The sequence below is a fragment of the Phyllobates terribilis genome, unplaced genomic scaffold (genome assembly GCF_046119375.1).
Source record: "Phyllobates terribilis strain yellow unplaced genomic scaffold, ASM4611937v1 Scaffold_2__4_contigs__length_985480577, whole genome shotgun sequence".
NCBI classification, from domain to species: domain Eukaryota; kingdom Metazoa; phylum Chordata; class Amphibia; order Anura; family Dendrobatidae; genus Phyllobates; species Phyllobates terribilis.
This window is the reverse complement of record NW_027362762.1, coordinates 702,734,948-702,862,311: the sequence shown is the minus strand read 5'-3', so window position 1 is coordinate 702,862,311 and position 127,364 is coordinate 702,734,948. Positions and strand designations below refer to the sequence as shown.

The window sequence follows — 127,364 nt, the reverse complement described above, 5'->3', positions numbered from 1 at the left end:
TCCTGACAAACTTTGAGGAGTCCACCAAGATGGTGAGTGGCGATGACGCCATCATTAGCGTCAGCATCCCACTTGTCTGTCTTTTGCAACGCTCTCTGCAGAGAATTAAAGAGGAGGCATTACAGCCAGAGTATGATGAGATGGATCAAGAAGCCGTAGCGGGCGATTACACACAACCCAGCCTCATCTCATCCCTACGTGCACTGGGGGACAATGAGGGAGAGGAGGAGGAGGAAGAACAGGAGCTGGTATCATGCGCTGCAGACGGTAGTACCTGTACAACTGTCATACCATCGGTTCAGCGTGGGTGGCCTGAGGACAGCGGGGAGGAGGAGGAGGAGAGCATGATCAGTCGTCATCTTGGTGAGGACACGGAAGTCTTGTCCGTTACCAGTCTGGCACGCATGGCTGACTTTATGTTACTCTGCCTTAACCTTTACCCTCGTGTTGTCAAAATGTTGGGTGACAGTTATTACTGGTTGGTGACACTTTTAGACCCCCGCTACAAGGAGAACTTTCACTCTCTTATTCCTGAGGTAGAGAGGTCTACAAAAATGGGTCAGTACCAGAAGGCCCTTGCTGCAGAACTGTTAAAAAAATTCCCATCTGAACACACTAGCGGCAGAGGTCACAGTTTGTTGACCAACCAAGGCGTACAGGCGAGAGAGACGCAACTCCAATCCAGAGGCAGGGGAACACTGTCAACGTACTGGGACAGTTTTCTGAGACCCGCCCAGCTTATAGGCCCTGAGGCGCGGGGTACTCTCACAAAGAGTGGAAAGTTTCAAAAGATGTTGAGGGAGTACCTTGCCGACCGTACCAGTGTCCTCTGTGATTCCTCTGTGCCTTTTAATTATTGGGTATCCAAGCAGGACACTTGGAATGAACTCGCTCTGTACGCCTTGGAGGTCCTGGCCTGCCCTGCCGCTAGCGTGTTATCGGAGTGTGTTTTTAGTGCCACTGGGGGAATTATAACTGATAAGCGCACTCGCCTGTCAACTGACAATGCTGACAAGCAGACCCTTATCAAAATGAACAAGGGCATTGCAAGTTTCTCCGTCCTAATTTTTGGCAGCTTTTGCTTGGAAGGCATAGGCAAAGACTATGGGAGACCGACTCCCCAATAATGGGAATAATGTTTTTAATATGCTGTACTGCATGGCTCTTGTAAGGGGCATTGCAAGTTCCTCCGTCCTAATTTTTGGCAGCTTTTGCTTGGAAGGCATAGGCAACGACTATGGGGGACCCACTCCCCAATAATGGGAATAATGTTTTTAATATGCTGTACTGCATGGCTCTTGTAAGGGGCATTAAAATCGTCTTGTTAAGCTACTGTGACCTCCACATCTCTTCTGAGGGTCATTGATATTTTCTTTTTATTCCACTGGGACCTCCACGTCTCTTCCAAGGGGCATTAAAACCGTCTTGTTAAGCTACTGTGACCTCAACGTCTCTTCCAAGGGGCATTAAAACCGTCTGGTTAAACCACTCTGAACTCCACGTCTCTTCCAGGGGGCATTGATATTGTCTTTTTATTCCACTGCGACCTCCACTACTCTTCCAAGTGGCATTGATATTGTCTTTTTATTCCACTGCAACCTCCACCACTCTTCCAAGGGGCATTGATATTGTCTTTTTACTCCACTGGGACCTCCACGTCTTTTCCAAGGGGCATTAAAACCGTCTTGTTAAGCTACTGTGACCTCCACGTCTCTTCCAATGGGCATTAAAACCGTCTTGTTAAACCACTCTGAACTCCGCGTCTCTTCCAAGGGGCATTAAAATCGTCTTGTTAAGCTACTGTGACCTCCACGTCTCTTCCAAGGGGCATTAAAACCATCTTGTTAAACCACTCTGAACTCCACGTCTCTTCCAAGGAGCATTAAAATCATCTTGTTAAGCTACTGTGACCTCCACGTCTCTTCCAAGGGTCATTGATATTGTCTTTTTATTCCACTGGGACCTCCACCACTCTTCCAAAGGACATTGATATTGTCTTTTTATTCCACTGTGACCTCCACCACTCTTCCAAGGGGTATTGATATTGTATTTTTATTCCACTGCGACCTCCACGTCTCTTCCAAGGGGCATTAAAACCATCTTGTTAAACCACTCTGAACTCCACGTCTCTTCCAAGGGGCATTAAAACCGTCTTGTTAAGCTACTGTGACCTCCACGTCTCTTCCAAGGGGCATTAAAACTGTCTTGTTAAACCACTCTGAACTCCACAGCTCTACCAAGGGGCATTGAAATGTTGTTTTTAATTACCTCTAACCTCCACGACTCTTCCAACGGGCATTGCATTTCCTCCTAATTTTAGTCAGCTTTTGTTTTTTGCATAGGCGAACACTAAGGGAGACCCACTCCCCAATAATGGGTAGAAGGTTTTTAGTACGCTGTAATCCACGTCTGTTTCAAGGGGCATTGCAGTTCCTCATAATTTTTGGAAATCCTTCCATTCACTGCTTAGGCCAACAGTGTACAGGAGACCCAGTTGCTATAAATGGAAAAAATGGTTTAGTTAAGGCCCTCTGACCTCCTTGTCACTTCCAAGTGCCTCGATTTTTTTGGTAGGCATTGCACTCACTGTATGCCCTATAACTGTGTAGCTGAACCACTCCTTTTGGTACAGAAACATATCCTACAAGACATGTGTGGTTGACTGGCCTGATATTGATGTGAATGGTCCCTGTTCCTCCTGCTCTTTCTCCTTTGCCACCACCTCATTCATCACCTGAAGCTTTGTTTTAACGGGAGTCATAGAACTGGGATAGTATCAGGAAAACATCCAGCAATCCTCGGAGGAGGTAGGATATGCGCAAAAACGCTGACCACCTCAGGCCTAGCCGCTACTACATACATGCGCTTGCATTCCAAGGAACAGAAAGCTAAGGAGATGGATGGCCTCATGACCATGAATAATTTACTCGTTGTGTAGGAGGCTGACCACTGCTGCTGTCTACCTTCTGAACTTTGTGTTGAAGCCTGATTGACCCAGGACCCGCAATCCTCTATGTCTGGAGGACGTGTTGCATCCCAGTGTCCAACTGTGTCCCGGCTTCCACAACATTAACCCAGTGTGAAGGCGTCAGTGAGATGGACCATCCCTGGCCACATACACTTGTCCACGTGTTTGTGGTTAGGCTGTCCTTCCCACTAAATGCACTGGGGAGGGCACAGGTAATGTTTTGGTATGCGCGCTTGTGTATAAGGCGCATCGGGACAAATAGGGGCGGCTGGGGACCGTTTATGGACACCCGGCCACCCCCAGGCGGCTGGGGACCGTGTTTGGGCACCCGGCCGCGGGGCGGCTGGGGACCGAGTATGGACACCCGGCCGCCCCCTGGCGGCTGGGGACCAAGCGTGGACACCCAGGCAGCTGGGGACTGAGTATGGATACCAGGCCGCCGAGGCAGCCATGACTTGGTGGCCAGATTCCGCCTCCACATGCCTAAAAGGCCCAATTTCAAGTGCAAGCAAGCAGTATGGTATTGCAGCCTGGGGGAGAGTGGCTGGCTGCATACTTGCGCTTGCATTGCAAGGAATGGGGGAGGTACAATTGAACACTGCCCTGGGACAAGGACTTGCACGGGGATAGTTGCAAGTCTGCATCTTCTGATGCGGCAAGGATCATTTCTGATGGGCACACTTTTAGGCAGTGACCTGGGTGTCAGAGATGCTTCCAGGGGTCTTCCCCATGCTGTTCCCTTGTTTTTTCACCACTGTATGCATGTGTCACACAGCTCATGGCCAGATAAGGTTGTAAAATGTTAAAATGACATTTCCCGATGAATGCATTTGTCACGGTTGAAAGCAATACAAAAGTGCAAAAACGCATTAAAAAGTCTACTTGTGAACATAGCCCAAGGTGTGGAGGAGTATTTTTGTTTTTGGTTATTTATTTTACCTTATACACAAGTCTTTACCCTGGAAAGGATGTTCCTTAACATATTTCACAGGAAAACAGTTTCAGTTTAGTTTTTTGAACCTTTTATTGTGAGCCCGTAAAAGTGGCTTAATACCTCTGACCACGTTGTTGACAGCAGTGACCTTGGGGTCAGAAATGCTTCCTGGGGCGATCCCCATGCTGTCCCCATGTCATTTGAGCACTGTCACTATCATTTTGGGCACTTTTTAGGCTTTCTACAGACTGCCGGGGGTGCCACCGCAAAAATCCTCGGGTCTCCCATAGACTAACATTGGGCTCGTTGCTCAGGTCGAGCACCCGAGTATCACGGTGAGCTTGGCCCGAGCTTCGAGCATCCGAGCATTTTAGTGCTCGATCAACACTAATAGTCACCTCTCCGGCGGCCCCCGATCTCCCGGCAGCGTCCTCTCTCCTCGGCGGCCCGCGGTGTTCTGCCAGGACCTGCAGTGATGTCATTTAGTCAGCTGATGGTCACGCAACCATCACCTGACCACTGACGTCACCGTAGGTCCTGGCAGAACACCGCGGGATGCCGAGGAGAGAGGACGCCTGGGTCGGAGGAGAGACCCGGGTACCATCCGCGCATTGAACCACATAACATCCGCATGTATACATGAGGATATTATGCGATTCGATGCAAGTCAATGGGCGCGATTTCACCACGAAATCGCACAATAATTGGTAGTGCTGCGTTTTTTTCCGCAATGATAACCCGCAGCAGAAATTTCCACAGCATGTGTACATGCGGATTATCATTAGGGAACATGGCAGACAATTTAACAAGCGATTTTAATGCGTTTCCGGAAATACCACCGTGGAAACGCGTTAAATCTGCATTGTGGGCACACCGCCTAAGTCTATTGACCCCTTCACCCCCAGCCTGTTTTCACCTTCATGACAAGGACAAATTTTACAATTCTGACCACTGTCACTCTATCGGGTAATAATTCTGGAATGCTTCCAGCGGATCCCCCAGATTCTGAGATTGTTTTTTTCGTGACATATTGTACTTCATGATAGTGGTAACATTTCTTTGATATGACCGGCGTTTATTTGTGAAAATATCAAACTTTTAATTTTTATGTCCTTAAATCAGAGCGATATGTCAGACAAAATAGTTAATAAATAACATTTCCCACATGTCTACTTTACATCAGCACAATTTTGGAACCAAAATTTTTTTTCATTAGGAAGCTATAAAGGAAGTTAACCAGCGATTTCTCATTTTTACAACGAAATTTACAAAACCATTTTTTTAGGGACCACATCACATTTGAAGTGACTTTGAGGGGCTTTTATGACAGAAAATCCCCAAAAGTGACACCATTCTAAAAACTGCAAACCCGCAAGGTGCGCAAAACCACATTCAAGAAGTTTATTAACCCTTCAGGTGCTTCACAGGAATTTTTGGAATGTGAAAGAAAACAATTAACATTTAACTTTTTTTCACAAAAACGTTACTTTAGACCCAAATTTTTTTATTTTCATAAGGGTAACAGGAAAAAATTTACCCCAAACTTTTTTTTGTGCAATTTCTCCTAAGCATGCCGATACCCCATATGTGGAGGAAACCACTGTTTGGCGCACGGCAAGGTTCGGAAGGGAAGGAGCACCATTTGACTTTTTGAATGTATAATTTGATGGATTAGCGGACACCATGTTGCGTTTGGAGAGCCCCTAATGTGCCTAAACAATGGAAACCCCCCTCAAATGACACCATTTTGGAAACTAGACCCCTCAGGGAATTTACCTAGATGCGTGGTGAGTACCCTGAACCCCAGGTGCTTCACAGAAGTTTATAACATTGAGCCATTAAAATAAAATTTTCACATTTTTCCCACAAAAATGTTTTTTAGCCCCAAATTTTGCATTTTCATGAGTGTAACAGGAGAAAATGGACCCCAAAATTTGTTGTGCATTTTTTCTCTAGTATATCGATACCCCACATGTGGTCAAAAACTACTTTTGATGCACAGTGCAAAGCTCAGAAGGGAAGAAACACCATATTGGAGTTCACATTTTGCTGGACTGGTTTGAGGGTGCCATGTCACATTGGCAGAGCCCATGAGATGCCAGTACAGCTGACCCCCCCCCATAAGAGACCCCATTTTACAAACTCCTCCTCTCAATGAGTTCATCTAGGGGTGCAGTGAGCATATTGACACCACAGGTGGGTCACAGAATTTTATACCATTGGACAGTGAAGAAAAAAATAATTACATTTTTACCACAAAAAAAAGTTTGTTTTTGCCCCAGATTTGACATTTTTATGCTAGGAAATGGGTAAAAATGGCGCCAACATTTGTCCCAAAATTTCTGCTGAATGTAGAATTACCCCATATGTGGCTGTACAGTACTGCTTAGCCATACGAAGAGACTCAGGAGGGACAGAGCGCTATTTGCCTACTGGGGAGTAGATTTTCCTAGAATAGTATGCAGACTCCATATATAGAGCCCCTAAGTACTAGAATAGCAGAATCCCCCCTCAAGTGACCCCATTTTGGGAATTATACCCCTTTGGGAATTTATCTACTGGGGTAGTGATGATTATGATGACCCAATGTTTTCCAGAAACAAGCAGCAGCGGTTGTTTCCTGAGTGAAAATTGCCAACTGCTGTTGTAGTGCACAGTATGATGTAGTGACCAGTATGGTGTGCTCAGTAGAGATGAGCGTTGTTCTACTCGAACTGTTCGCCAATCTCAAATTCGAGCTGTTTTGGGCGGTGTTCGAGCCGTTCGGCGAACACGAACAATTTGAGAAAAATTCGGCTGTTCGAGGTTATGTTCGATAACTGTTCGTGCACCAAAATCATAACTGGATTTTTTCTCAGTAATGATGAAAATTAATGTTAATACGCAGTTTGAGTGTACAGCGGGGTGGGGGGAGGGGCAGTGGATGGATCTCTGCAGGAACAATGAAGATCTCCATTTTTTTTTTCTCTTTCCCGCATTTACAGTGGGGAGGTGCAATCTGTCAGCCTATCAGCAGCGCACACACGGAGCGAAGTGCTTTTTTTCACACAAGCAAGGGCATGTGTCATTGGCAGTGTATGTCACATGTCCTTGCCCTATAAGACCAAGCCATTTTCCCCGTCGCCACCATTTTCTCACTGCTGCAGCTGCGTGTTAGACGGCACCGCTGTTGCTGTGTGCGCTATACCTTGTTAATTTCAAGCCAATTTTCGCACAAATCTACAGATAGCTTGGGAGTAGGGAATAGTTGTGATTGCAGTCCTTTTAAGGACTAGGTTACAGCATTTCCTACGACTTTTATCAGGCAGGTCTGTGCTCTTAAATAGATAGATTGTGGGAGTAAAGACTAATTGTAATTGGAATCCTTTTCAGGACTAGGTTACATCAGTTCCTATCAGTTTTTGCCAGGCAGGTCTGTGCCAGTGCTGTGCAAGTTTTTTTCACAGCATTTGGCTGAATCTAGCAAAGCTAATCCTTTTTGGCCTATTGCAGAGTGTGTTAGTCAGTGGAGTAGCCTATCTGTGTTGCAAGATATACCACCTGTGTATAGAATACCAATTTTTTTACTGCACCTAGTGAAGTAAAATCTTTTGGGCATAGCATCATTCTATTAGTCCATCTATACTGACCTCCATCAGGTTGCAAATTGAATATAATTTTTTTCTGCATCTAGCTCTGAAAAAATATTGGGCTTCTAGCTGTGTGTGGGACTTGTTGTATTAGTCCATCTATACTGACCTCCATCAGGTTGCAAACTGAATATATTTTTTTCTGCATCTACCTCTGAAAAAATATTGGGCTTCTAGCTGTGTGTGGGACTTGTTCTATTAATCCATCTATACAGACCTCCATCAGGTTGCAAACTGAATATATTTTTTTCTGCATCTACCTCTGAAAAAATATTGGGCTTCTAGCTGTGTGTGGGACTTGTTCTATTAATCCATCTATACAGACCTCCATCAGGTTGCAAACTGAATATATTTTTTTCTGCATCTACCTCTGAAAAAATATGTGGCCTTCTAGCAGTGTGTGGGACTTTCTCTATTAGTCCATCTATACAGACCTCCATCAGGTTGCAAACTGAATATATTTTTTTCTGCATCTACCTCTGAAAAAATATTTGGCCTTCTAGCAGTGTGTGGGACTTTCTCTATTAGTCCATCTATACTGACCTCCATCAGGTTGCAAATTAAAAATAATTTTTATCTGCATCTACAGTACCTCTGAAAAAATATTTGGGCTTCTAGCTGTGTGTGGGACTTGTTCTATTAGTCCATCTATACTGACCTCCATCAGGTTGCAAATTGAATATAATTTTTATCTGCATCTAGCTCTGAAAAAATATTTGGCCTTCTAGCAGTGTGTGGGACTTTCTCTATTAGTCCATCTATACTGACCTCCATCAGGTTGCAAATTGAATATAATTTTTATCTGCATCTAGCTCTGAAAAAATATTTGGCCTTCTAGCAGTGTGTGGGACTTTCTCTATTAGTCCATCTATACTGACCTCCATCAGGTTGCAAATTAAAAATAATTTTTATCTGCATCTAGCTCTGAAAAAATATTTGGCCTTCTAGCAGTGTGTGGGACTTTCTCTATTAGTCCATCTATACTGACCTCCATCAGGTTGCAAATTAAAAATAATTTTTATCTGCATCTACCTCTGAAAAAATATTTGGGCTTCTAGCTGTGTGTGGGACTTGTTCTATTAATCCATCTATACAGACCTCCATCAGGTTGCAAACTGAATATAATTTTTTTCTGCATCTAGCTCTGAAAAAATATTTGGCCTTCTAGCAGTGTGTGGGACTTGTTCTATTAGTCCACCTATACTGACCTCCATCAGGTTGCAAATTCAAAATAATTTTTTGTCTGCATCTAGCTCTGGAAAAATATTTGGCCTTCTAGCAGTGTGTGGGAATTTCTCTATTAGTCCATCTATACTGACCTCCATCAGGTTGCAAACTGAATATATTTTTTTTCTGCATCTACCTCTGAAAAAATATTGGGCTTGTAGCTGTGTGTGGGACTTGTTCTATTAATCCATCTATACAGACCTCCATCAGGTTGCAAACTGAATAAAAATTTTTTCTGCATCTACCTCTAAAAAAATATTTGGGCTTCTAGCTGTGTGTGGGACTTGTTCTATTAGTCCATCTATACTGACCTCCATCAGGTTGCAAATTGAATATAATTTTTTTCTGCATCTAACCCAGCTAATAGTTTTGGCCTAATACCACAGTTTGGCCACTCAGCTCTGCTCGGTTCCCATCCATTGTTTTTTTGTGCAAACAACTCCAGAGTTGTGAATTAGTTAACCACCAAAATGAGTGGAAAAGGGCCTGCTGCTGGTGGAAAGGGGAATAGGCGTGTTGGGAAGGGGAAAAAAGGTTGTGTCCGTGGGGTAGATGTTAAAGCAACAGTAACATCTGCAGAAGAAAGACCATCTTCCAGCCAAACTAAAATGTCTACTTCTTTTAGCGGACAATGTGATAAGATCCCTTTCTTACGGCCACGCCAATCGCTACAAATTCCAGATGAGGCACAAAAACAGCAGGTGCTTCAATGGATATCAAGTGCTCCTTTAAGTGGGCTCTCCTCCACATCAACTTCAACATCACAAATACTCCAGTCCTCAAAGGTGTCACCCCAATCGCACTTGCTTCCTCACAGCTCCCAAATCTCCAGCTGCCCGTCTGAGTATGAGGTAGAACAGATGGTTGAGTCTGCAGAGCTGTTTACTCATACTATAGCCTGGGAATCAGAGGTCGACTCCAGCGCTTCTGTGAATCCAGACGAGGAAATGATCTGCACTGATGCCCAGAATCTTTATGAGTCGGATCCAGGACCAGACGCAGAAGGTTCTGACCATAATGTAGACCCTCATTCCCAAACTGTAACTCCTGTTGGTGGAAACAATGAGGAAGACGATGATAAGACTCAAATACCTGATTGGAGCGACAACTTTAGTTTTTTGTCAGGGCAGGAACAGGTTGGCTCTGAGGACGACGGGTGTGATAACGCACAGGGTGATGATGATGAGGTTGGAGATCCCACTTACTGTCAACCCACAGTCAGCCAAGAGATGAGGTCAGCAGAGGAGGTGGAGGAAGATGCTAGTGACGACGAGGTCAGGTTGCGCCTTCCTGGACAGAGACGTAGTACTGGAAGCACGTCAACAACTGCATCCTCAAACACAACTCTGCCTCTCACCACAAGTCGTGGTGGCTCTTCAGGTCGCATGGGTGCTAAGCCTTGCATAGCCTGGGCATTTTTTCAGATCGATAAAGATGACCCAACTCGTGTTATCTGTAACATTTGTCAGCAAAAGCTAAGTAGAGGCCAAAAAATACATAGTTTGAGTACTTCATGCATGAACCGGCACATGGACATAAAGCATAAGTTGCAGTGGGAAGCTCAGTGTGCTACAATGCGGCCTAGCCGGCCGGGCCAACCACCGTCTGCCATATCTTGTGCATCCGCGGCCTCTTCATCCTCTGTGACTGGGGGGACAGCAGTCACACCTGTTTTGGGGCGCAGACCTGCCACCTCTTTACCCGCAACAGCCAGCGTGATTGGCAGGTCATCATTTTCTTTGGAGGTGGTAACACCAGCTGGTGTTGAGCGCTGTCCGACATCGATAGCACCACCTTTGGATCAAGGCAACCTAACATGTCCGCCTGCATCTTCCTCACAGACCGGCAGTTTGCCGGGGACACCCTTATCAACCCCGTCTAAGCACAATAGCCAGCCCTCGGTCCCTCAGATGTGGACAAGTAAAAGACGATTTCCTCCTAGCCATGAGAAAGCTAAGAGGTTGAATTTCACCATCTGCAAGCTCTTGGCTACAGAAATGCTGCCTTTCCGCCTGGTGGACACAGAGGATTTTCGAGACCTTATGTCCGTCGCAGTGCCCCAGTACCAGATGCCCAGTCGGCACTACTTCTCAAAGAAAGGTGTGCCTGCGCTCCACCAGCATGTCGCACACAACATCACCGCTTCTTTGAGAAACTCTGTGTGTGACAGGGTGCATTTCACCACAGACACTTGGACGAGTAGGCATGGACAGGGGCGTTACATGTCGCTGACTGGGCACTGGGTAACTATGGTGACAGCAGGACAAGGGGCTGCTGTCCAAGTCTTGCCGTCCCCACGAGTTGTGCGTCAATCCTCTTTATGTCAAAGTTCCTCCACTGCTTCTGCCTCCTCAACCTCCTCTCGGTCTTCCACCTGCACCCAAAGCCTGTCTGGTCATGCCACAAGCTTTCTAACTGCGCAGAAGGGATCCTGCACACCTCCTTACTATGCTGGCAGTAGGGCTCAACGTCATCAGGCGGTTTTTACATTGAAATGTCTGGGAAATGTGAGTCACACAGCTGAGGAGTTGTGGTCAGCTCTGGAGAACCAATTTCATGAATGGTTGTCTCCACTGGACCTGAAACCAGGGAAGGCCGTGTGCGACAATGCTGCAAACCTGGGTGCGGCCCTTCGCCGGGGCAATGTCACACACGTGCCTTGTATGGCTCACGTGTTGAACCTGGTTGTCCAGCAATTTTTAGCCCACTATCCCAGACTAGATGGCCTTCTGCAGTGGGCACGGTCGCTGTGTGCTCACTTCCGCCGTTCGCATCCCGCAGCTCAGCGACTTACATCTCTACAGAAGTCGTTGGGCCTGCCACTTCACCGGCTAAAATGCGATGTGCCTACCCGGTGGAATTCAACTCTGCACATGTTGCAGCGACTGTGGCAGCACCGACAAGCCCTGGTGCAATACGTTCTGACGTATAGCCTGGGCCAACGAGATCCAGAGGTGGGGCAAATCACGCTGGAGGAGTGTTCTCAGATCAGGGACCTATGCACCCTTCTGCACAGTTTTGAAATGGCGACGAAGATGTTTAGTGCTGACGATGCCATTATCAGCATGACTATTCCGGTGATTTACATGCTGGAGCACATGTTAAACAGAATTCGGAGTCAGGTGGTGGCACAAGAGGAGGTGGAGGAAGTAGAGGAGGAGGAGTTGTATGCGGAAGGGCTAACATCTGCAAGGTCCAGACGGTCGGCAGCACCAAGGCGGCAGGCATGTGAGGGTGGGGGAGATGGTTTTACCAGGGCGCATGGTAGCAGCCAAACTAGTGAGGAAGGTGCAGGAGCCCAGGAAGAAGTGGAGGACGAACTGATGGAAGACTCATCAGATGAGGGAGACCTTGATCACATTTCTGTTGTGCGAGGTTGGGGGGAGAGGACAGAGGAAGGAAGCATGATTGTTACCTCGCCACCAACACAAAAGGGACTTGGTGCTCCTGGATGCGCAACACACATGAGTGCCTTCTTGCTGCACTACCTGCAACATGACCCTCGAATTGTGAGAATTAGAAATAATCCTGACTACTGGGTTGCCACACTGTTAGATCCCCGGTACAAAAGTAAATTTGCAGAAATTATTCCTGCCATAGAAAGGGATGCACGCATGCAGGAGTATCAGCAGAGACTGTTGCAGAATCTTACATGTGCTTTTCCACAAAATATCAGTGGTGCACGTAGTGAATCTCACAGTTCCAACTTGCCAACCGTGGGACCGTCAAGTGTTCAGCACTCAAACCGTAACAGAACCACAGTATCTGCTGGTAACATCAATTTTGCGGAATCATTTCACCACTTTTTTAGCCCATCCTTTGCAAGGCCACAGGAGACAAGAAGTCTGACACATAGTCAACGCCTAGAGACGATGGTACAGGAGTATCTCCAAGTAAACATTGAAGCCATGACTGTGTCACTGGACCCTTGCTCTTTTTGGGCTTCCAATCTGGATAAATGGCCGGAGCTAGCCACTTACGCCTTGGAGATCTTGTCATGCCCCGCAGCCAGCGTTCTGTCTGAACGTGTGTTCAGCGCTGCTGGTGGTGTGCTGACAGATAAGCGCACGCGGCTCTCCACTGATAATGTAGACAGACTCACGTTCATAAAGATGAACAAATCATGGATCCGAAACGACTTTTCTACCCCTGTGTCATCCTGGGGAGAGTAAAAGCTTGATGATTGGTTAAAATCACCCTACCAACCGTTTTAAGCTTTCAAATTACTAATCATGTTTATCTGTATCTTGGCTGGAAAATAATTTGGGCTTTGTAGCAGTGTGCAGCACTGATTCTATTAGGCCATCTATAATAAGCTCCACCAGATTTAAAATTACTAATCATGTTTATCTGTATCTTGGCTGGAAAATAATTTGGGCTTTGTAGCAGTGTGCAGCACTGATCCTATTAGGCCATCTATACTAAAGCTTCACCAGATTTAAAATTAATAATAATTTTTAGCTGCATCTAGCCCGGAAAATAATTTTGGGGCTCCGAGATGCGCAAGACACATAAGTGCCTTCTTGCTGCACTACCTGCAGCATGACCCTCATATTGTCAGAATTCGATCCCCCAAACTTTTCGATCAACCTTTTCATTTTAATAAAGACCAAAAAAATGGTCATTTTTGAAATTATAAGCATTAGCAGGTTGTTAGAAACTGAAATCAAACAGTTTTCAACTCAAAACTTTATTCTAGGTGATGTTACATTTTCACATAGGACCCCTTGTTCGAAAGGAGCTTCTGAACTCTCTCGTCCATTGAATTTGTCAGGTTTTGGATGGTTTCTGCTTCAATTGTTTTGCATGAGGACAGAATACCCTCCCAGAGCTGTTGCTTAGATGTGAACTGCCTCCCGCCATCATAGACACTCCTTTTAATGATGCTCCAAAGGTTCTGAATGGGGTAGAGGTCAGGGGAGCATGGGGGTCACACCATAAGTTTGTCCCCTTTTATGCCCATATCAGCCAGAGATGCAGATGTTTTATGTGCAGCATGAGATGGTGCATTATCATGCAAAAAAATGATCTTGCTGTGAAATACACGGTTCTTCTTCTTGAACCATGGCAGTAAGTGCTGTTTGAGAAAATCCACATACATTATGGAGTTCATCTTTAGCGCCTTCAGGGATCCTAAAGGGGCCGACAATCTCTCTCCCCATGATTCCAGCCCAAAACATTACTCCACCTCCTCCTTGTTGGCGCTGTAGCCATGTTTGCGTGGGGTGTCCGTCAACCAGCCATCCTCCACTCCATCCATCTGGACCATCGAGCGCTGCACGGCACTCATCCGTGAACAAAACAGTTTTGAAATCAGTCTTCATGTAATGTTTGGCCCACTGGAGCCGTTTCTGCTTGTGTGAAGTGGATAGAGGAGGTCGACAGGATGGCGTATGCACAGCTGCAAACCTCTGAAGGACCCTGCATCTTGTTGTTCGGGGGACGTTGGAGGCACAAGCAGCTTCAAAAACTTGTCTGCTGCTATGACAAGGCTTTTTTGCCGCTGCTCTTTCAACCTGACGTAATTGCCTGTAGGAAAGAGTCCTCAATTTGCCCTTATCAGCACGCACACGTGTGTACTGTGAATCAGCTACATACTTCTTGATTGCCAAGACACTTCATCCTGATCATCGCTCAATGTTGATTGTAGTCATGCCTTGACCTAAATACTCCACAATTTGTTGCTTCTCAGCAGCCGACACATCCTTTTTCTTTCCCATTTTGGCAGAAAATGTAGGCTGCTTAATAATGTGAGACAGACTTCTTAAGTAGTCTTGCCTTTTATTGGACACACCTGCCAAACTAATTAGCACAGGTGTCTGCAATTGCTTACAGTGATATAAAGAGCCCTGACACACATCACCATCAATGAGTTTAACTGACAAACAAATTCTTCCCTTATCACTCCTAAACACTTTTTGCATAATAATTTGGAACACAGTGTACATGTGCTTTTCCACAAAACACCAGTGGTTCACGTAGTGAATCTTACAGTTCTAACTTGCCAACCGTGGTCTGTATGGAGTTGTTCAATAAAGGGCCCAAAATTAAGATAACATAGATGGGAGAGGTCTCTATGAATAGGAATTCCTAAGTATTTGATACCCTGTGAGGGCCAGGCAAAGGGAAAGTTGGACTGGATGGAATCCTATATGGATTTGGGGAGGTAGACATCGAGGGCCTCAGACTTCGCTGCATTGATTTTAAAATTTGACCATGTAACAAAGTGATCTATTTCAGCCATAACAGCATGGATGGATATATGTGATTGAGTGATATATACTAGGACATCATCAGCAAATAGAGAGCACTTGTACTCGGTGCCTCCCACCTCAATCCACCTAATATTGGGGTTATGGCGAATTGATGAGAGCAGGTGCTCCGTCACTAGGATGTATAAGAGAGGGGACAGAGAACATCACTGCCTTGTCCCATTGGTGATTGTGAAAGGTGATGAAAATGTTCTGACGCGCCCCCTGGGCCTTGGGACACCCGGAGCCGGACCCTTTTTGGTGGATGCTGGTGGTTGTAGTCTCCGTGGCGGCGACCCGGTTCCGTGGCTCATGGCGGTCAAACCAGTGGCGGAACTATTTATGTGGTTTTGATATTTAAATGTCCGACTACGCCACCCGTGGATTGCGGTCAGAGTGAACCGCCGCTCCAGGGCAGACCGCTGACGCTGGTGTTGTGGGTGCAGCAGAGCGTAGCATAACTCCCCACGGGAGGAGTATAGCCTCAGGGCAGTGTATGCGGAGGATGGGGGTGATGGTGCAGGGCAGCAGCAGTAACGACACGGAGTCAGTGATGCAGTCCAGGGCCTTTACTCACAGTTCTTATTATCCAGACCACGTCTGCAGGTAACGGCTGCCCACGTCGTACTGTGCTCACCAGGTGAGGGGCTCAGACAACTCCCAGATAACTTTGGAGCGCTTCACATGACCCCCTTTGTGGGTCCTTTGTCTGGCCTTTCTTACCAACCCTTCTGTCCGGCTGCCTCGGGCCTCCTCTTGGTAAACTTGGCGCCAGTTTCCCTGACCCTATGTGGTGCCTTCCTAGCGGGTGTAGCGAGGGGCTGCGCCACATAAAATGTCACAGCCTCCTGTTTGTAGCTGAGGGTCGTTTCCTGCCTCCACTAGTTTCGGGGACCGGTCTCCCCCTTTGGCCTGACCCCTCCACGCAGGTGGATTCGGGCGTGCGGTGGCGACTCGCCCGTCCGCACCCCTGGGATCCCTTCGTTCCTCGTTCCTGGAGCCTTCTCCGCTCCTCTTCCTTCTCCCTCTTCCAGGCCTGGGCCTCTGTTACTAGGCCCGCCTCCGGAGCAGAGCTCATGCAGAGCCCCTGCTCCCTGCCACTTCTGCTCAGACTTCTCTGCACTGAACTAAGATGGTGCCCACCTTTTATACTCCCTTCTCAATGCACCCAGGAACTGCTTCCTCCCTGCTCCTGCACTACAGGGTTCCCCTTCCTCAGTGTTCCCTCCCCCCACTCCAGCCAGGGACAGGGACTGTCGTGCCCATCTCAGGGGCATATTGGTCGCCCTGCACCACGGCAATGTGGTGTAATGCATGCAGGTGTCGGGTCCTGATCCACACTACATCCTTACCTGAGAGTGAGATATCACACCTCTGGGTGAGGTGCAATACCTCTGTAGCAACCGAGCCCTCAGGGTGCTACAGTTCCATTTATCTTCAGCCTAGGTGACGTATTGCGATACAGGGCCGTGATTTTGGCTATAAAAGGGTCCCCTAGACCCCTACCCCAAGCTTTTTAAGAGAATCATATATGGCGTGCCAGGAGACTCTATGGAATGCTTTCTCAGCATCCAACGAGAGTATCTAATTACAAATTTTTAACTGCATCTAGCCCAGGAAATACTTTGTGCCTAGTAGCAGTGTCTGCTAGTCAGCGGATTATCCCGGCTGTTAAGCAAGCTACACCACCTGTAGTTTGGACACTTAATTTTTTCAAAGGAAATGCTTCGGGACCACGGGATACTCAGTGAAGAGCATCAGGAGGCACCCCAAGGCATAGGGGCTGGGACTGGCAGTAGGATGCCTTGCGGTGGACAGCCGAGCTCGATCCTTATAAAAGCTTTTTAACTGCAGCAGCTTTAGTGGACGCTACTGGAGCTGGAATTACGCGGCTGCTGGCATGAGACTTGCCCTCCAATAGATCCTTGTAAATGGATTTAAAGTGTATTCATTCAAATTAGAGAGACAATTTAAATTAAAAAGCTTAGAGCTGCCTCCACCACAGGGGGGCTCGCTCGAGCCACCAGCGGACAGGCACCAGTATTGGGAGAGGGGGGCTGGCCGTCAGGGTTCACCGCGGCTCTGGCACAAACCCGGCGACGCGGAGGTGGCACGGGCAGGAGCGGACTGAACGTGTCGGCTTCTCACTTTTTGGATTTTAGAAGGGCATGACATGCCTATATCTGTGTCTCCCCCTCCTTTTACTCCTCCACCTCTTTTGTTTTCGCATGACTATATGTACTTGTCACTTTTCCATGTGTTAGTTGTGTCTTCTGAGCAGTTTGTCAGCTTTTGGACACCTTTGAAGGTGTTTTCTATGTGTTTCTATGTGTTTTTGTTTGCCTGCCATTGGTTTTAACGGTGTTCGAAGGTGTTCGACGAACAGTTCGACGAACAGTTCGGCGAACACACGGGTGTTCGACGAACCGAACCGAACTCGAACACTACGCGGGTGGCTCAACACTAGTGCTCAGCTCATGCTTCTGGAGACATACACCTGTAAATTAGGCGAGTTCTCATTGCTACAGAAATGCTAAACATGTGGACGCTAACTGTGGTTTAGGCACACACTGGAGCCCCGAAGGGAGGGGGGCATTTGGATTTGTGAGTGCAGAATTTGCTGAATTTCTTTTTGAGGGTGAGGAGCCATAGAGCTTTTCCAGAGCCTTTGTACTACCAGTAATGTGGAACCCCCTATATTTCTGATAACAGATGACAGACCTGAGTGGGGACTTTCTTTTTTTTGTGGATTGAGTTGAAGCTTTTGTTAGGAACATTTTACAGAACATTTTGGATCACATTTATCCGGTGCTCTATGCTGAGCACTTACTTTGGGGTTTCCATCTAAATCTCTAAGTGACGTGATTCAGATAAACCCCCGAGGGATCCATTCACTAAAATGAACCAGTAGAGTTACTCTGGACTCCATCTGGCCTCTGTTCAGCAGTGTCCTTCTTTTCAGAAGTGCACAAAACTTTGGGCAATGGCACTTTTATGCATGCCTAAAAGGACGGACACCGTGGGATCACAGGCCAGACAGCGTCCACGGTGCCCCCATCTGCCTCATTACAGGGAATCTTCCGTCGGGGGTTCCATCTGAATCACCTATTTCAGAGATTTAAGTGCTCAACGAAGAGCGCAGGATAAATGAGAGCAGAACCTTACTGCGGTCTTTGGGAGGCAGAATGAACAAATCAACAGCAGGTGAAGAATTGGTTTAATTTATTTTTTACTCCGTTCCTCGTGCGGTATAAATGATTAGACGACTTTATTCTTCGGGTCGGTGCGATTACAGCGATACCAGATTTATATTGGGTTTTTATGTTTGGCGGCACTAAAAGACACTTTTTATTGTAAAAACTAGTTTTTTGCATCGCCATATTTTGAGAGCTATAATTTTCCATATTTCGGCCGACAGAATCATGTGACGGCTTGTTTTTTCCGGGACGACTTGACGTTTATATTGGTACCATTTTTGTGCACGTGACATTTTTTGTTCACTTTCTATTTTGATTTTTGGGAGGCAGAATGAACAAAAACCAGCAATTCAGGAATTGTTTTTTTTTTTTTTTTTGCCGCTCTGCGTGTGGTAAAATTGATAAGGCAACTTTATTCTTCGGGTCAGTACGATTACAGCGATACCACATGTCTATCTTTTTTTAAGTTTTGTTGCTTTTACACAATAAAAACTTTTATAGGAAAAAATATTATTTTTGCATTGCTTTATTCTGAGAGCTATAACTTTTTTATTTTTCCTCTGATGGAGCTCTGTGGCAGCTTGTTTTTTTGTGAGACAACATGACATTTTCAGCGGTACCATTTTTATTTACAATCGTCTCTTTGATCGCGTTTTATTCCACATTTTGTACGGCGGTATCATGATAAAGCATTGTTTTTTGCCTAGTTTTTTTTTTTTTTTTACAGTGTTCACTGAAGGGGTTAACTAGTTGGACACTTTTATAGGTTAGGTCGTTCTGGATGTGGCGATACCAAATGTGTGTACTTTTTTTGGTTGTTTTTTTTCATAAAAATATTTTTTTATTGGTACAATATATATATATTTTTTAAAACATTTTTTATTATTATTTTGTGATTTTTTTTTTTTAAATATGTTTACAAATATTTTTTTAAATTTTTTACTTTTTAACTTTGTCCCACGATGGGACCTTCGCTTTTAGCAGGCTGATCGCTTGTATATAATAGGGATGCAGCAGCATTTCTATGCTGTGCAAGCTGTCAGCCCTGCACTGACAGGCAAACTTGTTAGATCACGCACTGCAAAAGACCTATCAACTTTGCTAGCTCTGGTGACCCGGATGTCGTCATGACGACATTGGGTCACCATGGCAATGATTGGGCCCCGCAATGACTGCGGGGTCTCCGATCCGAGGAATTTTCTTCCCTCTGCCTGCACGATACATGCTGCGATTGCAGCAAATAGCGGGTTAAAGTGCTGGGAGCGATGCGGGCACCGCTCCTAGCACTAAGTCCTGGGTGTCAGCTGTCAGAATCAGCTGACACCCGGCGGCGATTGCCCGTGCATAGGGGGTGATCGCCATGATGTATATATACTGCATTGATCGGGAAGTCCTTAAGGGGTTAAGTTAACCCCTTAAGAACTGAACCGCTTTGTACATTAATGACCGAGCCTTATTTTATAATTCTGACCAGTGTCACTTTATGTGGTAATAACTCTGGAATGCTTCAACGGATCCCGGTGATTCTGAGATTGTTTTCATATTGACTTCATGATAGTGGTAAAATTTCTCTGATACTTTATTCTTCCATCGGTGCGATTTCACCAGATTTATATATTTTTTTATGTTTGGCCGCTGTCACACATTAAAAAAACTTTTTTTTTTTTTTTACAAAAAAAGTTTTTGCATCACCATATTTTAAGGGCTATAATTTTTGTTATATAGTCATGGGAGGGCTTTTTTTTTGCAGACAAGTTGACATTTTTATTGGTACCATTTTCGGGCACATAACATTTTTGGACCGCTTTCTATTCTGCTTTTTGGGAGGCAGAATAAACAAAAAACAGCAATTCAGGAATTGTTTTTTTTATGCTGTTCACTAAGTGGTAAAACTGATAAGGCAACTTTATTCTTCGCGTCAGTACAATTACAGAGATACCATATTTATAAAAAATTGTATGTTTTTCTGCTTTTACACAATAAAAACTATTTAAAGAAAAAAATGTTCTTGCATTGTTGTATTCTAAAAGCTATAGCTTTTTTTTATTTTTCTACCGATGGAGCTGTATGGTGGCTTGTTTTTTGTGGGACAAGATGTTTTCATCAATACTCTTTTTATGTTGTGGTCTTTTTTATAGCGTTTTACTCCATTTTTTCTGGTGATATGATGAAAAAGCATACATTTTTGCACGTATAACTTTGATTATGGTTTCAGACCCTAATTAGCATGTTAGGGTTATGGCTTCTTCACTATCATCGCTAGGAAAGGCCAGGTGATGCAAATTTTCCAGCTTTAGAAAAACCCAGCCTCCTCTAACCTTATGCCAATAAACAGCAGTGATGGGTTCTTCAAAGCAGCTGCCTAGCACTCTGAAAATTAAAATGATGGAGGCCCACAAAGCAGGAGAAAGCTATAAGAAGATAGCAAAGAGTTTTCAAGTTGCCCTTTCCTCAGTTCGAAATGTAATTAAGAAATGGCAGTTAACAGGAACAGTGGAGGTCAAGATAAATTCTGGAAGACCAAGCAAAAAGTTCAGTGAGAGCTGCTCATAGGATTGCTAGGGAGGCAAATCATAACCCCCGTTTGACTAGACTACAAAAGACCTTCAAAAAGATTTAGCAGGCTCTGGAGTTGTGGTACATTGTTCTAATGTACACCTGTACAAATATGGCTTTCACGGAAGAGTCATCAGAGGAAAACCTCTTCTGCGTCCTCACCATAAAATTCAGCTTTAGAAGTATGCAAAAGAATATCTAAACAAGCCTGATGCAGTTTTGAAACAAGTCCTGTGGACTGATGATCAAAGGTATGTGTGGAGAAAAAAGGGCACAGAATTTCAGGAAAAGAACATCTCGCCAACCATTACGCATGGGGGTGGCTCAGTCATGCTTTGGGGTTGTTGCAGCCAATGGCCCAGTGAACATTTCACGGGTAGAAGTAAGAATGGATTCAATGAAATTTCAACAAAGAGGATGGCTTCTACAAATGGATAATGATCCTAAACAAATGTCAAAATCCACAATAGACTACTTCAAAAGGCACAAGCTGAAGGTTTTACAGTGGCCCTCACAGTCTCCTGATCTGAACATCATTGAAAATCTGTAGCTAGATCTCAAAATAGCAAAGCATGCAAGGCGACCCAGGAATATCACAGAACTGGAAGAATTTTCCAAGGAAGAATGGATGAAAATCCCTCAAACAAGAATTGAAAGACTCTTGGCTGGCTACAAAAAGCGTTTACAAGCTGTGATACTTTCAAAAGGGGGTGCTACTAGGTACTATCCATGGAGGGTGCCCAAACTTTTGCATTGGCCCATTTTCCTTTTTCTATTTTTTAAAATGTAAACTATGAAAATATATATGTATATATTTTTTGGCTAAAATACAAAGGAAATGTGTAATCTTTAACTTTAGGCCTTTTAGAGATCATTTCATTTTCAACTTGCTTAACTGTTCACAATAACAGTAATTTTGACCAGAGGTGCCAAACTTTTACATGCCACTGTATGTGCACACGGAGTATTTGACATGGACTTGTCAAGCTCAAAAATCCACCTAAAACACACTCACTTCTTTTGGAGTTATTTTTGTAGAACATGCAGTTTTTGAGCCTGTTTTGATGTGTCTTTTAATGCGTTTTTTTCAGCATGTTTTTTTTTATGCTTTCTGACTGCGTGTAAACTATAGACATCTGGGCTGTCTGTATTTTATTGTGCAGTGATGTTCTAAAACGTCACTGCATAGTAGAGCAGCTACAAAATATCGTGCAACTGTGGAATTGGGGAGCCAGTTGTCAGACACAGCTGGACTCACCATAGATAAGGCGCAGATGGTTTGTTACCGTTTCTACCTTCTCTATTGCTGTATACACAGCGCTGTATACAGTAATAAGAAGCACTGACAGTGCTTCCCTTCCTCTGGGGTCAGCGGTCATGTGATCACTGTGTATAGGGAGGGAGCAGGAGATGCTGGGTAATAGGAGACCCACACAGCTCTGATACGCAGCCAGAAGGCTGCATTTCCCTTGTAACTGGAGCTAATATACCAACCCTAGTTACAGGGGAAATTAGATAGGGAAAAAAGTATTTAAATACTGGAATCCCCCCCAAAGGTTGTTTTTATGACCTTATGGGGCACAATATGTGAAATAAATGAAAAATAAATAAAAAGCAGGCAAAAAACAAGAAAAAGCCCCTGCCAAATCAAATTGTGGTTACACCCTTCCGTGATTTTTTAAAAAACAAACATCTAATATAAAAAATAATTGTCACAGAAAGGGGAACAAATTTTTAAATGTACTTCAGTGGTCATAACAATATGTGAAAAACAGGCATGTATTTACTTTATTTTACCACCAACTTCACCCGATATTGGCAAACAAAAATAAAAAAAAAGAGTATAACAATGACATAAAAATAAGGCTCCATGTATCACGTAAAAAATGTACAAGAATTATTTGAATATGCGAATGAGAAAACAGCTCTGTATATTGCATTTACAAAAGCCCCTTCCCCTGCCTAATTGTAAGGGCATGAATCACAAACAGTAATATAGTACATACACAGTGCAGATGCAGAGACTTATCTAGAGAGAAAACTAAAGATACAGTTAGGTCCATATATATTTGGACAGAGACAACATTTTTCTAATTTTGGTTCTAGACATTACCACAATGAATTTTAAACAAAACAATTCAGATGCAGTTGAAGTTCAGACTTTCAGCTTTCATTTGAGGGTATCCACATTAAAATTGGATGAAGGGATTTAGGAGTTTCAGCTCCTTAACATGTGACACCCTGTTCTTTCTCAGGATGTACCAAACTGTAGATTTTGCCACTCCTAATATTGTAGCAATTTCTCGGATGTTTTTTTTCTGTTTTTGCAGCTTAAGGATTGCTTGTTTCACCTGCATGGAGAGCTCCTTTGACCTCATGTTTACTTCACAGCAAAACCTTCCAAATGCAACCACCACACCTCAAATCAACTCCAGGCCTTTTATCTGCTTAATTGAGAATGACATAATGAAGGGATTGCCCACAACTGTCCATGAAATAGCCTTGGAGTCAATTGTCCAATTACTTTTGGTCCCTTTAAAAACAGGGTGTCACATGTTAAGGAGCTGAAACTCCTAAACCCTTCATCCAATTTTAATGTGGATACCCTCAAATGAAAGCTGAAAGTCTGAACTTCAACTGCATCTGAATTGTTTTGTTTAAAATTCATTGTGGTAATGTCTAGAATCAAAATTAGAAAAATGTTGTCTCTGTCGAAATATATATGGACCTAACTGTATGAGCAGGAGCATAAGTTGGTATAAGTGCAATGTGTAAGAACACGTTCACACTGTAGCCATTTCACAGACAAACACCCCCCACCAAAAAAAAGAGCATTTACCCCGTAGTAAATAAATAGTAATAGTACATGTACAGTCATGACCGAAAGTGTTGGCACCCTTGAAATTGTTCCAGAAAATGATGTATTTCTTCCAGAAAATTATTACAATACACATGTTTATTTCCTTTGGGCGTATTGGAACAACACAAAAAAAAGAAAAAAAGGCAAATTGGACATAATTTCACACTAAACGCCAAAAATGGGCTGGACAAAATTGTTTGCACTTTTCCAAAATTGTAACAGGTGTGGGCAATATGAAAACCAGACCTGAAACCAGATAAAAAGGGGAGAAGTTGACTCAATCTTTGCATTGTGTGCCACACTAAACACAGAGAACAGAAAGAAGAGAATTGTCTGAGAACTTGAGAATCAAAATTGTTGAAAAATATCAACAATGTCAAGGTTACAAGTCCATCTCCAGATATCTTGATGTTCCATTGTGCACAACATAATCAAGAAGTTTATAACCCATGGCACTATAGCTAATCTCCCTGGACGTGAATGGCAAAGAAAAATTGATGAAAGGTTGTAATGTAAGATAGTCTGGATGGTGGATAAGGAGCCCCAATTTAGTTCCAAAGAAATTAAAGCTGTCCTGCAGGCTCAGGGTACATCAGTGTAAGCGCGAACAATCTGTCAACATTTGAATTAAATGAAACGCTATGGCAGCAGACAAAGGAGGACCCCATTTCTGTCATAGAGACCTAAAAAAGCTACACTGCAGTTTGACAAAAGGTGTGTGAATAAGCCAAAATCATTCTGGAAAGCGTCTTGTGGACAGATGAGACCAAGATAGAGCTGTTTGGTAAAGCACATCATTCTACTGTTTACCGAAAGAGGAATGAGGCCAACAAAGAAAAGAACATTGTTCCTACAGTCAAATATGGTGGAGGTTCAAAGATGTGTTGGGATTGTTTTTCTGTCTCTGGCACTGGGGGAATTGACTGTGTGCAAGGCATCATGAAATTTGAAGACTACCCAAGGATTTTGTGTCACAATGTAGTGCCCAGTGTCAGAAATCTGGGTTTGCGTCTTAGGTCATTCGTCTTCCAGCAGAACAATGACCCCAAACATACTTCAAGAAGCACCCAGAAATGGATAGAACCAATCGCTGTATAGTTCTGAAATGGCCACCAATGAGTCTGGATCTAAATTCCATTGAACACCTGTGGAGAGGTCATAAAATTGCTGTTAGGAGAAGGCACCCTTCAAATATGAGAGACCTGGAGCAGTTTGTAAAAGAAGAGTGGTCCAAACTTCCAGCTGAAATGTGTAAGAAGCTTGGTGATGGTTAAAGGAAGCCATTGATTGCAGTTATTTATTCCAAAGGGTGTGCAACCAAATATTACATTGAGAATGCCAACAATTTTGTCCAGCCCATTTTTCGTTTTTTGTGTGAAATTATGTCCAATATGTCCAGAGAAAAAAACTGTTCAATTGTGTTGTTCTAATACACACAAAGGAAATAACCATGTGTATAACAAAACATGTGTAATTGCAATAATTTTCTGGGAGAAATACGTAATTTTCTGGAACAATTTCAAGAGTCCAACACTTTTGGCCATGACTGTATACAAATTGATAACATACCCATTGCTCCCTGTGTGACACCTCAAGCCAGCAGTCCCAATGCGCATTTCGCATGGGCTTCCTCCGGGGGCTTACAAGTTCTTTGGAACTTGATTGGGGCTGCTTATCCACCATCCAGACTATCCTGAGTTGCAGTCTTTCATCAAATTTTCTCTGTCGTCCACGTACAGAGAGATTAGCTGCAGTGCTATTGGTTGTAAATAGTGATGAGCGAGTATGTTCTGTTAACCCTTTCGGCTAGTATACTCGGGCCGAGCACCGAATAGTTACAGCTGCTCGGTGTTATGTTTGAATCACTCCGGTATGCATGATTTGCAACTGCTTGACAACTTTAACCCCTTTAAAGCCCATGACGTACTAATACGCGTCTGTGCCCTGGGACTTAAGAGCCTGACCCGTATTAGTACGTCATCGCGATTGCGCGCGCACACAGGCTGTGCAGGCGCGATCGCTGCCGGGTGTCAGCTGATTGTCACAGCTGACACCCGGTACTATGTGCAGGGAGCGGTCTCCACCGCTCCCGGCACATTAACCCCCGCAATGCTGCAATCGAAGTCGATCGCAGCATTGCGGTGGCTAAGGGGAGGTGATCGCGATACTCACCTCCTCTTCCGGCCTCCAGCGCTGTCTGCCACGGCTTCCCGGGTGTTGCCATGACGCCCCGATGTCGTCATGACAACATCTGGGTCACCAGACAGCAGGAAGATTTTTTGGTCATGCGCAGTGCATGACCAAACAATCTTCTCACTGTGCAGCGCTGACTGCCTGCATGGCACAGGGATGGTGCTCCATCCCTATGCTGTGCAGGCGATCAGAATAAAAAAAAGTGAAAGTCCCATAGAGGGACAAAGTAAAAAAGTAAAAAAACTCTCAGAAAGTGAAAAAAAAATTATTATTATGAAAAAACAAACAAAAATCAAACAATAAAAGTACACATATTTGGTATCGCTGCGTCCATAACGACCTGACCTATAAAACTGTCCCACTAGTTAACCCCTTCAGTGAACACGGTAAAAAAAAAAAAAAAAGAAGCAAAAAACAATGCTTTATCATCATACCGCCAAACAAAAAATGGAATAGCACGCGATCAAAAAGACGAATATAAATAAAAATGGTACCGCTGAAAACGTCATCTTGTCTCGCAAAAAACAAGCCGCCATACAGCTCCATCATCCCAAAAATCAAAAAGTTATAGCTCTCAGAATAAGGAGATGCAAAAAATATTTTTTTCTATAAAATAGCTTTTATTGTGTAAAAGCGCCAAAACATAGAAAAACGATATAAATGTGGTACCGCTGTAATTGTACTGACCCGAAGAATAAAGCTGCCTTATCAATTTTACCACACGTGGAGTAGAATAAAAAAATTTAAAAAAAAAAACAATTCCTGAATTGTTTTTTGTTTATTCTGCCTCCCAAAAGCTGGAATAGAAAGCGATCAAAAAATGTCACGTGCCTGAAAATGGCACCAATAAAAACGTCAACTCATCCCACAAAAAACAAGCCATCACATGACTCTGTCGGCCAAAATATGGAAAAATTATAGCTCTCAAAATATGGCGATGCAAAAACTAGATTTTACAAAATATGTGTCTTTTAGTGTGTGACAGCTGTCAGTCATAAAAACTTGATATCATTCTGGTATCTCTGTAGTCGCACCGACCCGAAGAATAAAGTCGTCTAATCACTTATACCGCACGAGGAACGGAGTAAAAAATAAATTAAACCAATTCTTCACCTGCTGTTGATTTGTTCATTCTGCCTCCCAAAGACCGCAGTAAGGCTGTTAGGGTTGTTTTTTTTTTTCAAAAGTAAGAAAAAAAGATGACGATATGGCAACTAGTGTTGAACGCAAGTGCTCGCTACTTGAGTTTGCATCGGGTGCTCAGGTATGCATTGAGTATCGTGGGTGCTCGAGTCTCCGCCCCATATGCTTCGCAGCCAAAAAAACCTTGCGGGGATTGCCTGCCATGCACAAGCGATCCCCTTATGTTTTTTTGGGGGTGTCTAATAACCGTGAAACATGCGGGCGGGGACTCGAGCATTTCACTTGAGCACTCGTGATACATGGTGCATACCTGAGTACCCGATGCAAACTCAAGTAGCGAGCACTTGCGCTCAAGACTAATGACAGCTTATTCAATATGATGACCTAATGTCATCAAATTCTGTGTCATACCTCTGGGTTCAAAATGTTCACTATACCCCTTGATAAAATCCTTGAGGCGTGTAGTTTCCAAAAGGGGTCACTTGTGGGGGGTTTCAACTATTTAGGCACATCAGGGGCTCTCCAAATGCGACATGGCGTCCGCTCTCGATTCCAGCCAATTTTGCGTTCAAAAAGTCACACAGTGCTCCTTCCCTTCTGAACTCTGCTGTGCGCCCAAACACTGTATTTTCCCCACATATGGGGTATTGGCGTACTCAGGAGAAATTGCAAAAAAGTTTTTGGGGTCCATTTTCTCCTCTTACCCTTGTGAAAATAAAAAAATTGGGGCTAAAACATCATTTTTGTGGAAAAAGTTTGATTTTTTTATTTTCACGGCTCCATGTTATAAACTTCTGCAAAGTACTTTGGGGTTCAAGGTGCTCACCACACATCTAGATAAGTTCCCTGAGGGGTCTAGTTTCCAAAATGGTGTCACTTGTGGGGAGTTTCCACTGTTTAGGCACATCAGGGGCTCCCCAAATGCAACATGGCGTCCGCTAATTATTCAAGCAAATTTTACATTCAAAAAGTCAAATGGCGCTCCTTCCCTTCCGAACCCTGCCGTGCGCCCAAACAGTGGTTTTCCCCCACATATGGGGTATCTGCTTACTCGGGAGAAATTGCACAACTAACTGCATGGTGCAATTTCTCCTGTTACCCTTATCAAAATGCAAAAGTGGGGGCTGAAAAACATTTTTGTGGGAAAAATGTGAAAATTTTATTTTTACGGCTCAATGTTATAAACTTCTGTGAAGCACCTGGGGGTTCAAGGTGCTCACCACACATCTAGATTAGTTCCCTGAGGGGTCTAGTTTCCAAAATGGTGTCACTTGTGGGGGGGTTCCATTGTTTAGGCACATCAGGGGCGCCCCAAATGCAACATGGTGTCCGCTAATTATTCAAGCAAATTTTACATTCAAAAAGTCAAATGGTGCTCCTTCCCTTCCGAACCCTGCCGTGCGCCCAAACAGTGGTTTTCCACCACATATGGGGTATCTGCTTACTCAGGAGAAATTGCACAACACATTTTGGGGTCCATTTTTTCCTGTTACCCCTGCAAAAATAAAAAAAATTGGGTCTAAAGTAACATTTTTGTGAAAAAGTTAAATGTTAATTTTTTTCTTCCACATTCCAAAAAATCCTGTGAAGCACCTGAAGGGTTAATAAAGTTCTTGAATGTGGTTTTGATCACCTTGAGGGGTGCAGTTTTTAGAATGGTGTCACTTTTGGGTATTTTCTGTCATAAAGACCCCTCAAAGTGACTTTAAATATGATGTGGTCCCTAAAAAAATGGTTTTGTAAATTTTGTTGGAAAAATGAGAAATCGCTGGTCAACTTTTAACCCTTATAGCGCCCCAATAAAAAAAAAATTTGGTTCCAAAATTGTGCTGATGCAAAGTAGACATGTGGGAAATGTTATTTATTAACTATTTTGTGTGACATCTCTCTGATTTAAGGGCATAAAAATTCAAATTTAGAAAATTGCAAAATTTTCTAAATTTTCGCCACATTTCCGTTTTTTTCACAAATAAACGCAAGTGATATCGAAGAAATGTTACCACAATCATGAAGTACAATATGTCATGAAAAAACATTCTAAGAATCAGGGGGATCCGTTGAAGTGTTCCAGAGTAATTACCTCATAAAGTGACAGTGGTCAGAATTGTAAAAATTGGCCTGGCCATTAACGTGCAAACCACCTTGGGTTGTAAATGGGTTAATACATGTGAGGAATGTGTAAGAAATAGACATTGCCTTTTTTTCTCTGTTTTCTTTTTGTGTTGTTCCAATACGCACAAAAGAAATAAACATGTGCATAACAAAATATGTGTAATTGCAATAATTTTCTGGGAGAAATACCGTATTTTACGGACTATAATACGCCCATTTTCCCCAAAAAGATTTGGAGGAAAATGGGGGATGCGTCCTATAATATGGATGTACCTGGCAATGGCTGTGGGGGGGTGGCGGTGGTGGTGGAGGAGCGGGTCACAGGAGGCAGGAGCCGACACTGGGCTAACATGAGCTAAGCGCTATTAAAGGAAATGAATATTCACTGCTCCCCACGCCCATAGTCCTGGGCGTGGAGAGCGTGGGAATATTCTGGCAGTTGACGTCAGCATGTGGGGGAGCATGGCATTGTTGTCATGCGCTGTGCCGCTTACATGCTGAAGTCAGTTGCTGGTGTCAGAATAGTACGCAGCTGTGAGGGAAGGTGAGTAGAATCGTTAAATTTTTTTATGTGTGTGGTGTGATGCGGGATATATACCAGGATGGGGATCGTAAAACCAGGATGGGGAACATATGTACCAGGATAGGGATCACATACTGTACTAGGATGAGGGTCATATATACTAGGATGGGGATCATATATACCAGGATAGGGATCATATACTGTATACTGTACTAGGATGAGGGCCATATATATACTAGGATGGGGATCATATATACAAGGATGGGTCATATATACTACAGGATGGGGAACATTAGTACAGAATTGGGGGACATTACCCCATAACAATGTCAGCAGCGGACGCCCCCCTCGCCCCATAACGGTGAGTCATTACCACATTTTTTGCTTCAATTTTTTTCTATTTTCCTCCTCTAAAACCTAAGTGCGTCTTATAATCCGGTGCATTTTATAATCCACAAAATATGGTATTTCATTTTCTGGAACAATTTCAAGGGTGCCAACACTTTCAGCCATGACTGTAGATAACATGGGATACTTAGTTAACAATATTTTGATAAGAAAACATGAAAGCCATCTCACCGCAACAAGGTGTACCCAATCGGGACGGTCCTACCCTGTGTGTAGTGTTAAAACCTCACCTTGTGTCAGCCCACCTCAATATACATAAGGGCAGAGCAGGACACAGGCCTGACTGTTCAGCCACCTGCCCATGGGAAGCTATAGAGATGAAATGCCTAGCTCAAAAAGGGGGGGCTTATTTAGTTGTTTAATTGGGTTTTGTCTGTGAAATGGCCACAGTGTGAACGTGCTCTTACACATTGCACATATACCAACTTATGCTCCTGCTCATTTCTTTGGTTTTGCTGTAGTTTCTTGTACTTTGGAGAAATAGGGTGTGACCCCCTTTTGAGTTAAGAATTTAATTTATATAGCTTCCTATGGGCATTGTGTCTGAACAGTCAGACCTGTGTCCTGCTCTACCCTTATCTTTATTGAAGTTGGCTGACATGAGGTTTAATACTAGAGACAGTATAGGATCTTCCCGATTCTTTACACCTTTTTGCGGTGGAATGGCTTTTACGCTTTTTTGATCAAAATACTGACATCTCCATATGAGTTTTCACGGATAGCACTCGTACCCATGATATGCTATGGGGCTGTGCACATGGCCGATTTTTTCCTCGGACTGAGTGGTCCGAGGTAAAAATCGGAGACACATTCGATTTTGATCCAAGTGTTGTTGATCTGAGTGCGGTCCGATTTTCACGGATTGATAGAATGGAGAGGATGGAGAAACTTTATTTTTTCTATCCACCTCCGAGAAAACCTGATGACATTCTGATCAAACTCTGATCAGAGCCTGATCATAATAATGGACTGTTTTTCTTGGATGGAGAGAAAACCTTTGTGTGCACACACCCTGTAGTGAAGATACTGACAGATGACTGATGAGGGCAGGGGAGGGATTCAAATATTTATCAACAGGTTTCACATCTGGTGTGAAGGGTCCCTACGATGTAGCTTGCAGCACAAGATTATTTTGACTCTGACAACACAATGATATGGCCTAAAGATGGATTAGAATCAAATCTAATCAGCTGTCCCTCTCCTGATCTCAGCTGAGGAGGGAGTGAGGGGTCTATTAGACCCTTTTATAATGTTTCATGTACCGCTCATCCTTGTCGGACCCCAGCGAAAGCAATTACTATTGCAAATCTATCCATTTTTCCTACAGCGTTCTCCACCAGAAACTCTCACATATCCAATTTGTAAGTATTACAAATTTTATTACTTCACCTTTTCTAAGCTTTCTAAATACTGTATTTAATTTTATATATTAAATTTAAAATGTAATAAGTTTGTTCCGGGATGCTCTAAACGTACCCACAAACCCTGCAGGGGGCGAGAATGGCTTGGTTGTGTTACCCTGTGTATGCCAGAGGCAAGAAGAATAACTATGAGGTGCTCGGGAAAGCTTGGTGGCGTGTGCTAGTGTGTGACCCAGTGCAGGGGTCTCACTGACCTATCAAAACGGCGAGTGGCGGCAGCGAAAAGTGTGGTGTGGATGGGAGAACCGGCTGTGGGTGCACTCAGCTCATTGTCAGCCTATTGCGATTGGTGAGTGGAGGAGTGAGTGTGGGAAGCGGAGCAGCATCCGAGGCACGTGTGTTTCACAAGCGAGTGGTGTTCGGGACAAATCAATGGAGGCCGGGCTTCTTTAGAATTTTTTTATCCTGTTCTACAAACCACGACTCCACTGCATTGCCATTTTGCCATAAATCTTTGTCACTTCAATGACTTTTTGAGACTCTGACAGAGATATTAATCAGATGGGGCTGAATCAGGAGAATATGGCGGATGAGTTACAATTTCAAAGCCAATTTCATAGAATTTTCACAGGGCAATACGAGACTTGTGGGCGGGCGCATTATCCTGCAAATAGAAGACGCCTTTGAATAGATTTTTTTTTACCAGAGTTCAACTCTTCTCTTTTTTTAATCGCATTTTCAAAATGACATAACCTTTTCTGCTAAAACTTACCACGAGCAATTGTCAAAGCTAATACTTATTTCCATAGCAACAGGATTTATTTTTGTCTGCTAAAAACATCCAAGGCCAACTTTTTATTAATACCTTCTCCTACATACAGGTGCGTCTCACAAAATTAGAATATCATCAAAAAGTTAATTTATTTCAGTTCTTCAATTCAAAAAGTGAAACTCATACACTGCTCAAAAAAATAAAGGGAACACGCAAATAACACATCCTAGATCTGAATGAATGAAATATTCTCATTGAATACTTTGCTCTGTACAAAGTTGAATGTGCTGACAACAAAATCACACAAAAATCATCAATGGAAATCAAATTTATTAACCAATGGAGGCCTGGATTTGGAGTCACCCCCAAAATTAAAGTGGAAAAACACACTACAGGTTGATCCAACTTTGATGTAATGTCCTTAAAACAAGTCAAAATGAGGCTCAGTATTGTGTGTGGCCTCCACGTGCCTGTATGACCGACCTACAACGCTTGGGCATGCTCCTGATGAGGTTGCGGATGGTCTCCTGTGGGATCTCCTCCCAGACGTGGACTAAAGCATCCGCCAACTCCTGGACAGTCTGTGGTGCAACGTGAGGTTGGTGGATGGAGCGAGACATGATGTCCCAGATGTGCTCAATCGGATTCAGGTCTGGGGAACGGGCGGGCCAGTCCATAGCTTCAATGCCTTCATCTTGCAGGAACTGCTGACACACTCCAGCCACATGAGGTCTGGCATTGTCCTGCATAAGGAGGAACCCAGGGCCAACCGCACCAGCATATGGTCTCATAAGGGGTCTGAGGATCTCATTTCGGTACCTAATGGCAGTCAGGCTACCTCTGGCGAGCACATGGAGGGCTGTGCGGCCCTCCAAAGAAATGCCACCCCACACCATTACTGACCCACTGCCAAACCGGTCATGCTGAAGGATGTTGGAGGCAGCAGATCGCTCTCCACGGCGTCTCCAGACTCTGTCACATCTGTCACGTGCTCAGTGTGAACCTGCTTTCATCTGTGAAGAGCACAGGGCACCAGTGTCGAGCATGGCACAAGGTAATTCCCTTACTCTGTACCCTTTCTAGTTGGTCACTTACATTTACAAGGATCCAACATGATTGTACATTATGAGCCTGACTTATTGCTGGCATTTAATCCAGCTGTCATCTAATAGCTTAGTACATGTAGGGATTTGCCTTATTACCTTTCTTTATGCCTTGCTCTCGCTGGATGGGACCTTTTGTGTCTCAAAAATCTCTTTAGTGTGATAGCTCCTCTATCACCTTTTCTATATCACCATAGCAGCACTTTTCTCTATTTCATACTTTTTAGATGAATTGTATTTATGTTATATATTGATATTATCTTGACATGCACATTTGTGGCCTGCTGGAGGTGATTTTGCAGGGCTCTGGCAGTGCTCCTCCTGTTCCTCCTTGAACAAAGGCGGAGGTAGTGGTCCTGCTGCTGGGTTGTTGCCCTCCTACGGCCCCCTCCACGTCTCCTGGTGTACTGGCCTGTCTCCTGATAGCGCCTCCAGCCTCTGGACACTACGCTGACAGACACAGCAAACCTTCTTGCCACAGCTCGCATTGATGTGCCATCCTGGATGAGCTGCACTACCTGAGCAACTTCTGTGGGTTGTAGAGTCCGTCTCATGCTACCACGAGTGTGAAAACACAACCAACATTCAAAAGTGACCAAAACATCAGCCAGAAAGCATTGGTACTGAGATGTGGTCTGTGGTCCCCACCTGCAGAATCGCTCCTTTATTGAGTGTGTCTTGATAATTGCCAATAATTTCCATCTATTGTCTATTCCATTTGCACAACAGCATGTGAAATTGATTGTCAATCAGTGTTGCTTCCTAAGTGGACAGTTTGATTTCACAGAAGTTTGATTTACTTGGAGTTATATTCAGTTGTTTAAGTGTTTCCTTTATTTTTTTGAGCAGTGTATATTATATAGAGTCATTACAAACAGAGTGATCTATTTCAAGTGTTTATTTCTGTTAATGTTGATGATTATGGCTTACAGCCAATGAAAACACAAAAGTCATTACCTCAGTAAATTAGAATAATTAACAAAAAACACCTACAAAGGCTTCCGATGCGTTTAGAAAGGTCCCTTAGTCTGTTTCAGTAGGCTCCACAATCATGGGGAACACTGATGACTTGACAGATGTCCAGAAGGCAGTCATTGACACACTCCACAAGGAGGGTAAGCCACAAATGGTCATTGCTAAAGAAGCTGGCTGTTCACAGAGTTATGTATCCAAGCATATTAATGGAAAGTTGAGTGGAAAGAAAAAGTGTGGTAGAAAAAGGTGCACAAGCAACTGGGATAACCGCAGCCTTGAAAGGATTGTTAAGAACAGGCCATTCAAAAATTTGGGGAAGATTCACAAGGAGTGGACTGCTGCTGGAGTCATTGCCTCAAGAGCCACCACACACAGATGTGTCCAGGACATGGGCTACAGGTGTTGTATTCCTTGTGTCAAGCCACTCATGACCAATAGACAACGCCAGAAGCATCATACCTGGGCCAAGGAGAAAAAGACCTGGACTGTTGCTCAGTGGTCCAAGGTGTTGTTTTCAGATGAAAGTAAATTTTGCATTTCATTTGGAAATCAAGGTCCCAGAGTCTGGAGGAAGAGTGGAGAGGCACACAATCCAAGCTGCTTGAGGTCTAGTGTGAAGTTTTCACAATCAATGATGGTTTGGGGAGCCATGTCATCTGCTGGTGTAGGTCCACTGTGTTTTATCAAGACCAAAGTCAGTGCAGCCGTCTACCAGGATATTTTAGAGCACTTCATGCTTCCCTCTGCCAACAAGCTTTTTGGAGATGGAAATTTCATACCAATACCTGGTTTAAAAACATCAGTATCACTGTGCTTTATTGGCCAGCAAACTCGCCTGACCTTAACTCCATAGAGAATCTATGGGGTATTGTCAAGAGGAAGATGAGAGACACCAGACCCAACAATGCAGACGAGCTGAAGGCTGCAATCAAAGCAACCTGAGCTTCCATAACACCTCAGCAGTGCCACAGGCTGATCGCCTCCATGCCACACCGCATTGATGCAGTAATTGATGCAAAAGGAACCTCGACCAAGTATTGAATGCATTTACTGAACATACATTTCAGTAGGCCAACATTTCGGATTTAAAAAAAAAATTTCAAGCTGTTGTTATAGAGTATTCTAATTTACTGAGATAATGACTTTTGTGTTTTCATTGGCTGTAAGCCATAATTATCAACATTAACAGAAATAAACACTTGAAATAGATCACTCTGTTTGTAATGACTCTATATAATATTTGAGCGTCACTTTTTGTATTGAAATGAAATAAATTAATATTTTGATGATATTCTAATTTAGTGAGATGCACCTGTATATAGGGTATTTATAAGCTGCAGTTCCCATAATACAAAACACTAGTGTTAGGGGAATCAGGCAGGGAAAGATTCCCAATAATACTGTGTCCATCACAGTGCTTATTACTGACTCACTATTTGCTGTCAATCAACTTGACACCTGATCCCTGCCTTTTATCCCTTAGTTTTATTTTATTAGCTTATTTAAAGAATAACTAAGACTTTATAAGGTTTTGTTTTTTTTTCTTCAAATTACCCTTATTATAAAGCAGGACCCGGACACACACACATTGCTAAAAAGACCCTTGTCCCATTCTCCCTCAAGAGATCCGCAGCTCAGCAGACAGGAGACAGGAGTAAGGATTCAATAGAAAGCATAAGCAATGAAGCATATGGTTTCTCTGGAATTTGTATCTCCTCTGTGTGTGCACCAAGAGCAGTAACTCCTGTCAACCGAGCGCGCCTCTTGGGGGGTTGAGGGGAGTCATTGATCAGTGGAGGGTCCACTACCCAGACCTCTATCTGTCTGCTTCTAATTAGAATTGCACTGAAATATGAAAAAAAAACCTTATAAAAAGGTTTAGTTGTTCTTTAAATATTTTTAACACTGCAAGTCCGAGGGAGCCATACATTTATGATTTCATAAAAGTTAAATTCCAATATCAATTGGAGTTAATAATTTTTCTAAAAATAAAAAAGACAGCGCAGAGATACTCACTTATTTAAAGCAAATCTATCAGCAGGTTTTTACTACCTCATCTGAGAGCAGCATGATGTAGGCAAAGAGACCCTGAATCCAACGATGTATCACTTAGTTTACTGGGTGCAGCAGTTCTGACACAATCAAGAGTTTTTAGATGTAGAATGCAGCAGAGCTGAGAAAGCTGCCCCTGCCGCACCAGGCAATCTATGTACATGGTTTATAAAGAATAAGCTGCTTATCACAGGAGGGGGTGGCGTCAGGGCCGGCCTGAACGTATAGGCGAACTAGGCGGCCGTCTAGGGCGCCGACCCTAAGGGGGCACCAGAGAAAAAATAGAAAAAATTATAAAAAATCTTTTCAAAAGGCAAAAAGTTTTAGGGATGGAAAGAAAAGTGTACAAATTTTTTTTTACCATAAATTTAAAAGAAAAACCGTTGAGCTTCAATTTACGCACGGAAAGGAGGCGCTAAACTACGGACGTGAGTCGTTTGCATCGTCTGCTGACAGGTGTTTGATCCCGCGCGTTTATTTTGCTCCTAAGTTTTCAAATGTTGGCAAAGCAAAGCAAACAACCAAAAATGCACACACTACACTAAGGGGGCGCCCAAGAGAAAAAAATACGTATACTTAAAAGGTAGGTGTACCATATGGCCTATTTATACGTAGTTTGGACTTTAGGTACTAGGTACTAGTTGGCGATTATATTGATAGATGTCATCAGCAGTCGATGCGGCTAGTGGGAGGAGTCTGTTTTGACGCATTGGCATAGACTGCCTGGACTGCCAGTCAGGCCAGCTAAGGCAAGGGAGATAGTATCTACGTTTTTTGAATATCGGCGCGCGCGATTATAATATTTTCGAGGTATGTCTCTACTGTTTGCATGCTTTATCATGTGAGCCATTGCTGTTATTTTGTATATTCATTAGATTCATTGTTCCATGAGGTTTCATGAATGCAAATAGAAAATAGGAGGTTTTTAGTAAATTTTTGGCCTAGGTTCTAAAGTGTTAGGCGCTGCGAGGTAGGTATATTGTTTTGATTTTCAAAAATATTGGAAACATTGGAAATTGTTAAAGAAATTTGTGGTTTTTGTCTTAAAAGTAAAATCGTATTATATAATGTTCAGACAACAATTTTAATCAGCGCGTTAACTTTTAGGTAAATGCTGTGTGTTGTAACGAGTCATGGCTGATAAGAAGAAAAAACTTTCGGGGTTTCAGAACCGTAAAAGAAAATCTGAGGAGGAGAAATCACTTTCAAAAATCAAAGGGTCATTTTTAAAATATCTAAGCAATAGAAATGAAGACGCAGAATTCCAAACGTTGAAACAACAGGTTTCTGTTGCCTCGGAAATATCGATTGTGGAAATAGAATTTGTTTCTCATGCTGAAAATAGTGAACTACAACCATCAATATCTGGTGGTAGATCTGATCAAAGTACCAGTACTGACATGGAGGCTGGTACATCTATAGAAATACTACGCAAAGACTATTCGGACGATCCCGCTACGTGGACCGTAATCAATGATGACTTACGCCTAGATGTAGTAAAACTCGGCCCCACACAAGTTAAAGATTTCGATTTTCCTTTGGACACTAATCGTAGAAAATTTTCTTGTGTTCAGTATAAACGTCGTCTTGTCAATGGTGAAAGTCTTGAACGCAATTGGCTAACGTATTCTATTCAGAAAAATTCAGTTTTTTTGTTTTTGCTGCACGTTGTTTCCAGACTCATCACTTCAACTAGGAATCATCAAACGCTCAGCCTTAGGTACTGATGGTGTAAATGACTGGAAAAACATATCTGCTATTTTAGCCAGCCACGAAAAAAGCAAAGATCACATGATTAACTTTCAAAAATGGAAGGAACTCGAAAATAGACTTAAGATGAACAAGACCATTGACGAAGAACACTTACGCAAAATTGAAGAGCAAGAAAAATACTGGCATCAAATTTTAGAAAGGTTGATAGCTCTAGTGAGGGTACTAGGTACGCAAAACTTAGCGTTCCGTGGATCAAATGATGCATTGTTTGCATCTAATAATGGGAACTTTTTGAAATTTGTGGAGTATTTGGCTATGTTCGATCCCGTCATGTGTGAGCACATTCGGAAAATCCGGGACAAAGAGATTCATGCACATTATTTGGGAAAAACAATACAGAATGCGATGATTCAACTGCTAAGTAATGGTATTCAGGAAAAGATTCTTGACGATGTCAAAACTGCAAAATACTTTTCTGTAGTGCTGGATTGTACTTCTGACGTGTCTCATGTTGAACAAATGACTATCATTGTTCGGTTTGTTTCCACATCAGAAGACAAAAAGTTTGAAATTAAAGAGCACTTCTTGGGATTCATTCCTGTTTCTGATACAACTGGAGGTGGTTTGACAGCCGCTGTCTTGAACAAATTTGAAGAACTGTCGCTCTCTGTGGACAACTTACGAGGGCAAGGCTACGACAATGGGAGCAACATGAAGGGAAAAAACATTGGACTACAAAGACGAATTTTGGACATAAACCCACGTGCATTCTTTGTGCCTTGCAGCTCCCATTCTCTAAACTTAGTCGTCAACGATGCCGCTAAATGTTGTTTTGGAGCGACAACTTTTTTCCTGTTAGTTCAAAATCTCTACGTATTTTTCTCTTCGTCAACTCAGCGTTGGGAAGTACTCATGCGTCATTTGCCATCTCTGACTCTAAAACCTCTAAGCGAAACAAGGTGGGAAAGTAGAATTGATGCTCTGGCCCCCCTCCGTTACCAATTGAGCGAAGTCCATGATGCCCTAATGGACATAGCAGAAAATATTAGTCTCACAGGAAGCTCTGGAAATGTCTCCCGGCTAGAAGCTCAAGGTCTTGCTAATCAAGTTGGAACCTTTTCTTTTGTTACATCTGTTCTAGTATGGCTCAACATTTTGTACGAAATCAATTTGACAAGTAAGTTACTTCAGTCGCAAGAATTCGATTTAGCTGCTGCTTCTCAACACCTTGACAAAACAGAGAAATATCTGCAATCATTAAGAAGCGATGAAGAGTTTGAGAAGCTGTTAGTTGATGCGAGGGAAATCGCAGAAGAGCTTGGCATACCAGCTAATTTTGAGTCAATTTCTGCGCCAAAACATTTAAAGAAAAAAACCAGACAGTTCTCTTATGAAGGGAAAGATGAGCCCATAAGAGATGAGAAACAGAGTTTCAAAATTAACTTTTACTTTGCGATCTTAGATACTGCTATAAATTCAGTTGATGAGCGGTTCACTCAGCTGAAAGAAATGGAATTGAAATTTGGATTTTTGTACCACATCCGTTCACTTGAGGGAAAACCAAGCAAATTTGTTCTGGATAAGTGTAAAGCTCTGGAAAAGTCTCTTACACACAACGAAGTAAAAGACATCGATGCCATAGAGCTATGTGGTGAACTGCAGGCAATGTCAAGACGTGTTCCAGAAGAATCATCACCAAAAGACGTTCTTGAACTTTTGCTTAAATCTGACTTGAAAGAAAGTGTCCCCAACCTGGTGAGAGAGAAGCTTCTCAAAACTAAAGCTAATTAAAACATATTTAAGGGCAAATATGACGCAAGAGAGGTTGGTTGGGTTGGCAACAATTTCGATAGAATCTGAAGTTGCTAAACAAATTAATCTCGGTGACTTAGTGTCATCCTTTTCAAAAAAAAAGGCAAGGTGACTACCTCTTGAAGCTCATCATTAGAATGCCAAGAGTGTGCAAAGCAGTCATCAAAGCAAAAGGTGGCTACTTTGAAGAAACTAGAATTTAAGACATATTTTCAGTTGTTTCACACTTTTTTGTTAAGTATATAATTCCACATGTGTTAATTCATAGTTTTGATGCCTTCAGTGTGAATGTACAATTTTCAAAATCATGAAAATACAGAAAAATCTTTAATGAGGTGTGTCCAAACTTTTGGTCTGTACTGTATATAAGAAAAGGCCTCACCATGTGCTAAAAATCAAAGGTAGCTTCTCAGTTGTTCCACCAGGATCCTAAGCCGTCGGCCAACGGAAAAGCCAAAGAAAAAGAGAGAGAAAAAACAGGATCCACAAGGTGCAAGCAACTTAAAATTTCATAAGCTTTATTCCATCAGATTAAAAGCATGAGTGTGGATATCCAGACACTTTAAAAACAAATAGTCATTTCTCTGATGCGTTTCTGGCCGAACCCCTTAGTCGTAGAGTTTTTTTCTCTCTTTTTCTTTGTATCTTAACACCAATACATAAAGTAATCAGGGAACCAGGATACCACTCAAACCATTTTCCTACAATGTCCCCTAAACAAGGATAAACTGTACACAATGTATCACAAATGCATATACACTGCTCAAAAAAATAAAGGGAACACTCAGATAACAGAATGTAACTCCAAGTCAATCACACTTCTGTGAAATCTACCTGTCCAGTTAGGAAGCAACACTGATTGTGAATCAATTTCTCCTGCTGTTGTGCAAATGGAACAGACAAATGGTAGAAATGATAGGCAATTAGCAAGACGCCGCCTATAAAGGAATGGTTCTGCATTTGATGACCACAGACCATTTCTCTGTTCTCATCCTTTTTGGCTGTTGTTTTGGTCACTTTTGCATTTTGTAATTGCGCTCGCCCCTAGAGGTACAGTAGCATGAGGCGGTGACTACAGTACAACTCACAGAAGCTGCTCAGGTAGTGCAGCTCATCCAGATGGCACTTCAATGCGAACTGAGGCAAGAAGGGTAGCTGTGTCTGTCATCACAGTGTCCAGAGCATGGAGCAGATACCAGGAGACAGGCCAGTACACCAGAAGACGTGGAAGGGGCCAAAGGAGGGCAACAACCCAGCAGCAGGACCACTACCTCCTCTTTTGTGCAAGGAGGAACAGGAGGAGCAATGCCAGAGCCCTGCAAAATGACCCCCAGCAGGCCACTGACATCCATGTGTCTGCTCAAACTGTCAGAAACAGACTCCATGAGGGTGGTATGAGATCCTGACGTCCAGATGTTGTGCAGGGCGATTGGCATTTGTCGGAGAACACCAACATTGGCGATTTGACATTGGCGCTCTGTGCTCTTCAAGGAATCTGGAGACGCCGTGGCAAACGTTCTGCTGCCTGCAACATCCTCCAGCATGACCGGTTTGGCAGTGAGTCAGTAATGGTGTGGGGAGGCATTTCTTTGGAGGGCCGCACAGCCCTCCATGTGCTAGCCAGAGGTACCATGACTGCCATTAGGTACCAGGATGAGATCCTCAGACCCATTGTGAGACCATATGCAGGTGGAGTGGGCCCTGGGTTTCTTCTGATGAAAGACAATGCTGGGCCTCATGTGGCTGAAGTGTGTCAACAGTTCCTGCATGATGAAGGCATTGATGCTTTGGACTGGCCCGCCCATTCCCCAGACCTGAATCCAATTGAGAACATCTGGGACATCATGTCTCATTTCATCCACCAATGCCACGTTGCACCACAGACTTTCCAGGAGTTGACTGATGCTTTAATGCAGGTCTGGGAGGAGATCCCTCAGGAGAACATCCACCACCTCATCAGGAGCATTCTCAGGCGTTGTAGGGAGGTCATACAGGCATGTGGAGGCCACACACACTACTGAGCATCATTTCCTTGTCTTGAGGCATTTCCACTGAAGTTGGATCAGCCTGTAATTTGATTTTACACTGTGATTTTGAGTATCATTCCAATTCCAGACCTCCATAGGATATTAATTTTGATTTACATTGATCATTTTTATGTTTTATTGTTCTCAACGCATTCTACTATGTAATGAATAAAGATTTGCAACTGGAATATTTAATTGTGATATTTAGGATTTGGTATTTTAGTGTTCCCGTTATTAATTTTTTTTAGCAGTGCATTTATTAATGCAATGTATTTAACCCCCTTAGTGACCACCAATACGTTTTTTTACTGACCTTAGATATAATTGGATAACATCTACTGATGGTTTACAGCCAAAAGCTGCTGCATTTTCACCCAGGGGTGGGGAACCTCCGACACACGGACCAGTTGCAGCCCCCGGGCAGATTCCCGGGAACAGCAGTGCTCGGGTCAGCGGCCACGTTTTGTCAGCCCTTTAATTGCTCCAGTCACAGCGTGATGAGCACACAGCGGTCATTGTAGAATTCTGCCACCCACGCCATGAAGGGTTGCATCCTGATGCTGGCCAGTGCCCCAGACCATCCAGTGACGTGTATGTGCCCAGCCCCTCCATGATGTATGTGCCCTGCTCTGAGTTATTTTCAAAATTCATAGGCAAAGAGTCACTTACGCTCCAGACCGATGCAAACCTAGAAAAGCAGTTGTGAGTTGTATCATCATTATCACCTAACATCACAGCCGCACCAAAGAAAAGCATCTCCAGTAGGTTGAGCGAGTATGTTCTGTCCGAGTATGCTGGGGCCGAGCTCCGAGTATTTATAGCTGCTCGGTGATGAGGTTAAATCGCTCCCGTGTGCATGATTTGCAACTGTTTGACAGCTTTATTACATGTGAGGAATATGTAAGAAATAGACATTCCTCACATGTAATAAAGCAGTCAAACAGTTGCAAATCATGCACACGGGAGCGATTCAAACACATCACCGAGCAGCTGTAAATACTCGGAGCTCGGCCCGAGCGTACTCTGCGAAAGGGTTAATAGAACATACGTGCTCAACACTAATCTCCAGCCATCACTTTAGCAGTGAGTTAATTGTTTGACCAAATATAGCAGGGTAAATTTCAAGTTGATAATTTTGTACGGCACCTGAATGATATTTATACTATCAAAATGGTCACTGGCAGAAAAAAGGTTCCCCACCCCTACTGCACACTATAACTGACATCATGCTGCATCAGTCACAATCAGTGTTGGCACTGACCCCGATGTTGCCCCATTGGCAGTCCGAGATCGTGATTGAATAGTCCTGATGGTTGCCATGGCAATCTAAGATCAAGTTATGACCCTAGGGTCTGCCAGCTATGGTGGCCTGTTCAGACGTTGGCAACATTTAGTGGTAAAAATAAAGACTTTATTTTTTATTCAGGAGCATTATAATGACAAGGCTATCTTTAAGGGCAAAGTATAAAAACAGCTTTAAATTTCCCAGAGGAGTATTGCATGGCGAATAAGCCTCCTTACCTTGACATGCCAGAGCTGGTGTGTCACTCTCCATAAGGAGAAACACTACCCCTTAGACCTCATTCCAGAGCCTCTCATCTAGCCAAATCAGTTCTCATACTTTGCACTGACGAGGGCCAACAGCCCGAAACACCGTGTCTGCAAATTGAGATCCTAATTTAGCTTTTATCCCAAGTCATATTGCACGACTCGTAAAAGGGTCGATTGTGATTTGTAGGATTGTGGCTTCCAATAGGTGGCGCTCTAGAGTACAAGTCCTCTTTCTCTCTGAAGAGGCAATTTGCATAGAAGAGTTGGAGAAATGTCCTGAGTAGACAAATACTGAGGATATTGGAGAGTATCCTAAATCGGGGTTTCTCCAGCTGTTCCAAACACTCCTAGCATGCCCAAAAACCTTTGCGCTCTCCTACACTAAGCTTTGACTGAACCTTAAGAGTGGGTTATGTCTTCTTGTCAAAATTCTTAAAAAGGTTCAAAGAGTAGGACAGCACAAAAGGACTATTGAAACCAAGGGTAGAAGACAGTTTAGTGCACCTCCTTCGCCCTCTTTGTTGATTAGTACCTCTGGAATTACAGAAGCCAAATGGCAGAAACAAAAACAAGTAGGTGGGAAGCCACACGGACCTGTTAAAATGTCTCCAAAAGTGACCCCCTTCACCCCACCCCCTTTTTCCTCACTTGTATCTTGAGGTTAATAATGTTTGTACAAACAAAGCTTTTAATGATTCCCAATTGCTGACTCCTTTCCACTCTACATTCAGCTTTGATGTGGGCAAACAGCTAAAAGATGCCTGGAAAGCCATAATGGATCTACAAACTCTCCTTTAAGACTATCATAATATTTTCACTGATTGATTCTCAGTCCTCATTCTGCAGCACGCAACATTTTTAATAAAACCCAGTTGCAAAAAATCATTCTTTGCCTGAAATACATGATTAAAGAAAAAGACTTAAGGTGTCCCCTTTAACCATGGCAAGAGTGAACCGAGCACCTGTGCTTGGTTTGAACAGTCATTTTGTACTGAGAGTCCACTGAGATCACCAATGTCACCGAACATGTAAGGAATTGGACAGAACTCCATGGACAGATTTTACAGCCATGCCGATGCAAAGTATTGCCCGCCTGTTGGCAGTAAAAGTGACTGTGTACCCATATGCTCTATGGTGCAGCTTTATCACCAGAGAGATGACTTTTTTCACAACACTACAGGATATTTTTTTGTTCACATCAGTCACTTTCACACAGAACCTGCATTCTTTCTAGAGTATGGCCAGATGCACAGGAGTCCAGCTCCAGCATAGCCTCTTATTCATCTTCTTGCAGCCATTTTGGAGATGATGCAAATGCACTACAATCCTTATTAAAAGCCGCATATAGACATCTCCACACTTAAAATGTAGTCGTGTATTCTGTGACTTCAAGAAGAATCTTTTGAACAGGCCAGTGTTCAGTATATAATTTTTGTATTTCGATTAAATATTCGCCCCAGAACCGCATAATTTTTCACAAAGCACAGTAAAGGCATACTTATTAATATATAGACTAAGCCCAACAAAGTTTATTTATTGTACTATTGTGTCTTTGCCCCATGGTGCATTCAGCTTCACATAGAAGAATGGGCAGTCCTATTACACTGGTCAACACAAAAAAAATCACCAGCAAAGGTAATATGTCTGTTTTATGGAGTTTGATGTGCCGATTCCAGAAATATGCTAAGTTTTGCTCTATCACATAAAGTTTCTGATATAGAAGCATTTTTGTTATTACGTTCTTCTCGGAAAGTCACAGGAGCTGTTAGGAGGTGGTAAGATTTGAGTCAGTCAGAAAAGGATGGTGATGGCAGCAAGGACTGGTATGTGAGACTGTGACAGGAGACAGGCCTCTTACACTGAGGTGTAACTGAGTGAGGGTCTCCACAGAGAGAGAACCTGAAAGCAGCCAATATCACACTGTTCAACTGTAAGGAATAGGCTGACCCCTTTACCTCACCACCTGTATATACATTGCTCAAAAAAATAAAGGGAACACTCAAGTAACACATGCTAGATCTGAATGAATGAAATATTCTCATTGAATACTTTGTTCTGTACAAAGTTGAATGTGCTGACAACAAAATCACACAAAAATCATCAATGGACATCAAATTTATTAACCAATGGAGGCCTGGATTTGGAGTCACCCCCAAAATTAAAGTGGAAAAACACACTACAGGCTGATCCAACTTTGATGTCATGTCCTTAAAACAAGTCAAAATGAAGCTCAGTATTGTGTATGACCTCCCTACAATGCCTGGGCATGCTCCTGATGACGTTGCGGATGGTCTCCTGTGGGATCTCCTCCCAGACCTGGACTAAAGCATCCCCCAACTCCTGGACAGTCTGTGGTGCAACGTGACGTTGGTGGATGGAGTGAGACATGATGTCCCAGATGTGCTCAATCTGGTTAAGGTCTGGGGAACGGGCGGGCCAGTACATCGCTTCAATGCCTTCATCTTGCAGGAACTGCTGACACACTCCAGCCACATGAGGTCTGGCATTGTCCTGCATGAGGAGGAACCCAGGGCCAACCGCACCAGCATATGGTCTCATCTCGATACTTCCTCTGGCGAGCACATGGAGGGCTGTGCGGCCCTCCAAAGAAATGCCACCCCACACCATTACTGACCCACTGCCAAACCGGTCATGCTGAAGGATGTTGCAGGCAGATCGCTCTCCATGGCGTCTCCAGACTCTGTCACGTGCTCAGTGTGAACCTGCTTTCATCTGTGAAGAGTACAGGGCACCAGTGGCGACTTTGCCAATCCTGGTGCCAAATGCAAAGCGTCCTGCATGGTGTTGGGCTGCGAGCACAACCCCCATTTGTGGACATCGGGCCCTCAAAGTCAGTTTCTAACCGTTTGTGCAGACACATGCACATTTGTGGCCTGCTGGAGGTCATTTTGCAGGGGCTCTGGCAGTGCTCCTCCTTGCACAAAGGCGGAGGTAGCGGTACTGCTGCTGGGTTGTTGCCCTCCTATGGCCACCTCCACGTCTCCTGGTAGCGCCTCCAGCCTCTGGACACTACGCTGACAGACACAGCAAACCTTCTTGCCACAGCTCGCATTGATGTGCCATCCTGGATGAGCTGCACTACTTGAGCAACTTCTCTGGGTTGTAGAGTCCGTCTCATGCTACCACGAGTGTGAAAGCACAACCAACATTCAAAAGTGACCAAAATATCAGCTAGAAAGCATTGGTACTTAGATGTGGTCTGTGGTCCCCACCTGCAGAACCACTCCTTTATTGAGTGTGTCTTGATAATTGCCAATAATTTCCATCTATTGTCTATTCCATTTGCACAACAGCATGTGAAATTGATTGTCAATCAGTGTTGCTTCCTTAGTGGACAGTTTGATTTCACAGAAGTTTGATTTACTTGGGAGTTATATTCTGTTAAGTGTTCCCTTTATTTTTTTTGAGCAGTGTAGTTATCTACTAGATTACCTACAGTAAAATCACTTCTAAATACAAGTTGCCTCTATAATCTCTGGGAATTAGCTACATACCGACTCATTCCATTTTTTTTTTTTTTTGAGTTTGTCACCATTGAACTGAACTTACTCTACTGTTTGATCTGATTTAAAGGAGAAAAATGCCCCGACAGTGTATCAATCATCCGGACAGATTCTGCTGTGTGGGGTTCTTTTACACCAACAGGCCAAGTACGCTCAATCACTCATGATATTAAAATGATGTACCAGATGTACTTTAACCCTTAATAACATCTGACGTACTAATACGCATCTGTGCCCTGGGACTTAAGAGCCAGACCCGTATTAGTACGTCATCGCGATCGCGCGCGCACACAGGCTGTGCGGGCGCGATCGCCGCCGGATGTCAGCTGATAGTACCGGGTGTCAGCTGTGACAATGTGCAGGGAGCGGTCCTGCACCGCTCCCAGCACATTAACCCCTGTGATGCTGCGATCGAAGGGGAGGTGATCGCAGATACTCACCTCCTCTTCCGGCTTCCAGCGCTGTCTGCAAAGGCTTCCCGGGTGTTGCCATGACGACCCGATGTCGTCATGACAACATCCGGGTCACCAGACAGCAGGAAGATTGTTTGGACATGCGCAGTGCATCTCCAAACAATCTTGTCACTGTGCAGCGCTGATAGCCTGTATGACACAGGGATGGTGCTGCATTCCTGTGCCATGCAGGCGATCAGAGAAAAAAAAGTGAAAGTCCCAGAGTGGGACAAAGTAATAAAGTATAAAAACTGTCAGTAAGTGAAAAAAAAAAAAAAAAAAAAAAAAAAAATTGCAAAAATATAAAAAAAATAAATAAAATAATCCACCAAAAATAAAAATATAATGTACCCATCAATAATTATTATAAAAAAAAACAAAAAAAACAATAAAAGTACACATTTGGTATCGCCGCGTCCGGAACAACCTGACCTATAAAACTGTCCCACTAGTTAACCCCTTCAGTGAACACGGTAAAAAAAAAAAAAAAAAAAAAACGAAGCAAAAAACAATGCTTTATCACCATACCGCCAAACAAAAAAATGGAATAACACGCGATCAAAAAGACGAATATAAATAAAAATGGTACCGCTAAAAACGTCATCTCGTCCCGCAAAAAACAAGCTGACATACAGATCCATCAGCCGAAAAATAAAAAAGTTATAGCTCTCAGAATAAAGCTATGCTAAAAAATATTTTTTTCTATAAAATTGCTTTTATTATGTAAAAGTGCAAAACATAGAAAAACGATATAAATGTGGTACCGCTGTAAACGTACTGACCCGAAGAATAAAGCTGCCTTATCACTTTTACCACACGCGGAACAGAATAAAAAAAAAAAAAAAAATTCCTGAATTGTTGGTTTTTGTTTATTCTGCCTCCCAAAAATCGGAATAGAAAGTGATCAAAAAATGTCACGTGCCTGAAAATGGCACCAATAATCACGTCAACTCATCCCGCAAAAAACGAGCCGTCACATGACTGTCTGCCAAAATCTGGAAAAATTATAGCTCTCAAAATATGGCGATGCAAAAACTAGATTTTACAAAAAATGCGTCTTTTTGTGTGTGACAGCTGTCAGTCATAAAAACCCCATATGATTCTGGTATTGCTGTAATCACACCGACCCGAAGAATAAAGTCGTCTAATCACTTATACCGCACGAGGAACGGCGTCAAAAATAAACTCTTGGGTTAGGATTGGGCTAGGGTTAGGGCTGGGGTTGGGGTTAGGGTTGTGATGGGGTTGGGATTTTTTTCAAAAGTAAGAAAAAAGATGACGATATGGCGACTAGTGTTGAGCGCAAGTGCTCGCTACTTGAGTTTGCATCGGGTGCTCTGGTATGCATTGAGTATCGTGGGTATTTGAGTGACATGCTCGAGTCTCTGCCCCATATGCTTCGCGGCCCAAAAAAACTTTACGGGGATTGCCTGCCATGCACGAGCGATCCCCACGTTTTTTTTTGGGTGTCTAATAACCGTGAAACATGCGGAGCAGGGACTCGAGCATGTCACTCGAGCACACGCTGTACATGGTGCATACCTGAGTACCCGATGCAAACTCAAGTAGCGAGCACTTGCGCTCAAGACTAATGACAACTTATTCAATATGATGACCTAATGTAAACACATTCTGTGTCGTACCTCTGGGTTCAAAATGTTCACTATACACCTTAATAAAATCCTTGAGGGGTATAGTTTCCAAAATGGGGTCACTTGTGGGGGGAGCTCCAAAGTTTGGGCACACAGGGGCTCTCCAAACGCGACATGGTGTCCGCTAGCAAATTGAATGGAAAATCGGCTCAAATTGTTAGCGGACGCCATGTTGCGTTTGGAGAGCTACTGCGTGCACAAACATTGGAGCTCCCCCACAAGTGACCCCATTTTGGAAACTAGACCCCCCAAGGCACCTATCTAGATGCATAGTGAGCACTTGGAACCCCCAGGTGCTTCACAAATTGATTCATAAATATGAAAAAGTGGAAAAAAAAAACACTTTCATATTTATGAATCAATTTGTGAAACACCTGGGGGTTCCAAGTGCTCACTATGCATCAAGATAGGTGCCTTGGGGGGTCTAGTTTCCAAAATGGGGTCACTTGTGGGGGAGCTCCAATGTTTGGGCACACAGGGACTCTCCAAATGCAACATGGTATCCGCTAACAAATTGTCGGCTCAAATTGTTAGCGGACATCATGATGCGTTTGGAGAGCCCCTGTGTGCCCAAACATTGGAGCTCCCCCACAAGTGACTCCATTTTGGAAACTAGACCCCCCAAGGCACCTATCTAGATGCATAGTGAGCACTTGGAACCCCCAGGTGCTTCACAAATTGATTCATAAATATGAAAAAGTGTTTTTTTTTTCACTTTTTCATTTTTACGAATCAATTTGTGAAGCACCTGGGGGTTCCAAGTGCTTACTATGCATCTAGATAGGTGCCTTGGGGGGTCTAGTTTCCAAAATGGGGTCACTTGTGGGGGAGCTCCAATGTTTGGGCACACAGGGGCTCTCCAAACACAACATGGCGTCCGCTAATTATTCAAGCAAATTTTACAATCAAAAAGTCAAATGGCGCTCCTTCCCTTCCGAGCCCTGCCGTGCGCCCAAACAGTGTTTTTTCCCCACATATTGGGTATCTGCGTGCCCAGGGGAAATTGCACAACAAATTTTGGGGTCCATTTTTTCTTGTTACCTCTGTGAAAATAAAAAAAAATGGGTCTAAAGTAACATTTTTGTGAAAAAAGTTAAATGTTCATTTTTTTCTTCCACATTCAAAAAATTCCTGTGAAGCACCTGAAGGGTTAATTAAGTTCTTGAATGTGGTTTTGAGCACCTTGAGGAGTGCAGTTTTTAGAATGGTGTCACTTTTGGGTATTTTCTGTCATAAAGACCTCTCAAAGTGACTTCAAATGTGATGTGGTCCCTAAAAAAAATGGTTTTGTAAATTTTGTTGGAAAAATGAGAAATCGCTGGTCAACTTTTAACCCTTATAGCTCCCTAACAAAAAAAAAATTTTGGTTCCAAACTTGTGCTGATGTAAAGTAGACATGTGGGAAATGTTATTTATTAACTCTTTTGTGTGACATATCTCTCTGATTTAAGGGCATAAAAATTCAAATTTTGAAAATTGCAAAATTTTCGCCAAATTTCCGTTTTTTTCACAAATAAACGCAAGTGATATCGAAGAAATTTTACCACAATCATGAAGTACAATATGTCACGAAAAAATAATCTCAGAATCAGGGGGATCCGTTGAAGCGTTCCAAAGTAATTACCTCATAAAGTGACAGTGGTCAGAATTGTAAAAATTGGCCTGGTCATTAACGTGCAAACCACCCTCGGGGCTTAAGGGGTTAACTGTCCACTTGGTGATCAAGACAAAAGCTGTGCCCCTCATGTGGTATGCTCAAGTTGTTCAAATGGTCTTCGTTACTGGTTGAGTATGAGGAAAGTGGCTATGCCATTTGCTGTTCCCATGATTTGGCGAAGCCAAAAATCATAGTGATGATTGCTACTTTTGTGTTGTCAAACTGAAGGGCTTTTCTACAAAGAACAATCATAAGATTAATTACCCTGAACTTGAATCTGCAATTAGGCCAGTTCCACTTGATGATACCTTGCCAGTTCCTGTACCACAGTTGTCTGGATTGGATGAAATTGACGTAGAATATGGAGCTGAAGCTACTAGCGAAGGCATGGAGACCTCAAGTCAAGATGAGTATGTACCTGATGGAGCAGCCGGAACGCTTTACTCAACATGAGTTAAATGATGTCAGCAGAGACCTGTCATTATCAAAAGATAAAGCCGATCTTCTTGCATCTAAGTTGAAACAGAAGAATCTTCTTCATGATGATGTCAAAGTGTGTTATTACCGAAACAGAAATAACAGTGTAACACAATTTTTCACAGTTGATGGACCAATGGTGTACTGTAACAATGTGAATGGCCTTTGAAGAACTAAATCAAGAGTATTTTGTTGCAGATTGGCGATTGTTTATTGACTCATCCCAGAGAAGTTTGAAAGCAGTGTTGCTTCACAATGGAAATATGAAACCATTACTCCTTATTGCTCACTCATGTCATCTAAAGGAAAGTTATGAAAATCTGTCAGTTGTTTTGGATGCTATACAACAGGGGTCCTCAAACTGCGGCCCACGGAGGACTTTTATCCGGCCCGCCGGGCAATGGGCGGAGGAGAGGAGAGCGGTGCCATTGCCCGCCCTTCCCCCTGCTGGCTCAGGGCCCCAACAGGCAGATACTTACTTCTCCCCGTGCCTCTGCAGATCCGCTGTCTTCCTGCTCTGCGCTTCCTGTGACGTCTCAGGTCAGAGGGTGCGGTGACGTCTTTACACCGCTCCCTCCCGAGTGCCGTCACAGGCAGCGCATAGCAGGACAACGCCGCCGCGACACTGGAGTCCAGACCAGAGTAGAGCAGCGGCAGCAAGTGAGAAATGAGGTGAGTATTGGATTTTTTTTTTTTTGTTTTAATGTATGGAGGCATAGGTCATTATATGGAGGGTGACATCCTGCAAGGGGTATAATATGGGGGGTGACATCCTGCATGGGGCATGATATGGGGGGAAAGGGACATCCTGCATGGGGCATTATAAGGGGGGGGGGGAGCCTGCCTATTTGGGACATTTACCTGCCTATTGGGGACCTATGCTGCCTATTGGGTACAGTTACCTACCTAGTGAAATACCGGTTGATTTAACTTTACTTGTTCTTCATTTTAAATATTGTATTTGTTCCTGTATTGTTTTTTTTTTTTTTACTTCAAAATAAGATATGTGCAGTGTGCATAGGAATTTGTTCATAGTTTTTTTTAAAAACTATATTCCGGCCCTCCAATGGTCTGAGGGACCGTGAACTGGCCCCCTGTTTAAAAAGTTTGAGGACCCCTGCTATACAATATAAGCATCATCAATGGAATATCAGTGGAGATTTGAAAGTGATTGGTCTGCTAATGGGAATACAAGGAGGTTTCACAAAATTTTGTTGCTTCTTGTGTTTATGGGACAGTAGAAATACAGTAGAGCATTATGTTCGACGTGATTGGGGACAGAGAAACATCTATGCTTCAGCTAGACACAATGTACAGCATAATCCTTTAGTTGCTCCAACAAAAATCTTTCTTCCTCCACTACATATAAAGTTGGGATTGATTAAAAACTTTGTGAAAGCCATGGCAAAGACAAATTCACAAGGGTTCCAGTACATTTCACAGAAATTCTCCTGCACGTCACCAGCAAAACTGAAGGGAGGGGTATTTGTTGGTCCTCACATCAGAGAGCTTATGAGAGATGATGTGTTTGAAGGAATTCTAAATGATAAGGAATTGAGAGCTTGGAAAAGCTTCAAGTGGATTTGTGAAAACTTCCCAAGAAGCAATGCTTATTGGGAAAATACTTTTTATAGATGGATAAATAGATACATTTGAGAATTAACTATTTTCAGTTCAAACCTTTTTCACGAAAAGGAAGACATTATGTCAAAATTAATTGGTAAAACTTTATTCTATTTTTCATTTCATTTTTTTCGCCATTAAACAGAAAAAAAAAATATCAGAGCCAAGTTTTGTTTTTACAAATGTAAGAAGTCTTCAACATAAGTTACCAGAAATCAAAGAGGGGTGAAGGGAAAAAAAAAAAAAAAAAAGAAAAGAAAAAAGGAAGAAGGAACAAATGCCAATTACTCTTCCATCAACCCAGAAAAAAAAAAAAAAAAAAGTTCTTGATCTTCCTGGTTAACACTTAGGAAATAAATTACCTAACAGTAGGCAAGAAGAAAAAAAAAAAAGAAGAGAGAAAAGGACTACCCATGGGTGAGAGTGGGCAGCCTGCTTCAGGTAGTGGCAGGTAAAAAAAAGGTATCAAGTTCTTATTTACCTTGATGCATACAGCAATGCAATTAATAACCGTATAATGAGCAGTTCCTGTAAACTTCTAGGAACAAAGGATTAAAAAAAAAAAAAAATGGAGAGAAATAGAAATTAACCACACAGTTCAGGCACATTTTCTTCCTTTTGAATTTCTACATTTCGAAGCTGCTGTGTCTGAGCAGCGAGAACACAAAAACAAAAACTGCGTTTTCAAATCTTTTTTTTAAGCTTCACACTGATGGCACATGTCACCTTTGCGGATATCTGCATTTCCAAAGTCACTTGCTTACAAAAAAAAAAAAATGAACAAAGCAAATAAAATGCTTTTAGAATCTAACAGCTTTCGTTCATACATTTGAATTAAAATATTCAAATCTGATATATAAAAAAAACAAAAAAAAAAAACGCAAAACATTTGGCTGTCATTAGATGAAGAAAATGAGTGGCTGAATAGAATATATTCCACCATTACTATGTGGTCCTCTGACAGATGGATAGGGAAAATAAAATCAAATCAAAGTTTGCAACTATCGGAGGTAGAATATATACTAAACAGTATCAAGTACAAAGCTTTGAAGGGTAAAGTCATGAATTATTATATTGGATATGAAAAGGGGAAGATGGGAGTGGGTAAGGGGAAAAAAAATTGTTACTTTAAGATGCAAAACTCAAATCAAGCTTCTTAAGAACAAAAATAAAAAACATACAAAAAAAAAAAAAAAGAACAAAGGCTCCATCTTAACTCCTCACTTGCAAATGCGCATAGTTTAAAAAGGATTTGTTCAGGATTTTCCTGACGAGTGCAAGATGGAATTTTTATTTATTTTAAAACGGATGTAACTTTTACAGAACACATTTTCTTGGGGGTGCAAATAGATTTTGCTCTTCAAAAATATCCCACAATTTGATCATACTTGATTAGGTAATGTGCTTTACCAGATGGGGGAAAAAAAAAGCAAAAGTAAATTAGTCGATGACACCAGCTTGACGGATCTTTCGCTCTATGCCGAATCCCTGTGAAAGCAATGAGGAAAGCAATGAGGAAAAACAAACAACTTTTATATTGTTCTTCATATTTAACTTTATCAAATACCCATGAGTACAAAAGACAAACCGCATATACTGATTAAAAGATTATTATATGACACTTTTGGTTCATAAAGTGTCATAAGTGCATGAATGGTGGCACCAGTCACTAATCAAATCCACTGCCAGGATACTGCAACATTTTTGATAGCACATTGTGCCCGGACCTCCCCTGAGGAACCCAGTAGGGTGAAACACGTTGAAGACGCACATCTTGAGTATAGGGTATTCCATTATTAGGATCGGATTTGGACTTCCCTTGTCAGGGCGGGAGCAATGGGGGATATAGGGCCAGAACAGTATGTCTAGAGCTTACTATGCTGCCCTTACCTGCGCCACCTGACTAGAGGAAGGCTAGTTGACCAATGATGTAGGATACAGTGACCGTCCCAATCCAGTTTTGAAACAGGACATATTGGGTGAGATCAAACCTTTTCTACTATATCTTATCAGTATGTACTAGAAATTAGATAAGCGACCACTGTCACTTTAAGGTACATATCCACGTCATTGATGCACTTATGACACTTTATGAACCAAGAGAGTGTTATATAATATTCTTTTAATCAGTATATGTTGTTTTAGAAGTATTATATTAGGTTTTAAACTAAATCATCACTTAAAGGATATTCAGAAGTTTAAGTCAGTTCAAAGGAAGGCAACTAGATTATTACAAGGGATGGAAGGCCTCTCCTATGATGAGAGGTTGGAAAAGTGGAGTCTATAAATATATGTGTGGTCAGTATAAAGGGCTAGCACATGACTTATTTCTTCCAAAGACCATAATAAAGGACCAGGTGTCACCAATTAAGGGTGGAAGAAAGGGGATTCCGGCAGCTAAACAGGAAAGGGTTCTCTACAGTCACAGCAATCAGACTGTGGAATGCCCCAACACAAGAGGTAGTGATGGCAGACACTATAACAGCTTTTAAATAAGGGCTGGATGATTTCCTCAGTACATAACATTGTGGGTTATAAATAATTTAGTGACAAAAAATGTAATTGGTGGAGAATGGTTGAACTTTAGAACTTATATAACTGGCTTTTACAGTTACAAGTGTCCTTCAGATCTTAATTTACAAAGCAAAAAAAGTGTCAACTAAATACCCTGTTTTTTTATCACCTTTTTACTAGCACTTGCTGTTTACTGTTACTTTTTTTTACAACAGAGTATTTTTAGACGTTTGTTTTACTGTGTCCTTGTGTGTTTCAGATCTTAATATATGTTTAAAAAAATAAACTTACCTTTGTGTTATCTGGGCCTTTTGGCTGACGCACGACCATGAGACGGGGTGCACTGGCATCATCCAATGTTATGCTCTTCAGACGACTCACTAATCTATCTGGGCGAGGAGCTGCCACCAGTTCAGGGCCTTTACTGCAAGAGGACGACAAAATATTCAGGTGTTTAAATGTTTAAGTGACTTGAGGCCAAAGTTTTAAAGCCCTCAAAATAGACATGGAGAAATTCCAAACTGTTATTCAGACCTTGCGATTTCATCCAGTGAATGCCAATACTGCTCCCCCTCCCCCCAACTTTAACATTTGTACCGAAGACCCATAAAATTTAGAGATTAACTTTTGGGGGTTACAACCATGGGCTGCATTGTCAGATAACTTGTATAGGAGTCCCCAGGTATATCTAACCTTGTTGAATCCTTGTACACCATCACTCAAACATGTAGGACTCCTGAGTAATCATTTACCTGATCAGTGTCACATTACAACCACTGCATTTCCCAGTTCTCTGATTTAGAATAACCGAGAACTCCACTTCGTCCCCAGCCTGCAGCTCCACTCCATCTTGTATCTCTTTCACATGAAAGAAGAGTTTCTTGCTATCACCAATTTCATAGTTAATGAACCCAAACTAAGAAAATAAAAATATAAAAAAGTGACAGAAAAGTCAAAATTGTATTAACACATCACTCCTGCGGAAATAAAAGATTACAGTAAAGCTAGCATTTGCTACCCCTCCCCTGTAAATTGGCAGACTTTGCAGAAGTCCTGTGTCACTTTAATTTGTTTAGTTATACTGATTGTATCTTATGTATTGTTAACAGTGCCCTGGTATTAAGGGTATAAAATAATAATGTCTATAAATCTCTATTTTAGATCACTTACCACCAACAGAGAAATGGCCCGAGTTTAACCATCGCTAGAAGGCTCAAGCCGCTAGACCATCCATATATAAAATGGTAAGGGCTAGCTCTGATACGGCAGAATATTTCCACTACAAGTCAGATTTCATAGCAAAATCTGCATAGAATAATGTAGCATTTTCAATTCTGCTGTGAATGCACAGAACAAGCACATGTAAAATGGTGACTTCCAGAGCATGCGGATGGAGTTTTCAAACTTTCATGGCGCGATTGGTGGCAAATCTGCCTGCGCTGAAGACTGTAGTGGAACAGGTTTGATACAAGTGACAGCTGCAATCCACAAATAACAGGCAACCAGCCACAGCTCTTAGGTAAAATTCTGTGTAGCCCAGGGCTAACAAAAATAAATGTCCATCTAAAGAGCAGTTTTAAAATGGTTAAAGACCAGTCAATATCATAGACTATACTATAATTACATGACCTGACAGAAGAGAAAAAGGATATTCACCTGATCTTTAACACACTCCACAGTACCCCGGCGGAGGGGCTCAATGTTGCAGGCCATGGTCTGCCCATTCTGGCTTAGAACGCACAGCTGGAACTTGACTGTTTCTCCTTTCTGTAGACAATCGGCTTTATTTACCATTCCCACGATGCCAAAGGGAAAAAGGCGTCCTTTCATGCTACCTGAGACCATATTAATAAGGTTAACAACATCAGTACAATATTTTAGTAGGCAGCCGACAGTTGCAATTATTGTGAAGCCAACAATACAGTTCTGCTTAAAGGGGTTGTCCACTACTCAGCACTGGCTCTACTGGGGATCGCATAACATTGTTATGTCACATGATGCCCAAGACCAATCAGCGTGGGCTTGACTCTCCCCGCCTTTGGATACATCCGGAGGAAGCCAGAGTTGCTGCTCTCTCATTTCCTCCGGATTTATGCCATACTTACAAAGGCGGGTAGAGTGAAGCCAGCGCTGATTGGCCGTAGGAATTGCATGACAATGTTACACAAGCTCCAGGAGAGCCCGTGCCAACACCGCTGGAACTGCGCCGGAGGAGTATGAGTGTTATTATTTAACAAGGGGGAAACACGAGTCGAGCAAAGGTTGTCTGAGTAGTAACCGCTTTAAAGAGTTCATTTGAGGAGATAACCATGTTATTTTTTTGTTTTCATTGATGGCCTTATATTAATAGAAGAAATGCGTAACAGATGGGGCAGGGTGCGGATCTGAAAATCTACAATATGCCCCTCAAACAAGCATACTACAAGCAGTTTAATTAGACATTTTATTACACTCACGGTACTAACACTTAAATACTTTAATGACAAAATCATTAAAAAAGGTGCTGTCCCAAAAGAACAATATGTTGTCATTTACTTGACTGTTTCTGTTAATCCCAAAAAGCCACCAGGGGTGGCCAACCCCACCCTTCACGTGTCCGGCGATCCAGGTTTGCTTCCCTTTGGGGTGCCAGAACTGTTACCTTCATGCTTTAGGGGAGCAGTTTTGTTATCCACTGCTCGGGCACAAGACTGGCAAAGTGGCAGAAGAGGACTGACCTTGATTGTTGGTTTCAGTGCTGGCTTCAGCTTCTGCATCCTCAGCTTCTTCAGGAGTCTCTTCTGCTATCTTTTGTTTGTCCACTACTACAGCAAAAAGAAAAATATTACATGAATAGCTGAACCTGATAAACCAGAAAGACTATGAAACCTTTCTACTTCGAAAGGCTGGTAATTAGGCTCCATTCACATTTGCCTAATAAGAGGGAGGGATTTACGAACATGAAACACCATTATTCTTTATACTGTGGAGTTCATTTGACTTTCCGTTTTCTTCAATATTGCATACATGGACTTCAGTTAGGAATCTGGGTTTTTAAGGCATGCAATTAAAACAAAGCCTTCATATGGCATTTGCTAGAGCTTGAAACAATTTTTGGCATGTAGGAAGACTACTTTATAGACACTGGTATGGAAATAGTTCCTTACAAAAAGAAAAAAAAATTGCCTCTGTATTCAGGGGCTAAGTGAAAGGAACTAAATCATCAAGATACAAGTGTGAATGAGGCCTTACTATGAGAAGTCAGAAAACCCAAACAACTTCTGACCTCAAACAAGGGAGGGGGACAGTAATGGACACTTACCCTCTTCTAGAAGCTCTATCATACCCTGGTATTCAGTCTGTGTTGGATCTACACTTCTTAAGGGTCGGACTACTTTACCCCAGTAAACTGTTGGATCAACTTCATCAGTTGACCCGTTAACTAATGGTAACAAAGAAAAGATATTAGTCAGACCACTCCTGGACAACAGTTTACAAAACGTATCTATACAGAATTAGACAGAATGGTGGACAGTCAATACAGCATGAAGAGTCCAGATCCATTCTTACCTTGGTGGACCTTGGTGACCCTCTCCGCACTGATCTTGTTTCCTTTTCCTTTGGACAAGCAGTACTCCACCCTATCTCCTAGCTCAAGCTTATCCACATCTCCAGAATACTCACTACAAATAAAAGAAACAAGCTTTATAATGTTAAAGTGGACACATTAGCAGTGTAAGCCTTCAGAGTAAGTATCACCTGTAGTGAAAGAAGATTTCTTTATCGTGATTTGCAGTCTCAATGAATCCAAAGTTATCTTTTAGAGTGGCCACGTAACCATGAAACCTTTTACTGTTGGCGCTCCGGCCGAGAACTTTCATGGTAACTGCGCTCTGCTGACCAGTCCTTTTTGTTTCACAAATGCTGAACTCCACCTGAAGAAAGAAACCCTGATGTGAAAAACTAGTCCAGATATTCCACAATGTTCCTTTTAACCTGCACCCAAATGCCACCCTTATATGGAGTGATCATATTCCTCAGCGCTTTACCCACCATCACTGTCCCCATTGGGGCTCACAAGATAAATTCCCTATTGGTAGGTCCTTAGAGTGTGAGAGGTATCCTTTGACATTTCAAGTATGGTTATGGCACGGATACTATACGCTTAACATACCATTATGGATTTTTCTGCTAAGGGGATGGTGCAGACTCAAGGACCAAGCCTGAATGGAATTTGAAGGGTTAAATGGCTAAGGATGAAGCTTTCATAACAGTCAACAGCAAGTAGAGCATCTAAGGCATAGACTGAGTTGAACTCCTCCTCACTGTTTTGGCACCCCTACAGCATGATACATTTTTAAAGCCACTGACACCTCACAGTTGGACGACAATAATTGCTGTCACCTCAATTCCCAAAATAATCAGCCTTTAGGGGGGTTAATTCACACAATGTGCACCAAGACTTGGGCTCATTATGAAGAAGCATGGGGAGCTTTGCGCATCACTATTAAAGCGCTTTGCTGCTGTCATACAGATGTTCAAGAAAATTACCTTGTCTCCAACCTGCGGAGGAGGGGACCCTTCCAGATCTTTCAGGTGATAAGACACAGTAAGTCTTATACCACAGTCTTCATACGAGATGATCCCTTCTTCACCTTCCTATGGAAATACATTGCATTTATAGATGATCCATGAATAAACTTTTGCAGAGCAAGTAAAAGTATAGATTACTTGTTAGTCTGCTCCATTTCACAATTACACTTTACTTCCTTAACAGCCCCTGAAATGTTTAAAATGTAATATTTCACACAATGTTTCCCACCGGCATTTTTAGAGTTGATAACCTATATTCATTCTAGTCAAAACCAGTGTCAGACGCACAGCATGTGTCATAGTTACGACACGAGGGACGTACAATAGATATACGACACGCACTAGGGTGAAAGACCCAGGATCCAGAGACATTTTGGTACATTGCTTTAGTCCCAAATAAATACCATACACTATTGCTGCCTTTAACAATCTGGTCCTTTTCTCCAGGGCTGTAGAGTTGGTAAGACAAACCGCCAACTCCGACTCCTCAATTTCCATGACACCGACTCCACGACTCCGACTCCCTCATACATGGCTCATGTTTAAGTGATACATTTACTGTAGCACAGATTCATCTCAGCTAAAAGTCTAGACCCTTAGATCAGGAATAGGACAGACATTTATAGGACATTTCATAACTTTCCCAAATTCTTATGAAAATATGAAAAATATTCCCCACAAACTGCATTGAATTGTATGAGGGAGTCGGTGTCATGGAAATTGAGGAGTCGGAAGTTTGGCTTATCAACTCCCCAGCCCTGCTTATAGCTATTCATGTAAGGCATGGATGAGCTGGCAACTAGAGGGAACACTGAGCAGGTGACCCCACATGCCTTACTACTGCAGATGGACAGCGGTTGTCTTTAGACATAACCACCTCACTGAAGTCTGCATGGTACCATTACCACACACTACACAGTCCGCTAGTAGTTGTCCACTACTTTTACATTGATGGCCTATCCTTAGGATAGGTCATTAATGTCTGATCGGCCGGGTCAGACATCCAGCACCTCCACCGATCAGCTGATATTGGTGGGGCAGCAGCCAGCTCCGCAAGCACTTCCGGCCACCAATATCAGCTGATCGGCAGGGGTGCCGTGTGTCGGACCCCGGACGATCAGACATTAATGACCTATCCTAAGGATAGGGCATCAATGTAAAAGTAGTGGACAAGTATGCACAGGTCATGAAATGTCCACGCTTTGTGATATTAGTAGAGATCCACTGAAATGTTGGTGTTTACTGCATGAAAACCTATTATACGCTCAGGCAACTGATCGATGAGAAGCAAAGGCCTGTCTGTCTGGACAGTCTCCATTCACATGAGTTATAGAAAACTGGATACAACACATGGCAGCCCCAAAATATTTTATAGAACCTCATTTATCAAGAGTCTAGAAGAAAAACCTGTGGTATCCACAGAAACCAACCAGAGCACAGCTTATTTTCTTTAAACTATTCTAGTAAAATGAGAGCTGTACTGTGATTGGTTGCTATGGGCAACAAAGTTTTTGGTCTAGAGACTTGATAAATATGCCCCATTGTGCCAACAGTTTTGAAACGATCATGCTGTGAAAATGGTTTGTCACTCATCACCATTTACACTAGGGGATACGGGGTTAAAATAGGCACCGGATTCTTGCACTAGCAGTAATGTAACCTTACAGCCGACCACATGTAGAATCTAAAGGTCACAAACCAATGAGAACATGTGCAAATGTTAGTAAAATTTTGGGGTTTAATTAATTTGTTCAACTCCAGTCAAATTTGAATTGGTTTATACCAATATCTGTAGTAGATTGGTGGGGTCTGGAGCACCCACGACACATTAGGTAGTACCCAACATTTAAAAATAAATGACTGTTCTTTAAAAAAGGTGATCTGTCAAGAATTACAGCTAAGGGTGGTCATTGACTAGATGTCCCCCAAACGTGAAGACTTCTGCAGCATGGGCCAACTAGCTAACGTTTGTGTAGAAATGCCTGTTTGTTCATATCAGAGGGAGATTAGAGGAGACAAAAAAATGTCGACAGAAAGCTCCTCTTTTGGCATACTCAAGTAAAAGTTCTGATATTTTGGTAAATAGGACAAAGTCAGCAGATTCATGTTGAGCAAACCACGGGCAGCATGAATCAGTGTGGCTGTGATTGTAGTTAGATATACTTTGCTCTGAAGCACTCCAATATTTCCAAGAAAATATAGTTGGGAGATCAGATCCAGCCAGAGACCCCTAGCCAGAGACCGGACATGTCTGACATTGCCCCCAGCACTGCTAGAGGTGATTGACAGGTCCCTCCATACTCGCACTAAAAAGTGTTCAGAATACAATTACTTGCAGAAACTTGCTACATATTAAGGTTTAGGGATTTTGGCTTGGGCAGTTTAAGGGCACATCACAAATGTTATGCAAGACCACAGGTCACACCATGCTAAATAAACTTACCTTTTCTTTTTTCTAGGACAAAAAAAATAAGATGACCGTTAGCTGGAGTCATTTTAAGCAGAATAGACTATTGGCCATTAATTATAGAACTATGGTTTTCAATCTCATGGATTATCGAGCAATCAAAGCATATAGGGGGGTGATTAAAAAGGTGTCTAATTTTGGTGACCAAAATGTCACCAACCATAGTTTACTGCTGAATAGAGAGAAGGGGGAAGCCAAGCCAAAATTACCTTTTCCTTTCCTTTGCTTGGGCTGGTGGACTTGGCAGAGGCAGCAGAGGCTTCTTTTTCTACAATGCCAACGAAGCGATGATCGGACTGGGTGTGGAATGAGACAGTGCCTTTGGGGAGCTTTTTAATTCTGATGGCATGATTTCTCTGGGCAGAAAGCATGTCCTGTAATAAACCGTTTCATTGGTTAAAATTAGTAACATTTTCACAGACCATGTATTGGTTCCAACAGAAAAACCTCTGTGCAAGGTTTAAAACATAAAGCAGCAATATTTATGTCCAACAAAGGTTTAAGGACAAAAAAACAACAAAAAAAAATCTATTCAAGTTCAGGACTCTGGAGGATAAAAAAACTACTTACAGGGACAACAGTAAACTCCACTTCATCTGAAATATGAAGCTGGTTTCCATCCAGGACTTCACTGAAGTGAAAGAACATTCTGGCGTCCCGATCAACGCATTTTATAAAACCAAACCCATCCCTCATTGCCGCAATCACACCCTGTGAAAGGGAAACGGCGACATCAATGCAAGTCACCAGGTTCTCAGTCTCTACAGCCTCATATTCTACCTGGCCCTAATGCCCATAGCCCTGACAAGGTGGAAATTAATGAAAAATAGCCACTGGAAACTTTGCAAATACTCAAAGCGGGGTGGGAAGGGAAGGGAAGAGGGGGTAATGAAAAGCAAAAACTCACTAACAAGCCTACAGCTCACTTTGCAGATCAAGGTTTTCAGAGTTTAAAAAGAAACTTCCCAGTCACATTTCAGCCTATAAACCAATTTTTACTAATCTCCATTTAGTAGGTTAGCCAGAACTTGCAGAGTTGTAGAAAATGACTGCAAAAAAAATAAATCAGCTGTGTGTGCAACTGGCCATCAGACTCTTGGGTCTGCCTCAAGGCTAAGCATTTTGGCAAAATCTATCATTTAAAATGCAACAAAAAGTATTGCAGAGGTGGATAGACTAAGGAGGTAAAAAAAAAACCATCACAAGCCATGAAACTTGTATCTTAAAAGGAATATTCCAAATGTGCCGTAAGCATTAGTATAAACCACTTACCAACATACAGATATCAGGAGGTTTTGTGCCAATGTCCTCCTCGGAGAAACACCACACCGCTATTTGGTAGTTTTCTCCCCGCAGCGTGTGTGGCACTTATGCCTTCCTTCAGCAGCCATGCGGAGGACCTATGATAAAACCCATCAACAACCTCAACTGAACACTGCACAGCTTGAGATGATATTGCTGGGAATGTAGGAGGAATCCAGCTCAACGGTATAAAACTTTCAGCTTTATTTGTACATGATGCATGTGAAGATTTTCTAATCATTAGTCCATAGATAGGAACATCAATGAGTTTGTGGTGCACCAGAACATGTTGAAATTCCCCTCTATGGACTAACTATGTATGTGAAGAAGTTCTAATCATCCACAATTAAAGCTGAAGATTTTATACCGCTGAGCTGGATGCGTTCTGTCCTCCGGAAGAACCAGACAAATGTGGTGAGCCGACTCTTCCCAAGCTAGTGCTGTGCATTGTAGTCTAGCTATAGCCCCATATTACTTCTCCCCTATACCTCAAAACTACTGGAACAACACGTCCATTTTGAACTGTCCTACCACCTCTCCTTCCTCTTTGACCGCTTACAATCTGGCTTCCGATCACACCATTCTACTGAAACTGCCCTTACTAAAGTCACCAAAGACCTATTAACCGCCAAATCCAAGCGGCACTACTCTGTCCTCCTCCTCCTGGACCTGTCATCTGCCTTTGACACAGTGGACCACTCCCTCATCTCTCGGCATCACAGACTTGGCTCTATCATGGATCTCCTCATACCTAACAGACAGGACATTCAGTGTCTCCCACTCTCACACCACTTCCTCATCTCACCCCCTATCTGTCAATGTCTCCCATGGTTCAGTCCTAGGACCCCTGATCTTCTCCATTTTCACCCTCGGCCTGGGACAGCTCAGAGTTTGGCTGAGTTCACACGATGCGTTTTTTCATGCGTTTCCGCGGCGTTTTTGCAGTTGCGGAAACGCATGAAAAACGCATGGTAGAAGGGCAGCAATGTTCCCCAATGGAAATCCGCATGTGCTGTGCCCATGATGCGGATTTTTCCGCAGCGTAAACGCTGCGGTCAAAAATCCGCAGCATGTCAATTAATTTTGCGGAAACGCTGCTCTTTTGCCGCCATTGACTTGCATTAGACCGCATGGAATCCGCATCACTGTATATGTTGATGCGCTTTTCATGCGGTCTAATGTGCGGATGGTACCCGGGTGTGGATGAGAGGACTCTCATCCAGACCCAGGTACCATTAAAAAAAAAAAAGAATAAAATAAAAAATATATATATTCTCACCTTCTGACGGCCCGCGCTGCGTCCTGCCGGCTTCCCGGGCACTTCGCGGTTGAATGAAGAAGGACCTTCGCTGACGTCAGAGTCATGTGACGGGTCACGTGACGCTGACGTCGGAAGGTCCTACAGTCTTCACTGCCGGCAGCCGGGACCGATGAAGCAGGACACCGGGGGCCATCAGAGGGTAAAGTATAGATTTATTTTTTATTTTTTGACATTCACACACTATATAAATCCATGCCGGTTGCATGGATTTATATAGTGTGAAGTTGACAAGCACTTTCCAAGTGATGCTAAAATCGCTTGGGAAGCGCTTGTCAACCCGCATGCGGAAATGAAAGTGAAGACCGCTTCATTTCCGCATGTCCCTGGCAGGAAACCGCATGTACAATCCGCATGCGTTTTTTCCTGCCAGAGAGATGCAGAAACGCTCAGGAAAAAATCCTGAGCATTTCTGCATCGTGTGCACATACCCTTTCACGGCTTTCAGTATCACCTCTATGCTGATGACATACAGACCTACCTCTGTGGACCTGATATCACCTCCCTACTAACCTGAACCCCACAATGTCTGTCCACTATTTCATCTTTCTTCTCTGCTAGATTCCTAAAACTTAACATGGATAAAACAGAATTCATCATCTTTCCACCATCTTGCTCAACCCCCCCCATCTAACCTATCAAAGTCAATGGCTGTCCACTCTCCCCAGTCCCGCAATCTCGCTGCCTCGGGGTAACCCTGGAAACTGATCTCTCCTTCAAGCCACATATCAAAACCCTTTCCACTTACTGCAGACTCCAACTCAAAAATATCTCCCGGAACCGCACATTTCTCAACCAAGAATCTGTAAAAACACCAGTGCACGCCCTCACCATCTCCCACCTCGACTACTGCAACCTCCTGCTCTGTAGCCTCCCTTCTACCACTCTCACACCCCTCCAATCTATACTAAACTCTGCTGCCTGACTAATCCACCTGTCCCTTCGCTATTCCCCGGCCTCTCCTCTTTGTCAATCCCTTCACTGGCTCCCCATTGCCCAGAGACTCCAGTTCAAAACCCCAACCTTGGCATACAAAGCCATCCACAACCCCTTCTCCATACATCTGTGACCTAGTCTCCCGGTACTTACCTGCACGCAACCTCCGATCCTCACAAGATCTCCTTCTCTACTGCCCTCTTATCTCCTCTTGCCACAATCGCATACAAGATTTCTCCCGTGCATCCCCCCTACTCTGACACGCTCTACCCCAACACATCAGACTCCTACCGTGGAAACCTTCAAAAGGAACCTGAACACCCACCTCTTCCAACAAGCCTACAACCTGCAGTAACCCTGGCTCCACCATACCGCTGCACGACCAGCTCTATCCTCACTCATCCCTTGTGGACTGTAAGCCCTCGTGGGCAAGGTTCTCTCTCCTCCTGTACCAGTCGCCGTCATGTTTTTGTTCAAGATTATTGCAAGTGTTTTTGCTATGTATATCCCCTTTTTCACATGTAAAGCGCCATGGAATAAATGGCGCTATAATAATATTGTCTGGAGGCCACTGACAGATGGCTGAGGCCCCATGCCCCTCCATCAGTGGCCTCCAGTCAATAACTGTGCACCGCACTAGCTTGCCAACTTGTGCAGTGTTCAGTGGAGGCTGGTGATGGGTTTTATCAGTTAACCCTCCTTCAGTGGCCATGTTGTGGGGCCAGAGCACTATGTGGACAGAAGGTCATTAAATAAGTGGAACTTCTCAGAGGCCAATAGTGGCACTGAATCTGTAATAACCATACACTGAGAGGGGACTTGTCACCTGCATGTAATCAGTGTTAAAATCCAGCGTAGCCAGCTTACTGGAGCAGCTCGTTTTCAGTCATTGGGGCGGTGCAGGGAGCAGTTACAGCGAGTGTGGCTGTAATCACTTGCCAGCATGGATTGCCAGCCAACACTTTACACATGCTGCAAAGCAGGGGGGAGGATCACAGTGGGCTGCTTAGTGAGCAGTGACCAACAGCCTCCTGCACAGCCCCGATCACTGGAAGAGAGTGGGTACAGGGAGGATATAAAGTTCATTATGTCCCTGTAGCTGCTGCTCCAGTGAGCTGACTAAACAGAGTTTAAACACCATTTACCAGCAGATTATTCATACATCTGTACGTAAATAGAGTTTTGTCTTTTCTCTGGAGGTGACAGGTTCCCTTTAAGTGGCTTATAATGCCGTTTCCAACACATTTGGCAAAATAATGATAAAGTGGCCAACCCCCATTAAGCTTTTTCTAACAGATTAGTTACAAACAATTCTGTCACTTGATTTTAAAAACACAGCCAAAACGTACAGACTACTTATAACCGATACGAACCATTTCTCTGGACTCATCCGTAAACTCGAAGGTATCTAGAAGGACTTCAATATTTGTGGCACGTTCCAATTTGTCCCGACGATCGGTAGAAATGTTGAATCGCACATGGTCGCCTTCCAGCAGGGTCACCTTGGATTTTGTATCTTTGTCTCCAAAAGGAAGCTCTTTAGGGATCACAAAGTCAACTTTTATACGTCCTGGTAAAGGATCATTCTATGAAATCAAAACCGAACGTAGAAGAGAAATTAAATTTAAAAAAAACAAACCCAAAAGCACTCTGATGTTTTACAGCACAAATTCACACAAAAGGTGCAAAGAATCGCAGTAATTAGGCATTAAAACCATTTCCAAAATGCCTACCCTCACCTGGTTTTTATTGGGTACTTTAGGGATAACTTTGGTAACCACACCTTCAAAGTGTTCTACGCTGATATCTTCAAAAATAACAGTTCCTGGAGCCAGAAGCCTCACATCAGTTGCAACCTCCTTACCCTGCAAAGCAAAGCTCAGATAGCTTAGTGAGTTATGAATATTTTGGGGTGTCAAAAAAAAAAAAAAAAAAAAACAGCCCTAGGTGTGGAGGTGAAAAACAGCTTTACACTTAAACTTACATTTCGATCTTTGATTGTAAATTCGACATCATCTCCAGGTTGTAAGGCATCGATGTCTCCCTTAAATTCACTGTAGTGAAAGAAGATCTCTTTTACAACATCACCCCTTTCAATGAACCCAAAGGCTTCCTGTAGACAACAAAATCGTTAAGAGGGCAGATAAAAAAAAAATCTACACAGATTAAAAGGAAAAAAATAAATGGTCAAAAGAAAATGCAACTTACCTTCATGGCACAGACAACACCCTGACAACGCATTTGTTTCCTTTTCATAAGCAGCATGATGTTACGAGCACTTACTGCACCAGTGCTAAAACAAAACAAAAAGAATCGCTGTCAGGAGTGCTATATATTTTTTTTTTTTTTTTTTTAATATAACTATAGACAAAATAAACCCATGGTCCTGTGTCCCCCAATGAAGCGATAGAGAAATAAGTCGTACGGGACACGTCTGTATCACAGTTGACTCCCCAGTCAATTATAGTTCAGGGATCTCAATCTGTCCAGTTAGGAAGAAGAAGCGATGGGGAATCCATTTCACCTGCTTTAGTGCAAACATAAGTGACAACAGGTACACCGAAGCGCGAAAGCGAAAAGCGCACGTTTGGAGTCCTAGGCTGGAGATCTTTCCCTGCACGAGACCATGGGTAATTAGTACTTTGTTCTCTGGACACTTGTCCAATTCAGTGAGTGTGGAGTTCATCTATACGGCAATTTGATCCATGGTATATAGAATTAGTGTTACCTTCTATTTACTCCGGTCTGGTGGGTTTATGTGCTTGAGGTACAGCTGGTGATATAATGTGAGATCATTACAGACCTATTTGGTTCCCCTTCTTTGGATTATTATACCACCAACTTACCAGAAAGTTATACCCATTCATGCCATTAAAATCCACTTGGACTGTGTGTTTATTAGAATCCACCACTCTGAATATACTCCCCTAAATTGGTCTTGTGAATATGGGGTGATACTCCTATACTCAATGCACTAGTACTAGACCACTGTTTTGTACATCTATTTATTTTGAATACATTGCAACATTTTAATTAAATAAAAGGTATTTTTTTTATTATTATTCGCTCTAACTCTATGCTCTCCGTTTTTTCTAGGACTCTCAGAGTTTGCTATAGTGTGGGGCACTAGATACTATAAATTAACTTCTGATGAAGCACTGGAACTTAACTTGTATAAGGATAGCCAACCATGACAACTTTTAGTGACGTAAGCATGTCAACCTAGTACCCAGTCAGGCCTTATACAGGTGCAGAGGGGCCTGGTTTCCTTCCGGTACATGACAATGCCCAGTCTCATATTAGCAATTGCTGGATGGTAAAGACATCTATGTCACTGACATGCTCCAGACCTGCACCCAACTGAGATATTAGTACCAGTGCATCCAAAATTATCAATATTTTTGGCTTGAATATTTCAGTCACCAAGATCTGGAGTGTTTTTTTTTAGTATATTCAAACTGAAATAAAACAAAATTACACACTTGTGATGTACCTAGTTCTCACTGTAGTAGCCATCCTGTAAACTCACTGAAGGGAGATTAACCAGTTCAATGCCATGGTGAAATGCCATGGCATCTAAGTAAAGTGGTTAGACAGGAAGAGGATTCACTTACCACATGATGAAATGTGGAGATAGATATTATATAGCCTATTTTCTGCAGGCAAAGCAGTAGTTTTCTTTAATTGTGTAATTTTGACTTTCTTCCCCCAACCACCACTGACAAGCATGATGAGCAAATGCAGAAATGAGGGGGGAGAAAGGGGTGTGTGTGTCAAAATTACACAATTGGAGAGCTACTGTTTTACCTGAAGAGAAAAAAAGCCCTCATATAGCAACAATGCTGGAAAAGAAAGTGGTCTTTAACCCCTTAAGCCCCGGAGCATTTTCCGTTTTTGCATTTTCGTTTTTGCTCCCCTTGTTCCCAGAGCCATAGCGTTTTTATTTTTTGGTCAATATGGCCATGTGAGGGCTTATTTTTTGCGGGACGAGTTGTACTTTTCAGCGTCATTACTAGTTTTACCATATCCTGTACGGGAAAACGGGAAAAAAATTCCAAGTGCGGTAAAATTGCAAAAAAAGTGCAATACCACAGTTTTTTATTTATTTTTTTTACCACGTTCACTGAATGCTAAAACTGACCTTCCCTTCTTATTCTCCAGGTCATTACGAGTTCATAGACACCAAACATGTATAGGTTCTTTTATATTTAAGTGGTGAAAAAAAATTCCAAAATTTGGTAAAAAAAAAAATAAAAAAATAGCGCCATTTTCTAAGACCCGTAGCGTCTCCATTTTTCGTGATCTGGGGCTGGGTGAGGGATTATTTTTTGCGCGCCGGGCTGACGTTTTTATTGATAACATTTGGGGTAGATCCGATGTTTTGATCGCCCGTTATTGCATTTTATTGCAATTTTGCGGCGACCAAAAAACGTAATTCTGGCGTTTAGAATTTTTTTCTCGTTACGCCGTTTACCGATCGGATTAATTCTTTTTTTATATTGATAGATCGGGCGATTCTGAACTCGGCGATACCAAATATGTGAATGTGTTTTTTTTTTATATATTTTATTTTGAATGGGGCGAAAGGGGGTGATTTAAACTTATATATTTTTTTATATTTTTAAAAACTTTTTTTTTTCACTTACTGCATGCTTCAATAGTCTCCATAGGAGACTAGAAGCAGCAGTTGTCTGATCGGCTCTGCTACATACAGGGGACGAGCAGGTCTCCTGCATGCAGCAGAAATGGTCCTGTGCTATGAGCGCCGACCACTAGGTGGCGCTCATAGCGACAAGATCATGACAACCACAGGCGTCTGCTGCAGACCCTGGGTTGTCATGCACGCCCATCGGCGACCCGCGATCAAGTGACGGGGGTCGCCGGGGCTTATGACGCGCTACCCGGAAGCGCGCGTTAAATGCCGCTGTCGGAGATTGACAGCGGCATTTAACATGTTAACAGCCGCGGGTGGATCGCGATTCCACCCGCGGCTGTTGCGGGCACATGTCAGCTGTAAGAATCAGCTGACATGTGCTCGGTTCAGTGAGGGCTCAGCGCAGCAGCCCTCACTGAACGGGCAGAACGCAAATATGCGTACAAATACGTCCCCGGTAAGTAAGGGGTTAACCACTTCGCGCCAGAGCCTGTTTTTGCCTTCGTGACCGGGCCAATTTTTACAATTCTGACCACTGTCACTTTATGAGGTAATAACTCTGGAACGCTTCAACGGATCCCCCTGATTCTGAGATTGTTTTTTAGTGACATATTGTACTTCATGATAGTGGTAAAATTTCTTCAATATCACTTGCGTTTATTTGTGAAAAAAACGGAAATTTGGCAAAAATTTTGCAATTTTCAAACTTTGAATTGTCATGCCCTTAAATCAGAGATATGTCACACAAAATAGTTAATAAATAACATTTCCCACATGTCTACTTCACATCAGCACAATTTTGGAACCAACATTTTTTTTTGTTAGGAAGCTATAAGGGTTAAAAGTTGACCAGCGATTTCTCACTTCCGAAAGTGACACCATTCTAAAAACTGCACCCCTCAAGGTGCTCAAAACCACATTCAAGAAGTTTATTAACCCTTCAGGTGCTTCACAGGAATTTTTGGAATGTCGAAGAAAACAATGAACATTTAACTTTTTTTCACAAAAATGTTACTTTAGACCCAATTTTTTTATTTTCACAGGGGTAACAAGAAAAAATGGAATACACAATTTGCTGTGCAATTTCTCATGAGCACGCTGATACCCCATATGTGGGGGAAAGCCACTATTTGGGTACACTGACGGGTTCGGAAGGGAAGGAGAACCATTTGACTTTTTGAATGTAAAATTTCTTTGAATAATTAGCGGACGCCATGTCGCATTTGGAGAGCCCCTGATGTGCCTAAACAGTGGAAACCCCCCACAAGTGACACCATTTTGGAAACTAGACCCCTTAGGGAACTTATCTAGATGTGTGGTGAGCACCTTGCACCCCCAGGTGCTTCACAGAAGTTTATAATATTGAGCCGTAAAAATAAAATTTTCACATTTTTTTCCACAAAAAATGTTTTTCATTCCCTAATTTTGCATTATCATAAGGGTAACAGGAGAAATTGCACCATGAAATTTGTGGCGCAATTTCTCCTGAGTACGCCGATACCCCATATGTGGGGTAAAACCACTGCTTTGGTGTACGGCAGGGTTCAGAAGAGAAAGGAGCACTATGTTGGCTGGGATAGGTTGCAGACACCATGTCATATTTGAAGAGCCGCTGACATGCCGAAACAGCAGAAACCCCCACAAGTGACCCCATTTTGTAAACTAGACCTCTCAAGGAATTCATCTAGGGAAGTAGTGAGTATTTTTTAATTTTTAAATTTATACCATTGGGCAGTGAAGAAAACAGAATTATATTTTTACCACAAAAAAATGTTTTACCCTCAGATTTTACATTTTCACACAGGGCAATGGGTAAAAATGGTGCCGAAATGTGTCACACAATTTCTTCTAAAAGTGGCAATACCCCATATGTGGCTGTATCGTACCACTCAGCCATACGGCGAGATCTGGGAGGGACGGAGTGCTATTTGACAATCGGAGAACAAACTATTGTAGAATAGGCATTTGGATTTGGAAGCACAAAATTTTCTGAATTTCTTTTGGGGGGCAAGGGCCATTTCACTTTTCCAGAGCCTTTCTGCTACCAGTAACTTGGAAGTCCCTTATATTTTTAACAGATGACGGACCTGAGTGGAGACTAGCTTTTTTTGAGGACTGAGTTGAAGCTTTTATTGGGAACATTTTACGTAACATTTATCCGGCGCTCTAGGCTGAGCACTTACATCGGGGTTTCCATCTAAATTTCCAAGTGATGTAATTCAGATGAAACCCCTGCGGGATCCATTCACTGTAATGCGGCAGCAGAGTTATTCTGAACTCCGTCTGGCCTCTGTTTAGCGGTGTCCTTTTTTTCAGAAGTGCACAAAACTGTGGCCAACCGCACTTTTATGCACGTCTAAAAAAACTGACACTGTGGGATCACAGGCCAGAGGGCATCCACAGTGGCCTCTATCTGCCTCATTACAGACAATGTTCTGCCGTGGGTTAAGTCTGAATCACGTATTTCAGAGATTTACACGGAAACTCTGGTGTAAGTGCTCAGCGCAGAGCGCAGGATAAATGTGAGCAGAGCCTTACTGCGATCTTTGGGAGACATAATAAACAAATCAGTAGCAGGTGAAGAATTGGTTTTATTTCTTTTTTACGCCGTTCCTCGTGCGGTATAAGTGATGAGATTACTTTATTCTTCGGGTCGGTGCAATTACAGAGATACCAGATTTATATCGGGTTTTTATGACTGACAGCTGTCACACAATAAGACTTTTTTTTTTTTTTGCAAAATCTAGTTTTTGCATCGCCATATTTTGAGAGCTATAATTTTTCCATATTTCAGCCGACAGTTATGTGACTGCTTGTTTTTTGCAGGATGAGTTGACATTTTTTATTGGTACGTGACATTTTTTGATCGCTTTCTATTCAGTTTTTTGGGAGGTAAAATTAACAAAAACAACAATTCAGGAATTGTTTGAGTTTTTTTTTATGCCGTTCTGCGTGTGGTAAAAGTGATCAGGCAGCGTTATTCTTCGGGTCAGTACGTTTACAGCGATACTACACTTACTGTATATTTTTTTATGCTTTGGCGCTTTTACACAATAAAACAATTTTATAGAAAAAATTTTTTTGCATCGCTTTTTTATTTTTCGGCTGATGGAGCTGTATGGATTTTTTTTTTTGCGGAACAAGATGACGTTTTCATCGGTAACATTTTTATTTCCATTTTGCTTTTTGATCGCATTTTTTTCCACTTTTTGTTTGGCGATATGATTAAAAAGCATAATTCTTTGCTCCACTTTTATTTATTTTTATATATGTGCACAGAAGGAGTTAGTGTGACAGTTTTATAGATCGGGTTGTTTCGGACGCGGCGATACCAAATATGTGTACTTTTTCTGTTTTTGCATAAATATACGGATTTATTGGTTTCATATTTTATTTATTTTGTGATTTTTTTTTTTTTTTTTTAACAGTTTGAAAACTTTTTACATTTTTACTTAGTCCCTGTATGGGACATTAATTTTTATTTTTCTAATCACTGATCTCATGCAATGTAATAGACATGTATTACATTGGATGAGATCTTTGTTGACTGTTTCAGTGTCTCCTGTTGGACTCAGCTGCAGGCTGAGCTCAGCAGGACACCATATATGGCAGATCTGGAGGCGGTCATGTGACCTCCAGCTGCCATAACAACAGCAGGTCCTGGAAGATATCAGGGGGCCGTCGGAGAGGTAAGTGGACGACCCCCTCTCCTCTCACTATCATCTATATGCCGCGATCACTATAGATCGCGGGATATAGAAGATAGCAAAGGGTTAACATCATTGGGACCTGATCCAATCAGGTCCCGATGATGTCCCCTGTCAGAGCTATCGCTCTGCACCGGAACCGCAGCGCTTGCAGGACCACCCACCGTTTTTAAACGTCGGCGCTGCACAGAGCCCAGGCAGCGCCAACGTTTATGTACAGTGGGCGGTCCTGAACCGGTTAAATGAATGTTGGGAAAACAAAAAAGCCAGGTGGTGACTTACTGTTTGTTAGTTTCAATAATAAAATTAATTTTGTCTCCAGTTTCAAGCTGAATATTACCATCCACATCTTCTAGGGTATAGGTTAAATAAAATACTTCCTGAATTGGAGAGAAAAAACAAGTCAGCTTTACATCACATGAGAGGAGGTGAACATAAAAAGCACGTCTCCTCACCTGATTGGAGCCATTTTACAGACAGGACCCCTCACCCCACCCTCTTCACAATGGAGAAGTAAAAAATTTAAATTTAGCTCACTGGGTGGGTGACAATCTCAGGCACAGACACAGTGCTCCCCCAACAATGGACTATTAGGTCGCTGGAGAAGCCTGGCCATAACAGAACGCAGACACAGTGCTCCCCCCCACAATGGATACAATGATTTGCCTCGGTTTAGATAAATGAACCGCTGCGAGCGATAATGTGTGGTGCTGCAACGTTGCACACAAATGGTTCTCAAACACAGGACTTACTCCATTACGCTCATAGCATACACTCCCTGAGGGACTCTGGCCTGGGGCAGCAGGGGATTTGCTTTCCAAATTATGAGGCACTGCACAGACGACCTGTTAAGATACAAAAGGAAAGTATTTCAAAAACATGTTTATTGGTTCCACAACAGAACTGCACATCCCCTCCCCAAAAAAGCAAAGTAAAAGCTACAAAAGAAGATTTGAAACATTTGGTGTAAGACCAAGCTGTGCATTTTTTTTTTCTTCTTTTCAAGTTATGTTAGACATTCATACTTTGCTAAAGAACAAAAAAAACAAAACAAAACAAAAAAAAACACATGCTGCAGATTATAAAATCCAGGGCTGTGGAGTTGGGAGTCCATTTTGGTGGGGTTGGTATAAAATGGGCAGACTCCAAAAATATATTGTAGATTGGGTTCATTAGTACAATGCAGAATGTGCTGTAAATATGGTCATAAGAATTTGGGAAATATCCTATAAATGTCTGTTTTGTTCCTTTGCCAAGGACCTAGGCTTTTAGTGGAGATGAATCTGTGCTGCACTTCATGTACACGCTCAGTAGTGAGATGAATCTGTGCTGCACTTTATGTACACGCTCAGTAGTGAGGCAGTGAGATGAATCTGTGCTGCACTTTATGTACATGCTCAGTAGTGAGATGAATCTGTGCTGCACTTTATGTACATGCTCAGTAGTGAGATGAATCTGTGCTGCACTTTATATACTCGCTCAGTAGTGAGATGAATCTGTGCTGTACTTTATGTACTCGCTCAGTAGTGAGGCAGTGAGATGAATCTGTGCTGCACTTCATGTACATGCTCAGTAGTGAGGCAGTGAGATGAATCTGTGCTGCACTTTATGTACATGCTCAGTAGTGAGGCAGTGAGATGAATCTGTGCTGCACTTCATGTACACGCTCAGTAGTGAGATGAATCTGTGCTGCACTTTATATACTCGCTCAGTAGTGAGATGAATCTGTGCTGCACTTTATATACTCGCTCAGTAGTGAGATGAATCTGTGCTGTACTTTATGTACTCGCTCAGTAGTGAGGCAGTGAGATGAATCTGTGCTGCACTTCATGTACATGCTCAGTAGTGAGGCAGTGAGATGAATCTGTGCTGCACTTTATGTACATGCTCAGTAGTGAGGCAGTGAGATGAATCTGTGCTGCACTTTATGTACATGCTCAGTAGTGAGATGAATCTGTGCTGCACTTTATGTACATGCTCAGTAGTGAGGCAGTGAGATGATCTGTGCTGCACTTTATGTACATGCTCAGTAGTGAGATGAATCTGTGCTGCACTTTATGTACATGCTCAGTAGTGAGATGAATCTGTGCTGCACTTTATGTACATGCTCAGTAGTGAGGCAGTGAGATGAATCTGTGCTGCACTTTATGTACATGCTCAGTAGTGAGGCAGTGAGGTTTATCTATGCTGCGCTTTATGTACACGCTCAGTAGTGAGATGAATCTATGCTGCGCTTTATGTACACGCTCAGTAGCGAGATGAATTTGTGCTGCACTTTATGTACACGCTCAGTAGTGAGATGAATCTGTGCTGCACTTTATGTACACGCTCAGTAGTGAGGCAGTGAGATGATCTGTGCTGCACTTTATGTACACGCTCAGTAGTGAGATGAATCTGTACTGCACTTTATGTACATGCTCAGTAGTGAGGCAGTGAGATGAATCTGTGCAGAGCTTTATGTACATGCTCAGTAGTGAGGCAGTGCTGTGGAGTCAGGGAAATTGAGGAGTCGGTTTGGCTTACCAACTCCATAGCCCTGATAAAATCCCAAACGAGCGATAGATTTTTCGCCCTGAGAATTTTAGCCAATTTTGCTAACAAGCTTCACATATTGCCACGTTTAGACATGGTAGAAAAGTGTAAGGGGCCCACGATGAGCTTCTGGACTCTGCTTAAAGCCACGCCGACCTGCGGAGGTAATCAAGCACAGTCAGCAGTGACCCGAGGCTTTACTATGAAAACGCTTGCATTTTTCCGTTATCGCAGGTAGGATGGCTCGCTCATAATGCAGCATTGTGAGACCGTAAACTAAGGCAATTCCGTATTCTGGTATAAAACACTCACATTTCCATTAATTCTTTCTTCTGGCATAATTTCAGTTTTGATCTTTAGCAATTTAACCGCAATAGGTTTACCGGTCCGCCTGTCTGAGGACACTTCAAACTCCACATCATCTGCAGAAACATAGCATTTTATCAAGGTCGTGAAAACAATAGATTGAAAGTCCTCCAATTTTAGAAATACAGGTAAAATGTAAGTAATAATATTACACCAATACAAAAATAAGCTGCTGATCACTGCAAACAGCTGAAAGCCCAGGTGGTCATTGATGTAAGGAGCGGGTAAGGAGGGGGCAACATGGAGCTACCTTACTAATATAGAGCAAAGGGGTTTCGGATTCATAAGAGGGGTGGGAATGGGACGTAGACAAAGCTCAGTAGTTACCTCCCACTTTAAGCTCTTGCAGGTTTCCGTTGTATTGTGAGCAGTGGAAGAATAGTCTAGCTTGACGTTCAGAACACTGTATGAATCCATAAGATGTTAGCAGTTTCTCAATCATGCCCGTTTCACGCAGTACGGAAGTACCGTTGGGGTACCCATTGTGTCCATTGTTGTGGAGAAGGTTGGGGTCAAAGCTCATCTAATATAAAACAGACATTATTAGCTTAAATGACACTGAAAAATTAAATATTTGATTTAAGGCAACATGTTAGATAATAAATTAAAACAAAAAAAGACAATCACTTTGACAAAATAAAATGCGGAAATTAAGAAGCGACATTAAAAACAGAAACATGAAAAAACATGATGTGAATGAAGGACTGCAGTTAAAGAACAAAAAAAAGTTAACATAGTTCTCCCTGTTGGGTCAAAATTAAAATAGCCTTTATAGTATAGATTAAGCTGGTCAGACAAAAATGGAGAACACTTGCCAAAGTAGATCTGGTATAGGCACATCAAAGCCACACATGCAACAAGGTCAAGTGTCTAAACCGCCAAGACATCGCCAGAACTGGTCAAACCTTAGTCTCACAGAAGCCAGAATATTGTATTTAGTGGGTTAATGACGACCGTGTGCTGGAAAATGCTCATGCGGCGGGCCCCGACTTACAGATCTCTGATACAGTGGGGTCCTCTTCTGCTTTCTAGGCCCACTTGAGGTGGAAGTAGGACTTATGGGGAGTGTGGCAGATGGTGCAAGAGACTCTGATACAGTATAGAGCTTCTCCATCACATACAGCTAAGATAAACAATTACACGGAAAAATCAGAAGACGTACTAACTTGAGATGTTATAGGGGTTGTCCACATCTGTGAACTTTTTTTTAAATTTTTTTTAATCTAAATGCATATATTTTGGACTAAAAATCATTTTTACAATTCAGTTTTGTAAAAAAAATATAATGATAGACACACTGAATTTTTCGGCCTATAAGACGCACTTTTTTCCTTCATGGGAGTGGGTTGTAGTGAATATTCACTCTCCCTAATAGCGGGCACACAGACCGCAGAGCGGCAGCAGGAGCTGCGCTGTGGGTACAGTGTGCGTGCTATTAAGGAGAGTGAATAGTCACTGCTCCCCACGCACACAGTCCCGGCGTGGGGAGCAGTGACTATTCCCACACAGCATATCACAGTGTGAGGGCACATGGCAGTGACGTCATGCACGGCTCACACAGCGAGATCCCCGTCGGCAGCAGAGCATGACACAGGGCTGGATCAGAGAGGAGGGGAGTATAATGGTTCATTTTTTTTGTGTGCAGCGTCATGGTGATCAGGGGGTGCCACGCATACCAGGAAAAGGGATGAGGGGGCCATATATACCAGGATGGGGGATATTAACAGAATTGGGGGACATTACCCCTATACCAGTCAGCAGCAGACTCCCTCACCATTAACAGGGCATCATGACCACATTTTTTGCTTTTTTCTATTTTCCTCCTCTTAAACCTAGGTGTGTGTTATAGTCCAAAAAGCATGGTGTATGGAGAGATCTATCTATCTATCTATCTATCTATATAGCACAATTTGGCTTTTTACGGGCTTTATGTGCCGCGGCATTCAACTTTGATTTGTTCATAAGTGAATTGGGTTGTCAGAATGCATTCACTGATGGATTCTCATTTAACCCATTCTGCAGCCCACAATAGGCAGGACAACACAAAAGGCTATAGAACGCAAACACCGCAAAGTTTTTAATGAAGCCCAATAACAAAAGTGATTTTTTTTTTTTTAGCCAGAAATACATGCATTTAAAATAGTAACTATCGTTTTAATGCAACTTTGCAATAGATCTCATTAGAGAAAATCGGCTTCCTTTTCAATTCACGGGTAAAACGTGCCTACATCTACTACAGATTTTACCATTACAGAGATAGGAGATGACAGCAGGTGCTCATAAAGAATGTCCATCTGCTTCTAGCTTCTCCTTCCTAGAATTTTACAAGCACCAACTGTCAGGTCCAATCTCAATGGGAAAATCTGTATTCACTAGAGAAAGATTTTACCGATGAAATCAAGGGAAGATCAATCTAGGAGGAGAAAGAAGCAGATTTCTCTGATAAGATATTACAAAAGTTGCTTCTTTTGTGTATTATTGATTGATGAAATAATAATTAAAACAATAGTTTCAAAAAAAGAGAAAGATGTGGATAATCACTTTAAAACTTTGGGGCCAAAAACAATTTAAAGGAAAAACACCAAGATAAAGTTCTGGAGAGACTATCCTTACACTAGAGCAGTAATGGTGCCAGGCAAAAGGCACCATATCCATAACTACAAATGTGGGGGCAGCACAACCCTGTTTCTTGGCAATGTTCTAACACTTATTCAGTGGCAGCAAGCAAATTCAGAAAATAGTAAAGAAGTGTACTCAATGAAGTATACTCAAATGAAAGCAAACAAGTAGTGTATACACTGATGAAGCAATATTTACAGTAAATTATACAGTGACGGCCGTCACCCGACCTCACCGCAGAGCAACAGAAGACCCGAGTGGTCAAAGCTCACTCTAGAGCTGGTGATTCAGACCTCTATCACTAGCAAACTGCTTCCTAATATATTAATAGGATTGGAATGAAGAAAAAAAAAAAAAGTCATGTGTGACCCATAATAGAAGAACGCTGGATCATTTCAGAGATCAGCATTGTGCCATTACTAGGTTATTTCCCAGGGAAATGTAGAAATAAAATTGACAAAAAAAGGGGGGTTTGAGGTGGTGGGTGTCCCTACACAGTCCGAAATTGTCCAAATTTGAAGGAGAAACAACATGAACAGTAAACTTTAACCCCTTCCCGACAGCCAGTTCGTATTTGCATTTTCATTTTTTCCTCCCCTTCCTCTAAAGAGCCATACATTTTTCCTGTATGAGGGCTTGCTTTCTTACGGGACAAGTTATCCTTTTGAATAACACTGGAAAACAGGAGGCAAAAAAAAAAAAATCTAAATCCGGTGAAATTGGTAAAAAAAAACGAACACCAATCTTGATTTTTAGTGCCTTCATTGTATGATAAAAATGAACACGTTTTTCATGGGCCCTTTCCACCCATATGGCCGGGGGAAGGTACAGCACGTATGTGGCCCAAAACAACATTTCTAAGAACTGGCTTGTAAAAGTGAAGCATCTTATAAGGCATGACTTCAATCCACATCTGCTTATTATTCTGGGATGCAGATGCTATGGCGTGCACATTTGTAATGCCCACATTATGACCATCTGAATGAGGCCTCTGCTATAGGGTATGCCACAGGAAAAGGGCAAGGACAAAGAGCAAAAACCACAGTAACCAACCCCTTTTTAAATAAAAGTGTCTCACTTGTAAAATAAGAAATAACAGATCTTCTGCATTAGCGCTGTCACGTGAGTCATCACCAGAACTGTGCAGGAGGAGAGCGTCTTACTGCTAGATTTCACAAGGACTAGTTCATTTAAGAAGTGGCTGTAGTGGACAATCCCTTTAAGGCTATGTTCACACTAGGCGGTTTTTGATTTATTTTTTTTAAATGCAAATTTTCAGCTGCGTTTTACAGTACTAAAGTCTGAGATTTCAGAAATCTCACGCACACAGCTTGGTTTTAGTATCCTCAGTATTTTGTGCTTTGCATGTTCTTTTTGCACAATAAAGAATGAATGTCGCTTCAGCATTTTTCACCCATTCAACACAATGGGTGGTGCAAAAAATGCTGAAAAATAGCCTAGTATGAACATTTTGCTGCAATTTTAGTGCAAAAAAGCAAGTACAGAAGTACGTGAAACCCATTTATTCTTGTGATTTCCCCAAGTTTACCATCTTATCTGGGTCACTGGAGATGGCAGTTTGGATTAGTGCAGTTTAATTAAATTAGTGATGCGTGCACAATAAACATTGGCTAGGTGTCAGATTGAACAATACTCCTGGCCCACAGAGGTGTGAAATTGCACAACTCAATGGCTGACCAAAGTGTGAAAGTATATAGTGCCATACAAACTCAATGCACTGCCAATGTCATAGGTAAACTATTCCTGAACAATTCAGCTATCCCACTGTTACCATATTAACCAGAATTACAATTGTATCACATATGTCTCACATTGGTGACCAGTGTTCATGCTTTTGTGCTGAAAGCAAAGCTGAACTTTGGGATCGTGAAAAATGCACCAAAACCACCGCAAAAATACACAAAAACCTGCGTATTTGACACCGCTTCTTTCCCGCCAAGAGAGCAGGTTTTGCTGCAGAAAAAAAAAAGCTGAAAAAACGTCTAGTGTGAACATAGCCTAAGAAATTCTGTGATTGGTTTTCAGATTATTAGCTACTGGCCACTTCAAGCCTGCTCTGTTTGGTCATATCCTAGAAGCCTCGACTGCTAAGTCCACCACTAATTTGTTACAATCTAAAGGCAAGATCAACAGTGTACATCGTTCAAAGTATATGCCCTCTGAGGCGGCTACATGAGCAAATATTCTACACAATATATGCAGTCACAAGCTACATTTTGAAGGAAAAAAATAAAATAAAATTAACATACGCATGTGACAGGATTTGAAGGAGTAATGATTGGAAATTAAAATTAGTAAAAAAGGTTTTTCACTAAAAATACTACGTGGGGGGATTATCAAATTAACTAAAAACACAAGCAGAATACAGAACGGAAAAAGAAAAAAATGAATACGATGGGAAACAAATGAAGAGATGGGCAGGGGATTAAAAAGCCACTGTGAAAGGCATGTGCCCCAAATCTATATGGGCTACAGCGAGTGGTTAATCATTAGAACTGGTGAAAAAAAAAAAAAAAAAAAAACTTACTGATCGGCCATAAGGTGATAAAGTCAGTCCGACTGGAGATGCATTGCCCAGGTTGGCACTAACGTATGCAGTGGGGGGAGAAGACGGCATGGAAAATTCAACAAATTCTTTCCAGGTGCTTGCCATATTCCTACTCCTGTTTCAACTTAATTTTACAATGCTGCATATAACAAAATCAAACAAGACAACCTTATCAATTCCAGTGAGGCTGTAAATGGGAAACAGCTCATTGCAAGATGCCAGCCCTAGGAGGTGAAAACAGGTTAGGTCTAGACTACGATGGACAGCAATTCATGGAAAATCATTGATTTAGGTTATGGAAGGATGCAGGTTGACTGACAGCAAAAACACAAGACAGAAAAGGATAAAACATTTACAAAGTTCTCTTAAGAAGAATTCTCCAGTGACAGCACATGCCTTACATGGCGTGGAGTGAACACACTGAAGGGAGCCAGGCGAGCAGCCCTCATCTAGGCCATCTTGGAAAATTACTTTAAATTCACTCTCAAATGGAAAGAATCAAACACTGGGAAACTTTCCACATAACTTGTCATTACATGCACCTGGAAGGAGTGGCACAATACTAGAACACGTCAATCATTTCTCCTCTGACAAATATCAGACACGTATGTTAAATAGGAAGCAGAAAGTCAAGTTACACCGAATACATTATGTGATGCCTTCACGGGTTGTCCAGGCTCGGGACAAATGTCTGCAGAATCGCAACAGCATGTGATATACATACTGTCACGATTCCCATTGCAAGCGGGTGGTCAGCTTTTCTGAATCTGGAGGGGGTTTCTTTGCTCCTGCGCCTCTGCAGTCTTGACCCATGCATCCTCTTCAGTGTATGCAAATATAGTCGCTAGCCAAATGGGATTGATCCTCGGCTCTTCTCTATTGGAGTCTCCTTTGAGACTACGCCCAGTCGGCCAACAAGACTACATTTATAAACAGGGAAGGGGTTGGGTGGGGTGCGAATCTCTCAGGAATGGAGAGGTGAACAAACCCCTGGCAAAAAAATTATGGAATCACCGGGCTCGGAGGATGTTCATTCAGTTGTTTAATATTGTTGAAAAAAAGCAGATCACAGACATGGCACAAAACTAAAGTCATTTCAAATGGCAACTTTAGGGCTTTAAGAAACACTAAAAGAAATCAAGATTAAAAATGTGGTACTCAGTAAGAGTAGTTTTTTTCAGACCAAGCAGAGGGGAAAAAAAATTATGGAATCACCCTGTAAATTTTCATTTCCAAAACTAACACCTGCATCAAATTAGATCTGCTCGTTAGTCTGCATCTAAAAAGGAGTGATTACACCTTGGAGAGCTGTTGCACCAAGTGGACTGACATGAATCATGGCTCCAACAGGAGAGGATTATCAAACTCTTAAAAGAAGGTAAATCATCACGCAATGTTGCAAAAGATGTTGGTTGTTTACAGTCAGCTGTCTAAACTCTGGACCAAATACAAACAACATGGGAAGGTTGTTAAAGGCAAACATACTGGTAGACCAAGGAAGACGTCAAAGCGTTAAGACCGGAAACTTAAAGCAATATGTCTCCAAAACAGGAAATGCACAACAAAAATGAGGAACGAATGGGAGGAAACTGGAGTCAATATCTGTGACCGAACTGTAAGAAACCGCTTAAAGGAAATGGGATTTACATACAGAAAAGCTAAACAAAAGCCATCATTAACACCTGAACAGAAAAAAAAACAAGGTTACAATGGACTAAGGAAAAGCAATCGTGGACTGTGGATGACTGGATGAAAGTCATATTCATTGATGAATCGCGAATCTGCATTGGGCAAGGTGATGATGCTGGAACTTTTGTTTAGTGCCGTTCCAATGAGATTTATAAAGATGACTGCATGAAGAGAACATGCAAATTTCCACAGTCATTGATGATATGGGGCTGAATGTCCGGTAAAGGCACTGGGGAGATGGCTGTCATTACATCTTCAATAAATGCCCAAGTTTACATTGATATTTTGGACAGTTTTCTTATCCCATCAATTGAAAGGATGTTTGGGGATGATGACATCATTTTTCAAGATGATAATGCATCCTGCCAAAGAGCAAAAACTGAAAACATTCCTTGAAAGAAGACACATAAGGTCAATGTCATGGCCTGCAAATAGTCCAGATCTCAATCCAATTGAAAATCTTTGGTGGAAGTTGAAGAAAATGATCCATGACAAGTCTCCAACCTGCAAAGCTGATCTGGCAACAGCAATCAGAGAAAGTTGGAGCCAGTTTGATGAAGAGTACTGTTTGTCACTCATTAAGTTCATGCTTCAGAGACTGCAAGCTGTTATTAAAGCCAGAGGTGGTGCAACAAAATACTAGTGATGTATTGGGGTTTTCTTTTATGTGTTTGTTTTTCATGATTCCATAATTTTTTCCTCAGAATTGAGTGATTCCATAATTTTTTCCCTCTGCTTGGTCTGAAAAAAATTACCCTTACTGAGTACCACATTTTTAATATTGATTTCTTACCCTAAAGTTGCCATTTGAAATAACTTTAGTTTTGTGCCATGTCTGTCTGTGATCTGCTTTTTTTCAACAATAAACAACTGAATGAACATCCTCCGAGCCCGGTGATTCCATTGCTTCTACAACCCCTGGCAAAAATTAAATTTTTAAATTGATCAGTAAAAGGTGTCATGCACAGTGGGTACTTTAAGGGACACTGTCCATGTAAGAATTACACCACAATCAAATAGTGAGGGGCCAAAGACCAGCACAAAAGTGGAGGGGAATTATGTAAAGCAGACCTTGGCAAAGTGTGGCTCATATCTGGCAATTTGGCTCTCAGTTCAGCCTGCGGATCGAAAAGCAGTGGCCCATGGGTCGCACAATGCCCTCCTCCTCCCACCGTCACCACTAACCGCATCCTATGGATGCAGACAGCAGTGAATACACTGGCAAAGGAGGAGGCCGCCAGCCCCTTTTTCCACCAATCAGCGTGAGACAGCTGACGCAATGACGTCATTTTGTCGTGTCAGCTGTGCACTGCACAGAGCCAGGGGAACGGGGACAAGGAGAGTATGTGGTGGATTTTTTTTTCATGTGTATGGGATATTTGTATATAGGGTTGTATACTACAATTAGAAGTTAGTATAATTCTTCGGATTCGCTATGTCACTTACCTCATGTTCAGGCATTGAAGGATCTTCAGTATCCACGGTTACGACCACTAGCAGCTAACTAACTGACTATCAGTGGACGTAACCATGGATACCTAAGGTCCTGCAATGCCTGCACATGAGGAAAGACATAGCGAATCAGAAAGACTATACTACATTTCTAATTAGAGGTATTTGCTAATAGTATTATACCTACTACATATTGGGATAGGATCTTGGCGATGGGAATACCCCTTTAACTCCCTCTATAGCATAAATTAAGAAAACAAGATAATAAAGTAGAGCACACTGCTTGGAAAGAGTAAATCCAAAAACCTCACTGAAAAAACCTTATTGTCCACACAAAGGAATGCGTGTATGTACGGTCATGTGACTAGTACGAAGGGCATATATTTTAAGAGGTTGTCCACTACTTTTACACTGATGGCCTATCCTTAAGATAGGTCATCAATGTCTCATCAGCTGGAGTCCGACACCTGGCACCCCCACTTATCAGCTGTTGTTGGCGGCCGTTGGCTGTATGTACTCACTTCCCGGGCTACTCAGTCTACTTGTAGTGGCCACCGCAGGGTACTGCATATCCGCCTCCTATGGATTTGAATAGGAGGTGGATGTGCAGTACCAAGCCCTGGCCGCTAAAAGTGAACGGAGCAGCTCCACATGAGTACTTTCAGCCGGCAGCCGCCGATATAACAGCTGATCGGTGGGGGTGCTGGGTGATCAGACTTTAATGGCCTATCCTTAGAAGGATAGGACAAAGTGAAAGTAGCGGACAGCCTCTTTAAGGACTAGATGTGAGGCAAATAAAAAGACAAAAGGGCACATCAGACACAAAGAAATGCTATAAGCCTCAAAGTAGAGAAATTTAAATTGGTATTGTTAAAAAATGTACAGGTCCAGGAGGTGGACATAGCAGGTTAAAAGGCAACATGCACAGCAGGAGAGAGCATCACAAATGTGCATCACATGACTGCATGTAATACCACATAGGACAGTATGGGGCAGTGTAAAGAAAACCCAACAGAGATATACGTATTGCACATGCCCATAGATGACCTCTCCTGCTGCAATGGCAAGAGCACAGGCTCGCGTTCCTGCACAATGCCTTCATCTAGAAAGAGTGAAGGGGGTGTTCTTGGTCTGTTCTGCAGTCTTTCAGGCCTGGAATTGTAATAGCGTTCAGCACATGCAAGGACTGTGGCCAACGCACCTGGAGTCACTGCGTATACACTGGATGCCACTGGAGCTGGACTGTAGTGCCAGGACTACAATGCCTCAGATATCAGCACCAGCCCTGAAAGGGAATCTGTCACCTCACCTAGCTAAACTATTAATAGCCTGGTGAAAAAAGTCCTACCTGTATGCCTCCTCCAGGCTCTGGGGAGGACGCTGCCTGGAAGATAACTGCCTAGAGCTTGTTTTACATGAAGAGGAGTTACCAGTGTGATGTGTAATGGCCGCTCTCCTGATCTCACGGCAGAGCTGTGTGATAATACCGGACACATCTGCAGGTTCCGCTCAGCTTCAGCTTCCATCTCACAGGCAGACAGGGCTGTAATATAGCAGTGCTCAGACAGCCGCAAAAAAAAAAAATGTGTTTGCAAGAAGATAATTTCTCCTGTTGTGTGTTAGTTACTTGTCTCACACTGGTAACTTCCCCTTCATGTATAAGCAACTCTGGAGACATTATCTTCAAGGCAGCAATCTCCCTAAAGCCTGGAAGAGATCATTTATATATATAAGAAAACGTGGATTTCTCTGGAATAAGACATCGGATCGCAGATATCAAGGTATCATTTTATTCAGCTTCCTATGACCTGCGGCTTAGGAGGGTTGATTCTATTGATAGATGTTCTTTAACGCTTTCTAAGTATCTTTCTTATTATTTAAAGAAGCACTTATCAAAAGGTTTATCATCTTAATATATTGCAATCATATTATATAGCACTGTGTACTTACAATTGCTCATTTTGCCTTTCTAAACAGCAAGCTATCCCCCCCCATTAGGTGTATGACATCACACGATTAAAGACAGACTAGCTGAATCCTTCTAAGCTCTATGTAGAAACAGGAGGTCAATCTTCCCTGTATGAGTCACAAGTCATTACAAAAGCCCCTGGTGGGCGGGGGGCAGGTGCCGATAAATGCAGGGACAAGAGATTGCCTGTTTCTAGTAGAGCAGAGAAAAGAGAAGATATAGCTGGGTAGAAAGACAAAATAAGCAGTTGTAAGTACACAGTGCTATATAATATGATAATTGCAATATATTGAGAATAAAAAAAACTTTGATGGGAGGAGGAGTGCTTCTTTAATGTTCCAAAGCTACATCTTTACAGTCATCATCCAGTATAACTCTATAAAGGTGATTTATGGACAATATAGCTTATAAAAAAAGGTTCCCTATGAAGAGGTTAAGAAGTCTCACAAAGATAAGTGGATAACATGCTGTCATTTGTAGGAGATAATGATCGTGTTAATTACCTATACAGCACTACTAGAGGGTTCTGGTTCAAAGCAATAGTAGGTGTAGGTAATACACATTCTGGATGACCCAGCCTAAGACTTTCTTTAAGGCCATCTCCCCCAATGGGTTCTATAAACAAGGGAAGACCTATCTATTAACTCCTTAAGGGCGTTCTCAACCTTGCCAATTTTTTTTTGCTACATGGCCAATGATCGCTTAGGCAAAATTGGCTGATCTGGATATTAGCCACCCAGTTATAGCAACAACAAAAAATAATTTTCTAGTGTAAATTCATTGCATCCAAGCACAAATTGAGAGACAGCAAAACTCCAGCTCCTCTATAGCCATTTCTGTAGACTGTAAGCCCAGAGGGACAGGGCCCTCTCCTTTCTGTACCAGTCGGAGCAAATTTAGGAGCAAAGCGAGGCTGCGCTAAAATTTAGTGATGTGGCAACTACCCCGGCAACCCCCACTCGTCAAATTCATGACAAACGGAGGTGGCGTTCCTTGATGAGAGTAAGATTTCTGGAGAGGCGCAGAGTCGCACACAACTTTCATTCTTTTTGATGAGCTTTTGGAGTGGAAACTCCAAGGTTAGGAGGAATTGGAGAGTTTTTTCTCAGTTTCTGCTACAAAAACTCTGTAGATACGCTTCCGAGATTTCCTTTTTTTTTTTTTTGGAGTGCTGCTTTCATTTTTTGTGCCTCTCTTGGGTTAATGGCGTTAACCCTCCTGTGTCAGATTTACCTTACTGTGCCTTTTCCTCCCTTCAAAACATTCCTTTAGTATAACACCATGCTAAATTCTCAGCACCCATATAATAGATAGGTAGAGCCCACCCATGGTTTGGGGCTTTGTTTTTATGGTGAATTTTACACTGAAAGGAAAAACAATGTGTAGACCTCATCCCATGCATTGCAAAAGGTAAAAGTCAGCAGCTTCTTCAAAACACAGCGAGTGTGCTCATGTTTCAGCTACGTCTAGTTGAGAACCACATCTACACGTGTTGTACGGCAAGTTGCCATGAATTTGCTGTGCAGAAATCAGACCAATTCTGCACCATTTGTGGTCTGACATCTTTATCTCCATATGTGCATATGTATTTATGCACCAATCAGTACAGATATCGAGCTATAGTGAGCGCAAGAAATCTACAGTGGGGAAAATAAGTATTTGATACACTGCTGATTTTGCAAGTTTTCCCACCTGAATGTAGAGGTCTGTAATTTTTATCATAGGTACACTTCAACTGAGACACAGACTAACAAAAAATCCAGAAAAATCACATTGTATGATTTTTACATATTTCATGCAATAAAATGCAAATTAAGTATCTGATCACCTTCCAACCACCAAAGAAAACGGAAGACACACAAGATGACTGTCAATCTTCCTTGGTCTGGCTCTCCATGCAGGATCTAGCATCGTGGGGTAAGGATGATTCTGAGAGATATCAGGAATCAGCCCAGAACTACACAGGAGGACCTGGTCAATGAGCTGAAGAGAGCTGGGACCACAGTCTCAAACATTACCGTTAGTAACACACAACACAGTCATGGATTAAAATCCTGCAGGGCACACAAGGTCCCCCTGCTCACGCCAGCACAAGTCCAGGCCCATTTGAAGTTCGCCAATGACCATCTGGATGGATCCAGAGGAGGCATGGGAGAAGGTCATGTGGTCAAATGAGCCCAAAATAGAACTTTTTGACATAAATGCCACTCGCCGTGTTTGGAGGAAGAAGGATGAGTGCAACCCCAAGAACACCGTCCCAACCATGAGGCATGGTTGGGGAAATATCGTACTTTGGGGGTGTTTTTCTGCAAAAGGGACACGGCGACTGCACCATATTGAAGGGAGGATGGATGGGGTCATGTATCGTGAGATTTTGGCCAACAACCTCCTTCCCTCAGTAAGAGCATTGAAGATGGGTCGTGGATAAATCTACCAGCATGACAATGACCCGAAACACACAGCCAGGGCAACTAAGGAGTGGCTCCATAAGAAGCATTTCAAGATCCTGGAGTGGCCTAGCCAGTCTGCAGACCTGAGCCAAATAGAAAATCTTTGGAGGGAGCTGAAGATCAATGTTGCCCGGCAACAGCCCAAAACCTGAAAGATCTGGAGAAGATCTGTATGGTGGAGTGGGCCAAAATCCCTGCTGCAGTGTGTGCAAACTTGGTCAAGAACTACAGGAAACGTTTGACGTCTGTAATTGCAAACAAAGATTTCTGTACCAAACATTAAGTTCTGTTTTTCTATTGTATCAAATACTCATTTCATTAAATAAAATGCAAATTAATTATGTAAAAATCATACAATGTGATTTTCTGGTTTTTATTTTTAGATTCTGTCTCACAGGTGAAGTGTACCTATAATAAAAATTATAGACCTCTCCATTCTTTGTAGGTGGGAAAACTTGCAAAATCAGCAATGTATCAAATACATTCCCAACTGTACATAACCGAATGACTGTTAAGTAGTAAAGATAATGGCATCTAGACATTCAGCCACAACTTAAAAGCAGTATCGAAGTTAAGAAAACTCCTTTTTCAAAATGTAAGCAGACCTGCTGACTGCTATGGGTTTCTGACACCAGACAAGCTTTAATCACATTATTAGGGCAGACTGAGGCAAACCAAATCCCTGTCCAACCATGTGAAATGAGGGGTTAAAGTCCCCTATAGATGTTATTATTGAACTACTCTCCATTTCGACTAATGGATAAGAAGTTGATGGACTCCCATTATTATAGTCTACAGAGCATATGGACTAAATGACCCTTCATAATTTGGAGATTTTAGGAAAATCTTGCAAATATCCAAATTTTGTTACTGACCAGAATAAGTCTTCTAAGTTATTAAAATGTTATTAAAGAACTTGATTTACTTTTTTTTGGTTATGAAAATTTTTAATGTTCCATCTTTGTCTGTCAATCTTGAAACTTCTAAGCAGGAATAAAAGAAAAAAAAAAAAAAAAAAGTATAATCTGAAATTGGGGTTCAGGAATCCCAAGTAAATTTTTGGGTTACCAAGAGAGAAACCAGCAATGTAGTCTTTGAGGATAGCACACAGAAAATTGAGGACAACTGCAAAGAGGAGCAACCCGAGCTTAAGCCTCATTCAGACATCTGTGTATGGACAATGATGCATGGCCTGGTCACGGGAATATAGGAGGCGGTCGGGTTTGGGTCAGTAGATCCACAGCCAGTCCCATCCATGCACCACCGTAAGTACACGAGCAGTGTTACATGGATATCTGAATGAGGATTGAAGGCAGTTACTGAAGTTATCACAAAAAAAAAAAAAAAAAAAAAAATTGAAGTTAACCACAAACTGCAAGTAAAGGGACATTTTTAATGCAAATAGCAATAACAAAGTACCCACCTTGCTAAGATATTCGGGTATTGCACTCAGTAGTATTACCGGTTTGTGTAGACAGCAGATGGTACAGAAGGTTGTCGGTTACTAGTTTAAAAAGAGATAGTGAGAAAATGATCTACTGAGCTAAGAAAGACGACTCCCGCCACACAATGCGAGTGCAGAGTGCGGCGCTGAGAATAAAACAAAGACTAATAGCAGCGTTGGGAAGTGCTCTTGTGTAGCTGTTGAGTAGGCACAAACTTCTTGTTTCAGATCAAGTGTTGTGTCTTCAGCGCAAGTTCTCTTCTTTGGTCTTGTAGGTTACTATTGTGGCGGATGTTCCTTGACTGATCTGAACTTGAAGCAGCAGTTTCAGGTGGTAGTTTCTGTTCTGTTACACTTCATACTGAAAAACAAGACGGCACTATAAATGAATTACAGGGCAAAAAACTGATCACAGCAGCACGGACATGAAATTTCTGGTAATAAAGGTAATTTCAAATCTCAGAGAGACAGAGAAGTTTGGGAATATAAACTCATAGTGACCTTTGACACCTTCAGAGCAGGAATGAATGTGTCGCATGGATTTATGTCATTCGACATCAACTAAGGTATGTGCCCCTGTGGGATCATCACAACCCTGGACCAGACCTCAATCACCGGATAATGAAACTTTCACACTCCTTATCTATGAACTATTCAAATATTTACGGCCACAACTGTCTCTCTCATAGTAATACTTCTGCTTTACATCACTTGTCTCATCTATTGCATGATTTCTGTGTCTTGCAGTGTATAAATATGTGACTCTTCAGATTTTGTTATACTATGCCTGATGAAGAGACTTGAGTAGTCTCGAAAGCTTGCAATTTGGTACCTTTTAATGGCTAACTGAAAAGATGGTATCAACCACTGAGGATACTCAAATCTAAATATTTTTCTAGGGAAAAAAAGCTCAGTCACTGGCAAACAGAATATGGTGCTTGCTCATGGCTTCACATTTCAAGGCTATGTTCACACATTGTTTTTTTTTCTGAAGCAAAACCTGATCTCTTGGCAGGAGGTCTGTTCAGGATTTTTCTTGCTTTTTTGCACTGTCCTTTTGTCTCTTTTATGCATGTACATAAAGTTGAGTGAAAAAAAAAAAAATCTCATTCTGGTTTGGGCACAAAAAACTCTGAAAGTCCTGACACCTGCGTTTTTTCACAACCCATTACTTCCAATGGGTGAAAAAAAGAAGTGACATGCTCTATTCTGCAAGAAAACATGCAAAGCACAAAATACTGATCAAATAAAACCATGATGTGTGCATGAGATTTCTGGAATCTCAGTTTGCTGGTCCTGTAAAACGCAGCTGAAAATTTGCATAAAACCACATCAAAGAAACACTGAAAAAATACAATGTGTGAACATAGCCACAATCAGGACGTGAGCAAATGCAGCACAGTGTTCAGTTGAATAACCACAAACCCTCCCACCGCCGATGTTAAATGCGACTATATACCTGTAATGCATATTCTCAACACCTAAAGGCTGCGGGTCCACCCCGCACCAGTGGGAGGCGGGGGACACGTGGTTCTCACTCCATAGTGCTCCTCATTCCTATGCATAGACCATTTTAGACACAGAACAGGACACCAATCCCGAAGGAGTAGCAGAGCACAGGCCATTAAGTACCGTGCCTATACATTAGTAATGAAGTCACATTTATTATGAGGGTAGATAAAATCTCTGGCCACCTTAAAGTGGTTGTCCACTACAAAAATCCTGCTTAAAAGGGTTGTCCAATACGTTTAAAAATATGCCAATGTGTTTTAATGATAAATAGAAGCTTCTTTCTAATTACCTCCGGATGCTGTTTCTGCCTGTGAGCGGCGCTATCGGTGGCAGCCACACAGGCAGCACGTGACCCCCGGCTACAGCCGGTGCTGAGGTCACGACAAGTCCTGGCTGCAGCCGAGGGTCCCTCTTCCAGAGTTCCACCGGTAGCTCCTGGGTTGTGGGCAGGGTTACCCCACGCGTCACACCCAGGATCCACCGTGCGCTCTACCTCTCCCGATTCATTGGGAAAGCACGCGGTGGATGCCGGGTGTGACGCAGGGGAATAACCCCACCCACAACCCAGCATCCACCGCTAGGACCCCAGCGCTGAGTCACGCCTCACTTGGCGTGACGTCAGCGGAGGGGCACGTGCTGCCTCTGAGCAGCCACCGATAGCGCCGCTCACAGGCAGAAACAGCAGCGGGAGGTAATATCATTAAAACACATTGGCATATTTTTAAAAGTACTGGACAACCCTTTTAATCATTTCAGAACCCAATAGATAAAAACAATGTATTGGCTGCAGCGGTCACATGACTCCATGTCTCACCACCCGCTGGCAACATCGGAACAGAGCATAGTTTTTTACATCTTCTGTGGACCCCTGAATTGATTAAGCAGGGGTTATGCTATGCAGAAGTGGACAAGTCCTTTAAATAAATCAACATCTGAATAGGCACCAGGTGAGGGACCATGATCCAAACACATCACAGACCGTAAACAACTGATTGTTCTTTTTTATTGACCCCATATAAAACGCTGTCTGGTTTTGGCTATTAAGTGCTCTGTATAGCTTGTAATTTAAGTAAAGTTACTATGTATTTAATTTTTACAATCCCTGTGATGTGAATATAAAGCCACACCTTCATTATTCCAAACGCTAGTCAAAAACCTAACGTGCTAGCTAGATCGCCGATGGAATGCTGTGACAGCCAATGGTCTGCAGAAGACCCTCATAACTATCACGATGAAAGTCAGCCTGTGGCTGGATTTCATAAGAGACCATGATTTCTGCTATAAACAGCCATACTGTACACTCCCTGACAGAAGTGATGTCGCTTATCCATGTTATGTAAATAAAAGCTTATAACCTGACGTTAAATTCATCCATTGGTTTTATAAATTACTCTTTTGAAAGCTGAAACCCTCCCAAATTTGGTTTAGGTTAAGAAAATAAATTGGCATCAATGCTGAAATATTGATTATTTAATGAACACAGAATGGTCAGATTTTGGCAAGACAAAAGTTTGTCGCCTGGTCATATAATGCACCCAATCCTAGTTTACATCCTCACCAGTGCTCAGTAAACGATCGATTAATTAGTGGGTGTGTATAAAAAAGAAACCCACCACCCCAGACCTTCACTTGAACAGCAACTTGAGCTCTGACAACATGCCAAAAATCCACCCTGCGACCAAAGCCTTGATTATCAAGAGGCTGAAGACCAGATCCACTGCAGAGGTGGCTGGCACCTTTAATGTGTCTCAACGACAAGTACAAAGAATTAAAAAAAGATTTGAAGAGACTGGAGATGTGTTTGACAAGCCCAGGTCCGGCAAACCCCGCAAGACAACTGCTCAGGAGGAACGTTTGTTGGTTAGAAAATCCAAAGCAAGCCCCTCTTCCACTGCAGCAGAGCTCCAACAGGCCTGGTCACCTCAAGTCCCTGTGTCAGCTAGAACAGTTTGCAGGATTCTGTCTCGAAATGGCCTCCATGGTCGAATCAGTGCCCAGAAGCCAGCACTAATCAAAAGGCAAATAAAAAACAGTGTGGCATTTGCAAAGTCCCACAGCCTGCTAAACAGATGGACGCTGGAAAAGTGGCAGAAGGTGGATTTCTCTGATGAATCTTCAGTAAAATTACAGCTCAGCTGCTGCAAATACTGCAGGAGACTTACTGAAGCCCATATGGATCCAAAATACACCCAGAAAACAGTTAAATTTGGTGGTGGAAAGATCATGGTCTGGGGTTACATTCAGTATGGGGGTGTGCAAAGCACTTGCAAGGTGGAAGGCAATATCAATAGACTAAAATATCAATAAGTATTAGCTACCTCTTACATTCCAAATCATAAAAGGGGTCAAATTCTGCAGCAGGATGGTGCTCCATCTCATACATCCATCTCTACAACAAAGTTCCTCCAGGCAAAAAAGATCAAGGTGCTGAAGGACTGGCCAGCCCAGTCACCAGACATGGACATCATTGAGCATGTTTGGGGTAGGATGAAAGAGGAAGCTTGGAAGACAAAACCAAAGAATCTAGATGAACTCTGGGAGGCATGTAAGACTGCATTCTTTGCTATTCCTGATGACTTCATTAATTGTATAAATCATTGTTGAACCGCATGGATGCAGTCCTTCAAGCTCATGGAAGTCACACAAAATATTAAATATGACTAATAGCACCACAACTTCATTCACCAATGTTATGCAACATATGATTGTATTTTAAGATAATTATTTGTTTGAATATCACATTACTTTCTGTGGGTGACAAAACTTTTGTCTTGCAAAAATCAGACCATTCTGTGTTCATTAAATGATCAATATTTCAGCATTGATGCTAATTTATTTTCTTCACCAAAACCAAATTTGGGAGGTTTTCAGCTTTCAAAAGAGTAATTTATAAAACCAATGGATGACTTTAACGTCAGGTTATAAGCTTTTATTTACATAACATGGATAAGCGACATCACTTCTGTCAGGGAGTGTATTAAACATACACTTAATACAGTATGGTTGTTTATAGCAGAAATCATGGTCTCATGAACTATGAAATATTAAAGTATAAAAGCTCAAAACAATTTACAGTATTTAGTCTCCTTCGGGGACCTGAACCTGCAATCGTGTGTAGGCGTGTGCATGCATATATGTGTGTGTGTATTAGGCTGTGTGCCCACGTAGCATTTTTCAAGCGTATATGTTGCGGAATTTCCGCAGCGTAAACGCTTGAAAAACGCATGTATATCCGCACCCCATGGTCCCCAATGGGATTCCACAAGTTCTATGCACATGCTGCGGATTTTTCCGCAGCGTTTATGCCGCGTTCAAAAATCCGCAGCATGTCATTTAATTTTGCGTTTCCGCAAGCGGAATTGCCTTTGTCCAATGCATAAAAAACGCAAGGCAATTCCGCATGTGGAAAACGCGTGATAAACGCGTGCGGAATTCCGCATGCGTTTTTCCGGGAGAGGACTTGCATTTATGCAGCAGAAATTTTCTGCTTCATAAATGCAACGTGGGCACATAGCCTTATATATACAAGAGTTCAGACAATTGCAGGTTCAGGTCCTCCAAGGAGACTAAACTACTGAACTTTTATACTTTAATTTTTTCAAGCTTTTAAATCCCCACTATATAAAAAACACCACAAACTTATAGATGCTCCGTATCGCCATAATCCTACTGACCTGGAGAATTGTATTTCTAGGTTATTTTTACCTGAAGGCCCATAAAAAATTGTGGAACAGCATTTTTTTTTCGCTATTCTGCCACACTTGGAATTTTTCCTACACTTTTCAGTACAATATGATACAATTTAATGACTTCATTCAAAAGTACACCATGTCTAGCAAAAAACAATCCCTCATATGGCTATGCTGGCAGAAAAAATAAAAAAGTTAGGGCTCTTGGAAAAAGGGGAAAAAAAGAAAGAAGAAGCAAAAATGTTGGGAAGGGGTCAAGCAGGCTAGACTGAACTAGAACAGATATGGGAAAATGACGCATTAGCCAACAATTGTATATAAAAAAAAGTGGGAAATTGCACAATTATTTCTGGCTAGTTTTCTCTTGGTGGAAAAGTAGAAAAATAAAATATCTGCAAAGACAATCTCACGTACCATTCACTAATGAAACTAGTACCATAAATATACATGTCTGTAGCACAATTACAATTTCTCTCATTTGGAAATATCTAGACTCAAGTGATTAACAATATTGGGACTGGCAATATTGATCCTTACAAGTTTAGAGAAGCCTCAAACTCCAGGCTTTCCTGCCACATATCTGGCTACAGCTGGCATATGCAAATTATAGACCGATTTCACATTACAATCTGTAAGACGCTCCCCTATAGTAATTATACAAAAGGAGGGCTTAGTATAAAGTAACATATCACTCATGATGTAAACTAGAGTTTATAAAAGGCATATATGCAGCCATACAATATGGAAATACAAGGCCGATCCTTTGGAGGTCACAGAGACCTTGTGTATCAGACAATGAGCACTCATGCTGCAGGGGAGAAAAGAAACCCGAGAAGTTGCTAAAAATGCACCGGATAAGTAGGAGCAGCTCCAAACGTCGTACGCCATCAACTTAGGGGTGGGGGGCCAGCAGGGCTGTGAAGTCGGGAGTCGGAGCCCATTTTGGTGGAGTCGGTATAAAATGGACCGACTCCAACTCCTAAAATATATAAATTGGGTACAGTAGTTCAATGCAGTTTGTGGGGAATATTTTTTCATAAGAATTTGGGAAAGTTATGAAATGTCCGTCCTATTCCTGATCTAAGATTCTAGACTTTTAGCTGAGATGAATCTGTGCTACAGTAAATTTATCACTTAAACATGAGCCATGTATGAGGGAGTCGGAGTCATGGAGATTTGGCTTACCGACTCCACAGCCATGGGGGCCAGAAAAGATTACCATTAGGATCCCTGTACCATCTTTAAACAGTAAGAGAAGAGGCTGTACGACTGGTCCATGGATGTATCAAGTACTATTCTAAGGCTATGTGCCCACGATGCGTTTTTCAAGCGTTTATGCTGCGGAACTTCCGCAGCGTAAACGCTTGGTAAACCTTCCCCCATGGTCTCCAATGCAATTCCGCACTTTCAATGCCCATGCTGCTGATTTTTCTGCAGCATTTATGCTGCGCTCAAAAATACGCAGCATGTCCATTAATTTTGCGGAAGCGCTCCGTTTTCGCCGCCATTGACTTGCATTAGAACGCGCCAATTCCGCAAGACTGCATCTGTACTTGCGTAATTGGCGCGTTCTAATGTGCGGATGGTACCCGGGTGTGGAGGACAGTAGACTCTCCTCCACACCAAGGTACCATAAAAAAAAGAAGAAAATAAAAAATAAAAGATTATATTCACCTTCCGACGGCCCCCGGACTCCTTCTCTTCGCTTGCCGACAGATCGCGCAGGACTGAAGGACCTGCGCTGACGTCACAGTCATGTGACGGCAGGTCTTTTCAGTACAGCGTAGCGCGATCTGCCGGCAGCCAGCACAGGAGCACAGCAAGTCTCGGGGGCCATCGGAAGGTAAGTATTAGGTTTATTTTTTTATTTTTAACCACTCTCTAGGGTCACACTATATAAATCCATGCTGTTTGCATGGATTTATATAGTGTGACCTAGTTGTCACAAGCACTTTCCAAGAGATGCTAATCGCTTGGAAAGCGCTTGTCAACCCGCATGCGGAAATGTCAGTGATAATGCTTCATTTCCGCATGTCCCTGGCAGGAAAACGCATGTATAATCCGCATGCGTTTTTTTTTCTGCCAGGGAGATGCAGAAACGCTCAGGAAAAAATCCTGAGCATTTCTACATCGTGGGCACATGACCTTTAGGCTAAGATAATCTGAAGAAAAGATCCTAGTTACTTACCGGTAACGGGATTTTACAGAGCCCATGACAGCACCACCTGAGAGAGGGTATCCGCCCACCAAGGACAGGAACCTACTGAATAAAAAGGCGGTACCTCTCTTCCGCATCAGTTTTTGCTTCAGAGCATGTGAGGGCCTCCGAAAAATAGGTTAGTACATAACTGCCACCTAAAAATTTCTTAATAAAACACCCTAAGAAGTGCACACCAGAAGTGATAAAGGGGAGGGAATTAATAGGGTGCTGTCATGGGCTCTGTAAAATCCCGTTACAGGTAAGTAACTAGAATCTTTTCCCCTTCTCCCATGACAGCACCACATGAGAGATTTAGAGAGATCAGACACCAGAGGGAGGGAATCACCGCTTGCAACACCTTCCTCCCAAAGGACAGATCAGTAGAAGAGGAAAGGTCAAGACGGTAATGCTTGTAAAATGTAGCGGGGGGGGGGATGACCAAGTTGCCGCCTTACATATGATGTCGATGGGCACATCCGTTTTCTCCGCCCAGGAAGCAGCTACAGCTCTGGTGGAGTGGGCCTTCAGGTTCTCTGGAAATGGCAGATTGCTAGAAGAGTATGCTAAGCCAATGGTGTCCCTGACCCACCTAGCTATAGTCCCCCTTGTAACCTTAAGCCCTTTCATAACCCCCAGAAATGAAATGAATACGGCGTCACTTTTTCTCCAGGCCTTCGTTACTTCCAAATACTGGACTAATACCCTCTTAACATCTAGAGTGTGAAGTTTTTGTTCCTCCAAATCCCTAGGGTCAGGATAGAAGGAAGGGAGAGTGATTACTTGTGTTCTATGGAATTTGGAGGCCACTTTTGGAAGATAGGCCGGGTCTGGTTCTAAGATTACTCTATCCATACACACTTGCGTGAATGGATGGTTAACCGACAGCGCGTGCAGATCACTTACCCTACGAGCTGAAGTTCGAGCTACCAGCATGGCTGTTTTTAAGGTGAGAATTTTCTCCGAAGCTTCCTCTAAGGGCTCAAAAAGGGGGACTTGGTTAGCGCTTCTAAAACCAGATTAAGGTCCCAAGGAGGCATCCTTGGAGTAGAAATAGGTCTAGATCTACTGCAAGCTTTAATGAATCTGATGATCCACCTATTTGCTGCTAAGTCGTAATTATATAGTGCCCCGAGAGCTGATACTTGTACCTTAAGGGTACTGGTGGCTAACCCCATGCTTAAGCCTTTCTGAAGGAATTCCAGGATGCCCCAATAGGAACCCTCCCTTTGGCAGACTGACCTGAGGTAGACAGAAACTTAGCCCAGGTTCTGCCATAGATCCTAGCAGTCGCCGGCTTCCTATGCGCCAGTACAGTAGTAACTAGACCTGGAGAGAACCCCTCCTGCATTAGTAGTGACCTTTCAAAGTCCAGGCGGTCAAATGTAGGCCCGATCTTTGGGGGATGCAAGACTGGGTCCTGCCTGAGAAGATCTGGGGTGTCCGGAAGAACCCATGGATCCGCTTGGGACATTCTCATCATCCAAGTGAACCATGGTCTATTGAGCCAAAAAGGGGCGATCAATATAACCCTCGCCTGTTCTTCTCGGATCTTCCTCAGGATAGTAGGGATCAGCATTAGAGGGGGAAAGGCATAGGCCAGGGTAAAGTCCCAAGGAATTTGCAGCGCGTCTACCGCAAATGGCATCTCCTTTGAATTCAGGGAGCAAAAGATTTTGGTCTTCCGATAGATTGTTTGCGAACAAACCCAATCTGAGGTTGTCCCCATCTGCCGACAATCTGCTGGAATACCGCTGGATTCAATTCCCATTCTCCTTGTCTCAAGATGTGTCGACTTAGAAAATCGGCTTTTACGTTCTCCTCTTATATGCAGCGCCGAGAGCGTAAATAGATGACTCTCCGCAAAGCGAAGGATCTGGTCCGCTACCAACATCAGAGGGAGGGATCTGGTACCCCCCTAACGATTGATGTAGGCGACTGTCGTTGGGTTGTCCGACATCCGGATGTGATGACCCTGAAGAAGAGAACTGAACTCTACTAGCGCATTTCTGACTGCCAACAGTTCCCTCATGTTTGAGGAGAGACCCGTCTCGCTATCCGACCAGAGGCCTTGTACTGAATGATCTCTCAGGTGAGCTCCCCAGCCTTCTGCGCTTGCGTCTGTCATAATCGTATCCGACACCTGGAAAGACCAAGGAACCCCCAGAGATAGATTTACTGGATTCATCCACCACTCCAGCGAGTTGATTACTAAACTTGAAAGGGATATTCTTCCATCCAGGCGACCTCCGAGCCGTCTGTCTGCTGTCAGGATCTCCTGCTGAAGAAGTCTGGTATGGAACTGGGCCCACTGAACTGCTGGGATACAAGATGTCATTGTACCCAATAGAGACATTGCATTCCTCAATGTCATGGGTGGATTGTTGATTACGCGTGATATGAGGGAGCTGATCTTCAGTTTCTTGTCCTCTGGCAGAAAACAGGTCTGGTTTTCAGAGTCCAAAATGAGACCCAGGAATGATAACCTTTTTTGGTTCTAGTCTCTGTTTTTCTAAGTTTAACATCCACCCCAGGCCATTTAGACTGGCCATGACTTCTGCCAGAGCCAGTGCGCAGAGCTATTTTGATCTGCCCACCACTAAAAAAAAAAAAAAAATCATCCAGGTAAGGGATGACTAGGATATCTTTCTCCCTTAGATGCGCTGTGACTTCCAGGATAATCTTTGTGAAAACCCTTGGAGCCATGGAGATGCCAAAGGGAAGAGCTGCAAACTGAAAATGCCTTACGTGCTTGCCGAACCGTACAGCTACCCTCAGAAACTGTTGGTGTGCAGGAAAGTTTGGGACGTGGTAGTAGGCGTCCTTCAAATTGAGGACGCACATATAGCATTCTGGAAACATTTTTATGGCCGATTTTATTGATTCCATTTTGAATGGCCTGTAAATCAAATAGTCGTTCAGCTTCTTCAAGTTGACAATGGTTCTGAAGGAGCCATCTGGTTTCTTTATTAGAAAGAGTTGAGTAAAACCCTCTCCCTTGCTCAGGTACAGGTGTTTCTACTAGAACCCCCCTTCACAACCAGAGTGAGTACTTCCTGCTGCAGGGCTATCTGCTCCCTTAGGCATCTGGGGGCTGAAATCCTGACGGTGTTCCTGGGAATCTTTTTGAACTCCAACTTCAGCCCCCTCCTGATTATCCCTAAAATCCAAGCACTGGACGATATTTTTTCCCAGGCGGGAAGGAAGTGGGACAACCTTCCTCCCACCTGGGGAGGTCCGTCACTTAGGGGTTTTCTTAATCTCAGAGGATGGACCCCCGAACATGAAGCCTCTGTTATTCGGCTTCCTGTCTCTCCAACCACTTTGGTATCTAGGAAACTTGCTCCGATTGTATTTCCTCTTCCGAAAGGAGCTCTTATATCGGGGAACAGACACAGAAGGAAACCCATGTTTCTTGTCCGCTGCCTTATCCAGTATGTCATCTAAGGCCTTCCCGAAAAGAAAGTTCCCTTCGCAAGGGATTGAGCAGAGTTTAGATTTTGACTGCACATCCCCTGGCCAGCTCTTGAGCCATAATGCCCGGCGGGCTGCATTAGAAAGATTTGCTGACCTGGCAGCCAGCCTAACTGAATCTGCAAGGAATGCAGCCGCCCCCTGCAAAAGAGGCAGACCCGACAGAATTTTCTCTCTAGAGACATTCCCTTTGATCTGGTCATCTAACTGTTGAAGCCAGATCATCATAGACCTGGCAGTGCAGGTGGCTGCCACTGCCGGTTTCAGAGCCCCTGCTGAGGACTCCCAGGCCTGTTTTAAAAAAAGACTCCGCCTTTTTATCAAGCGGATCTTTTAGGGCCCCCAAATCCTAAAAGGGTAGAGTGGATCTTTTTGAGGATTTCACGATGGCCACATCAATTTTAGGGGTTTTGTCCCGCCTAGCCGCATCCTCCTCTTCAAAGGGGTATCTCCGCTTAGAAGAAGGCGGCAGCTGGCCTTTCCTCTCTGTTTTTTCCATTCCCTATCTATAAGAGTCTTGACCCTCTCGTTAACTGGGAATGTGCGTCTCCTCTTCTGATCTAAGCCCCCGAACATGACGTCCTGAACTGTTCTGGGAGTTTTGGCATCGGCAATACCCATAGTCACTCTGATAGTCTTGACCAATTTCTCAGTATTGTCCACTGAAAAACAAGGCCTACCCCCTCCATCATCATCCGAAGATTCTGATGAAGACGATGAAGAGAGAGGTCAGAGGGGGAAGGATATTCCCTCATGACACGGGACTCTACTGATTCCTCTGAGTCCGAGGAAACCCGTTTCTGCTTCTTCCTCTTACAAGAGGTTAAGTTCTTTAAGGAATCCCTGACCTCCGTCTGGATTAAAGTTTTTAAGTCCATAGAAAAACTAGGGGACTCCTCCACTATAGTTTCCTGTATACAATCAGAGCAAAGGTTCTTAGCGTAGGAGCTGGGAAGGCTATCTTTATATAATGCACACTCCTTATTCTTAGAATTACTTTTTTGGTTCCCAACAACCAGAAGGAAATGAAAGAAGAGAAAAGAGAAAAAACAGAGTAGAGCACATTACTAAGGTGAACTTTCACAAAGATCACTCACCACACTGCCGTTCAGACTAGGGTACCGGAGGCGGCGGTTGCCGTTCACATGAACGCTCCCATCTGGCGGAGGTGGATTCACGAGATTTCTTCTGACTGGTTCTGCCAGCACTCGTACGACCCCCACTGCTGTGGCTCTGATGATGGGAAGACTCCCGTTGCTCCGGTTGTCTCACATTTTGCTTGACCTGTTTACGCTGTTTAGACGCTTGTGGCTGCTGCTGTTCCTTCTGCGGCGGTGACAGCGGCTCCTCACTCATGACGGGGATGCAGACACCGCCATCTTGACAGCTTCCCATTCCTTAAAAGCATAAGGGGCTCCACCTCCTTTGGGCCCCTCCCCTTCCGGCAGCAGTGTGCTCTCTTTCCATTAACCTTAATTATTTTATTTTATTTATTTTTTATAATTTATATTAAAATACATAAATTTTATTCTTTTTTTCTCTTTGCCGGCTGGCGCGCTATGCCGCAGTATCCCTCCTATGCAGCCCAGCGGCTCCCCGCGCTTGCACGGGGATGACCCGGAAATCGTACCCAGCGCAAGCGCAGACCTGGGCTTCCGGCGCTAGGGCGCAACACGACCCTGCGCGTGCGCAGTCCGGACTTCCGGCGTGCTACGTCACAGGGCGAGACGCGACCCCGCACGTGCGCAGCCCGGAAGGCCTGCCGGCGCGCCCAGCCACGACCATCGTGCGTGCGCAGACACGGCGCACACGGGAGAGGACCCCGGAAGGCACCCCCCCCCCCGCATGCAGGCCCAGGCACAGGAAGATGGGGCTGGGAACAGAGGGCCATCTGCTGTCTCTTCACGGCCGCATCGATCCTGGGATTCACTCCAGACTCCACGACAGGTACGAGGTACCACCAAGAGAGGCTCCCATCAAGGACAGGAACCAAAAACTGATGCGGAAGAGAGGTACCGCCTTTTTATTCAGTAGGCTCCAGTCCTTAGTGGGCGGATACCCTCTCTCAGGTGGTGCTGTCACGGGAGAAGGAAAACAATGCATATTCTACTAAACTAATGGACATAGAAGAAAGGTAGGCTTCCAAAACCCTTTTAAAAGGCTCCCATACTTGTAGTTATTGGCAAATAGTTTAATGTTTATGTGGGCCTCCCAGCTCTACCCAACAGATGTCATCGGGTAAGCGAAGGACCTGGCCCCTTGGATTTCCAATGGCTGATCCTTCCCAGCTCCAGGAGATAAGCTGCCACCAGAGGAGTCTACAGAACACAGGAGCATTCCCGTGTATGGGCGAATCCAAGGAGATGGCTGACAACTACCCAATATGTACGGGGGCCTTAAGTGTATACTACCAAAATCTCCACTACAGAACTGCACTTGACACAAAAAAATCTGCCAAGAACATAGCCTGGGAATTGGGGCCCGCAACTTCCCAATCCAAACCATATTAATGAAACACCACTTACTAGACCAGTGCTGCTGGTCAAAAATGTTACGCTTCAGCTCGAGATGATTGTTCAATGAGAAGAGGAAAGTTTACTACCAGTCTAAGAGGAGACTGAAAGAACAAAAGATGAAAGTAGCAACACCATGAAATGGCTCACAAGTGATGTATGACTCTTTTGTGCAAATACGCCTTTAACAGCTGCTCTTCCATCTGAAAGAATTCCTATGTAGTTGTTCCATGGCCCAACTAGTAACTATTAATAGGTTGTCAATTCGGAGTATTGTGTGCAGCAGCTGAGTGTCCGAGCCGCTTTATTCTGGGCAAGTAGCTACAGCACGGCTGAGATCAGTTAATGGGAAGGGTGGTCGAAAAATGGGATTAAACCACTACTATAACAAAGCAGTACTCCAGTGACTAATATAGATTTTAATTCTCTTGCTATAGTCCCACTATATTTAAAAAAATAAGGCTATCCAGTTGTTTAATCCATGTCATTACCTTATTACTTGTTCATTTTTAGCTGAAAATTCGTGGCAGGCATCTCTGGAGTTGGATCATGTGAACACACGGTGACACACCCACAGCACCTCTCCCCCTCAGAAGTCACATGCCTTTATATTTTCTGCAAGAGGCACGTTACACAGTATGCAGCTCAGACAAGACTACGATAGCTGCAGCTGATCAGCGGTCAGGGATTTTGCTTTTCCTTTGAAAAATCACCGATGGTAAAAACTGACCCAAGAGATGAAAATCAGATTCAAAACACTGATTAAGACTGATCTTTTTTTGTGAACAAAAAAAACAAAACAAAACACGAACATCTGAATTATACGCATGGCGGACACTCCTGTCAGTGCACGCAAGATATAGAAACCTTAAAGTGAACCTGACTGATCCTCGGACAGCATGCATCAGACTGGCAGGATGATCTCAGCCAGGTATGGAGACTAGTCGAACAGGCGGGTCCCCGGGGGCTTCTCCCCACCCGTTCCACTGGAGTGACAGGTCTCTCCATATACACACACACGTAAAGAGAGACCTGCCAAACCAAGGAGAAGCCGCAGGGGACCCGTCGCTACGACTATAGTTTCCAGTGCGGCTCAGTCCCTGGCAGCTTTTACAGTATATTTGGCTATTAAACACTACTGCGTTTCAGGGAAAGCACATACCCGGCTGAGATCATACAGCCACTGCCTGGTACACAGGGCTGTGGAGTCAGTAAGCCAAACCTCCGACTCCTTAATTTCCATGACACCAACTACGACTCCCTCATACATGGCTCTTGTTTAAGTGATACATTTACTGTAGCACAGATTCATCTCAGCTAAAAGTCTAGACCCTTAGATCAGGAATAGGACATTTCATAACTTTCCCAAATTCTTATGAAAAAATATTCCCCACAAACTGCATTGAACTACTGTACCCAAGTTATTATATATTTTAGGAGTTGGTCCATTTTATACAGACTCCGATTTCGACTCCACAGCCCTGCTGATACATGCTGACTGGTTCGCCAAGTTTACTTTTAAGCGAACTTCTCTACTTAACATTTCCCAAATACGCATTCATCAGAAAGGGAATGGGTTGGGAAAGAAAACCTCTTCGAAATGCAGAGGTGACTGCATTGATTTTATGGCAAGGTAGACTAAAGCAGCAGACTACAGACGCCAGTAAAAAAAAACAGATTGGCTGATAGCAGTTGGTGGGGGAGGGGCAGTTCACACTGAGGCAGTTTATTGCACCACCAACCATGAACAAAAACCATGCTGTGCGGCTCTTACCCACTGAACATGAATACATTACCATTCATAAGGTGTGTCCGTACGTCCAATAGTCAGCACCAATATGTCAGTGTAAAGGAGCACACGTACATTAGATGAACATCGGCTAAATTAACATCTGGGGTTCCAGACAACAGCGGATTTGGAAAGGGCGTGAGAATTCAGCATAGACAATACTGGGCCACTCCTACAGGTTAGACTGCTTATTGCCAGATGCCCTCTATAAAAAGACCCCAAACTGATTTAGTAAAAAGTATTTTCTCCCAAGAAATAAGTTATTTTTCTAATATATACTGCTGCACCATTCCCTCATCAATAGCTTATGGCCGTGTCAGTCTGTGGGGATATCCCTGAATGATGACGTAGTCTATGGCTCCATAAAGATTAACAAGTGAATGGCACAGCAGACAGGTCCACGGACAAGGTTACAGGCTTTGGGCACTGTAGTTTGTTATAGTTTAAAAAATGGGCAAGGAAAAAAAACACGCACCCTACTGGACCCCATCGCTGCTCTATGTGGCTGCTGGTGTCCTAGATCCGCCTTACATTGGAGGAGTGGGGGACATCAGGTGACCACTGCAGACACTCAGAGGCCATGTTCTGTCCAATCTGAATATCGGAGCTAGAAGACTTCCAGCTCAGACAAAACACAAGGCCTGCCACCAGAAGAGGAAGCCAGGAGAATACTGAGGAACCCCCACAGCGGCATGGAGGAGTGGCCGATGCATAGTAGGGTTTTTCGTTATTTTAGGAACATAGCGGGCCCATTTTTAATCAAATAAATTGTAGCTTAAACACATTGCACAGAAGCTATTATGCTTTGCTAATACAAAGCCATCATAATTGTAAAGCGCTGAGGAATATGTTGGCGCTATATAATCATATTCCGCAGATCTTTACAGTCATCAGCATCATTGTTCCCATTGGGGGCTCACAATCTAAGTTTCTTATCAGTATGTCTTTGGAGTGTGGGAGGAAATCAGGGCTGTGGAGTCGGTAAGCCAAACCTTCGACTCAGACTCCTCAATTTCCATGACATCGACTCCAACTCCCTCATACACACCTCATACACACACACGTAAAGAGAGACCTGCCAAACCAAGGAGAAGCCGCAGGGGACCCGTCGCTACGACTATAGTTTCCAGTGCGGCTCAGTCCCTGGCAGCTTTTACAGTATATTTGGCTATTAAACACTACTGTGTTTCAGGGAAAGCACATACCCAGCTGAGATCATACAGCCACTGCCTGGTACACAGGGCTGTGGAGTCAGTAAGCCAAACCTCCGACTCCTTAATTTCCATGACACCAACTCCAACTCCCTCATACATGGCTCATGTTTAAGTGATAAATTTACTGTAGCACAGATTCATCTCAGCTAAAAGTCTAGACCCTTAGATCAGGAATAGGACAGACATTTATAGGACATTTCATAACTTTCCCAAATTCTTATGAAAAAATATTCCCACAAACTGCATTGAACTACTGTACCCAATTTATTATATATTTTAGGAGTCGGTCCATTATGTACCGACTCTGATTCCACCAAAATGGACACAGACTCCTCGACTCCACAGCCCTGCTGCCAAGGACCATTTGGATATTTTATACCATCCTTGGGGGGGGGGGGGGGGGGGGGGGGGGATTGCGCGCTAGCTCTGCCCACAAAGTACGCCCTGACGCCGGCACTGGTGTCAGGACGTAATCTGTCACCACACACACCTCAGTGCTCAAGAATGAGATCTCGGGGCGTTTGCTCCCAAAGAAATTAATGGGCCGGCGACCATCAAAACACAGCTGCCGGCCCAAGCACTACGGTCCCTGGAAATCTGCCTAAGGGCTCGAGAAAAGGTCATTGAGAGCCGAAAACAGCCCGCGGGCCTGAGGTTCCCCCACCCCTGCCCTACAGCCATCCCTGTAACAAATGGGCGGGCCTGAGGTTCCCCCGCCCCTGCCCTACAGCCATCCCTGTAACAAATGGGCGGGCCTGAGGTTCCCCTGCTCCTGTCCTACAGCCATCCCTGTAACAAATCGGCAGGCCTGAGGTTCTCCTGCCCTACAGCCATCCCTGTAACAAATCGGCAGGCCTGAGGTTCTCCTGCCCTACAGCCATCCCTGTAACAAATCGGCAGGCCTGAGGTTCTCCTGCCCTACAGCCATCCCTGTAACAAATCGGCAGGCCTGAGGTTCCCCCGCCCTACAGCCATCCCTGTAACAAATCGGCAGGCCTGAGGTTCCCCCGCCCTACAGCCATCCCTGTAACAAATCGGCAGGCCTGAGGTTCCCCCGCCCTACAGCCATCCCTGTAACAAATCGGCAGGCCTGAGGTTCCCCCGCCCTACAGCCATCCCTGTAACAAATCGGCAGGCCTGAGGTTCCCCCGCCCTACAGCCATCCCTGTAACAAATCGGCAGGCCTGAGGTTCCCCCGCCCTACAGCCATCCCTGTAACAAATCGGCAGGCCTGAGGTTCCCCCGTCCTACAGCCATCCCTGTAACAAATGGGCGGGCCTGAGGTTCCCCCGCCCTACAGCCATCCCTGTAACAAATCGGCAGGCCTGAGATTCCCCCGCCCTACAGCCATCCCTGTAACAAATCGGCAGGCCTGAGGTTCCCCCGCCCTACAGCCATCCCTGTAACAAATCGGCAGGCCTGAGGTTCCCCCGCCCTACAGCCATCCCTGTAACAAATCGGCAGGCCTGAGGTTCCCCCGCCCTACAGCCATCCCTGTAACAAATCGGCAGGCCTGAGATTCCCCCGCCCTACAGCCATCCCTGTAACAAATCGGCAGGCCTGAGGTTCCCCCGCCCTACAGCCATCCCTGTAACAAATCGGCAGGCCTGAGGTTCCCCCGCCCTACAGCCATCCCTGTAACAAATCGGCAGGCCTGAGGTTCCCCCGCCCTACAGCCATCCCTGTAACAAATCGGCAGGCCTGAGCTTCCCCTGCCCTACAGCCATCCCTGTAACAAATCGGCAGGCCTGAGCTTCCCCTGCCCTACAGCCATCCCTGTAACAAATCGGCAGGCCTGAGGTTCCCCCGCCCTACAGCCATCCCTGTAACAAATCGGCAGGCCTGAGGTTCCCCCGCCCTACAGCCATCCCTGTAACAAATCGGCAGGCCTGAGGTTCCCCCGCCCTACAGCCATCCCTGTAACAAATCGGCAGGCCTGAGGTTCCCCCGCCCTACAGCCATCCCTGTAACAAATCGGCAGGCCTGAGGTTCCCCCGCCCTACAGCCATCCCTGTAACAAATCGGCAGGCCTGAGGTTCCCCCGCCCTACAGCCATCCCTGTAACAAATCGGCAGGCCTGAGGTTCCCCCGCCCTACAGCCATCCCTGTAACAAATCGGCAGGCCTGAGGTTCCCCCGCCCTACAGCCATCCCTGTAACAAATCGGCAGGCCTGAGGTTCCCCCGCCCTACAGCCATCCCTGTAACAAATCGGCAGGCCTGAGGTTCCCCCGCCCTACAGCCATCCCTGTAACAAATCGGCAGGCCTGAGGTTCCCCCGCCCTACAGCCATCCCTGTAACAAATCGGCAGGCCTGAGGTTCCCCCGCCCTACAGCCATCCCTGTAACAAATCGGCAGGCCTGAGGTTCCCCCGCCCTACAGCCATCCCTGTAACAATCACCCATCGCAGTTATAAAAACATTTAAATGCAAAATAAATCAGATCCACAGGCAGACAGCTCAAGATGTGACAGGCAGCTCCACAGAATATGGAAACACTGTTCAGCTATGTCAATCTGAGGAAGCCGCCTAAGGTGTGTTTAGTTCTGGCTCCCTCTTTCAGAAACCTGCAGGAGCGGATTAACCCTACCGATCAGGTCTCGGCAGAGGAAAGCCTGTGCTGCCCGGGCGCATCTCGCCCTTGTAAACAGCCACATCAGGGATTCCTCTAGGCCAGGGGATTGCGACACTCAGCTGAGTGGAAACAAGTACACTGCATTTCACAAACCACGTTCCTCATCACCGCGCCGTGCATTCTGGGACACGTAGTCTCAAGGTGCTGGCTATGAAAAGCAAGAGCCGGCTCAGGACTACAGCTCCCATGTCCCCCTGCGGCGATCACCAGGAGACAGTCGGTTCGCACCCTGCCTGCCAGCTGCGGACTAGCCGCTCCACCCGCCGCCTGATTGGACGCCCAAACACCCGGTCCCCGCCCCCACCCCGCATTGTGAGGCTCTTTGTCCACCCGCTACACGCATCACTGCCAGCTACGTACGGGCACTGCCCAGGTCTCGGGTGATGCCGTACAGCCGGGAATCCCGGTGCCACGTTCCGTCCCGTAGAGAAGCCGCGCTCAGAATCCCAGCCTCTGCCAGTACTGCCACGAGACCAGCCCAGTAACGTCCCGCTGACGGGGCAAGGCATGACAAAGCAGCTCTGCCCGGGTTATACGGCGACCCTCACTGCTACGGAGCACTCCTGTCATCCGCTTATCCCATACAGAGGCTAAACCGGCCATTCCCTGCCCCCAAACCCCGACAGAAACGCAAACTCACCCCAACAGCTCACAGCACTATCACCAGCGCCGCCATAAGCAGCACGGCACATTACGTAGGAATAAAACACTGACTTCTCGCGAGAGCTTGTATTCCCATAGGTGGAGCCGGGTAAAGTGCACATGCGCAGTCTCCCCCACACAATGCGGAGCTGGCCACGGCACCACGCCTGCGCACTGGGCGCCTTCTAGGCGCGCGGGGATGATGTCATGTCACTGGCTCGAGCCCAGTGTTCTTTCCTTGTCCTGACAGTAACCCCGCACGGCGGGAGCCTGTGACCTCTGCTGATTAGTGACCCCCAGATGGCTGAAGACGACGCTCGTGAATTTCTGACGACACTGTCTTTGTGCTTTTGGTGCCTCGATCATTTACATTCGTGGCTGCTCCCTCTTGTGCCAACATTTCTATAATGTCTCATGGGGAATTGCACCCAGCAATGGGTGCTGTGGTACCTGCTTAGACACACCCACTTCCCAAAAGACCACGCCCAGTATATATCTACTATATAATAGGCTTATCCCGTCTGTCCATCCAGGAAAACCCGCGTCGCTGATTGGTCAGGCCGCGGCCAATCAGCGACGCGGGATTTCAGAACAAGATGGCGACCGTTAGAGGCTCATCTGCCGCACGGAGGTCAGCGGCGATGCAGCCGGGAGATGACCGGTGCTAGCCGGTCATCTCCCGGCTGCTCGCAGCAGAAGTACCCCAACTGGCGGCCTCGCTCCCCGATCCTCCCTTCACACTTGCCGCGTGGTCAGCGATGTTGTCACAAGCAGTATTGACAACATGACGTAATGACAAAATTCATTAGGGGCCCCGGGGGGATACATTGGGGGGTTAATTTAAAGTAGTGCACAACCCATTTAAACACTGCTTCGCTGATTAGTCGCGCCCAGTCGGCCACATACATATTCTAGAATACCCGATGCTTTAGAATCGGGCCACCATCTAGTATATAATATACACATACATATAATATACACATACATATACGCCTGGATGTTGGGGTTTCACTGCTGTTCCGAGTGGCTATGATTGTCTGCAGCGCTGACACGTCAACAGTTGCAGTCAATCTGGTGAGCTCACTGAATGCCACGCTAGCGACGTGAAGTCAGCGCTGCAGACAATCACAGGCACCAGGAATAGAGGCAGGGCACACAAATAGCGCCCAGGGGACGGGTATTCTGTAACTGTAAGGTGGCACAGTGGTGGCTTCATACATAGTTAGGGGGCAACGTGGATTATTTTATGTACAGGGAGATAGTGGTGGCACCATATACAGTACAGACCAAAAGTTTGGACACACCTCATTTAAAGATTTTTCAGTATTTTCATGACTTTGAAAATTGTACATTCACACTGAAGGCATCAAAACTATGAATTAACACATGTGGGATTATATACTTAACAAAAAAGTGTGAAACAACTGAAAATATGTCTTATATTCTAGGTTCTTCAAAGTAGCCACCTTTGGCTTTGATGACTGCTTTGCACACTCTTGGCATTCTCTTGATGAGCTTCAAGAGGTAGTCACCGGAAATGGTTTTCACTTCACAGGTGTGCCCTGTCAGGTTTAATAAGTGGGATTTCTTGCCTTATAAATGGGGTTGGAACCATCAGTTGTGTTGTGCAGAAGTCTGGTGGATACACAGCTGATAGTCCTACTGAATAGACTGTTAGAATTTGTATTATGGAAAGAAAAAAGCAGCATATTTTCAGTTGTTTCACACTTTTTTGTTAAGTATATAATTCCACATGTGTTAATTCATAGTTTTGATGCCTTCAGTGTGAATGCACAATTTTCAAAGTCACCAAAATACAGAAAAATCTTTAAATGAGGTGTGTCCAAACTTTTGGTCTGTACTGTATATTCTCGGGCACAGTGATCATTTTTGGGGGTACAATGTGAGGCAATTTTTATTTTGGTACATTTGGGGTCTATTTGTAGTCAGGTGACAATAAAATGTATATATTTTTTATTTTAAAGCACATTGCAAGCCAAGTTCGCCCTGACTGATGGCCTGCAGAGACAGCGCTGGACTTGCTAGTACAGCACAGTTTGTTCGAACTTTTCTGAAATGGGACAATTCCTTTAAGAACACTGTGGATTTATTTCGCTCTGGTCTGCACCGTTGCAGCAGGGTGGTGGCTGTATGTTACAGCTGACATCCACTACTGATGAAACAGGCTCAGCTTGTATAACCACGTAGTACATAATAGTGGAAAATAAAATGAATCTGTCACCAGGTTTTCGTTACCTAATCTGAGAGCAGCATAATGTAGGGGCAGAGACCCTGATTCCAGTGATGTGTCACTTTCTGGGCTACTTAGTGTATTTTTATAAAACCACTATTTAGCAGCAGATTATCACTAAAGGACTAGTAAACCTGCTGCCATGTAGTCTCCATATTCAGGAGCTCGGTATAACCCCGCCCCTAGCACTTATTGGCAACTTTCTCCCTATGCACAGTGTACACAGAAAGCTGCCTATCAGTGGTGTGGGCGGGGTTATACAAAGCTCAGCATTCAGAACACTGATAGATCTGCAGCAGATAAAACTGATTTTATAAAATATCAAGCAGCTCAGTAAGTGACACATCATTGGAATCAGGGTCTCTGTCCCTACATCATATTACTGTCTGATGGGGCGGCAAAAACTTGGTGATAGATTCCCTTTAAGTACAAGCCATAACTGTACAACCAATAAATGTTTGGTGTGCTGTTGTCTTCTCTCATTGCAGTCATATGGTCATGAAGATCTCCAGCAACAGTTGTGTGCACCCTGAGATCTTTGGCACCCCAAGCTACATATTTCCCCTGATGCTGCCCCCAATACTGTGTTATCCACTGTCCCAGGTGCCCAGAATACTGTGCTTCTTTTCCTACTGTTGCGACCTGCTTCTTTGCCAAGAAGCTGTTAATCTCACATCAGTTCCTCTTGTATGGCCAAAAAATCTGCAAAATGTTTTAGTGACGTGCTGTATTCAAACATGTATCTGTAGTGAGTTAAAGGGATTGTCCGATCAATGCCCATAATGCCCTCTATAAATATCTATCTTTAAGCCCTAACCACTTTTGTAATTTGCTTTATCATAAAATTCCCCACCATTTTCCCTATTAAACTAATCCCTTTATCTGTTTTTTTTTCTTTACTTCCTATGACGATTCGTTTGAAAGGAGTCTTAGACGGGAGGTCACAGGAGGCTGACTCTGCAGTCATTTATCCACAGCCTCTATCACCCCACATGAGCCGGGACGTCATCAGGAGACGGCAGTGACAGTAGATGTGGTCAGTGACCATAGCGCTGCCCCCTGATGACAACCTGTTCCAGAGGTGTTTGATAGAAGCTGCGGGGAGGGAAAGAGTCACTGCCCCTTGCGCTAGCCCCTCGGTTTTAAACAGAGCTTCATCCCATATAATTGTAGGCTTTCAGCCCTACTAAGCCCATAAATTGGCCAATTCATGTGTGCCCAATAGCCAACGACAAGGCGAACTCCTCTGCTGGGACCCTAACCTAACATGATATATGTTAGGTTAGTGTCCCAGCAGAGGAGGTCGCCTTGTCATTGGCTGTTGGGCACACATGAATTGTGTGTCCACCTACTGTATCCTCACCCATCCCTTGTAGACTGTGAGCCCTCGTGGGCAGGGTCCTCACTCCTCATGTACCAGTCTCTGTCACGTTTTGTTAAAGATCATTGTAATTGTTTTTGTATGTATACCCCTTCGTTCACATGTAAAGCGCCATGGAATAAATGGGGCTATAATAATAAGTGTCTTAATTTTTAACTTATTCTGTATAGCAGTAATGCAATTTCAATTTCATATATTCCATGTTTGCATGCTATAGTGCCCCAGAGTGCAGCTTTATTTTGTTAGTTATGAGCATATAGAGTGACTCTATTAGCTTGCACGTGTTCACATTTGTCTTTCTGTTTGGAAGTGACGGTCAGTCTTTTTGATTATTTGGATGGGTTTTTTTTTCAGTGAGAAGTAACTTGATTGGTAAAGTCGACCAAAGCCATTTATGGTGACCTCTGGCAGAAACAATATTGTTAATTCCTCACAATGGTCGGAGAGGAGGCAGAAGTCTTCTCTGCCACCAAACACACGTGTCAGCAAGCTTATGTACATATACTGACATGCTTAACACGGCTGCAAATGTAGGTCAATGACTTGAGGAAACAGACCATTTGCTGTAGGTTATCTACAGGAAGTCTCTGGCTGCCAGACACTGTTGTGCAGATATTGTGCTCAATATATAACTGCGGGGATTCGTTATGTGTATTTGGTCCATAAAGCATTTAATTGCTCTGATTTCTCCCCGCACAAAGACAATAAAACCAGGCTCCTTGCCCAAGTTGTAAAAAACATTCTTTATTCATTACTTGTTCAGAGTTGAAATGAAAGTTTCCCTAAATCTCCCTACCTCAGTCATTTTTCTCAAAACTAATGGCCCATGTAGACAGGTCTATCCATGATGTTAAGCGACCACCCACTGGCTATACATAAACCAGTCACATATACAGTGGCTTGCGAAAGTATTTAACCCCTTGAATTTTTTTGTATTTTGCTACCTCACAACCTGGAATTTTACAGTTTTTTTTATGAGGGATTGCATAAATTCATGTAAAGAACATGCCTACAACTGTGAACATTTGGTTTTCTTTTTATTGTAAAGGAAATAAAACTTCAGTGTACATAACTATTCACCCGCCTAAAGTCAGTACTTTGTAGAGCCTCCTTTTGTGGCAATTACAGCTGCAAGTTGCTTTGGATAAGGCTCTATGAGCTTTCCACATCTTGCCACTGGGATTTTTATCCATTCCTCAAGGCAAAACTGCTCCAGCTCCTTCAAGTTAGATGGTTTCCTTTGGTGAACAGCAATCTTCAAGTCTGACCACAGATTCTCAGTTGGATTAAAGGAGTTGTCCACTACCCCCGCCGATCAGCTGTTACCTGCGGTGCTTGGTTGTCCATCTGTAGTGGCCGCAGTGGAGTACTACACATCCGCCTCCCATTCAGTGGAATAGGAGGCGGATGTGCAGTAACAAGCGCCGGCCACTACAACTTGACGGCCAAGCACCACAGGTAAGGACTTGCGGCCGCCGCAGTCACCGATAGCAGCTTATCGGCGGGGGTACGGATAGGGCATCAATGTGCAAGTAATGGACAACCTCTTTAAGGTTTGGGCTTTGACTAGGCCACTCCAAAACATTTACACTTTTCACTTTACACCACTCGAGTGTTGCTTTAGCAGTATGCCTTAGTCATTGTCTTGCTGGAAGGTGAACCTCCGTCCCAGTCTCAAATCACTGACAGACTGAAACAGGTTTTGCTCAAGAATATCCCTGTATTTCGCACCATCCATCTTCCCCTCGACTTGGACCATTTCCCTGTCCCTGCTACCGAAAAGCATCCCCACAGCATAATACTGCCACCACCATATTTCACTGTGGGGATGGTGTTCTTGGGGTGATGAGCTGTGTTGGTTTGGCGTCAAACATAGTGTTTCCCTTGGTTGGCAAAAAGTTCAATGTTGGTCTCATCTGACCACAGCACCTTCCTCCATATATTTGGGGAGTTTAACTCAAAATGAGCCTTACAATTTTTGTGTGTAAGTATAGGCTTTATTTTGCCCACTCTTCCATAAAGGCCAACTCTATGGAGTGTACAGCTTATTGTGGTCATATGGACAGATACTCCAGTCTCTGCTTAGTGTTGCCTCTTGCTTAATGAAGGTAATTACTTGCACCAGAAATTTGTAGGGGTTTCACAGCAAAAGGGGTGAATACATATGCACATGCCAATTTTTAGTTATTTGATCCCATAAATTTAATTTATGCCTATATTTTTCTCACTTCACAAATTGAAACCTTGTGCATGGAATGAAAATAGGCAGGTAAATACTGAAAAAGTAATATTTTGTGTAATTTATAAACCCTCCAACAATCACTGTTGCGCAGGGTTGCCAACTTGATTATTTATTTTTTCAGGACAACTGCTCAAAAAACCACTGACATCCAACATTTTTTAGGGATACATTAGGTGACCATAAAAAAAGCGTTTTTATTTTTTTTGTTATTTTACCACTAGAATTGTGCTTCTAATCTAAGGTCCCTGACCCTACTCTTATACTCACCTGCCGCGTCTTCACCTTTTATCACCGCGGCTCCTGTTGGTGTCTAGCAGTTTGTGACCTGCCAGATAGCTCCAGTGTTTCATGGACCGTGTCGGAGGTCACTTTTCAATACATCTCTATGAGATCCTCATTGTGGCTCTCATAGACTTGCGCTCTTGTGATGTAATGTCTGACTTCCGTCCAGTCAGAAGTTTCCGTCACAAGATGGCGCCGTGGGTCTAGAGCGGCACAGAAAAAAAGGTGAAGATGCCAGAGGGTGAATATAAGAATATTTCACAAAAAAATACACCTACAATTTTATGTTTATTAGTATCATTAAAAATTCAATTGTAACCTACCCTCAAAAAAACAAACAAGAAACATCAAAAATGGTTAAAAGGCTGTAAAGTGTTCTCAGCCCAAAAAGAGATTCTCATAAAGTGGGGAAGGGGCAATGCCCTAAGCTGACCCCTAATCTGTCCCTACCTCACAGCGGAGGTTGGCACCCTCTTGAACGCAAATGGCGCCCCCGCTCCTCGTCTGCTCACCCTAAGGCTATGTGCCCACGTAGCAGATTTGATGCAGAGCGTTTTTGCCTCTCTCTGGCAGAAAAAAACGCATGCAGATTTACATGCGTTTTTTCTGCCAGAGAGAAGCGTTTTTTCAGCTTTTTTACATGCGTTTTTGCATGCGTTTTTTCAAGCACTTTTCCAAGCGATTTTGAGCATCACTTGGAAAAGTGCTTGACAAGTTGATCACACAATATAAATCCATGCAACCGGCATGGATTTATAATGTGTGAACAACTTAGATGCTTTAAATGCAGCATCTATAGTAAAAGTAAAAAAAAGAGAATTAAAACGTTAAAAATAAAAAAAAACCTGTATATTCACCACTCCGGCGGCCCCCGGTCTGCTCTCCGGTCTGCTCCTGGCCGCGTCTTCTCTCTTCAGCGTCCCGCAGTGTACTGTCAGGACCTGCGGTGACGTCATTTAGTCAGCTGATGGTCACGCGACCATCACCTGACCGCCGACGTCAGCGGTCGCGTGACAATCAGGTGACTAAATGACGTCACCGCAGGTCCTGACAGTACACTGCTCGAAGCTGAATAGAGAAGACGCGGCCGGGAGCAGACCGGATAGCAGACCGGGGGCCACCGGAGAGGTGAATATACAGGTTTTGTTTATTTTTAACTTTTTTATTTCTTTTTTTCACCGCGTGGTAGCCGGGATGAAGAGAAGTTGTAGTCTGGTCTTCATCCCAGGTACCACACGCACCGCGATTACGCTGCAGCATAATCGCGGTAGAAATGGTCATGCTGCGTTTTGCAAAGCAATGCGAATTCGGTGCGCAAATTAGCGCATCATGTGCACGGCACATCCGAATTCACATTGCTTTGCATGGCAGACTGTTTTACAAGCGTTTTCGCGGCCATAAAAACGCCGCAAAAACGTTACGTGAGTGTAACGGGTCTGGGAGGCGGAACCTCTGGGCTACAATACAAGGGGGCGGTCCTTGTAAGGGAGCGGGTGGCGACCAGGCAGGCAGTCACAGGAGGTGACCTGGACAGTCTCTGAGTGAACGGGACAGTCTCTGAGTGAACGGGACAGTCTCTGAGTGAACGGGGCTGGAGGTCACGGCAAGTGACCGGGGCAGTCTCTAGGTATAGGGTTGGTACGACCTGTGGCGGCTGAAGATAGATGAGCGCTCCCAGGTGAGCGGGCAGAAGTCTCTGGACAGGCGGGTGGTCACAGCACGTGACGGCAGAGCCTCCGGGTAGGCAGACAGACAGGTAGTAGATGAGCGCTCCCAGGTGAGCGGGCAGGAGTCACTGGACAGGCAGGTGGTCACAGCACGTGACGGCGGAGCCTCCAGGTAGGCTAGCAGGCAGATAGCAGATGTGCGCTCCCAGGTGAGCGGGCAAGCTGGTCCATAGACAGACTGACAGGAGTTGGTAGGCAGACCGTCGGACCTCAGGCAGGCAGGCAGGTAGCTGATGTGCGCTCCCAGGTGAGCGGGCAAGAGTCTCTGGAATAGCTGGTGGTCACAGCACATGACAGCGGAGCCTCCGGGCAGGCAAGCAGGCAGGTAGCGGAGAAGCGCTCCCAGGTGAGCGGGCAGGCTGGTCCTTAGACAGACTGACAGGAGTAGTAAGGCAGACCGTCGGACCTCAGACTAGCAGACAGGTAGCAAGTAATCAGGCAGGAATCTGACAGGTAACTGGCAGGTAACTGGCAACGGGACCTGAGGGCTGAAGCACAGGTGAGACACAGGTGCAAACAACATTGCTCGGGCACCTCCATTTTGGAGGAGGTGCCTTATATATGATGAAGTCCTCCGGCCATTGGCCGGGGACTCCTTAGGACGACGCGCGCGGCCCCTTTAAGAGGAGGGGAGCGCGCGCGCGCGCGCCCTAAGCACAGGGGCCGGGAAGGAGCGCGCGCTGAGAGCAGAGCGGGAGGAGGACGCCGGGAAGGAGCGCGCGCTGACAGCAGAGCGGGAGAGGGACGCCGGGCACGGGGCAGAGCGGTGAGGGGAGCAGCGTCCCTGCCTAGCAGAGGGCAGGGACGCCGGCACTACAGTACCCCCCCCCTTTAGGCCCCCCCTTTTTTAGGCCAGACAGAAATTTAGCTAGGATGAGAGGGGCATGGATGTTCTCCCGGGGCTCCCACGTTCTCTCCTCAGGACCAAACCCCTTCCAATCTACCAGAAAAAAGGTCTTTCCTCTTACCCTTTTGGTGGCAAGAATGTTCTCTACCTCAAACTCGTCCTCAGCGGAAACCGGAGCAGGAGGCGTACCTGTAGACTTGGAAAAAGAGTTAAGTACCACAGGTTTGAGGAGAGATACATGGAAGGAGTTAGGGATCCGTAAGTTGGCCGGGAGTTTCAATTTATAGGCCACCGGGTTGATCTGACTGGTGACCTCCAGAGGTCCGATGAACCGAGGCCCTAACTTGTAAGAAGGTATCTTGAGTCGAACATATTTAGATGAGAGCCAGACCTTATCTCCTGGACGAAATTGAGGAGGATCCAGGCGTTTTTTGTCAGCGTGTCTTTTCATCCGTTCGGACGACTGAAGGAGTGCGGATCGGGTACTCTCCCAAATGGAGGAAAATTTGCTAACGAGAGATTCCGCAGCCGGGTTGTCCACCGAGGTGGAGACAGGAAAAGGAATCCGAGGATGCTGACCAAAGACTACAAAAAACGGGGATTTGGAGGAGGATTCGCTCTCGTGATTATTGTAAGAGAACTCGGCCCATGGTAGGAGATCCACCCAGTCAGAATGGTGGGCATTAACGAAGTGCCGGAGGTAACTGGTCAGGTTCTGATTGATCCGCTCCACTTGACCATTGGACTGTGGGTGGTAAGCGGAAGAGAAGTCCAGGGTGACGTCTAGTAGTTTACAAGTGGCTCTCCAGAAGCGTGAGGTGAACTGTACCCCACGATCCGACACGATGTGGAGGGGCAGGCCATGAAGACGGAAGATGTGACGAATAAAGTCTCTAGCTAGCTCGGGTGCAGACGGGAGGCCTGGTAGGGGAACGAAATGAGCCATCTTGGAGAAGCGGTCAGCGACCACCCAAATGACCGTACAACCGGCAGAGAGTGGGAGGTCAGTTATGAAGTCCATTGCAATATGCTGCCAGGGGGCAGCAGGTACTGGGAGCGGAAGGAGGCGACCGGCTGGCAGATGTCTCGGAACCTTGTTGCGGGCGCAGGACACACAGGCAGAAACAAAGTCTATTACATCCTTGTGCAGGGTAGGCCACCAGTAGTGACGGGAAATAAGCTGGAGGGTCTTCTTCTGACCAGCGTGGCCAGCCAGTTTAGACGAGTGACCCCAGTGAAGGATCTTCTCCCGATCAGGTACTGATACGAACGTCTTTCCGGGAGGGAGACGATTTAGACTCACGGGAGCCACCTGCATTACTCTGGCGGGATCGATGATGTGTTTCGGATCTTCCTCGAGATCAGATACCAGAAAGGATCGAGACAAGGCGTCCGCCTTGACGTTTTTGTCAGCCGGGCGAAAATGAAGGACAAAATCAAAACGAGCAAAAAACAAGGACCACCGGGCTTGGCGCGGGTTAAGTCTCTGGGCATGCTGGAGGTAAGCCAAGTTCTTGTGGTCAGTGTAAATTATTACCGGGTGAAGAGCCCCCTCAAGCAGGTAACGCCACTCCTCCAATGCCAGTTTGATGGCCAATAACTCTCGATCTCCTATGGAATAATTGCGCTCTGAGGAGGAGAAGAGTTTAGAGAAGAAGCCGCAAGTTACCATCCTCCCGGAAGAAGATTTTTGAGTAAGTACCGCTCCAGCTCCAGAGGAGGAGGCATCCACTTCCAGGAAGAACTGCTTGTTGCCGTCCGGGCGATGCAGCACCGGGGCGGAAGAGAAGGCCTGTTTTAAGGAAAGAAAGGCTTCTTCTGCTTCGGGCGGCCACTGTTTGGGATTAGTACCCTTACGGGTGAGCGCGGAAATTGGGGCAGTCCGGGAAGAGAAGTGTGGTATGAAGAGGCGGTAGTAGTTGGCGAAGCCCAGGAACCGCTGAATGGCTTTCAACCCCTCCGGTCGGGGCCATTTCTCGATGGCAGACAGTTTCTCTGGATCCATTCGTAGGCCGGTCTGAGAAATAATGTAGCCCAAAAACGGAAGCGAGGTCTGCTCAAAGAGGCACTTCTCGTATTTAGCGAAGAGGTGATTCTGCCTGAGCCTGAGCAGGACCTGACGAACGTCCCTCCGGTGAGTCTGGAGATCCGGAGAGAAGACCAAGATGTCGTCCAGGTACACCACTATGCAGGAGTAGAGAAGGTCCCGGAAGATGTCATTGACCAACTCTTGAAAGACGGCAGGAGCGTTACAGAGACCAAAGGGCATTACCAGGTATTCATAGTGGCCGTCCCGGGTGTTGAATGCCGTCTTCCATTCATCCCCCTGACGGATACGAACCAGGTTGTACGCCCCACGGAGGTCTAGTTTGGTGAAGATTCTAGCCCCCCTCAGACGATCAAATAATTCTGGAATGAGCGGAAGGGGGTACTTATTCTTCACCGTGATCTGGTTTAGGCCTCTATAGTCTATACAGGGACGGAGAGAGCCATCCTTCTTTTTGACGAAAAAGAAGCCTGCTCCCGCCGGGGAGGTAGATTTCCGGATGAATCCCCTGGCCAGATTCTCCTCAATATATTCGGACATCGACCGGGTCTCAGCAGCGGATAAAGGATAAATACGCCCACGGGGAGGAGTAGTACCGGGTAACAGGTCGATGGGACAGTCGTATGGTCTATGAGGGGGTAATGTCTCTGCCTCCTTTTTATTAACGACATCAGCATAAGACCAATAAGGAATCGGAAGTCCAGGTAGATTAGCTGGGGTAGGAGAGGGACGGACGGGATGGACGGGGACCAGGCAGGTCTTATGACAGTCTTGTCCCCAGCGAAGGACTTCTCCGGTTTGCCAGTCAAGCACGGGTGCATGTTTCTGGAGCCAAGGCAGACCTAGCAAGAGGGCGTGAGAGAGTCCAGGCAGAACATGAAAGGAGATACTTTCAGAATGCAGCATTCCCACCTGCAGAGTAATGGATTCGGTGATGAGTTGGATGGGGCGTGGTAAGAGCCCCCCATCCACGGCAGCCACAGACAAGGGTACAGCCAGAGGTTTGGTGGGGATGCGGTATTTCTCTACCAGGGACTGTGAAATAAGATTCCCGGCTGCTCCAGAGTCCAGTTGGGCTAGTTCGAAATAACGGTTCTCCCCGTAGACGATTGAAACTGACAACAGCAGGGATGGAGAGGATTTATTCTTGTCTAGGTGGACCTCTCTGAGCGAACCTAGACACAGGCGTTTCCCGACCTCTCCGGGCAGGCACGGATCCGGTGCTCCTTACTGCCACAGTAGAAGCAGGTCCCCTCGGCACGGTGTAAGTCCTGACGGGTCTTGACCATCTTGGTCTGGTCGACCTGCATAGGCTCAGGAGGGTGTACCTGGTTAGAGACAGAAGGAGTGACGGGTTTCTGAAAAGTAGGAGCTAGACGTAGTAACCTCCTCTCACGGGTGACCTCTCTGGCACGCTCCTGGAACCGTAGGTCAATCCGGGTGGCAAGAGTTATTAAGTCATCGAGAGTGGTAGGAATGTCCCGACCGGCAAGTTCATCTTTAATACGGCCGGACAGACCCTCCCAGAAGACGGAAACCAGAGCGTCGTTATCCCAGGCCAGCTCCGAGGCAAGGGTACGGAACCGTATGGCATATTGGCCCACGGTGAGGCTTTCCTGACGGAGGCGTAGCAATGATGATGCGGATGAGGTCTTCCGTCCGGGTTCGTCGAAGACTTTCCGGAAAGCCGTGAGAAAAGCAGGCAAGTTGGACACCAGGGGGTCTCCTCTCTCCCATAGAGGATTTAGCCAGGCCAGAGCCTCCCCGGTGAGATGGGACATGATGAATGCAATTTTGGCTCGGTCGGAGTTAAACTGGTGGGACAATAGTTCAAAGTGCAGGGTGCACTGATTTATGAAGACCCGAGCCTGGACGGAGTCGCCTCCGAAGCGAGGAGGTGCAGAAAGCCGGGGTCCGGGGTAGGATACCATGGTATTAGTGGGCAGCGGAGCTGCCGGATTGCGAGACATGGCACTGGCGGAGGTTGTCGGTGGAGCAGTCAGAGTATCCAGGCGAGTATTGACATTCCGCAGGTGACCCAGGATGGACTCCTGTTGGGACCTTTGACGGGACAGTTCATGACACAGGTCCGAGAGCGAGGGAGCTTGGGTGCCACCGGGTTCCATGGCCCGAGCAAACTGTAACGGGTCTGGGAGGCGGAACCTCTGGGCTACAATACAAGGGGGCGGTCCTTGTAAGGGAGCGGGTGGCGACCAGGCAGGCAGTCACAGGAGGTGACCTGGACAGTCTCTGAGTGAACGGGACAGTCTCTGAGTGAACGGGACAGTCTCTGAGTGAACCGGGCTGGAGGTCACGGCAAGTGACCGGGGCAGTCTCTAGGTATAGGGTTGGTACGACCTGTGGCGGCTGAAGATAGATGAGCGCTCCCAGGTGAGCGGGCAGAAGTCTCTGGACAGGCGGGTGGTCACAGCACGTGACGGCAGAGCCTCCGGGTAGGCAGACAGACAGGTAGTAGATGAGCGCTCCCAGGTGAGCGGGCAGGAGTCACTGGACAGGCAGGTGGTCACAGCACATGACGGCGGAGCCTCCAGGTAGGCTAGCAGGCAGATAGCAGATGTGCGCTCCCAGGTGAGCGGGCAAGCTGGTCCATAGACAGACTGACAGGAGTTGGTAGGCAGACCGTCGGACCTCAGGCAGGCAGGCAGGTAGCTGATGTGCGCTCCCAGGTGAGCGGGCAAGAGTCTCTGGAATAGCTGGTGGTCACAGCACGTGACAGCGGAGCCTCCGGGCAGGCAAGCAGGCAGGTAGCGGAGAAGCGCTCCCAGGTGAGCGGGCAGGCTGGTCCTTAGACAGACTGACAGGAGTAGTAAGGCAGACCGTCGGACCTCAGACTAGCAGACAGGTAGCAAGTAATCAGGCAGGAATCTGACAGGTAACTGGCAGGTAACTGGCAACGGGACCTGAGGGCTGAAGCACAGGTGAGACACAGGTGCAAACAACATTGCTCGGGCACCTCCATTTTGGAGGAGGTGCCTTATATATGATGAAGTCCTCCGGCCATTGGCCGGGGACTCCTTAGGACGACGCGCGCGGCCCCTTTAAGAGGAGGGGAGCGCGCGCGCGCCCTAAGCACAGGGGCCGGGAAGGAGCGCGCGCTGAGAGCAGAGCGGGAGAAGGACGCCGGGAAGGAGCGCGCGCTGACAGCAGAGCGGGAGAGGGACGCCGGGCACGGGGCAGAGCGGTGAGGGGAGCAGCGTCCCTGCCTAGCAGAGGGCAGGGACGCCGGCACTACAGTGAGCACATAGCCTTAAGGACCCTATAAGTCCCTGATTAGGTGAGAGTGGTGGGAGTCAATTATCAGTGTAAGGGGATGCAAGATGGTAATCACCATTCAATCCCCAAGACAAATGGGCCACCACCACTGTATCTGCAGTGTACAGGTGTGGTAAATAAAAAAAAAAAGGAAATTAATGGGTACTCATTTCCTAACAGTCAGTTATCTTAATGGCCCAGATACGCAAGTGGATATCAATCATCAAACAATCATTAATACTGTATATAGATCTCAATCTATCAGTAAATACAGAACAAATATATGTGTATTAGTAACAAAAATGATCTCATGGAATATTCCTGCATCCCTCACCAAACCAGAAAATAGATGTCACTTTATACCAATATATATAGTAGACCAGGGGTGGGCAATTAATTTTCCCGAGGGGCCACATGAGAGACCGTGACTGATGGGGAGCGCCGAACCAATAGGCTGAATTGAATTCTACTCAATATTAATATTAACATATTAATTCTAATTATTATATTATTAATGATTACATTCATATTAATTGTATAACTTAATATTGAGCACAATTAAGTGTGGTGACATCCCCCTATATACAGCTTGAGCCCCACACAGCCCTCCCCATGTCCAGCATGAGCCTCACACAGCCACCCCATGTCCAGCATGAGCCCCACACAGCCCCCCCATATCCAGCATGAGCCCCATACAGCCCCCCCCGTGTCCAGCATGAGCCCTACACAGCCCCCCCGTGTCCAGCATGAGCCCCACACAGCCCCCCCGTGTCCAGCATGAGCCCCACACAGCCCCCCCGTGTCCAGTATGAGAGCCCCCCTGTGTCCAGCATGAGAGCCCCCCCGTGTCCAGCATGATAGCCCCCTGCGTGTCCAGCATGAAAGCCCCCCCGTGTCCAGCATGAGAGCCCCCCCGTGTCCAGCATTACAGCCCCCCCGTGTCCAGCATTAAAGCCCCCCCCCGTGTCCAGCATTAAAGCCCCCCCCGTGTCCAGCATATACTTACGTCAGTCGCCGTTCCCCTGGCACTCCTGTCTGCAATCAGCTGACTCTCCGCAGTGCGCAGACTGACACCATTTCTAACGCTAATTGGTGGAAGAGGGAGGCGGCGGCCCCTCCTTCACCAATGCATTCACCGCAGATTGAGAGCTCGGATTGAGACAGCGGTGATGGCGTGCGGGCGGGCAGTGACGGCGTGTGTGCGGGCGGGGAAGGGCACAGTGCGGCCTGTGGGCCACTGTTATCAGCCCCTCGGCTGTCTCGGTCCACGGGCCGGACTGGAACAGCCAGAGGTCCGGAAGTGGCCTGCGGGCTGCACTTTGCCCAGGTCTGCAATAGACCAATCTTCAAGTACAATAAGCATAAAAAGATTCACTAGTCAGCCAGAAAGTCAAGAGATAAAGTACGGAGGTGTCCTTGGACCCTCCTATTCATAGGGACAAGATCAGAAATGCAAGTAGACCAACCCCACAACTACACCGATAAGTTCAAATACAGATGCAGGTATGTATCGCTCGGCGCGGTCGCGTTTCTCCTGCTAATCGGCTCATCAGGAGCCACATACCCTATAAATTCAGATAATATAATATTAATGCTTAATAACACAGACTTAGCTTAGATGAATCTTGTTGGTATTCTCGGTAAGGTGCCTTGTGCAAACTGCTCCGCAGATGTGGCAGTGGAGATAGTGATAAAGTGCTCAGTGCAAACGGGGGGAATAATGTCCCATTCCCATGAGGTGTGTGCCAAATGGCAGCCACTCACACTAACCCCTACCCGCATGTATATCCAGATATAAGACCGGTGGCATTATAAATAATATATGTCTACAGACCATAAATCTTATATGAAGACATTAGATACCTTCACTGTGAACTGTAAATTGGTGACAAATACAGTAATAAAAATCTGGTTAAGTCTCTTCAGCTTTAAAAAAATTCACAAACGCATCAAATTTTTTTTTTTACGGACACATGAAGAAAGTGTCCTATTTTTACAGACTGTCAAGGAATTTCTGGACAGTTGGCAACCCAGCTATGAGTTGGAAAATCAGAGGCATTATCAGGCAGTGCGGACTGCCCAGGCTGCTATAGTAGAAGTTATGGGTGATTATAACTACTCTAATGTTAACTGGAGTCATGGTTCTGCTTTAACTGCAAAGGGGAGAAAATTCCTCAGCTTGTTTCAGGATAATTTTTTGGGCCCGCTTATGAAAACCTGACAAGAGGTGATGCTATGCTAGATCTGTTATTTCTAAAAATGCAGGAGCTTATTGGAAATGTCATTGTTCATGAAAACCTCCGGTCTGGTGATCACTAACATTTTATTTTGCTTATACT

The 127,364-nt window shown here is 44.1% G+C and overlaps 1 protein-coding gene across 4 annotated transcripts; it reads right to left on the bottom strand.

Annotated features, from left to right (window-relative positions):
* Nucleotides 1-52,842: 52,842 nt before the first annotated feature.
* On the bottom strand, nucleotides 52,843-111,111 carry CSDE1 (cold shock domain containing E1). 4 transcript variants are annotated; one of them, XM_073667129.1, is made up of 22 exons: nucleotides 110,974-111,111; nucleotides 91,292-91,673; nucleotides 82,288-82,447; nucleotides 77,448-77,643; nucleotides 77,067-77,176; nucleotides 74,975-75,067; nucleotides 74,505-74,602; nucleotides 68,070-68,154; nucleotides 67,846-67,974; nucleotides 67,601-67,726; nucleotides 67,235-67,447; nucleotides 62,876-63,016; nucleotides 62,515-62,679; nucleotides 59,797-59,904; nucleotides 59,005-59,180; nucleotides 58,816-58,928; nucleotides 58,568-58,687; nucleotides 57,984-58,070; nucleotides 56,923-57,101; nucleotides 56,019-56,182; nucleotides 55,558-55,690; nucleotides 52,843-54,240 (listed from the first exon to the last, which is right to left on the bottom strand). In XM_073667129.1, exons 3-22 carry the CDS (start codon nucleotides 82,411-82,413, stop codon nucleotides 54,193-54,195), a joined length of 2,610 nt encoding a protein of 869 aa, XP_073523230.1. In that variant the 5' UTR covers nucleotides 82,414-82,447; nucleotides 91,292-91,673; nucleotides 110,974-111,111; the 3' UTR covers nucleotides 52,843-54,192. The 4 variants fall into 4 exon arrangements, with proteins under 4 accessions (XP_073523230.1, XP_073523231.1, XP_073523233.1 ...); XM_073667130.1 differs by lacking the exon at nucleotides 82,288-82,447 and adding an exon at nucleotides 78,115-78,243; XM_073667132.1 differs by lacking the exon at nucleotides 62,876-63,016.
* Nucleotides 111,112-127,364: the final 16,253 nt, after the last annotated feature.

Bases quoted from the DNA above. Each gene is read 5' to 3' on its own strand.
- CSDE1 (XM_073667129.1), bottom strand. From the start codon at position 82,413: ATGGCAAGCACCTGGAAAGAATTTGTTGAATTTTCCATGCCGTCTTCT. The intron at 59,905-62,514 runs GTAATTTTGGCT...GTATTTCCATAG, and splicing joins CAAGCAAAGGAAAGGAAAAG to GAAGGTGAAGAAGGGATCAT. The intron at 58,071-58,567 runs GTAAGTGTCCAT...TTTTTGCTGTAG, and splicing joins GATAGAGCTTCTAGAAGAGG to TAGTGGACAAACAAAAGATA.